Source organism: Acomys russatus, chromosome 16 (assembly GCF_903995435.1).
Source record: "Acomys russatus chromosome 16, mAcoRus1.1, whole genome shotgun sequence".
Lineage (NCBI taxonomy): Eukaryota > Metazoa > Chordata > Mammalia > Rodentia > Muridae > Acomys > Acomys russatus.
The window spans coordinates 66,191-188,086 of NC_067152.1; the positions used below are offsets into that span (position 1 = coordinate 66,191).

Here is a 121,896-nt window from a genome sequence, read left to right on the forward strand (position 1 = left end):
CCTCTCCAAGAACAGCCAGTGCTCTTAACTGCTGAGCCATCTCTCCAGCCCCCATTTGTCCCTTCCTTCTTCCTCCTACCACAGATCCTGCCTTTATTTTTTTTTTATATGCATAGGTGTTTTGCCTGCAAGTATGTTTGTGTGAGGGTGTCAGATCTTGGAGTTAACAAACAGTTGTGAGCTGCCATGTGGGTGCTGGGAATTGAACCTGAGTCCTCTGGGAGAGCTGTTGGTGCTCTTAACCACTGAGCCATTTCTCCAGGATCTGGGGACCCTGCCTTTAAAACATACTTTGAGTCCATTTTTCTCCCCTTCCAGCCCCACTAGCCTAGTCCAGACCACCTGGACCACGACCACAGGATGCCAACTGGCCCCTCTACTTCCCCTGTCCATATGGAGGGACCTGTACAAAGAGATGTCAGGTGATCACTTCCCTGTTTCACTCACTTGCAAGAGGGCTTTATGCCAGGAAAGGAGTAAAATGGAAACCGTCTCCCTAGCTTCAGGCAGAAACGGACCCCGTATCCTAGCCCTACGGCAACGCTATCCCCTTCCACCACGTCCCCCAGTTTACTATTTCCACTGTGCCTATGTCACTTTCTCTGTTTCCCAAACAGGAAGCTCCTCCCCTGTTTCAAGGACTTCAATAATACCTCTGGCCTGAAACATCACCTTCAAGAAGGCTTCACCGACCATGAATATTTGGTTAAGAGAGGCGACTCCATCCCAGGTTACAGCTTCATTCTTCACACAGCTTCCATCACTGTCTGATACTTGTCATACGTGCCTGTTTTTCTTTCTTTCTTTCTTTCTTTTTTCTTTCGTTCCTTCTTTCTTTTTAAGATTTACTTATTTATTATGTATACAGCATTCTGCCTGCAGGCTAGAAGAGAGTACCAGATTTCATTATAGATGGTTGTGAGCCACCATGTGGTTGCTGGGAATTGAACTCATGACCTTTAGAGGGACAGTCAGTGCTCCCAACCTCTGAGCCATCTCTCCAGCCCCATGCCTGTTTTTCTATTTTTCTTCTCCCCTGTTTAATGGTCTTGGCGCCTTGCTGTCTCACCAGCACTGTGGTGCCTGGCACTCAGGCTGTACTAATCCACTCCTAAAGAATAAAGGGAACAGGAGGAGGGAACTAGGTAGAGAGATGGCGCTGCAGTTCAGAGCCGGAGGGCCCAGGTTCAATTCCCAGCACCCACATGGCATCTCACAACTGTCTATAACTCCAGTTCTAAGGGATCTGCAACCTTTTTCTAGTCTCTGTACGCACAGGAATATAGGTGGATCAAAGACACACACGCAGGCAAAACAGCCACCACAGAAAATAAATAAATGTTTGAAGTTTTGGGCTTTTTTTTTTTAATGTGTACAGTATTCTGCCTGCATGCCAGAAGAGAGCACCAGATCTCATTTTAGGTGGTTGTGAGCTACCGTATGATTGCTGGGAATTGAACTCATGACCTTTGAAAGAGCAGTCAGTGCTCTTAACCTCTGAGCCATCTCTCCAGCCTCTAGACTTATTTTTATATGCATGAATACTTTGCATATATATATATATAACCTCCCATGTGTCTAGTGCCCATGAAGATCAGAAGAGGGTGTCAGATACCCTGAAACTGGAGTTACACATGGTTGTGAGCCACCATATGGATGCTTGAAATCAAACCTAAGTCCTCTGCAAGAGCAAAAATATGCTTAATAGATGAGCCATGTCTCCATCCCCAGTTTTGTTTTGTTTTTAATTTTTAAAAAATTGTGCCAGGCATGGTGGCACACACCTCTAATCCCAGCACTCAGCAGGCAAAGACAGGCAGATCACTGTGAGTCCGAGGCCAGCCTGGTCTACAAAGGAAGTCCAGGACAACCAAGGCTAACACAGAGAGACCCTATCTCAAAAAACAAAATAGCAAAACAAAACAACAACAGCAAAAAGAATCAGGAGAGATGATGTTGGAGAGATAGCTCATTGATCAAAGACACTGGCTGTTCCTTGGAAGGGTATAAGTTAGATTCCCAGCACCTACATGGTAGCTCACAACTATCTGTAACTCCAAGATTACAAGAGATCTGACACCCTCTTTTGGTCTTCTCAGGCTTCAGGGCCTACATGAAGTTCACAGACATACGAAGAGCCAAATACCTACACACATAAAAATAGTTTTAAAAGCAGAATAAGTTGGGGGGGTGGTGCATGCCTTTAATCCCAGCACTCGGGAGGCAGAGGCAGGCGGATCTCTGTGAGTTCGAGGCCAGCCTGGTCTACAAAGCAAGTCCAGGACAACCAAGGCTACGCAGAGAAACCCTGCCTTGAAAAACCAAAGAAGAAGAAGAAGAAGAAGAAGAAGAAGAAGAAGAAGAAGAAGAAGAAGAAGAAGAAGAAGAAGGAGAAGAAGAAGGAGAAGAAGAAGAAGAAGGAAGAAGAAGAAGAAGAAAGAGAAGGAAGAGAGAAAAGAAAAGAGAAAGAAGAAGAAGAAAAAAGAGAAGAAGAAAAAAGAAGAAGAAAAAAGAAGAAGAAGGAAGAAGAAGAAGACGAAAAGGCCAGGCATGGTTATGAACACCTCTACTTCCAGCACCCAAGAGGCAGAGGTAGAAGTATCAGAAACTCACTACAGAGGGGGTACAAGGCTAGTCTGGGATATAAGCATCTGTCTTTTTTAAAAGGGGGCGGAGGTGCTGGAGAGATAGCTCAGAGGTTAAGAGCATTGACTGCTCTTCCAGAGGTCCTGAGTTCAATTCTCAACAACTACATGGTGGCTCACAAGCATCTACAATGAGATCTGATGCCCTCTTCTGGGCTGCAGGTGTATATGCAGGCAGAGCACTATATAAATAAATAAGAATAGCTGGGCATCATAGCAAATGCCTTTGATCCCAGCACTCTGGAGGTAGAGGGAGGAAGATCTCAGTGAGTTCAAGGCCAGCGTAGTCCACATAGTGAGTTCCAGGACAGCCAGGGCTATGAAAAAAGACCTTGTCTTGAAAAACAAAACAGATAAAACCAAAGAACAGCAAGGGCTAGTAAGAAGCCCTTGCCAAGTGTGAAGCTACTGCCAAGCCTTACAACCCTAGTTCAGTTCCCGCAACACTCTTGGTGCTGATAAAGAATCTACTCTGGAAAACTGTGACCTCTGTGTGACCACTGTGGCGCACTCCACCATCACCACCCACCACTCACCAAATAAACTAAGCAAACGAAATGAAAGGCTGCACCAGAAAGACAGCGCAGGTTGAAGGCACCTGCCTTACAAACCTAACGGCCTGAGTCCTATCCCCAGCTCCACATAAAGATGGCAAGCAGGAGCCTAGAGAGTTGGCTCAGAGGGTGGAGCACCTGTTGGGTGCAGAGGACTGATGAGGTTCCCAGCACCCAGCTGGACAGCTTACAATTGACTGTACCGTCAGCTCCAGAGTATTCAGTGCCCTCTGATAGTCTCTTTGGGCATCTTCAAGCATGTATGCACACACAGAGACACAGATGCAGACAGACAAACAGACAGACAGACACACACACACACACACAAATAAATAAATAAATAAATAAATAAATATTGTTTTATGGTGAAAAAAAGACCAACTCCAAGCTGGGCGTGGTCACCCATGCCTTTAATCCCAGCACTTAGGAAGCAAAGGCAGGTGGATCTCTGTGAGTTCAAGTCCAGCCTGGACTACAGAGAGAGTTCCAGGACAGCCAGAACTGTTCCACAGAGAAACCCCTTCTTAAAAAAAAAAAGACCAATTCCACAAAATCTTCTAATTGCACACTTTCACAAACAAACACACACACAGTTTTAAAAGAAAGGGTTTTCTTTGTTGTTGTGTTTTGTATATTTAGTTTTTGTTTGAGGAAGGGTCTCCCTGTGGTCCTGGCTGGGTATCCTGGAACTCAATATGTAGACCAGGTTCACCTCAAACTCCCAGCAGTCCTCCATCCTCTGCCTCCCCGAGTGCTGTAATTAAAGGTATGCTCCACCACTCTGGGTCCTTAGAGAATATTTTTCTTAGGGCACTGGAGAGATGGGTCAGCAGTTAAGAGCACTGACTGTTCTTCCAAAGGACCCAGGTTCAATTCCCAGCACCCACATGGCAGCTCACAACTATCTGTAACTTCCAGATCTGACACCCTCATACAGGTATACATGCAGTCAAAAAAAACCAATGCACATAAAATTAAAATAAATAATTTTTTTTTAAAGAATTTTCTCTTTTTAGAGAAAGGAGAGATGATTCTCTAAAGTGGGTTGCTTCTCAGCGCTATGATGGACCGTGGCCACCAGGTGGCACCAAAAACCAAGAAACAAATACGAGCCAATAGAACTGATAGTCCAATGGGAGCCAGTGCACCTTGCTGGGCTCCAGGAGTTGGAAAGCACAAACCTTGGGTTAGATACCACCTCTACCCCAACCGCTCTCCAGGTGCTGAAATAGAGGCTGGACCCAGGCTAGACTCTGTACCAGAGTCTTTTCATCTCTCTATCCAATAGGCACAGGTAGCCCAAACCTCCTCTACCTCAGAACCTTCCATTATATCAGAGTCAGTTTGGGACTACGGATGCTGGGGAAAGGGAAGACGCCTTCACTTTCCTCAACCTCCGATTCCACTTCCGGCAGTGAGGTGTGAGTCTGTTCCTGTGTTATTGTTTTGTTTTTGGTTGGTTGGTTTTTCAAGACAGGGCTGTCCTAAACTCACCTTGTAGACCAGGCTGGCCACAAACTCAGAGATTCTCCTGCCTCTGCCACCCGAGTGCTGGTATTAAAGGCGTGCCCCACCACCGCCAAGCCAGAAGACGGACTTTTAAGTGGTGAATCTTATAAATTTGATGCTCTAATAAAAAAGTACTTAGGCAGAACTTATGCACATGGTTTTGCCCAAAGATGTTCTTTATAAATTGCTATTCTCTGACTGACCTTCCCAACCTCCAGCCCCACAGGCACAGGGAGCTCTCTTAGCCTATGTCTCTGTCCTTTATTTTCCACCATAAAAGTCAAAGCCAAACCCTAGCTATCCATTCCTGGTGGTGGGCAAGGCCAAGAAGATGTGTAGAGTGTGCAACCAGTCCTGGGAGAGGGGAGCCTCACAGTAATGGCCAACAGCTCGTGCAGAGGGAGTGGGGACACTTGAAGCCACCAGAAGACCTTGCCTATCTCCACCTGCCTAGTACTTGATTTTGGGTTTCTGTTTGTTTGTTTGTTTGTTTTAGTTTTTTCAAGACAGGGTCTCTCTGTGTAGCCTTAGCTGTCCTGGACTCACTCTGTAGACCAGGCTGGCCTCGAATTCACAGCAATCCACCTGCCTCTGCCTCCCGAGGGCTGGGATTAAAGGCATGCGCCACCACCGCCGGGCCTGCCTAGTACTTGAGAGGACACAGGCTGGATACTCTGTGTCTTGGTTGGTATTTTCTTTTTTTGTTTGTTTGTTTGTTTGTTTGGGGTTTTTTTTGTTGTTTGTTTGTTTTGTTTTTGGTTGGTATTTTCATCACTTGACACAAGCCGAAGTCATCTGGGAAGAGGGAATCTCGACTGAGAAAATGCATCCCTAATATTAGCCTGTAGGTAAACCCATGGGGCAGTTTCTTGATTAATGATTGATATGGGAGGGCCCAACCAGTGTGGACAGTGCCATCCTGGGCAGATGATCCAGGATTGTATCCTAAAGCAGGCTCAGATAGCCGTGGAGGGCAAGCCCATGAGTCTCTCTGTTCTACTCCTGTCCTGCCTCCAGCTTCCTGCTTTGAGTTCCTGCCTTGGCTTCCTCTAAAGATAAACTTTCCTTGAGCCGGGCGTGGTGGCGCACGCCTTTAATCCCAGCACTCGGGAGGCAGAGGCAGGCGGATCGCTGTGAATTCGAGGCCAGCCTAATCTACAAAGTGAGTCCAGGATGGCCAAGGCTACACAGAGAAATCTTGTCTCGAAAAACCAAAAAAAAAAAAAGAAAAGAAAAGAAAAGAAAAATAAACTCTTTCCTCCTCAACTTGTTTTTGATCATGGTGTTTCATCACAGCAATAGAAACCATTTTTATGGCTCTAACTAAAGCAAAGCCCCTTGACCTAAACATTCACCAGGTCCTGCCCCCCCCCCCCACCATTGCTGTGCTAGATTAAATTTTAAACACATAAAGTGTGGTTATTAGAGCTAAGAATGCAGTTTAGTTGGTAGAGCATGTTAGGTACTTGCCTAACATACAGAAAGCCCTGGGTTCAGTCTCTAATACTACATAAACGTGCCATATGACACACGCTTGTAATCCCAGTACCAGGAGGGTTAGGTGGTCAAGGCCAGCCTCAGCTACAGGGAAAGGTCAAGACCAACTTGTGCTGCATGAGACCCTGTCTGACATATACACATAAGTTCATCCCCCAAACTAAAATAAAATAACATCGATAAATAATAGGGGCTAGTGAGTGGTTCAGTGTGTAAGAAATATCAAACATGAGTCATTTCTATTAAAAACAATAAAATTTGTGTTTGGAACAAGGAAGTCAGAACTTTTTTATCTCCTCTGCTCTGTAAGACCTTTACGCAGATGTTTTATCCACCGCCTCCCACCTCCAGTCAAACCTGTTGTGTTTCAGAAACATGAAGACTTGGAGAAGTGACCCTTTCCCCCTAGGAGCTATGTCTCTTTTGTTGTTTGTTTGTTTGTTTGTTTGTGTTTTGAGACAGGGTTTCTCTGTGTATGCAGCCTTAGCTGTACTGGAACTCTTCTTCATTAGACTAGGCTGGCCTTGAACTCACAGAGATCCACCTGCTTCTGCCTCTGTGATTAAAGGTATGCGCCACCCCTACCTGGCCCAAGCACACCCTCTTGGCCAACAGTAAAGTTTGCCTTGTCCAGACACTTCAGCGGGGGTGGCAGTCTCTTTCTTTGTAACCCTGAGCTTGTTTCCCACCAAGTCTGATGACGTGAGACCCTCAAGATAGAGAACTGACTGACTCTTGCAAGTTGCCCTCTGACCTGGACAGACAAGCACATGCTTGACTGTGCACACACACACACTAAATAAACAAGTAAATGTAATAAGAAATGATAAATTGGTGTTAGGAGGTCTCAGAAACCTGGGGGAAATGGCTAACAGGTGCCTATTAACATATCAAAGTGGACACCGCCAGCTCTCCTAGCTGCACACAGTCCCTGCGCTCCTTTTCACCACTTCTCGCCAGGCCCCCTACCCTAACCCTCTCCCTCCCAGAGGCTAGGCTTCAGCTTCCCTTCCTGACCCCTTATAACCTGGCCATTTTGGCCACTCCCCTCACTTGGTCTCTTGCCCTGGCTTCCTCTTTAGGTCAACAGCTCCTCCCTTGCTCTCTCTCTCCCCCTCTCCCCCTCTCTCCGCTCAGGGTGCAGTTTAATCTGCTGGTCGTGTGCAGCCCGGACTCTTCCCTCTGCCTGCTTTCTCCCTCATATCAACAGTAAAAAAAAAATCCTCCCCATAAGTTAGTAGTCATGCCCTCCTCCTTTTATTTCATTTTTTCATTCATTTGGTTAACTCATTAGACTATAGCAAATACAGTTTATTTATTCTCCTAGTTTCAGTTTGAAGCCATTAAATAAAATTGCTGTATGTGGGCTGGAGAGACAGCTCAGAGGCTAAGAGCCCTGGCTGCTCTTCCAAAGGTTCAATTCCCAGCAAGCAGTTGGTGGCTCACAGCCATCCCATCTATAAGATCTGGTGCCCTCTTCTGTCCTGCAGGGCACATGCAGGCAAAACATTGTATACATAATAAACAAATAGACCTTTAAAAGCAAAACAAAACAAAAACTTCTGTATGAGTACTCTTCCTGCTCAGCAGTGTCTCTCTCTCTCTCTCTCTCTCTCTCTCTCTCTCTCTCTCTCTCTCTCTCTGTCTCTCTCTGGCCTAAACTACATAGACAAGATTGGCTTCAAGTTTACAGAGATCTGCCTGCTTAAGCTGCTCAGTACTGGAATTAAGGACATGAGCCATTACACTAGGCAACAAAAGGTTTTCTTTTTAGTAATTTATTTTATTTGCATTGGTATTTTGCCTGCATGTATGTTTGGGAGAGGGTGTTGGAGTAACAGACAGTTGTGAGCTGCCATGTGGTGCTGAGAACTGAAGTCAGGACTTCTGGAAAAGCAGCCAGTGCTCTTAACCACTGAGCCATCTCTCCAGGCCAACAAAAAGATTTTGTTTTGTTTTGTTTTGTTTTTCGAGACAGTGTTTCTCTGTGTAGCCTTGGCTGTTCTGGAGTCACTTTGTAGACCAGGCTGGCCTCAAACTCACAGCTATCCTCCTACCTCTGCCTCCCAAGTGCTGGGATTAAAGACATGCGCCACCATGCCTGGCCAAAAAGATTTTTTTTAATTATTCAAGCAACTACAAATTGAAAACAAGTAAGACAGCTATTCCAGCACTCAGGAGGCAGAGGCCAGCTTGGTCTACAGATTGAGTCCCAGAACAACCATCTCTCCAGTCTTTTGTTTTGTTTTGTTTTTGTTTGTTTGTTTGTTTTGTTTTGTTTTACGAGACAGGGCTTCTCTGTGGAGTCCTGGCTGTCCTAGATTCATTTTGTAGACCAGGCTGGCCTCAAACTCACAGAGATCTGCCTACCTCTGCCTCTCGATGCTGGGATTAAAGGTGTGTGCCACCACGCCTGGCTGGTGCTGGCTAGTTTAAGTCAATGTGACACAAGCTGAAGTCATCTGAGAGGAGGGGGAACCTCAATGAAGAAAATGCCTCCACAAGATGGAGCTGTAGGCAAGCAAATAGTGCATTTTCTTTTAATGGGGATCTGGAGGGAGACCATTGTGGTCAGTGCCATCTCTAGTGATCCTGGGTTCTATAAGAAAACAGGCTGAGAGTTAGGTGTCATGGCACATACCTTTAATCCCAGCATTTAGGAGGCAGAGGCAGGCAGATTTCTGAGTTTTAGTGAGTTCCAGGACAGCTATGGCTACAAAGAAACAAAGAAACAAAAACAGAAAGGGAGAGAGTGCCTTTAATCCCAGCACTCCCGAAGGCAGAGGCAGGCAGATTTCTGTGAGTTCAAGGTCAGTCTGGTCTACAAAGGAAGTCCAGGACAGCCAGAGCTACACAGAGAAACCCTGTCTTGGGGGGGGGGGGGGCGGAGAGGAACAGTGAGCTCTCTCTCTTTCTCTCCCTCTCTCCTCTTACCCTTCCATCCCTTCTTCCTCTTCCTCTCTGTCTCTCTCTAGGGTACCCCTTCCTTTTTTCCTTCTCCCCCATGCCCATTTAATAAACTCCTCTACAACATTAAAAAATAAAACAGGAAGCAAGAAAACAAGGAAAGAAGGAAGGAAGGAGGGAGGAAGGGCAGACAGGCAGACAGACAGACAATAAGCAGCACCCTTACACGGCCTCTGTTTCAGCTCCTGCCTCCCTTTTCCTGCTCTGTTTGTGTTCCTGTCCTCTTCTTTCAATGATGAACTGTGATGTAGAGTAGACGTGTAAGCCGAACGAAACCTTTCTTCCCCAAGTTGGTTTTGGTCCAGGGACAGTGGGGAGCTGGCATAGTGTGTGGGATATAGAATTGTAGCAGGTCTGGCAGAAATGAAGATATTCTAAAGAGACATTTGTGCCTTTTGCCCTATCAGAATATTGAAACAACGGACCCCCAAAGAATCAGGAACTTCCGCAGGAATCTCACGCTGGAAGAAGAAGGTGCTAACCAGAGCAGTCAGGGACCCTGTCTCTGGGTGAGAGGTTTCCCACAGTTCTAGCGGCTTCTTAGACCACCTTACAGGGTGTGACTGAAGCCCTGACAATGATGGCTGAGTGGTGGGTGGCTCTATATTTACACTTGGAGCTGAAGAAATGGCTCGTGGTGGCTGGGCATAGTGGCCTACGCTTTCAATCCCCGCTCTCAGGAGTCAGGTAGGTAGCTGTGAGTTCAAGACCAGCCTGGACTCCAAAGCAAGTCCAGGACACCAAGGCTACACAGAAACCCTGTCTCAAAAAAACCAAAAACTAAAAAAAAATTAATAATAATAATAATAAATAAGTAAAAAGAAGAAGAAAGAAAGAAAAGAAAAGAAATGAGCCAGGCGGTGGTGGCACACACCTTTAATCCCAGAACTCGGGAGGCAGAGGCAGGTGCATCTCTACAAGTTGGAGGACAGCCTGCTCTACAAAGAGAGTCCAGGACAGCCAAGGCTATCATAGAGAAACCCTGTCTCAAAAAAACAACAAAAAAGAAATGGCTTATGGTGAAGAGAACGTATTGCCTTGTAGAGGACCCAGGTTCTGTTTCCAACGCCCACATGGTGGCTCAAAATTGCCTGTAACTTCAGTTCCAGGGGAATCTATGCCCTTTCTAGCTTCTGCAGGCACCAGGCACATATGTGGTACACAGACATGCATGCAGGCAAAACACTCATGAAATACATAAAATGAAAAATAAACAAAATCGCCAGGCAATGGTGGCATACGCCCTTAATCTCCACACTTGAGAGGCAGAGGCAGGTGGATCTCCGAGTTCAAGGTTAGCCTAGCCTACAAAGCAAGTCCAGTCTCAAAAACCTAAAAAGAAAAAAAGAAAAGAAACAAAATCTAAATGATGATGATGATGATAGATAACTTCAATTTCATCTCAAGATCCCAAAGATAGATTTGAGGAAGGTCACTGATTCCTTTGTCCCTCTTCCCATTGTGCCTATATTGAATAAGGTCTTTTTTTGCTACTTTTTCTGTGACTTTGGCTCTTTTGATTGGCTTCTTGAGGAATGATAGCCAAACTTGACTTCTTGGGGTCCAGCCTGTAACCTCCAGTTTGTTAACAGGAGTGAAAGCTGAGAGAAAAGGAGTCCTGCTCCCCTTTCCTCTAGCAGGCACTTAGGCTGCTGTCCCATGGAGTCCCTGGTAGGCTCTGATGTGTGTATGCATGACATTTGTACTTGGCTCTCCCAGGGGCGTGTGGAGGGGGTCTCAGAGAGTAGCAGAGAACTGCCTATGTACTGTGGTAGTGTAGTGGTGTGGTGGTGTGGTGGTGCGGTGGTGTGGTGGTGCGGTGATGAGGTGGTGTGGTGATGAGGTGGTGTGATGATGAGGTGATGAGGTGGTGTGATGGTGTGGTGATGAGGTGGTGTGGTGATGAGGTGATGAGGTGGTGTGGTGATGAGGTGATGAGGTGGTGTGGTGGTGTGGTGATGAGGTGATGAGGTGGTGTGGTGATGAGGTGGTGTGGTGGTGAGGTGGTGTGGTGGTGTGGTGATGAGGTGGTGTGGTGGTGTGGTGATGAGGTGGTGTGGTGATGAGGTGATGAGGTGGTGTGGTGATGAGGTGGTGTGGTGATGAGGTGGTGTGGTGATGAGGTGGTGTGGTGGTGAGGTGGTGGTGATGGTGATGAGGGTGGTGTGGTGATGAGGTGATGAGGTGGTGTGGTGATGAGGTGATAGGTGGTGATGAGGTGGTGTGGTGATGTGGTGGTGTGTGGTGATGAGGTGGTGTGGTGTGTGGTGATGAGGTGATGGTGGTGTGGTGATGAGGGGGTGGTGATGAGGTGTGTGTGGTGTGAGTGGTGGTGTGGTTGATGAGGGTGATGAGGTGGTGTTGATGAGGTGATGAGGTGGTGTGGTGATGAGGTGATGATGGTGGTGTGTGATGAGGTGGTGTGGTGATGAGGTGGTGTGGTGATGAGGTGGTGTGGTGGTGTGGGTGGTGTGGTGGTGAGGTGATGAGGTGGTGTGGTGATGAGGTGATGAGGTGGTGTGGTGATGAGGTGATGAGGTGGTGTGGTGATGAGGTGATGAGGTGGTGTGGTGATGAGGTGGTGTGGTGATGAGGTGGTGTGGTGGTGAGGTGGTGTGGTGATGAGGTGATGAGGTGGTGTGGTGATGAGGTGATGAGGTGGTGTGGTGATGAGGTGATGAGTGGGTGGTGTGTGTTGATGAGGTGATGCGGTGGTGTGGTGCATGCGGTGCTGCGGTGGTGTGTGCTGGCGGTGGTGTGGTGGTGTGGTGATGAGGTGGTGTGGTGATGAGGTGGTGTGGTGATGAGGTGGTGTGGTGATGAGGTGGTGAGGTGGTGTGGTGATGAGGTGGTGTGGTGGTGTGGTGATGAGGTGGTGTGGTGATGAGGTGGTGTGGTGGTGTGGTGATGAGGTGGTGTGGTGATGCGGTGCTGCGGTGGTTGGTGCTGCGGTGGTGTGGTGCTGAGGTGGTGTGGTGATGAGGTGGTGTGGTGATGAGGTGGTGTGGTGGTGTGGTGATGAGGTGGTGTGGTGATGAGGTGGTGTGGTGATGAGGTGATGAGGTAGTGTGATGGTGTGGGGCCTGCCAGAATGCTTTCCAGTCTTCCTACCAATCACAGATCAGGCCTCACAGCTGGAACATGGCTGAAGGGCCACACTATGTGAAATGTCACATTGTCATATGCACGGACTTTTTTTATTTTTTATTTTTTGACATCGTAATCTCTTAAACTTTCAATACATGTCACCTTGATAAAATGCTATGATAGCCTAGAGTAGATTTTACTGAGATGAAGAGTTTTGGGCTTGACTCACCCCACTTCTCACATCACAATCTAACATTCCACCCAGATTAGGAAAGCCTAATTTGGCAAGGCAATGGTGTCCCATGCCTTTAATCCCAACACTTGGGGAGACAGAGGCAGGCGGATCTCTGTAAATTCAAGGCCAGCCTGGTCTACAGAGTGAGTTCCAAGACAGCTAAGGCTACACAGAGAAACCCTGTCTCAAAAAAAACAAAAGAGAGAGAGAGACAGAGAGAACAAGCAAAACAAAAACAAAACGAACAAAAAAACCAAAAGGGGGAAAAAAGAGAAAAGACTAGCTTGATAATGATTTTGTTGTTGTTGTTTTCAAGATAGGTTCTTGAGATCTGCCTCCCTGCTGGGATTAAAGGTGGGCCCCACTGCCCAGGCAAGTATTCCAATATTTTACCCTGTGTGTGTGTGTGTGTGTGTGTGTGTGTGTGTGTGTGTGTGTGTGTAACTTTTCTTTATTCCTTTTTTTTTTTTTTTTTTTTTTTTTTTTTTGGATTTTCGAGACATGGTCTCTCTGTGTAGCCTTGACTGTCCTGGACTTGCTTTGTAGACCAGGCTGGCCTTGAACTCACAGAAATCAACTTGCCCCAACGCTGAGATTATAGCATGTGCCTGTGTGTAACATTTCGCACAAGAGGATTTGAGGGGCATTCAGGAGCTTTGGTTTTTTTGTTTTTTTTTTTTACTGGCTAGAGATGGGCCACAGGTATGCTATTACTAGAAACGCACTCTACTACTGAGTCCCAAATTAACAACAAACGTGTGGCCACATCAGTCTGTACTCTCACATCATTTCTTATTATCTTTTGCTGTTGTTGTTGTTATTATTTGGGAGGGTTTTGTTTTGTTTTCTTGAAACAGAGTCTCTCTATGTAGACTTGACTGGCTAGAACTCACAGAGCTCCACCTGCCCCTACCTCCTGAGAGTTGGCATGAAAGGCCAACACATCTGGCTCGGGGTACGTCCCGTCCCCCCCCCCCCCCCACCCCCCGCGAAGGTGGAACCACGCTGTGAACTCAGCGCAGATCCGCCACCCAGCGGTCGAGCTCGCCACCTATAGGTTCCTGGAGATTACCCCAAGTAGAATCAGCCCAATATCCACTGACTACAAGGGAAAGCCCCGGAAATTTCCCCGGTCCAGTAAAAGGGTGCTTACGACTTCTGGTGCACCCATCTGCTTCCTTTACCATTCTAATTAACTGCCAGGGGCACCCTTTGTCAACTGTGAAATTATGCAAACGACTGAGGTTGGTTTTATTATTACTAAGAGGCACTTGGTTGCAAAATTGTTTTGACTGTTCTAGTATCAAATCCTGTCCTTTCTCTTTGGGGGGAGGGCTGTCAGCTCTCTGCCCCATCTTACCCCATTTGAAAAACTGTTGGGGAGGGGGGTACAGCGGGGGCTCTCCTAGCAGTCCCGGTGTCCACAGAGGAAACTCAGACAAGTTAGCTAAATCTTCCCTTCTCCTCCTTTAAGATCTAATCTCTAAAAAAAAAAAAAAAAAAAAAAAAAAAAAAAAAAAAAGATCTAATCTCTAAAATCACATGCTTCTAGGTGATTCAGTTTTCCTAGCCTGGAAGAAGGGAGAGAGCACCAAACCCTTGATAATGTAGGTAAAAAGCCCTTAGCGCCTGCCCTAAAAAACCAAAGCCTGGGGCAGGAGCATTACTAGTTGGAACAGGAAGGAAAAGAGGGAAGAGGAAGAAGAAGAAGAGGAGGAAGAGGAGGAGGAGGAGAAAGGAAAGAGGAAGGGAAAGGAAAGAGGAAGGGAAGAGAAGGGAAGGTAACAGAAGGGAAAGGAAGGGAGAAAACAATGCATTGTGAATGGTTAAACTTGAATTTTGCAATAAACAACTTTTTTCTCAGTGTCGTTGACTCTGGGGCCTCATGTGTTCTAAGCATGAGCTGTGGCACTGATTGAACTCTCAACCCCAACAACAGAATTGATTTAGCATAAATACGTATCACAAAGGGATAGCACAAAAATTTATTAATGGGAATTCAAATTCACCTAAGTCTAAAAAGGACTTTAATGCCTTGAACATTTCAGATGTTTATTTTGGCTGGCCATAGTGGCGCACACATTTAATCCTAGCACTAGGGAGGCAGAAGCAGGTGGATCTCTATGAGTTCGAGGCCAGACTAGTCTAGAAAAAAAGAAAGAAAGGAAAAGAAATGCTTATTTTGTGTGGTCTTTCAATGTACCTGGTGCTAGGAGTTATGCTAGCTACTCAGGCCCACAATGGGTATTCTTGCTGCTGTTTGAAAACAAATCTTTTGAGATTGGGAACTCTGGGAAAGACACGGCGGTGACAAAACCATGGGTTGAAGAGAAAGGATACAGAACTCAGAAGCTTCAAGGACAGTGGCCCAGAGCCTTCCAGCTCCTAAGGCTCTGTGCCCACCAAGCCAACATCCACTCTCCACCCCACTCACCCTCTTTAGAGGGATAGCAGGAGAGAGGAGGCGACTGACGTGTTAAATCAGGAGAGAGCTAGTTCTGGGTTAATCTTCCTAGGAGCCAGGTTGTATCACTGTAGAAAGCTGGGGGCAGGGCACACGCCAAAGGTGCTTTATCCTGATGTGGCCAGACAAGAAGTATTTACAGCCCTCCTTTGGGCAGGTGACTGCTCCAATCCGGTGGCCTGTGGGAGAGTATTCATCTAAAACATATTTCTCCTTAGTTCGTCCTAAAGGCAAGTTCCAACTCAATTCCCATCTTGTCTCCGAATCCTCCCTTGTCCCAGGGTCACTTGCCTGTCTTCTAGCCAACCCATTCACCCCTGGGGGGTGTTTCTGATGTACCCTGCAGCCTCCTCCTTACCCCCCATTTACCCTGCTCTCCTTCTACTAAAAGCAGGCCTCATCTCCCACTCCTTCCCCTGCAGCAGACCCTCCTGTCTTTGCCTCTGAGGCTTGGCCTCAGCTCTGAGGAGCAGAAAAGCAGGACAAACCAGGGCAGCTGAGTAAGACGTCTTCTTCCTGTCAGTCAGGAGAAACTGTTAGTCACTTAGAGAGCTGGGGACTGGGACTCTCGAGCAAAGGAACCTGTGACTCATCTTGGGCTAACAGCCAGACTCTACCCAGTGACAAACAGACCGTAGAGTTTCTATATTAAAAAAAAATATTGAATCAGAACTATGAGCCTGGAGTGGTGGCGCACGCCTTTAATTCCAGCACTTAGGAGGCAGAGGAAGGCGGATCTCTGTGAGTTCGAGGCCAGCCTGGTCTACAGAGTGAGTCCAGGACAGCCATGGCTACACAGAGAAACCCTGTCTCAAAACAACAACAACAAACAACAAAGCAAAAACTATGAGAAACCCATTTTTACCTGTCATCAAGGGGCACAACAAATAATAGAAATGGCCCAGTAGGTCCCTGAAACAGACTCCACCTCACACTGCTGGACAGAAAACCTATGTGGTTATTAGGGACATCTACGAGAAGTTTAAACACACTCTGCCTCAGCACATAGGAACTGAGAAAGATCAATGAGTAACTTGCATCTGGGTATTTGCTGCAGCTTCATTTTCACAGTTAAAGTTTAGAATCTAAGGGAGCCCAGGTTTATGCTGCAATTGTCCAACTAAATGGTTTCTCTTTTTGTTGTTGTTGTTTTTCGAGACAGGATTTCTCTGTGTAGCCTTAGCTCTCCTGGACTCTCTTTGTAGACCAGGCTGCCCTTGAACTCACAGCAATCCACCTGCCTCCACCTCCGGAGTGCTGGGATTAAAGGAGTGCGCCACCACCACCCCCCCCCCCGCTAAATGGTTTCCTTTTATTTGTTTGTTTATTGTATTTTGTTTTGTAGTTCTGGGAATTACACCCAGAGCTCTGAGCATGTTACATGAATTTTCTACCACTGGGATGTACTTCCAGCCCAACTGTATATTATGCTCTATTAAAAAGAATGAGGGGAAAGAAAAAAAAAAAAAAGAATGAGGGATCTGGGTATGGTGGCGCATACCTTTAATCCCAGCGCTCCAAAGGCAGAGGCAGGTGGATCACTGTGAGTTCGAGGCCAGCCTGGTCTACAAAGTAAGTTTAGGACAGCCAAGGCTACACGGAGAAACCTTGTCTTGAAAAAAACGGGAAAAAGAAAGAAAGAAAGAAACAAACAAACAAAGAATGAGGGGCTGGAGAGATGTCTCAGTAAAGAGCCTGTTAGGTATCCATGAGGACCTGAGCTGGAATCCCCAGAACCTAGTGCTGGGAGTAAAAGCATGTACCAGCAGGCCTGACTTTTGGGTACTTTAAAGATTTTTTACATATGTGTATTTCATATATATTATTTCATTTATAATTTATGTAATATATTTAAAACAAAAGCAGCTGTTCAACCCTGGCTGAGCCAAGCCCTGTCCCCTCTTCAGTTTTCCATCTTTACAATAGGACTTTGGAAGGAAAAGAGTACTCTGTCTAAATCTTACTGCCAACCAACCATTAGTAGTGGCCATGAGACAGCATTTGACGGTATGGGGTAGAGGGCAAAGGAGAAAATGTCATAGGTGAAGTCAGGATGTAGTTTGGGTCACTTGTCACCTAAAGGGCAGGATGTCTTCTCTGGCTCTGGGCAGAAGACTGTGGGCTAAGTTGTATCCACCCCTAACCAGAGGAACCAGGAACCTGACAGCTTACATGGGCTTCCCCAGGCTTCCTCCTGCTTCCTCCTGCCCACGGGAGCTAATGGGTGGTCCAAAGAAAGAACAGAAGCCTGTGGCAGCAGAAATGGGGTACCTGGTGTTATCTGACTTCCATATGTTCACCTTAGCTTAAGCATACCTCCCCCCAAAAGCAAATAAATAAATATCCTGATATAAAGACTCACTTTTCCCCACCGAAGACAGGGTTTCTTTATGTAGCCCCAGCTATCCCGAAAAAAACTCTGTAGTCTAGGCTGGCTTCACGCTCAGAGATCTGCTGCTACCACTCCCTCCCCTGTGCTAGGATTAAAAGGTGTGTACAGCTGGTGACTCGCACTTTCTTCCTCCTCCTCCTCCTCCTCCTCCTCCTCCTCCTCCTCCTCCTCCTCTTCTTTTGTCTTTCAAGACAGGGTTTCTCCATGTAGTCTTGGCTGTCCTGGACTCACTTTGTAGACCAGGCTGGACTTGAACTCACAGTGATCCGCCTGCCTCTGCCTCCCAAGTGCAGGCATTAAAGATATGCGCCACCACACCCAGCTCCAAACTTTCAATTCTAGCACTTGAGAGGAAAAGGCAAGCAAATCTCTGAGAATGTGGGGCTAACATAGTCTATCCAGCAAGTTCCAGGTCAGTAAGAGGTACATAGTGAGAACCTGCCAAAAAAAACCAATAATAATAAAACATCAAAACAAAACCCAAAGTAAATAAATAAATGTACTTTAATTTTTTTTTTCTTTAAGCTAGGTGTGGTGGCATATGCCCTTGATCTAAGCACTTGGGAGGCAGAAGCAAATGGATCTCTATGAGTTTGAGGCCAACCTGTTCTACAGAGTTAGTTCTAGGACATCTGGGAGTATGTTAGAGAAACCCCTGCTTCAAAACAGAAACCAAAAACTTACTCTAAAATATAATTATGGAGCCAGGTGATGGTGGCGCATGCCTTTAATGCCAGCACTGGGGAGGGAGAAACAGGTGGATCTCTGTGAGTTCGAGGCCAGCCTTGTCTACAGAGAGAGTCCAGGAAAGCCAAGACTACACAGAGAAACCCTGTCTCGAAAATCAAAATATATACATTTATGGGGCTGGCTGAAGAGATGGTCAGTAGTTAGGAGTATGTGCTGCTCTTCCAAAGGACCCAGCTGAGTTCTTCCCCACTCTTCATACCATTGGACAAGACCACCCACACATACACACATAATTTTTTTAAAGTAGTAATATATCCTTAAAAATAAACAAACAAAAGTGTGACCAGACTCATTGCTCATTACTTCCTTGGGAGAGGGGAGTGCAGGGGAAAGGGGTAAGCCTCTGTCCTCACTTGGTTTCCTCTGGCCTCTCTCCTAGGCTCTGGCTTACTTGCCTGTACCCCAGGCGGCTCCCATCCCATGCTAGAGCTGAGATCCTACCTATCAACCTCTCTGAGTCAGGTCTCCTTCAACAGAGGTGTCTATGCAGACAGGTGGCTGGCAGTCTTGAAATGCCAGCTCCCCTGAGTCTCACAGGGAACAAGAAGTCTCAAAGAAGCCTGACCTCACAGGAGGCTGTCTCCTTCAAAGGTTTCTGACAGACTCAGTATTAGGCCTTTCTCTTAAAATTAGAGCCAAGGAAAAATACTCATGGGTCAGAAACATGGAAGAATCTCATTTCTTCGTGGGTTTTAGAAGCAGAAGACTGAATGGGTTTTCATTTCAATCCAAGCAAGTACTCCAACTCTTGTGCTACAGGCGTCCTGGCTACCTGACCAATTCACTCCCCTGCCTGGGGCCTCATTGGCAGGGACCTGGGCTTGGCTCAGAAAGCTGCCTGTGATCAGGTGTCCCCAGGTGGCTCTTGTGCAAGAGGCTGGTTGACAGGCTTGACGAGGTGGCCTTCTGCCACATCTGCAGAGAGAAGAGCTTGTTTTCCATTCTTCTTGAGAATTCCATCCAGAAGCTGAAGACTGAATCGAGAAAGCTGGGGCTTCCAAGAATACAACACATGTTCTTCTGGGTGGGCTTTCACTCATAAAGCTGCCACCGTTCAGCCCCTGTCTGAGGCTAAGGGATGAGCCAACAGCAGACGAACAAGGCCAGCAGGGGACCAGAACTGCCAAGGCCGGGGACATTGGGAGCCTGGATTAAGTTAGACATGCCTGCCTTAGCTTGAGGTCAGGAAACCCAATACATCTTGTTTGCTGTAGCAGTAGGGTAAAATGTGGGGTGATTCTGGTTGTTTGCAATCAAAGAAGTAATGGACATATGGTTCTATTCACATTTTAAAATAAGTTTTTTATAATTACATTTATTTATTTAGATTTGCTGTTATTTGTTTGGTCCAGTTTTCTTGCTTTCTTTTTTTTGGGGGTGGGGGGAGGTGGGAGGTTCAAGACAGGGTTTCTCTGTGTAGCCTTGGCTGTCCTGGACTCACTGTAGACCAATCTGGCCTCAAACTCACAGCAATCCGCCTGACTCTGCCCCCAAAGTGCTGGGATTAAAGGCATGAGCCACCATGCCCGGCTCCTATTCATATTTTTAATAAGAGGCTGACAGTGGAGATTAATAACAGAGTAGAGAGAGTATAATAAATTCCTATCAAAATAGTTTAGTCAGGGGTGAGAAAGAAGGTTCGGTGGCTAAGAGCACTTACTGCTCTTCCAGCACAGTTGGGTGGCATACAAGCATGTGAAACTATAGCTCCAGGGAATCCAATGCCACCTTCTGACCTCTGGGGCACCAAATGCCATGCATGTGTACACATACACTAAAATAGATCTTAAATAAACAAAGAAAACCTCCAAAGAGCACACTCTGGTCAAGCCTGGCCTTGTAGCTTATCCTGTGACCTTAGCTCCTGGTAGGACGAGGTAGGAAGATGACAAGTTCAAGGCCAGCCTAGAAAACCGAGTGAGAACCAGTCTCAAAAAAAGAACAGCTGGATCTTAGGAGCTCGATCTGGGAGCTCCAGGCTATGGGAATGACTCTGGTTTTTGTTTGTTTGTTTTCTTTTGTTTCAAGTAAGGTGTAAAGCTGAGAAGAGGAAGGACACATCTTTAATCCTAGCATTGGGGAGGCAGAGACAAGCAAATGTCTCAGTTTGAGGCCAGCCTGGTCTACAGAGTGAGTTCCAGGACAGCCAGGGCTACACAGAGAAAGCTTGCCTCAGAAAAGAGAGAGAGGGGTTGGGGTGGTGGTGGGGTGCCTGGAGAGATGGCTGTGTGGTTTAGAGGATTTTTTTTCTTGCTGAGGACCTGGGTTCAATTTCCAGAACCCATAAAGAGGCTCACAACCATTCATAGTCCCAGTTCCATAGAATCTGACCTCTTATGATCTTCATGAGTATATCAGGTGCACACATCGTATATAGACATACATGCAAACAAAGCACCCATACACATAAAATAAATTAAAATAGACAAATAAGGTGTAGGACTGGAGAAATGGCTCAGTGCTCTCCAGAAGATCCAAGCTCAGTTGCTGCACCATGTCAAACTACTCACAACTGCCTGTAGGTCTGACATCCTTTCTTAGCCTCCACAGGCACCCACACGGGTGAAGACATCGGTTGTCAAGCTCTGGATTCCTGGTGCATACACTCACATGAGGATGTGCCCCTGTTAGAACATGAGCACACATATGTGAACACATGTACACGAATACTCTATAAACACACACAAAGAATCTAAATATTGTGCAGCTCCACTAACACTAAAATAAATAAATACCAAAAAAAAAAAAAAAAAACAAGACCAGGCATAGTGGCGCATGCCTTTAATCCCAGCACTTGGGAGGCAGAGGCAAGTGGATCACTGTGAGTTTGAGGCCAGCCTGGTCTACAAAGTGAGTCCAGGACAGCCAAGGCTACACAGGGAAACCCTGTCTCAAAAAACCAAAATATATATGTAAATTTACATATGTGTGTGTGTGTGTGTGTGTGCTTTATTATATGCCAATTATAACAACTGTGAATGTGATGTGTTAAGCACATCCTTGTAGCCTGCAGGCACTGAAAGTGTATAAAGAAACTGGTTCTCAAGTATTTAAGCACAGGGAGTTGAATGCTTCAGGAATTTTAGAAGCAGAAAGGAAATGTATTATCTCATCTTCTCAGAAAGCCGGAGGCTACAGGTACAGTCTGAGTGACCCCACTTCTAGTACCAGACATTGTATTTACCTACAATTATGGAAATTGTCAGGGAACTTAGCTCCAAATAGCAGAATCTGCTCTAACAGGTTTTTAAAGGCATAGGTGGCTCACACAGTCTCTGATTGGGGTGGGAGTGTTGGAGCACTGGGTTTGGAAGCCAGCCACATAGCCAGGAGCAATATCTAAATTTTATCGGCAGAAAGCCTGCATTTGTTTGTTCTGTTTATTGAAACTGATCATGTAATTAATTTAGTGCTGTGCTTGGGATCAGACCCAGGGCTCTAAGTGTGCCTGGCAAATACTCTGCAGCAAGCTTGCCATTTGGTCTCATTACGCACACTGCAGCTTACACTGGAAGGCATAGTTTCTGCTTTCAGGACATCCACTCTCATTAGCTCCCCTGAGCTTCTAGGCATGCAGCTCTCCCAGCCTCCCCTTCCTCCTGCAGCTGTCCTCAGAGTCAAAGACAGTGATTGGATGAGCCTCAGCCACCTGTCAGGGCTGAGAGGAGGGAGGCAGAGCTCTTCTGGGGGCACTGTATTGCCATAGGAGGGGTTTCTGCACTGAGTGACCACACCCTAATAAAGACCCACACTCTGGGAGAGAAGATTATTTATTGCCACTTGACAGTTAAGGAAACTGACACTCAAACCTGATGCTATGTACCCATGGCTACACTGTGAGCCTTGCTCTATGATTCTGAAGCTCTTCTGCCTCCACTGCTTGAACCTCATAGGTAAGATGAATGGAGAAAAGACAGCCCACGATTGGCTGTTCTCTCATTAAGTTATGGCTCATCCCTTGATCCAAAGTTCTGTAATGGAGGTACAGATAGTCCATAGGAGAATCTGCAGAATCAGCCACATAAATTATAAAAGGTAAGCCACCATTCTAATTGTCCCCAAACAGTGTAAAACCCACAGCTCAAGATAAAAACTAGAACACAAGCTGGGCCTGGTGGTGCACACCTTTAATCCTAGCACTTCGGAGGGGCTGGCAGATGGTGTGAGTTCGAGGCCAGCCTGGTCTACAAAGTGAGCCCAGGACAGCCAAGGCTACACAAAGAAACCCTGTCTTGAAAGAAAAGAACAAAAAACAAAAGCAAACAACAAACTAGAATACAAAGCTGGGTATGGTGGCACACAACACTTTTAATCCCAGCACTCAGAAGGCAGAGGCAGGCAGATCTACAGCCTGTTCTATCAAGAAGGCAAATTCTAGGACAGCCAGGGCACACAGAGAGACTCTGTCTTGAAAAACAAAACAAAATCCAAACAAAAACCTAGAGCACAGAGAAACACAATTTATTTTCCTAGTAATAAGTTTTCTTTATTTTCATGCATATATGTTTTTTTAAAGATTTGTTTTATTAACTTGGTATATGAATGTTTTGCCTGCATGTATCAGTGTGTATCATATGTGTGCCTGGTGTTCTGGGTGTCAGATTCCCCTGCAACTAGAGTTACAGACTGTTGTGAGCCACCTTATGGGTTCTTGGACCATGGTCCTCTGCAAGAACAGTAAGTCAAAAAGAGTCCTAAGCAATCAGAGCATACCCACATGTGGAGAATGGCATGGCCATCGTGCCAGGCGAGGCCTGCTCCTCAGTTCCATTTAAAGTCTCTGCCTCATAGAGTTAAAACTGCTTTTCAGGCTCTGGCTTCGGTTCCAGCGAGACGGCTAAATGCACCAAGAAGGTCAAGATCATCGGGAAATACGGGAAACACGGTATCCTGACCAAGTCAATCAAGGCGGGAAGACCCTCCCCTAGGCAGGAGATCCAGGCCTGTATAAGAGTGGAGAAAGCACATGCATTCAAGCAGGCAGGTATCGATTCCCTGTTCTCCGCTCCTGGCAGGAGATTTAATGTGAGCAGCTTCGTCGCGTTCCAGCTGCATTAACTACCGCACAATGATGGACTGTGACCTGCAATTCTCAGCCAGCCTCTTTCTCCTCTGCTTGTTTGTGTCAGCATGCCTTACTACAGGAATAGGAGGATAACAGAAGAGTCTCCTTGCCTCTGAGAGGTAGGTGATGAGTGAGTGGGAAACTCCTGAGTCAACCGCAAATCTAAAGGTCTTGACTTGGGGAGAGACGATTGCTTGGGATAGACTGAAGATCAGTAGAAGCCTTTGTTGATGCTTATACCACTGCACAGATACAGGCCCTGAAGTTACAGACCTGAAGATGAATGCAAGAGGCTTCTTCAGAAGGCGGTGCCAGCCGGGCGGTGGAGGTGCACTCCTTTAATGCCAGCACTCAGGGAGGCAGAGGCAGGTGGATCTCTGTGATTTCGAGGTCAGCCTGGTCTACAAAGTGAGTTGAGCTCAGCCAGGACTACAGGGAAACCCTGTCTTGAAAAACCAAAAAACCAAAACAGAAACAGAAGGATGTGGCAGGTGTACTGGTGGAGGAGTGGAAAACATTCCCACCTGAGGTCCACGGAGCCAGGGTAAGCAGCAAGCACAGGGAGAGCATCAAGTGTTTGTTCTTTTTTGATGTTGGCCCACCTTGCTGGCAGAATTCATTCCAGCCAGAGAGGCTCTTTGCAAGGACACAGTGTAGCAGTAGCCATGTGCTCAGGGGGCCTTGCAGCACTTCCTAAAAATAAAAATAAAAATAAAAATCTGGGAAAAAAATGGGGAGGGTGTTTGTGGTAGTGGTATGGTAGATATCGACAGAGTATTGCCCTGTTTTTCAGACTTTCCCAGAATTTACAAATGTACCCCCGGCTAGCCTCAATAACATGGCAATCTTGTTTCAGCCTCCTGGGTGCTAGGATTACAAACATGAAATGCTGTACCTGCTTCTGTGTGGTGTTTTGTTTGTTTGGGACAGGGTCTCTGTATAGATGGCCTGGTACTCACTATGTAGCCCAGAATAGCTTCCAACTCCCAGCAACCCTTTCTGCAGCCTGGAATTATAAATAGGACACTACATCTGGCTGATATTCTTATTTGGACTATAGGGTTATAATTTCAGACACATTTCCATATCAGCTAAAAAGAAAGCAGGTGCGGCTATAATGGGGGGGGGGGGGTACACCGACTGTTTTGGAGAAACTCTGTCAAAGGGAGATGGGATGAGCTTGCTCTTCCACATGCCCTTTCCAGACACCACGCTGGAAGGTGAGTGCTGCTGAAGAGCAGGGCTACAAATTCTGTTTCATTCAGAATCTCTGAGGCACTGGTCTCAATAACTTTGAGTTTCTTTGGTACTAATATTCTTTGATTCCAGAATGTATCTCTGAACGTCAAAGTAGGAACGAGGTCCTGTATGTTCCAAGATTGCTGTTCACCCCCAACCTTGTCTCAGTTGCATACACCTGCTGAACAAATATGTGAAAAGTAACATGTTGAATGTCTAAGCGAACGGCTGACATTCCAACCTTCAGGAGCAGAACAGTCATCATATGTGAGCTGTCTTTGATCTCCCTGAAGGAAATGGGTCTAAGGAAATAGGATCTCTGCTGTTTCGTATATGAACTTCCACAGGCACTGCTCTCAGCATTTGAGCCACTAAGGAGTCACGCAACTTTTTTTTAGAGTCAACAGATGATGAGTGTCTCTTGTTGATGTGTTTGTGTGAGTGTGCACAGGCAGGTGCTACAGTTAAAAAGAAACCAGGCGGAGAAGAGTATGGTGCCGCACACCTCTAGTCCCAGCATTTGAGAGGTAAGGCCGGGAGGTATCTTGTGAAGCCATGCTGGTCTACATACTGAGTTCTGAGTCAGCCTGGAAGACCCAGGCATTAAAACAAAACCAACCAAACAAACAAACAAACAAAAAGCTGGCATATCCCTGTAATCTGAGCACTGAGAGGCAGAGGCAAAAGAAACAGGAGTTTAAGGTCAGCCTCGTCTACATGAGACTGTCTCTAAGAAGATAGAGATGGCTCAGCACTTAAGAGCACTGGCTTGTCCTCCGGAAGACCTGGCTTCACTTCCTAGCACCGCATGGCAGCTCACAACTGTCTGTGACTCCAGTTCCATGGGACCTGACAAAACACCAATGCACATAAAGTAAAAATAAATAAGTTTTTAAAAATAATAAGGTGACGCACACCTTTAATCCCAACACTTGGAAGGCAGAGGCAGGCAGATCTTTGTGAGTCCGAGGCCAGCATGGTCTACAAAGGGAGTCCAGGATAGCCAAGGCTACACAGAGAGACCCTGTCTCGAAAAACAAAAAACAAAACAAAACAAAGTAAAATGAAGAAAGGGATCTGGGGAGATGGCTCACTAAATAAAATGTTTGCTGTGCAGACATGAGGACACAGGTTCATAGCCCTAGCAACCCCATAAAAAGGAAGCTTGAAGATATGGACCTGGAACCCCAGCATCAGGGACTGGGGTGACAAAACAGGTGGATTCCAGGACTGCTGCGCAGGTAGCCTAGCCAAAACAGCAAGCTCCAGGTTCACTGAGACCCTGTCTCAAAAAAAAAAAAAAAGGAAAAAAGTGGAAAACAATTGAGGAAGACACTCAATATTCATCCTAAACTCCACATGAGCCGATATTGATGAGAGCACCAGCACACAGATAGATACACACACACACACACACACACACACACACACACACACACACACACACGCACACACACGAGACTCAAAGTCATGCCACACCCTAGTATCAGCTTAAATAAATTTAGCAGCAACTCCTTTTTCGTTAAGACTGGTAAATACCTGGGGCGAATGAAGTGACCAGACCTTAGAGATGAGGAGCACCTGGCATAAAACAAAACAACCCCCCCACAAAAACAAAACCCAAAACTGAAACAAATAAAAATGTGTTTAGATGGCAGAAAGAGGAACTCAAGGGATACAGCTGCTAAGGCGTCTATACACACATTACCTTACCATGACTTTGAAAGGATCCAGGATCAGTGTCACAGGCCTGTAGTCCCAGCTACTGGGAGGCTGAGGCAGAAGTAGAGGCAGAGTGTTCAAGGCTAGCATTGGCAGTTTACAGATATCCTCCCTGTCTGGAAAAAGAGGAGGAGGAGGACAAAAAGGAAAGAGTAGGTTTGCACAGACCTGTGCTATGCCCAATACCATTCCCGTCCTTCCTAGTCACTTACTCACAGGAGAGACTCCTGTTTAGGTAACTTCTCAGTGCACCTAGGCTGGAATCCACTTTTCAGAACGGTATAGAAAGTCTGCTGGGTTCACTCTGGCCTAGAATTCATGCAGGAATTTGATTCTTCCTGGATGCATCCAACTCAGACATCTGTCTCGAAAAACCAAAACCAACCAACCAACCAAACAGAAAAACCTAGTTTCAAAACAAAAAAACAAAACAAATCTTATTCAGAAATTTAAAAATGAAAAGAGGCCTGGGCAGTGGTGGTGCATGGTTTGAGTCCTAGCACTCGGAAGAGTGAGTTCCAGGACATCCAGGGCTACACAGAGAGAAACCCTGTCTTGGAAAAACCAAAACAACAAAACAAAAAGAGGCACTGAAGAGATGGCCTAGTGCTTAAGAGCACTGGCTGCTCTTCCAGAGAACCAGCGTTTAATTCCCAGCACCCAGCGGTTCACCACTTCAGCTCCAGGAGTTCTCAGAGCTTCACACAGATACACACCGGGCAAAACACCAGTGCACATAAAATAAGACTAAACAATTAACAAAACCAAACAGAAGAAAGGCATTCTGGAGGAAGTTGTTTCCTTCACAGACTGGAAGGCTCCACATGCGTCTTCAGATGAGTGTGCTAGGACACTGGAACAGCAGAGGGACACATCTTTGAAGGAAGCAAAGGTTTGTACTGAACCAGGAGCAGAGCGTGGGGACAAGGTCCACAGTAAGTCAGGATGGAGATGGAGTTTGGGGATACTCCATGGTGAAAGGCTATTGAACAATAGTGGGGGAACTTGCACCTTGTTACAAAGTAGGGGTTAGGGGAAGTGGGAAGACGTGGGTGGTGAGAAAGTAAGGGACATTGACACTTAAAGTGGGAGCGAGACTACATCTGGTTTGCATTTGAATAGTATGCAATGTCTAAAGGCTAGAGGAAGGAGGAAGCCGGTGGCCAGTGGCCAGCAGACTCTTCATAATGTGGAAGCCATTCAGGTTTGGTTTAAAAAGAGGCCTTGGGGCCCAGCGTGGTGGCAGACACCTTTAATCCCAGCACTCAGGAGGCAGAGGCAGGAGGATCGCTGTGAGTTCGAGGCCAGCCTGGTTTATAAAGTGAGTCTAGAACAGCCAAGGCTACACAGAGAAACCCTGTCTCGAAAAACAAAAAACAAAACAAACAAACAAAGTACTTGAGACTGGAGAGATGGCTCAGAGGTTAAGAGTACTTTCTGTTCTTCCAGAGGTCCTGAGTTCAATTCCCAGCACCCACATGGTGATCTGATGCCCTCTTCTGGCCTGCAGGTGTGCATGTAGGTAGAGCACTGTATACATAATAAATAAATAAATCTTTTTTGTTTGTTTGTTGTTGTTGTTTTCAAGACAAGGTTTCTCTCTGTGTGTCCCTGGCTGTCCTGGACTCACTTTGTAGAGCAGGCTGGCCTCGAACTCACAGGGATCCACCTGTCTTTGCCTCCCAAGTCCTGGGATTAAAGGCATGTGCCACTACGTCCTGCTCAAATAAATAAATCTTATTTAATTATTTATTATTTGTTTATTTATCTGCTTTTCCAGATAGGGTTTCTCTGTGTAACAGCAAATAAATGAATCTTATCAAAAAAGAAAAAGAAAGGGTTCCTTGACATTAAGGCTTGAGTGATAGATTGGACGTAGTTGAGAGAAATGCTGAGGATGACACTCCTTCTTGTGACCTGGGGGTGGGGGGCAGTTTGAGAGGTTGCTGAACTGCTTTCTATCTGGCCTCACCTGAATCTGGAGTCTTCTGAAGACTGTTTTCTCAGCCCTTCCAATGGAAGGCTGTCTTTCCTTCACGTTCTGTGGGTCTCAGCACCAGCGCATTTCAATACTCTCCATCTCTACCCTCAACTCTTGATGACCATTTCCCTCTTTTTTTCCTTCTCCTTCCTCTAACCGTAGCCATTTTGAGGTTAATGCCTCTCAGCTGTACCCAGTGTAGCCTAGGCTGGCCTTGAGCTTCCTATTTAGCCCAGGATGACCAAACTTCTGACTCCATCCGCAGTTTTATAAGGTGCCAGGGCTTTGTGCATGCTAGGCAAGCATTCTGCCAAGCTGCATTCTCAACCTCTTTGCTTTTTTTTTTTTTTGTTGTTGTTGTTACTGTAATGGGAAAAATGCATTCTTCAGTGACTTTGGCTCTTGGTTCATAGCAATTTTCTTTTTTTTTTTTTTTTTTTCTTCCTTTCTTCCTTCCTTCCTTCCTTTCTTTTTTGTTTTTTCCAGACAGGGTTTCTCTTTGTATCCTTAGCTGTCCTGGGCTCATGCTGTTTAGCTTCAAACTCAGAAATCCACCTGTCTCTGTATCTCAAAGTGCTGGGATTATAGGTGTGCTACCACGCCCAGCTTCATAGCTCTTTTCTTTCTTTTTCCAAGACAATGTTTCTCTGTGGTGTCTTGGCTGCTTTGTAGACCAGGCTGGCCTCGAACTCACAGAGATCCGCCTGCCTCTGCCTCCCAAGTGCTGGGGCAAGGCTTGTGCTACTGTGCCTGGTGCCATACCTCTTCTCTTTATTCTACTTCTTAGCGGACTTAATCACCCATCTGGCACCCTGCCAAACACCTGCTTGATTCCTCTCTTCCTCAGCCACCAACCTTTTCTCCCATAAACTGGTCTCATTAGCCATAACCACACCACATCCCCCCCCCCTCTCCAAGACAAGGTCTCTCTGGGTAGCCTTGACTGTCCTGGACTCGCTTTGTAGACCCAAACTGGCCTCGAACTCACAGCGATCCACCTGCCTCTTCCTCCCAAGTGCTGGGATTAAAGTTGTGTACCACCATGCCCGACATCCTAACTCTTGGATTTGACCCACCTACTCTAACCCTCATTTCCTACCCTTCCAGATCTCTTGATTGTTCACCCACAGATCTCCCACCTTAAGTCCATATTATCTGCATCCATTTTTCACTATCAGGGATGGAGAGATGGTTCCAGAGGTTAAGAACACTGGCTGCTCTTCCTAAAGATCCTGAGTTCAATTCCCAGCAACCACATGGTGCCTCACAACCCTCTATAATGTAATCTGATGCCCTCTTCTGGTGTGCAGGCATACATGCAGGCAGAGCACTGTATGCATAATAAATAAATAAATCTTAAAAAGTTTTTCACTACCCACCACCTTCCTCTCTTTTGCTTTTTTCTCTTCCTAGCTTAATTCTCTACCATAATCCCCCTATCCAACAAATCCACCACAAATTTGCTGATCCAATCCTCTTACCCCATTTTGCTTGTGTGGCTGAACTTTAACCTTGAATAAACCTGTCAGCCATGGCTTCCCTTGAGCAGTCAGGTAAGGAGCACTACTTGTTAAAAACCCCCTCAAGACTTCCATTAGTTCTATTGTTTGCATCTTCAGTTCGAGACACAAACCTCAAATAAGCAGTCTTCACGGAGATCGCCACTTCCTTGTCTTACCTTCAGCCTAGCCGACTCTGCTCAACTTCTTAGAAGCTTACTGTTATTCAAACTCTTCTATTGTGGTAAAAAAATAAAAGCCAACAACAACAACAAAACCCAGTAACCCCACAGTTTCTAAACTCAGTGCACACTTTCAAAGCTCACTTCCCCCTCACCTCACAGTGGCATGTGCAGTTCACCAATTGTTCCTTCTGGGAACATTTTCCTATCGACCTTTGTGGTATCTTTCCATAAACAGGACTTTCTTCTCTTTTATGAATTTTCCTGGCTCATCTCTGAATTTCTGATTACTTCATAGCTTCAGCTTGGTTTTCCTTCCTTCTTTCTTTCCTTCCTTTTTTAATTAAGAAAATAGGAGAGCTGGGCGTGGTGGCGCACACCTTTAATCCCAGAGGAGGCAGAGGCAGGCAGATTGCTGTGAGTTCGAGGCCAGCCTGGTCTACAGAGCAAGTCCAGGACAGCCAAGGCTACGCAGAGAAACCCTGTCTTGAGAAAACAAAACAAAACAAAGAAAACAAGAGTGAGGGGTGGTGGTGTACACCTATAATCCCAGCCCTCAGGAGGCAGAGGGAACAATGTCTCTGTGAGTTTGAGATCACTTTGGTGTACATAGTGAGTTCCAGGCTAGTCAGAGCTACACTATCTGAACTTGTCTTTAAAAAAAAAAAAAAAGCAAAAATAATAATGACAATAATAATATATATTATATATGTATTGTGTGTGGTGTGGTTATGACTAATGAGACTGGCTTATGGGGAAGCTTGTTGGTGGGATGTGGAAGGAGACAAACAGGTGTTAGCCAGGGTACTGGATGGGATATCACTGTGAGTGATTAAGTCCTCTAAAGAACCACGGCTGAAATAGAATATATAATATAACAAATTATTATATTTTCTATATACAGTGTAAACCAGAACATGCCCCTCCCAAAGCTTCCTCTTCTTGGATTCCACACACTCCTTGTGAACTGGTCTCTGCTTGTACCCCAGCTCAGAGCCCTTTGTTCACTAGTCACTAGTGGAGCTCCCTAGTCTGCTAACCTCCTTTTTAGTGTGGGCAAACTGAACTCTGAAACACCTCAGTATCTTCAATGGCTATTTCCTGTTTCTGGAATGTTCTTTACTAAACTCTTCAAGTGCTGCTTCTTGTTTATAATCTAAGCCCAGGTATGATGCCTGAGAGTGCCCTCTTTGGACTACCTTATCCAGAAGACACTTCTTTCTTTCTTTCTTTCTTGCCTTCCTTCCTTCCTTTTTGGTTTTTTGAGACAGGGTTCTTCTCTGTAGCCTTGACAGTCCTGGACTCTCTTTGTAGATGAGGCTGGCTTTGAACTCACAGAGATCCATCAGCCTCTGCCTCCCCAGTGTTGGGATTAAAGGCATGCGCCACCATTGCCCGGCAGACTCCCTTTTCTAATGTGCACTGTGCTATTCATGTCTATTATATCAGTTCAGGTAATTCAAAGCAACACATTTATCATTTGTTTTGTTTTGTTTTGTTTTTGAGACAGATTCTCACTGTGTAGGCCTGGCTGGTCTGGAACTTGCTGTATAGACCATGCTGCTTTCCATTCACAGAGATCTGCCTGCTTCTGACAGCCGAATGCTGGAAATAAAGGCATGTGTCGCCACCACTGGTGCCACCACCAATGTTTAACATCTGTTCACTGCTGTGCTGAGTAATCCTTCCACTGTCTTCCAGTATCCTGAGGCTAGAGATGTATTCTGTCTGGTTCACACCTGGGCCTCAGATTCTGGAGCCATTTCCAACTGAAGGTAGGCACACATTCAGTGTTTATTAACCAAAATAATACAGGATTAGGTAGCTGCATGTGCAGGTGAGCTTCTGTTAAGAGATGAGGGCTAGAGGTATGGATTTAGAAATATTATAAAAAATATATCCAGAGTCTAGATGTGGTAACACATTTTTTTTTTTTTTTTGCTTTGTTTTTTGTTTTTATAAGACATAGTTTCTCTGTGTAGCCTTGGCTGTCCTGGACTCCCTTTGTAGACCAGGCTGGCCTCAAACTCACAGTGATTCGCCTGCCTCTGCCTCCCGAGTGCTGGAATTAAAGGCTATTTAAAAAATAGATTTTTAAAAAAAGATTTATTTATTATATACAGTGTTTTGCCTGCATGTATACCCACAGGCCAGAAGAGGGCATCAGATCTCATTATAGATGGTTGTGAGCCAACATGTGGTTGCTGGAAATTGAACTCAGAACCTTTGAAAGAGCAGACAGTGTTCTTAACCCCTGAGCCATCTCTCCAGCCCTATTTATTTATTTATTATGTATACAGTTTTCTGTCTGCATGTAGGCTTGCATGCAGAAGAGGGCATCAGATCACATTATAGATGGTTGTAAGCCACCGTGTGGTTGCTGGGAATTGAACTCAGGACCTTTAGGAAGAGCAACCAGTGCTCTTCACCTCTGGAGCCATCTCTCCAGCCCCCAATGGTACACATTTGTAACCACAGGTTTTGGGAGTAAGGGGCAAAAGGATCTGGAGTTTGAGGCCAGCTTGAGCTATACAGTGAACTTCTACCTAAAAACAAAATAAACAAAAGCAAAAACCAGTGAGATATTCAGTTGATTTCAATGCCATAGGACTCAGATGGTAGAAAGAGAGAACAGACACCAATAGTTTCTCTCTGACCATACCCAAATAAATAAATATTGTAATTTTTAAAAATTTGCAATGCATTGTAAATTAGTGAATGCATTTGGGTGTCGCTGGGTTTTATCACTAATATATATATAAATAGAAAAGTTGTTTTGTTTTGTTTGTTTGTTTGTTTTTTGCTTTTTCAAGACAAGGTCTCCCTGTGTTTGCCTTGGCTGTCCTGGACTTGCTTTGTAGACCAGGCTGGCATGTAATTTATAGCAATCCGCCTGCCCCTGCCTCCCGAGTTCTGGGATTAAAGGCATGTGCCACCATGCCCAGCATATAAACAGAAAAGTTTTAACAAACTAGGAATAGACAGAAACATCCTTAACCTCTTAGCAGGCCCCTATGAAAGCAGAGTATAAGCCTCAAAACTTACTCCTCTAAGAATAGAGCAAGGACCTCAGTGCCATGGCAGCACGATGTTTGCCTGTCTGTCTTTCTTCTGTGTTTTTGTTTGTTTGTTTGTTTTTGAGACAGGGTTTCTCTGTATAGCCTAGGCTGTCCTGGACTCGCTTTGTAGACCAGGCTGGTCTCGAACTCATAGCGATCTACCTGCCTCTGTCTCCCGAGTGTTGGGATTAAACGTGTGCGCCACCACCGCCCAGCCTCTTCTGTTTATTTTTTGAAACAAGGTTTCTCTCTGTAGCCTTGGCTGTCCTGTATTGCAGGATATTTGATCCTATTGTGAACCCTGATAATGTGAACTGTAGAAGTATGTTTCTTATTTGGAGTGGTTGAGCCCTAACACACACTTTTAATCCAAAAACTTTGTTGTAAACAGGTGATTAAGGTGTAAATAGGTGGTTCATCCAGTGCTAACACACGCCTTTAATTCAAGGGCTTTCTCTACACAGGACTTAATAAAGTTGACCCTAGGGCTGGAGAGATGGTTCAGCAGTTAAGAGCACTGACTGCTCTTCCAAAAGTCCTGAGTTCAATCCCAGCAACCACATGGTGGCTCACAACTATCTATAGTGTGATTTGATGCTTTCTTCTGGCCTGCCAGTGTACACACAGGCAGAGCACTGTGTACATAATAATAAATAAATAAAATCTTAAAAAAATAAAGGTCAAGAGGTAGAGCAAGAAACCAGATGACAAGAATTAAAGAGTAGGAGGGTCTTTGAGTTGAAGGATATTTAATACAGCATGTAAAAGAAGGGGGCTTTGGACTAGAGAGGTGGCTCAGAGGTTAAGAGCACTGACTGCTCATCCAGAGGTCCTGAGTTCAATTCTCAGTAACCACATGGTGGCTTACAACCATCTATAATGTGATCTAATGTACTCTTCTGGCCTGTAGGTGTACATGCAGACAGAGCACTGTATACATAATAATAAATAAATATTTTTTTAAAACACAACTTAAAAAAAAGATGGGAGCGGGTGAGCCGGCCCTGCCCTGATGACAGGGGAGCAGGAGAGTGGGCCCTGCCCTGAGGACAAGGGAGGGACCCTGATCCAGGGCTCTGAGTCAACCTCACCCAAATATCTACCCCATGTATGACATGCTGGAACACATGAAGGGGCTGGACCAGCAGATTCAAAGATTAAGAATCTCCTTGACACATGACAACAACAGGATATCCCACAGCAGACCCAGTGAGGATCCAGTAACGATAGTGTAGGCCTCAAACTAGACCCTATGAATGAACATTTGAAAGTAAACATATGTGGGGAAAGGCTATACCTCATGATACACTACAGCTTCTGTGACAAGATTTTTTGTTTGTCTATATGTTTAATTTTACTGGGAGGAGGAAGAGGGATTTTGGTGCATGATGTGTAAATCATAGACATTCAATTAAAGTAAGAGAGAGGAAGAAAAGAAGAAGAAGAAGAAAGAAGGAGAAGAAGAAGAAGAAGAAGGGGCTTTTAGGCTTTTGAGCTTTGAGCTGGCAAGCCCTTGGCCTTGTTTTTGTTTTTGTTTTTGCTTTTTTGAAGGGGTGTATTTTCTTCTGAGAAGTAAGCTGAATAGGAAGGTCATCTGGGTGCTTTCTTTGTCTCTCTGAGGTAGAATGTTTTCACCCCAGGATCTGGCTTCTGCATCTTTATTAGTAACACCAAAGGATTTGGAACTTTTCATTAAAAAAAACAAAAACAAAAAAAAAAAACAAAGCAAAAACAGTCCTGGACTCTATTTGTAGACCAGGCTGGCCTCAAACTTAAGAGATCCACCTACCTCTATCTCCCTGAGTTCTGGGATCACAGGCGTGCACCACCATGCCTGGCATATTTGTTTTTTCTTAGAGACACAAGAGCAGATATCTGTTTAGTCCACATAGGCACCAGGGTCAGAGCAAAGAAACGATTCTGCCCCAGACACGATGAACCGAATAGCCACTGGGGTGACTTACAGGTCATGGGCAACTTATGGATGGCTGTACCATTGAAAAGGACACACACCTGGTGTGTCCTGATGTATCTTATGAGCCTTCACCAGCTGAGCCCAATCCTGTGAGGATCTCATGCAGGAATTTATAATTGCTCTGATTTCAAAATGGCGGCAGCCATGTTCTGCCTACAGGACAAAGTTCCACAACAGTGTGCTTGATTCTGGAAACGGCGAAAGACAAGGATGTCCACTGTTACCGCCTCCATGTAAGTCTGCTCCAAATCCTAGTTTGTAGTTAGGCCAATTGGGAAAACTTCAGAAGTATATATGCTATTAATACCTCATTTAATAATGCTATATTATGTAAGAAACAAATACATTATTAAAATAGTTTAGTAAGTTTTTACAACCAATATACAAAAATCAATTAATTATATTTTGAAGCAGGGTCTTACTATATAACCCTACCTGCCAGGTGATAGCTAGGTAGACCAGGCTGGCCTCAAAGTCACAGAGATCCAGCCTCCTCTGTGTCTCAAGGGCTGGTACTAAAGGCATACATTACCATGTTGTTTTAAAATATTATTTATTACTGTGTGTAGGAGTGTGTGTGTGTGTGTGTGTGTGTGTGTGTGTGTGTGTGTATATGCTATGGTATGAGTCACAGGATAGCTTTGTGGAATTGTTTCTGTTCTTTCACCTTTAATGGGATCCAGGGATTTAAGTCAGTTTGCCAATGTGTGTGGCAAGCATCTCTACTCACTAAGCTATCTCTTTTCTTTTCTTTCTTTCTTTTTTTTTTTTTTTTTTTTTTTTTTTTTTTTTTTTGGTATTTCAAGACAAGGTTTCTCTGTGTAATATAGCCCTGGCTCCCCTGGAGCTCTCTTTGTAGGCCAGGCTGGCCTCCAACTCATATAGATCCACCTGCCTCTGCCTCCTGAGTGCTGGGATTAAAGGCATGTACCACTATACCTGGTTTCAACTTCTTTACTTTACATTTATTTATTTACTTATATATTTATTTGAGACAGGGTCTCACTTTGTAATTCTGGCTTTCCTGGAGTTATGTACATTAAGCTACCCTCCTCAGAGATTCACATGCCTCTGCCTCTGAAGGGCTAGGGTTACAGGCATGACCCATCATACTGACTCAAATGTCAGCTTTTCACTAGGTGTGAGAGACTGAATACAGGGCTTGCTAAACATTTGCTATACCACTGAACTATGTTTCCAGCAGCACAAAATTCATTCTGAGCACAAGCACATGAATTTAAAAACAAAGAAGTATACACTAAGGAATATTACCATTTAAAAATATCAAAAATAATGTTTTTAGTTGATTGTGGTGGCACATGCTTTTAATTCCAGCATTCAAGAGGCAGGGACAGAGGCAGAGGCAGAAGCAGGCAGATCTCTATTTAAAATAAAAGGTTCAGTGAGCTTGTAGAATCAATGAGCTTGAGGCCAGCCTGGTTTACACAGAGAGTTCTAGGCCAGCCAGGGCAATACAGTGAGACTCTATCTCAAAATAAAGATTAAAGGGGTTGGAGAGATGCGTTTAAGCGTTTAAGAGCACTTGCTGCTATTTTAGATGGCTGAGATTCTGTTTCCAGCACCCATATAGCAGCTCAGAACTGTTTGTAAGTTCAGTGATCTGGCACACTGGTTGGACCTCCATGGGCTCTTGCACTTAGATGGTGCACATACATAAGTGCAAACAATCACAAGATACACACAAAGTCACTATTTTATTGTTTGTAAATTATCTGTACAATCTAATAATAGTTTATTATGGGGCCTAATAATTGTTTAATACTTTAATATGCCTGCTAGCAATCAATTAATTCATAAACACTTGTTATATTTTAAAATAGCCTTAGTTAACCTGGGACAGGGCACATATCAATCCTCTAAATTACCTCCCATAGTGGGGCAGGTATGAGATCCCTGCCTCAATCCCATGTCATCTGCTTTTAATAACTTCTATAAAGCAACCTCCCATCCACAATCCCAAATACTTGTTAATGTTTTTCACCGGGCCAAATCTCCATCAACGCCTGCCACGTGTTTCTCTTCCATTTAACCCATAGTGGCCTTCCTCTCCTCCTCAGGTCTTTCTCCTTCCTCCTCATGGTGGTCTTTTTTTCTTCTTTCCAGAATCCCTCACTCTCTTTCTAAGTCTGGGAATCTTAGCCACACCTGTCTCATCTGCCCTGCCCAGATGGGACGGCTTTTTATTAATTAGCATTAAAATACATCAGACCATCCCCCAACACTATTTTTTTAAAAAAGATTTATGTGTGAGTGTCTATATATTGTGTAGGGTAGCATGTGCATAGCTGGCACCCATGGTATCAGCAGGTGGCCTTGGAGCCCCTGGAGGTAGAGTTACAGATGCTGCCTGATACAAGTGCTGGGACTGATCCCTCTGAAAGATCATTAAGTATTCTTAACTGCTTAGCCATATCTCCACAACTACTTTATTTTAAATGTATGTGTTTTTTTAATGTTTGTTTATTTTTGCCTCTTTTGAGACTGGGTCTCACTATGAAGCTCTGGCTATCCTAGTACTCACTATGTAGACCAGGCTGGCCTCAAACTCAGCAGCCTGCTTGCTTCTACCTTCCAAATGCTGGGCTTTAAAGGCACGCACCACTACACACCTGGCCTTATTTTTTTAATTTAGTATTTATTTATATTTTATGAGTATGAGTATTTGTCCTTCATGCATTTGTGTACCCTGTTTGTGAGCAGGGTATGGTAGTGCTCACCTTTAATCCCAGCACTTGGGAGGCAGAGGCAGGTGGATCACTGTGAGTTCCAAGGCCAGGCTGGTCTACAAAGTGAGTCCAGGACAGCCAAGGGCTACATAGGCTAAACCCTGCCTAGAAAAACAAAACAAAACAAAACAAAATAAAATAATAATAATAAATTAATTAATTTTAAAAATTGTGAGCCTTCACGTGGGACTTGAACTTTGGGTCCTCTGGAAGTACAGCTAGCTAATGCTTTTAACTGCTGAGCCATCTCTCTGACTCTAAACATAAAATCTTCTTCTTTTTTTTCTTTTTTAAGTTTTTCAAGAAAGGATTTCTCTGTGAAGTCTTAGACTATCTTTGTAGACTAGGATGCCCTTGAACTTACACCAACCTACCTGCCTTTGCCTTCCTGAGTGCTGGAATTACTGGCCTGTGCCACTGCACCTGGCTTAAACATAAAATCTTACAACCTGCTAAATTGGTATTAATCCTGGGTGTGGAAAGGCAGGAACTGGGATGCAGTCCTGAGGTAGAACACTTGCCTATCATATGTAAGTCCCTGAATTCAATTCACAACACAAATAAATAATAATAAAATTCTTTTTCACGTTTAAATACTTAAGATTTGCCTGAACATCCTCATCGGAATTTATATGCCAATGTTCTCCAGAAAACAAAGGTGTAACAAAAAGAATTAAACTTCATATCTACGATGTACTGGTCTTAGGACAGAGAAGCAGCCAAAGGAAATCCTAGGAGTTGACTGTGTAGTAAGCATGGCCCTGCCAATCAGCCCAGACTAGAAAGGCAATATAGTGGTTTCCAGGAGGAAGGTTTCCAAGAAAAAGATGGCTTAATAGGATCAAGCAGTACTCTGGGCAGAGCTGAGAAGCAAAAGAGATCAATTATACTTAAGGTACTGCCAGAAAAAATATAATGAGAAACTCCAAGCCAAAGACTAATTTGTATAAGGAATAAATGTAATTACAATACATTACAGTATTTGGCTCTCCTATTCTACATTTATAAAGTCAAAATAGTATAGAAACAATTTAATGAAATAATTAAATATGATAATTAAATTTACGGGAAATAAAGAATGGAAGGTAATATAAGACATTAAAAATCACTACTGATGGCAGCAAAAATAAACATAAAAGGCCTAAAATAGATGCATAAGAAAATTATCATAGGGCTATGCCTAATTATTTAATTCTGTGTATGTGGGAGGGAGATGTGAACATGAGATATGCATATATTGGTTCTCTCCTTCTACTATATGGGTTTCAGGGACAAAATTCAGGTCATCAGACTTGGTGGCAGAAGCCCCTGACACACTGAACATCTCAATGGCATTCAGGCATATGCTTTAGAGAAATGAGGTAATTACCACAAGAAATAAATCCATGAGAGGGCAAAGGGCTGGCCTATGGCAAGAAGGTTTGGGTTACTATGCACCACTTTTGTTTTTCACTATAGGCCATCAAACCTTGTTTGATAATGAATTATGGCTATGCCTTGCTTCAGTAAAATTTAAACTAGGGTTGGGGATGTAGCTCAGTTGTTAAAACACTTATTAAACAGACAGGAAGCCCAGGGTTAATTAACTCAGTGCTGCATTTGAAAAAACAAATACAAAAAAGAATAAAAGGAGTATTTTTTTTTTTTTTTTTTTGAGACAAGGTTTCTCTGTGTAGCCCTTGCTGCCCTCACTATGTAGACCAGGCTGGCTTCAAACTCACAGAGACCCACCTGCCTCTGTATTCCAAGCGCCAGGGTTAAAGAAACATAAATTAAAAATAAAAAGATTTTGTTTGTTTGAGACAGGGTTTCTTGTCTTATTAGCCAGGTAGTTAAGCTTGCTTTTAATCCCAGTACTTGGGAGACACTGCATGTGTGTATATGTATCATGTGCTTGCCTGGCACAGAAGTCAGGAGAGGTCAGATCCCACGGAACTGGAGCCATGATTCTGAGCTGCCATTCAGTAATGGAAATGGAACCTGAGTTCTCTGTAAGAGCGGCAAGCGTTCTTAACCTCAGAGCCATCTTTCCACCTCTTCCCTGGCAAACAAAAGGTATTTTAAAGTGAATGTTTTGGTCCAGGAAGAATTTTTATTTTTTAAGAGATAAGCTTTCAGCTAGTCCTGCCTGGCCTCCAACTCATTTTGTATGTTACTGAGGAGAAGTCTAGACTACTGATCCTCCTGCCTCCACCTCCCAAGTGCTAGGATCACAGCTTTGTGCCACCATGCTCAGTTGAGGAGGAGCATTTTCTGAAATGAACTTATGGAAAAACTAATAGATCTTCTAGGGCCTCTTGCCCATTTCCATAGGTTAAAGTTGTTTTTATAGTGAGGTAAGACAGATTGCAGCAGGCAGCATTTCTGATGAGTTCAAAGAATTCTGAGAGGCTGCGTGTAGTGGCACACACCTTTAATCCCAGCATTCAGGAGGCAGAGACAGCTGGATCTCTGAGAGTTCTAAGCCAGCCTGGTCTACAGAGAGAGTCCAGGACAGCCAGGGATACACAGAGAAACCGTGTTTTAGGAAAAGCAAAAAATAAATAAATAAAAGGTTTTTGTTTGTTTGTTTGTTTTTATTTTGTTTTTTTGAGACAGGGTCTCTCTGTGCTAGCCTTGGCTGTCCTGGCCTCGAACTCACAGTGATCGACCTGCCTCTACCTCCTGAGTGCTGGGATTAAAGGCCTATGCCACCATACCCAGCTTAAATCAAGGTTTTTAATCTGCTTTTAATAAACTTTAATAGAGAATGAGAAACAGATGTAGTTTGGATAACCAGTTTTCCTAGCACCACTTGCTGCCAAGAGCCTGTCTATTCTCTAGTGTATGCTTTTGATACCTTTGTCAAAAATCAGGTAACTATAGTTGGGTGAATTTATTTCTAGGTCCTCTATTCTATTCCTCTGGTCGGCATGTCTGTTCTGTTTGTTTCCTATGTGTGGGTGTTTTATTTACATGCCTGTCTATGCACTTCCTTCACTAAAACACATTGCATTATAAATTCTGATGACAATGTGCAGGCAAACCTTGCAAATACTTAACCATGTGAAAATGTTTTTATTTATTTATTTACGTTCTGGATTGAACCCCAGGCCTCACACATGATAGAAAGTACTCTACCTCAGGACTATATCCCAGTTCCTATTTTAAAACGCCCAGAAATAATACCACCTTAGCTGGGTATAAAGTTTTATGTTTTAGGACTAGAAAGATGGTTCAGTTGTTAAGAGCACTGGCTGTTCTTCCAGAGAAACCAGGATTAAGTTCCAGTACCCACATGTAGGCTCACAACTGTCTGTAACTCCAGCTCCATCTTTCCCTAGTGTAATAACTGTTATTAAGGAAACAACACATGGAGCAAGATGGCTCAGTGGCTAAAGGGACAATACATCTAACTACCTGAGTTCCATCTCTGCAATTTGTAAGGTAGAAAGAACGAGCTGACCCTTCCAAGTTGTTCTCTGACCTTTACAAATTCACTGTGGCATATATACATCAGTATGATTGTGAAAGCAAACACACACACACACACACACACACACACACACACACTTAAAAACAAGTGCTGGCTTAGGATGCGTGGATAAGTTAGAAACCCTTATACTGTTGGAACATAAATTAGTGCAGTCACTGTGGAAATCAGTTGGGAAGTTTTTAAAACAAAAACAAACCTAGAGCCAGGTGCGATAGCACATGCCTTTTAACGCCAGCACTCAGGAGGCAGAGGCCAGTGGATCTAGGTGAGTTTGAGGACAGCCAGGGCTATGTAGACAGACCTTGTCTCAAAACAAACAAACACACAAGTCAGAAACAAACCTAAAAAATAAGGGCTGGAAAGATGGTTCAGTGGCTAAGACCATTTGTTGCTTTTGCAAAGGACCTGGGTTTGGTTCACAAAACCTACAAGGAAATTCACAATTGTCTGTGCCTCCATTTCTAAAGAATCTTCCTCCCCCCCCGCCCCCCCCCCAGACAGGGTTTCTCTGTGTAGCCTTGGCCATCCTAGACTCACTTTGTAGACCAGGCTGGCTTCGAACTCACAGCGATCCGCCTGCCTCTGCCTCCCGAGTGCTGGGATTAAAGGCGTGCGCCACCACGCCCGGCTTCTAAGGAATCTTTTTCCAACCTCCAGAGACAGTGCACTCACATGGTGCACGCAGATCTATGAAGACAGTCGTATACATACAAAACTAAACAAATCATTAGAAAAGAAAAAGCAGGCAGGTGTGGTGACGCAAACCTTTAATCCCAACACCCTGGGAGGAAGAAGCAGGTGGAGCTCTCTGAGTTTGAGGCCAGCATTGCCTACAAAGTGAGTTCAGGACATCCAGGACTACAAGAGAAACCCTGTCTCGAAAAACAAACAAACAAACAAACAATAAACAAACAAACAAAAAACAACAACAAAGGGAAAAGCTATTTGAAAGAAAATGGGTAGACTTAGACAGCATCACATTAAGTGAAGTAAGCCAGACACAAAAAGATGAATTTATGTTTTCTCTGTAATACGTGGAATCTAAATTCCAACAAAAATTAAGAACTGAAAGTAGAATGGAACTCTTTTGGAACGGAAAGGGAACGAGTGGAAGAGGGGTGTGGGACGTGGAGAAGGTAATCAAGAATGTGTGTGAGAGCGTGGTGGCGCAGGAGGATCGCTGTGAGCTCCAGGCCAGCCTGGTCTACAAAGCGAGTCCAGGACAGCCAAGGCTACATGGAGAAACCCTGTCTCAAGAAACAAAACAAAAGAAAGTGTGTGAACATGAGCAAAGTACATGTATGAAAATGTCATAATGAAACTCATTGCTCTGCAGAGTGAATATATTTAAAAACAAAAATACAGGGGATGGAGAGATGGTCAAGAATTAAGAAAATCTGCTGTTCCTGCAGAGGACAGGATGGTTTTCAGCACACATACAGTGGTTTAAAACCCTCTGCAACCCAGCTCCAGAGGATCCGATGCCTTTTTTTTGGGGTTTGGGGTACCAGGCATACACATGGTACACATAAATTCACAAGGGCTCATACACATTAAAACAAACAAACAAAAACCTTAAGAACAAAACCACAGCAGCGTGTGGTGTTGCATACTGTTAGTCCCAGTCCAGGCAGAGGTAAGTAGATCTTTTAAATTTGAAGCCAGCCTGGTCTAAAGAGGAAGGCTATACAGAGAAACCCTGTCTCAAAAAACCAAAACCAACCAACCAAATAAGTAAAACAACCACAAAAAACCCAAAACCACAAAATTGGCTTAGCCTCTAGGTGGGCAGTGTTTCAAAATGGCAGATTCACTCAACACTTATTTGTTCCTTTGGTCTGATGGGTCAGTGCTAAGGAGGTAAGCCAGGGACTTGTGCCTGCTCCTGCAGTAACTTTTACTATAAACCTGTTGGTATTTGCTTCTCTTGTTCGCTTTACTTGGAGCTCAAAGAAGCTACAGGTGTTTCTGTGTAGAAATGTAGCTGATTTCCTGGGCAGAACTTTTGCTTTCAACAGTCTAGGTACAGGGAACTAAGGATTGAATAAACACCGATTGAAAGAACAAACAAAATTGACTGTCATTGTTATTTTTTTCCTTCTCCTTTCTCTGTCTTTTTATTGCTACGGTGTTGAAAAAGTACAAAACTTTGAAATGGGCCAGATGTGGTGGCGCACGCCTTTAATCCCAGCCCTAGGGAGGCAGAGGCAGACGGATCACTGTGAATTCGAGGCCAGCCTGGTCTACAAAGAGTCCTGGACAGCCCAAAGCTTGTCTCGAAAAACAAACAAACAAAACAACAACAACGACAACAAAAAAACCCTTTGAAGTGGGCAAGAGTAAGGTTGATTTTTGGTCCCCTAACCTTGGGTTTTACAACTTGGACTTTACATAACAGGTGCCTTTCTGGATGAGTTTGAACTATTATGGATCCCCATCCCCAGGTGGAGACTGGTTACCACTGTGTAGCGAAGGGGTCCTCTCCCAATCCTCCTATCTCAGCCTAAATAACGGGATTATAGGCGAGTTCCACCTACCCAACCATGTATCAGATTGTGCTAGTCACAATGCAGCATTTTACACACAAGAGTCCTACTATTTAAACGTCTTTTGCAATGAGATTCAGAACGTTTCATTTCAAGGATCACTCTGAGCATTCTTTATGAATTGTCACCATGCACTCTCTATTTTGCGGGTGCTTAAAATGGGGCACACCAGTACTAAATTCGGCTTTATAACAATGACTAATTTGCACACCTCCGATGCAGTGTTAGACAGACGGTCACTGGGTTCCTGCCAACAACTACCGCTTTTGGTCCCAGCACGCGCCGACCTCCCGCTTATATAGGGAGGCAGCGTCCTGACCCTCCGCGACCTCTTTGTCATGGCGTCCGCTGGGCGTCTACCAGCCGAGGCTTCCGCAGCCAAGCGGGCGTGGACCTTCCCAAGATGGCGGGGCTGGGACCTCAGCGCGCGGTGGGCGGGGCCCCGTCGCCGGAGGCGGGGCAGCAGGGCCGAGGGGTCGGGCTAGCAGGCGTGCGGCTTCGGAAGCAGGCAGTCTCAGCGCGCTTGCGCGGAGCGGCCCTGCGCGCAGTGAGGCAGTGGCGGGGGAAGGCACCGGTGGGGCCGACAGGCGGGCTGAGGAGGGAAGCGGGCGAGCGAAGTCCCAGTGCGCGCCGCGGCGGTCCGGGTACCCTCCCCTTCCGGGCGTGAGTCGCTGAGAGGAAAGCCGAGCGGAGCCGACTGGCATCGGCAGCGAGGTGCTTCTCGGGTCGCTCCAGACCGGCCTCCCGCGGCTTCGGCGCTCCTCCAGTCGCGGGGCCCGGCTTCCTCAACACACCGAGCTCCAGCCACCGTCAGAGCTCGTCTCGGTCCTTCGAAGCCCCGGCGGCAGCCCGGGCTCTTGGCGGGGAGGATGACGGAGCTGCAGTCGGCGCTGCTACTGCGAAGACAGCTGGCAGGTGAGCGGCGGGGCGCCGGGCCGCGATCGCGGACTGACGAGCCGCTCGCCTCCTCTCGCCCGCTCGCAGGCTGTGGGTGGCGGCGGGCCGCGAGGGTGGCAGCCCGCGGGTCGCGGCCGGCCGGCCGGCGACACCGCTGGCCCGGCTGCGGAGGGCGTTGGGGGCGGGGACGCGCCCCAGCCTCGCCCTCGGACGGGCCGGGCGCCCAGGGCGGCTGCCCCCTCCCCCACGGCACTGGGGCGTTGCGGGGGAGGGGCGTGGGTCCTGGCCGGGGCCGACCCTCCCCGAGGGGCGGACCCCGGGCTCAGGTGCGGCGGAGGCCGCGGGACCGAGTCCCAGCGGTGGCGGGGGCCGCCTAGGGGAGGCGCGCCAAACTTCTGGGCCGGCAGCGCGGGGTCCGCGGAGTTGGGGCAGACAACAAAAGCGACGGCCGGGGTGGCCTGGGTTACCGGCGCGCGGCGCCGAAGGGCTCGGCGGGGAACGCGACTCGGCTTCGCTTGCCTCCGCCTGGCACGGGCTGGGGCTGCGCCGCCCGTCTCGGGGAGGGTGGGCGCGGGCGCTGAGGGGAGCCGCTCGCTGGCCGGCCCGGGCTTTGTGCTCCGTGCGGCTCGGGCTCCCGCGCAGGCCTGCAGCCACTGGGCTGTGGCCGCCCTTGGCTCCCGGTAGGGGTGGCGGCCAAGTGCCTCCCCGATGTTAGTCTCAGTCCCCCTCCCCCATTGTCCCGGCCGAGGCCGTTTGCGGCTTCCAGGTTGACTTTTTAGGGGGTTGGCTCCTACTCTGCTAGGACTGTGTGAGCGGAGCATGCGCGCTGGAGGCGTACGTGTGCGGAGTGGAGGGGGGAGGGAGGAGGCGGGTTGGAGGCTTCACAATGCCGCCCCACGTGCTGCCAGATTTAAAGAGAAATGAACTGGTAGTTACTCCTGCTGTCCAACGCCAAGCGTGTGCTGTGCTGGCTTCAGGAGATTTTTACCCCTCCTCAGTCTGTAGCCGGAGGCCGCGCCCCACACCCCCAATCCCCCGCCGCTCCCCTCCGAGCGAAGCGCTGAAAGCTGGAATGAAGTTAAATGAAAGAGGTTTCTTTGAGTTCGAGGTGTCAGTTAAATCGCCTTTATGGCTTCTTAAGGAAAAGGTCGACAGGGGCTCTGGCAGATTGTATAATTAGGTTTATTATTAGACCATGAGCTAGCAAGTTTGGACAAGTATTAAAATTCTAGACGGGACCATGATTTGAAGTGAGTGGAAAACTTAGGATAACCCTCATGTACTATGTTCGAAAGAAGTGAAATAATTTATTGCATCTTATTTAGGAGCATTCTCCTCCCCCCACCCCCCGTGTACTTTTCCTGTTTTGTTATGGAGAAGGGAATTAAGGTTTTTGTCCCTTTATCAGAGGTAGACAGGTTCTCTGAACTCCAGGCTTGCCTGGTCTACAGTAGTGAATTCCAGGACAGCTATGATAATGTCGAGAAGCCCTGTCTCAAAAAACAAACAAAAAACCCAACAATATCTGAGTAAGTTGTTTGGTCGGTTGGTTTTCGTTTTTCGAGATAGGGTTTCTTTGTGTAGCCTTGACTGCCTTGGACTCACTTTGTAGAACAGGCTGGCCTCGAATTCACAGGGATCCATCCACCTGCCTCTGCCTCCCGAGTGCTGGGATTAAAGGCGTGCGCCACCACTGCCTAAAACAGCATTAAAAAAAAAAAAAATTTACTTAAGTACACAGTGTTCTACCTGCAGGCCAGAAGAGGGCATCAGATCACATAGGTGATTGAGCCATAATTGGTTGCTGGGAATTGAACTCAGAACCTTTGGAAGAGCAGGTGGTACTCTTAACCACTGAGCCATCTCTCCAGCCTTTTTTTTTTTTTTGGTTTTGGAGACAGGGTTTCCACTCCCTGCTTTGATTTTCTGATGACGTATTCTAAAATACACAGTAAGAAAGAATAGAAAGTGATTGACCTTTCAGGTTATTTTATAAAGTTACTTGGTTGCCAAGTAGATTACTTTCATTCTTGATCAGAGACAGTGTAAATATAGTTTGTCAGTTTTAGAGATTTTTAAATTAACTTGCTCAAGATGTATATATAGAACACAGTTTGTTAATTGAAATGTGAAAACATTAAATTTATTTGGAAGTCTCGATAGGCATCAAAAAATAAAATTTTTTTCCACTTTAGTAGCTTTGTTTTATTTTGTTTTTTGAGACATGGTTTCTTTGTGTACCCTTGGCTGTCCTGAACTCACATTGTAGACCAGGCTGACCTCTTGTCTCCTGGATGCTGTGATTATAGTGGTGTGCCACCAATACCAGCTAGTAGCATTTTTTAAAAAATGAGTTTTCTAGTATTACTTAAGTAGTAAAATATGTTAAAATGTAATCCCTTGAAATCAATGAACTTGTATATGGTGTGATTATAAATGCCTTAAAAATATTAAAATGAACTGAGTAGGTAGCACAAACCTGATAAGTGTTTTTTCTCACTGCTAGAATTTCAGTGGCTGCATTTGTTGAGCTAGTAGTGTCCCAGTGATAAAAAGTTTTAATTCATTACCCAGCAGAATTTATCCTGTATGAGGAGCTTTGTTACTTCAGTATTTGAGCAGAACGGTGCCCCGTTATAGAATTTCTCATTTCTGGTACTGTGACATTGAGAACAATTGTTGTGGAAAGTTGTACCTGTGCAGTAAAGGTTACAATATTCCTGTTCTGTATTCACAGGATACCAGCAGTACATCCAATCATTTGTGCAGTGAAAAATATATCTGTTGCCAAAAGTCCCCTGAGACAAAGTCATTGGGTTAAGGTATAAGGTATTTCACCATTATGACCTTTGGGGAGCCAGAAGAACAACCGCACACACGCACGCACACGAAATCAGATAGCTTGTATATTTCTTTGTGATATTATTAGGTTGTGACTTACTCCTTTAAGGATTTAGTTAGTGGCAGGTGTTTGTTTGGGGGAGGATTAAACATTAAACACCCAAGAAGTCCCTTAGTATAATAGACCAATTAAAAACATTCTAAAGCTGGGAGGCAGAGGCAGGTGGATTGCTGTGATTTCGAGCAGCCTGGTCTACAGAGGGAGTCCAGGATAGCCAAGGCTTTCAGAGAGAAACCCTGTATGGAAAAGCCAAAAACAACAACAAAACAAAAAACCCGGAAACACAGGTTAAAATAGAGTACAGAGCTGAGAGTGGTGGCACATTCATTTGATCACAGCATTTGGGAATGAACTTGAGGCCAGCCTGTTCTACATAGACACTTAAAAACAACAACAAACAAGAAAACTCCACCACCAACAAAATCCAGAGTACAAAAGTCATTATTTCTCCTGACCAATAGTACTCTTTGAGGGACCTTGTCTTTACAGAGATTATTTTTTTAGATTTTATTTTAATTGAGACAGTGTTTTGCTTTGTAGTTGAATGTGGCTTTAGAATATTTGGCCTGCCTACCTCTACCTCTCTTATTCAGGTGAGAGGCGCCTATCCCAGCTGGAGAGGGTGATGTACTTATTGGCTTTTTTGCTGAGGACTGACATGTTCTGTTACTTTGCATATCTCATTTAATTCTCCTGAAAGAAAATAGGCTTAGTGAGGTCAAATAAATTGCTGAAGGTCAAATGAATGCTGCTAATGGGATTGGTGGGAGCCAGGACCTTCTTATTATAGACTCGTTTTCAAGTGGGTAAATTGCTCCCCAGGGATCAGTACTTGACACAATCCAATGAAGTAGAATTTTATTTTATGAAAAAAATTTTATGTGTAAGGGTATTTTGCATGTATGTCTGTATGCCACAAGGGTGCCTGGTTTGTGCTTGGTACTCGAAGAGGGCACCAGACCTGTTGGAACAGGAGTTACAGATGGTTGTAAACTGCTTTGTGGTTCCTGGGTATCTCTCTGGCCTTTCTGTAAGAGCAGCCAGTGGGTTTTTGTTTTGTTTTGTTTTTTTCTTTTTCAAGACAGAGTTTCTCTGTGTAGCCTCGGCTGTCCTAGACTCACTTTTGTAGACCAGGCTGGCCTTGCACTCACAGCCATCCGCCTTTCTTTGCCTCCAGAGTGCTGGGATCAAAGGCATGCGCCACCGCACCTGGCCACAGCCAGTGTTCTTAACTGCTGAGCCATTTATTTGTCCTCATAAAGTAGAATTTAAAAAAATTAAATACCGTGTGTGATGCTACACTCCTTTGATTCCAGCTCCTGCTGGCAGATGCAGATGACAGATGCAGATGAATCGCTGAATTCAAGACCATCCAGGACTACATAGTAAAACCCTGTCTAGGACACTGGGGTGACATCTCAAATACTCAAATATTCTTTTTGAAAAAAATTTATTTATGTATTGTTTTGTTTTGTTTTGGGTTTTCAAGACAGGGTTTCTCTGTGTAGCTTTGTCTGTCCTAGACTTACTTTGTAGGCCAGGCTGGCTTTGAACTCACAGCAATCTGCTTGCTTCTGTCTCTGGAGTGCTAGAATTAAAGGCGTGCGCCACCATGTCCAGCCCTTATTTATGTGTTGTATGTCTATAAGCGTTCTATTTGCATGTACGCCTCTCAGAAGAGGGCATCAGATCCCATTATAGGTGGTTGTGAGCCACCATGTGGTTGTTGGGGATTGAACTCAGGACCTCTGGAAGAGCAGATGATGCTCTTAACCGCTGACACTTATCCACTCCCCAAATATCATCTTAGTATCATTGTTTTTCCATCTTAGTAAAAAATTTTTTGTATAAAATAGCAAAATCTTAAGGTCTGGAGAGCTGGCTCAGGTTTTAAAAATATTCACTGGGGGCTGGAGATACATATTTATATATGCATCATGCATTTATTGAAAGGTAGGGTCTGATGTAGCTCGGTGTATCCAATGATGACCTGAACTTCCGATGCTATAGCCTTCATCATGTGAATGTTTGGGTTACAGGTATGTGTCCTCATCCTGCCTGGTTTTATGCTGTTCTAGGTACTGAGTACAGAACTGCATGCTAGGCAAGTACTCCACTAAATGAGCTACATCTTTATGCTCTTCTTTTTCTTCAGTTCTTTCTTCATTATTTCATAGACATTCTAAAATAGGAAGAATCCCTTTATGCAATAACAAAATATTTGGAGCTTTTATAGTAGAAGCCTTGATTGTGGTTTTTTGACATAGAGTTTCTCTGTGTGTAGCCTTGGCTGTCCTGGAATTGCTTTGTAGACCAGGTTGTCTTTGAACTCAGAGAGATCTGCCTGCCTCTGCCTCCTGAGTGCTGGCTTGATTGTGTATTTTAAAGTAATTTAAAATAATTTGCTTTTATATGTACATTGTGTTCTGCCTGCATATAATATCTGTGTTAGGGTGTCAGATCCCTGGAAGAGGAGTTACAGAGACTTCAGAGCTGCCATGTGGTTGCTAGGAACTGAACTCAGGTCCTCTGGAAGAGCAGTCGGTGCTCCCAACTGCTGAGCCATCTCTCCAGCCCCTTAAAGTAATTAAAATACAAAAAACCTATAACTGGTGTTTCTTGAGTACTTGTCTGAGTAGGTTGTTCCGCTGTACATGTCAGACTGAAAAAATAGAGATTTCTGGTCTCTCCTTCAAAGAAGTTTATTTGTTGATACGGCCCAGGAATCCAGCTGGGCTCTTTACTTTTTTTCCCTTCTTTATTTTGTGATGCTAGAGATTGAACCTAGCTGAATGTTAGGTGCAAGCATTTTATTACTGAGCCACACTCTCAACCCAAGACTAATACTTTTTTGTTGTTGGTGGTGTTTTGAGACAGGGTTTCTCTGTGTATCCCTGTAGACCAGGTGGCCTTGAACTCACAAAGATCTGCCTACCTCTCTGCCTTGGTATGCTGGGGTTAAAGGTATGTGCTACCACTCTTGGCTACTTCAATACTTAATGTCCTTTTAGAATGTATTGGCATTCTGACAACCCCAGTGGTCTCAAACAAGAGAAAATGAGTAAGTGGTTATTCCTCTAACATGTGGAGGATTCAGAGTAATGAACATATTAAGAATTGTTGTGGTAGGGGGGCTGGAGAGGTGGCTCAGCAGTCCTAAGTTAAATTCCCAGCAACAATATGGTGCCTCACAAACCATCTATAATAGAATCTGATTTCCTTTTCTGGTGTGCAGACAAAGTTGCAGACAGAACACTCATATACATTTAAAACAAACAAAACCAAAACAATGGATGGTTGAGGAGTTGGCTCAGCAGTTAAGAGCACTGGCTGTTCTTGCAGCTGACCAGGGTTTGATTCCCAATGCCCACATGGGCCATCTAATTCCATTTCCAGGGGATTTGAAATTCTCTTCCGGCTTTTGCAGACACCAGACATGCAGGTAGTACAGACATATATACACAGGCAAAACACCCATACAGCTAAAATAAAAATAAAACAATTTAAAAATCAAAAGGAATGGTTGAAGTGTGACTCACTGATACACTTTGCCTAGAATGTGTGAGGGTCTAGGTTTGATTTCCCCAAGCATTGCTCAAACCAAAAAGAAAGATCCCATATGCTTAGAAATTGGAAAAAAGAGCAAGGTGTAGCGAGCTAGGGGAATTTGTTTTGTGTGTGTGCGCACGCATGTATATGTATGTGTGTATATATATATTTTTTTATTTTATTTTATTTTATTTTTTTTAAGGACAGGTTTTTACATAGGCCAAGCTAGACTTGAACTTGCGTTGTGCACAAGGATGACTTTAAGTTTCTAAACTTACTGTCTTTCCTCTAGCCAGGCTTGCAGATTCCTGGTTTTATTCAGTCCTAGGGGTCCTACTCAGGATTTTGTGTATGTTAGACAAACAGTACCAGCTGACCTACATTCTAGCCAAACCTTGAAGTTGCGTTTTGCTGGGGTTTGACCTACATTCTAGCCAAACCTTGAAGTTGCGTTTTGCTGGGGTTTTTTGTTTGTTTGTTTGTTTGTTGTTGGTTTTTTGTTTGTTTGTTTGTTTTTGTTTTTGTTTTTTTTTTTTTTGAGAGACAGGGTTTCTTAATGTAGTTCTGCCTCTCTGGGAGCTTACTTTGTTGATCACGCTGCTCTTTTTTAAAAATATATTTTATTAACTTATTCATATTACATCTCAATTGTTATCCCATCCCTTGTATCCTCCCATTCCTCCCTCCCTCCCATTTTTCCCTTACTCCCCTCCCCTAAGACTGTGACTGAGGGGGACTTCCTCCCCCTGTATATGCTCATAGGGTATCAAGTCTCTCCTTGGTAGCCTGCTATCCTTCCTCTGAGTGCCACCAGGTCTCCCCATGCAGGGGACGGTCACCCTGCTCTTGAACTCACAGAGATCTGCCTGCCTCAGCATCCCAAGTGCTGAAATTAATGTGCTTCTTGCTTGGATTTTTTTTCTTTTTTCTTTTTTGGTTTTTCGTGTCAGGGTTTCTCTGTGTAACCCTAGCTGTCCTGGAACTCACTCTGTAGACCAGGCTGGCCACAAACTCAGAGGTCTACTTGCCTCTGCCTCCGGAGTGCTGGGATTAAAAACATGCATCAACAGCAGTTGGCTTCATGCTTGGAAAATTTTAATGTCCAGAAATCATGTATTATTAAAGAGGTAATGTGACAGGTATTTATTGTACTGAATACTTGGACACAAAAAGCACTAGAACTGGTAAAGTGACTGCTGCCAGCTTGACAGCCTAAGAGTTGTGGTAAGAGAATGGACTTAGATGCAAATTGTCCACTGATTTTTACATGCAAGCACATGCACAAAACAAAGAAAATTTGTACTAATGGGGCTGGAGAGATGGCTCAGCAGCCAAGTGTTTGCTGCTTTTCTATAGGACCTGTGTTTAATTCCCAGCACAAATACCAAGCTTTTCACAGCTTCATGTAACTTGAGCTCCAGAGTTAAGTGATGTCCTCTCCTGGCCTCTCAAGGTATGTACACACATTACATACACTCATACAGATGCACATCTGTACACAGAAAGTAAATCTTAAGAAAAAAAAAGTTAAAAATAGCCAAGTAACATTAATAAAGCAAATATGGTTTGGAGAGATTTTTGTTTTTGAGACAGTGTTTCTCTGTCTAACAGTACTGGTTGTCCTGGATTTGCTTTGTAGACCAGGCTGGCCTCAAACTCACAGAGATCCACCTGCTTCTGCCTCCTGAGTAATGGGATTAAAGGCATGCACTAGCATGCCCAGCTATGGAGAAGTATTGTATTGCTTAAAATCACTCTAGCTAAGGAAACATACAGGAATTATTTATTTGATATATTGTACTATGGAACTTGAAGAAAGCCTTAGCTTTTGGTGAATACGTGACCTTTTTTAAAAAGTTTATTTTACTTTATGTCCATTGATGTTTTTCCTGCATGCATGTATGTATTGGTGTTAGAAGCCATGGAACTAGAGTTATAGACAGGTGGTGGGAATTGAACCCAGGTCCTCTGGAAGAGTAGCCTGCTCTTAACCATTGAACCATTTCCCCAGCCCAAGTGAACTTCTTTTCTTTTTTTAAAAATAGATTTATTTATTTTATTATTATGTATACAGTGTTCTGCCTTCCTGTACTCCAGGATAGCTGCAGCTCTCCTGATCATCTCATAGTACTGACATGTCCAAAGTGTTGTCATGTCCATTGCAACTGTGCTGCGCTTTTACCAATATCCTCTTCTAGGTTTTCTTCGGTGACTCTAACTCTGCCACATACTGTCAACTTCTCTCCATGACCCTTTCAATCCTGGGTATTTTACTGCAACTGAGGCTTCACCTGCTCCCACTATGGCTGAGTGCCAGATCTGACAGCAGCAGAAATCAACACAAAGCCCAATGTGACACTACTCACCTTGGTGACCAGCCAGCAACGGAGTGGCAGGTTGACTTGTATTGTACCATTTCCATTGTGGAAGGGGCAGACGACAGTCAAACTTTGTTTTTGCTATAAAATAGTATAGTCCAGGTAGCTGGGTAAAATATTGCTGTGATATCTGAGATGGGACAAAAGAATAAAATTGAAATGGCCCTAGGCACTTGGAGAAACTTAAAAAGTGGTCCAGCACACTTGGGAGGTGGAGATGGATCACCAGCCAGTGCAGGACACTAAGCTGTTGGAAGTATCCATTGTTAGTCCTAAAACTTCATTAGGGCCCTCAAGAAGATCTTTACCCCACATTTACTTTAAGTAGGTCGCTTAGATTATATATAACTGCTCTATAGATCCTTGCCAGTGAATACAGTTTGAGATTTCTTGCTGCCATATTCAGCTTTGCCAAGATGTTTAGCTTTGTTTTGCTTTTTTTCTTTTCCTTCCTTTGTTCCTTTTTTCCTCCTTCTCTTCCCTTCCTGCCTTTTTCCCAAATTGGCCAAAGGCTTTAATCCATTTGTAGACCAAGACTTATTTATTTAGTCAAGAGATAGATGAAGACTCTAGTCTGAAAATCAATTATTATTTTTTAAAAAATATTTATTTACCTTTTTTTTTTTTTTTTTTTTTTTTTTTGGTTTTTCAAGACAGGGTTTCTCTGTGTAGCCTTGGCCATCCTGGACTCACTTTGTAGACCAGGCTGGCCTCGAACTCACAGCGATCCCCCTGCCTCTGCCTCCCGAGTGCTGGGATTATATTTACTTATTTATTATGTATACAGTGTTCTGCCTACAGGCCAGAAGAGGACACCAGATTTCATTATAGATGGTTTTGAACTACCATGTGGTTGCTGGGAATTGAACTCTAGACCTTTGGAAGAACAGCCAGTGCTCTTAAGCTCTGAGCCATCTCTCCAGCCCTAATTATTTACGTCAGTATTGTCCAAGTGTTAAAAAAAATTACTTAAAGCCAGTAGAGGTGGGTCACACCTTTAATCCCAGTACTTAGAAGGCAGAAGCAGGTGATCTCTGTTAAGTTGGAGGCTGCCTGGTCTACAAAGTGAGTTCAAAACAGCCAAGGCTATACAGGGAAACCCTGTCTTTCAAAACAAAGCAAAACAACAACAAAATTTACTTTAAAAGGATGGGAAAAATGGGTTAGTAGCTAAGGGTACTTGCTTCTTTTACATAGAGGACCCACTTTTGTAGAACTCCTGTTGGGAAGAGTCATAGCTGTCTAACTCAAGTTCAAGGAGATCTGGTATCCCCTTCTGGCCTCACCAATATGATCTGTGACATACTATTTTAAAAGTATTAATTTAAAAAAATTAGCTTACAAAGTGGTATGTTTCCTTATAGCATTCCTAATACATAGTTTTGGCTGATTCCCTCCCATATCTCTACCACCCCATCTGCTCCAAATTGGCCCCTCTTCCATTTCATATCTTATGTTTTGTCGCCTCTCACCTTACTTTCATTTATTAAACACATATTTAACAACTAAAAATAAGATCAACATATGAGAGAAAATGTATTTGTCTTTCTGAACCTGGGTTCCCTTAAAATTTTCATTTCTCTGTTTTTCTATGAAACTCATTTCATTTTTCTTTACAGCTGAGTAAAAATCCATAACTATGGAAAACTTGCCAGGAGGTGGTGACACCCACCTTTAATCCCAGCACTTGGGATGCAGAGGCAGGCAGAATTTGTGAGTTCAAGGCCGGCCTACTCTACAAAGCAAGTTCCAGGACAGCCAGATCTGTTACACAGATAAACCCTGTCTCAAAACAAAAAATATTGAAAGCGTCATGAGTTTCTATCACTTTTAACATTAGTATCTGTTGAAACAGTCACTGTCCACATGCTTTTGGTGAAGAGACAGAAGGATAGTTTAAACACTGGGTTTTGAAAACCATGGCCAGTTGCTGCCTGTTATTTTTCTCTTTGTTGTTTTGGATTCTCTTTAAACTCCTTCCCAGTAGACAGAAAGCTGTGTATCTAACTAGCTGTGCATCTTAAGGTGCCTGTGTAAATTGGGTAGTGGTGTTGCACACCTTTAATCCTAGCACTCAGAAAGAAGGTCGAGTCCGGAGATCTCTGTGTTTGGGGCCAGCTTGGTCTACAGAGCAGATTTTAGGACAGCCAGGGCTACCCAGAGAAACCCTGTCTCAAAAAACAAAAACAAAAATAAATAAAACAAAAGGTGTTGGCACTTCATAACCTCTCCTTGCAGAGTTATAAAAGCAACCCTTTCAAACTCATTTTGGATATTGTGAAAAAGTAATTTTTTATTTCTTTTTCTTTTTTACATATTTATATCATTTTTAAATTTTTATATTCCTGTGGTGTGCTGGAGACTGACTTAGGTTTTCAGAAATATAAGCAAGCAAGCCTTCTTCCACTGAGCCATATCCCTTGTCCTGTAGTTTCCTTTTAACAGAGGCCTTTTAAAAATACTTAATTTTAGGGATGGAGAGATGGCTCAGCAGTTAAGAGCACTGGTTGTTCTTCCAAAGGTCCAGAGTTCAATTCCCAGCAACCACATGGTGGTTTATCACCATCTATAATGAGATCTGGTACCCTTTTTTGGAATGCAGGCATACATGCAGACAAAATACTTTATAAATAATAAATAAAAATTTAAAAATATTTACTTTTATTTCATGTATATGAGTGGTTTGCCTGTTTTTGTGTGCACCACAGGCATGTTTGTGCTGTAGAGGCCTGAAGATGGCACCAGATCCTCTGAGATTGGAGATGGTTGTGAGCTGCCATGTAGATCCTGGGACTCAAACTTGGGTCCTCATGAGGAGCAGCCAGTACTCTTGTTGAACAACCTTTCCACTCCTAGGACCCTTTACATTTTTTTTTTTTTACTTATGCCTGGTGTGGTGACACACACCTTTAATCCCAGCACTCGGGAGGCAGAAGCAGGCGGATCCCTGTGAGTTCGAGGCCAGACTGGTCTACAAAGGGACTCCAGGACAGCCAAGGCTACACAGAGAAACCCTGTCTCAACTGCCCCCCCTCTTTGCCCCCAAAACAACGTTTATAAGTGTTTTGTCTCCGTGTGTGTGTATTACTTGTGCTACTCTGGAACCTATGGTCAAAAGAGGATGTTAGATCATCTGGACCTGGAGTTAAAATGATTGTGAGCAACCTATATAGGTGCTAGGAACAGAACCTGGGTCCTCTTCAACAGCAACCAGTGCTCTTAACAACTGAGCCAAATTTCCAACTCATAAAAGTGACCTTTAGGAGTATCTTTTAGCAGTGTAAATAATCATTTTTAAGCTAGATGAAGGGGTACACTTGTGTAATCCCAGCACCTTGTCTTGAAACATTAAAACCATCATCATCTTTATCAAAAAATTCTATTTTTAGTGTTGATAGCAGTTGTATGACTAATCAGATATTACACCAGCTGCTAGAAATCTTGAATGCTCGAATAGTCACCTAAAATTAAGTATCTGACCGGGTGTGGTGGCGCGTGCCTTTAATCCTAGTACTTGGGAGGCAGAGGCAGGCGGATCGCTGAGAGTTCGAGGCCAGCCTGGTCTCCAAAAGGAGTCCAGGACAGCAAGGCTACACAAAGAAACCCTGTCTCGAAAAACCAAAGTAAATAAATAAATATATACATACATAAATAAAATTATCTGTTGAGGTGAAATGGTAAACTGTGTCCCTAACCCCCTCCCTCCCGCCCCCAAGCCTTTATTGTGTAGCCCTCGCTAGTCTAGAACTTGCTTCCTAGACCAATAAATAGTACTGAAGTTAAACCTCACCCAGCTTTTATTAACTGTTCTTCTTTTGGACAGAGTTTATCTGTAACAGCCCTGGCTATCGTGGAACTCACTTTGTAGACTAAGCTGGCTTCGAACTCACAGAAGGTCATTTGCCTCTACCTCCGAGTACTTGGATTAAAAGTGTGAGCTATCATGCCCAACTTTTATTTTTAATTTATGTATGTGAATGTTTGCCTGCATGTATGTCTGTGTGTCACATGCACGTAGAAGTCTGTGGGATCCAGAAGAAGGCATTGAATTCCCTGGAAATCAAGATATATATGGTTATGAGGTACCATTTATATCTTAGGAACTGAACTGGGGTGGTCTCCAAGAACAGCAAGTGCTCTTAACCACTGAGCGATCTCTCCAGTCCTGATAATGCATTAGCATATTTTGATATTAATATTTCTGGTTCTAATAATGTTTGTGTCTTGTTCCTATTTATATGCCCAATTCCCCCACCCCCCACCCTCCTTTTTTTTTTTTTTTTTGCATTTATGTGTCTCTTTAAAGAACATTGAGTTTAGGGCATGGTAGGAACAAATTCTAAATAGCCTCATTTTCAAGATTTCCCCCTTTGGAGAATTCTTTTGAGACAGGGTTTCTTTGTGTAGCCTTGGCTGTCCTGGACTCATTTTGTAGGCCAGGTAGGACTCGAAATCACAGAGATTCGCCTGCCTCTGCCTCTCTAAGTGCTGGAATTAAAGGCGTGTGCCACCATGACTGCCTTTGGAGAACTCTTATACCTGCTTCTTTCTTTATATAAATTTTATTTGGGGTGTTGTTTTCATTTCCCCACCTTTGTTTAAATTATTCATATTTTAAAGCAAAGGAAAAATTCAAATATATTTATATAAAATATATAAATATTTTGTTCCTTAGAAGTGTCCTCTTGACAGCTTCTTTGCAAAATAAGTTTTTCAACATTGATGGCATTGAGAATATGTCCGTAATATTTTTTTAGTGAACTTTTTAAAAAAAGATTTATTTATTATTATGTATATAGTGTTGTCTGCATGTACATCTGAAGGCCAGAAGAGGGCACCAGATCTCATTATAGATGGTTGTGAGCTACCATGTGGTTGTGGGAATTGAACTCAGGACCTTTGGAAGAGCAGCCAGTAGTACTCTTAAGCTCTGAGCTATCTTTCCAGCCCGAATTTTTACTATAAAAGATTTTTTAAAATAAAGATTTATTTTATGTATATGAGTGCTCTGTCTGTATGTATACCTGTATGCTGGAAGAGTGCACCAGATCTCAGTACAGATGGTTATGAACTACCATGTTGCTGGGAATTGAACTCAGGACTTCTGGAAGAGCAGACGGTGCTTTTAACCTCTGATCCATCTCTCCAGCCACTCTTTATTTTTTATCTTTAAGGCAATTAATGTTTTATATTTGGTTTTGTTTTTTGAGACAAGGTCTCAGTATGTAGTTCTGGAACTCACTATGTAGACTGTTCTGGCCTGGATCTCCCAAAGATCCACCTGTCTCTGCCTCCTGAGTGCTGGCATTAAAGGCATGCACCATTATGCCTGGCTACTTGGTTTTGTTTTTATGTATCTATTTACCCTTTTGTTGGACTTTAACTAGTCAATCTACTATTAATATGCCATTTTCTTGTCTCCCTTCTATCCCCTTATCCTGCAGACACTCTTACTTTAGCTTGGGCTAGTCTGGAACACTGTGTAGCCTGGATTGTTTTTGCTTATCTTCCTGCCTACTTCAAATTCCCCAATGCAGGATTCAACCTGAGCCAACATTTCCAACTTAATATCGCACTTTCTTAATTTCCATATCATTCTCTTGCTCCCATTTCTCAGTCATGTTATTTTTTATTGTATATGATCATGTATATAGCATAGTTTATGTGATCACTAGAAAGGATTATAAATGAACATTTTGAACTTGACAGAATAGTTCATGATGGCCATGTGGAAAAGCTGGATTGATATTTATATATTTGAAGTTATACCAGTATTTGATAAGTATATGGTTAACTGGGGCAAAGATTGTATTTGTAGCTTTGTATCAGCGTTCCTTAACTTGGGCTGATTTCATTTCAAAATACTTGGAATTACTTTAAGACATTGTTATATATTGTAAGGTTGCACCAAGAACAGGAAGGGAATAATCAATTAGTAAGTTAGTTGATCAGGATTTAGAAAGGTTTGAATAGTCAGGTAGATAATTTTCTAAAAATTAGTAGAATGATGTATTATGTCAGTGTTTTACAAAACAGCATGAAGTCAGATATCTAGCCATAGGTAACCTGGCAAGTTACAAATAGCCTTGTATTGGTTGCTTTTAAATTTTTAATTAATTAATTATTTTTTGAGACTGGGTATAGCTTTGGCCGTCCTTGAACTTGATCTGTAGAACAGGCTGGCCTCAAACTCAATGAGGTCCACCTGCCCCTGCCTCCAGAGTGCTGGGGTTAATAGTGTGTTCCACTACTGCCCGCCCTTTTAAAAATTTGAAAAAAAAAATTGTGCATTGGTATTTTGCCTGCATGTATATCTGTATGAGAGTGTTGGGTACCCTGGAGCTGGAGTTACAGTTTTGAGATACCATGTGGGTACTCAGAATTAAACCTAGGTCTTTTGGAAGAGCTGCACTTAACCTTTGAGCTATCTCTTCAGCCCCTTGGTGTGTGTGTGTGTGTGTACACGTACACACACATACCAGTGAGCTTTGTAGTATTTACAGGATCATTGGCATTTTACCAGTGGCTAACCACTGAAAATGTCTCTATTCTCCAGCAGCCAATAAATCTTGAGAGGTATGGGGCTTCATGAAACCCCCCTTCCAGCAACTGGTAACTGCTTATAAATGCTCAGGGAAGGGTGGGGACTCAAAGCCTTAAAAAAGAAAAAAGGCTGAAAATTTTTCAAAAAACCTAAAGATTTCAGTGGTTTAAAACACAGGAGATTATTTCTTATTTGTTGAAGTTGGCAAGCATCTTTGATCCATGATGTTACTTAGTAATAGAGCTAAAATGTTGTCAGAGACTTCTGGAAGCTCCTGCACCAGCAATTTAAATACTCTTGCTACAGCCGGGCGTGGTGGCACATACCTTTAATCCCAGTGGTCTAGGCTGTCACAGAGAAATCCTGTCTCTAAAAACAAACAAAAATATTCTTGCTATAAATGATTCTGATGCATTGTGACTACTAAGTCACAGGTTGCATCTAGCCACATGGCTGGCCACATCTATGTTGAGGCCCAGAAAGATAACCTTAGCTGTTAACAGCAGTATTAATGACTACTACATAATATTGCAACATATTCTTAGAACGTTGAATATAGTAGGCACTCAGTAACTGTATACTGTATGCTAAAATAAATTGCACTGTTAGGAATTTGCTTAATTTTGCAGGGCACTTGGGAGGCAGAGGCTGGCGGATCGCTGTGAGTTGGAGGCCAGCGTGGTCTTCAAAGTGAGTCCAGGACAGCCAAGGCTACACAGAGAAACCCTGTCTGGGGGGGAAAAAAGAATTTGCTTAATTTTAATATCTGGAGATGTTGGGAAAGGAATATCTGGACTGTTGACACATATTGGAAATTGGTTGATTTATATTGGTTCTTAGAGGCCAGAAGAGGGCATCATTCTCTGTAACTGGAATTGTAGTTGGTTATGGGTACTGGGACTTGAATCCGGGTCATTTGGAAGAGCGACCAGTGCTTTTAACACTGAGCTATCTCTAGTCCCTAAGTAATCTTTTTGATAATAGAATTACACAGCCATATTTGCATTCTTAGTCTTTTTTTTTTCAGACATCTTTATTCCTCCTTCCCCTTCCCCTCTACCTGCCCTTCCTCCTTACTGTATTTACTTTGATTCCTATTAAAACTGTAAACCTTACATATGGAAAGTTACTGTAGCAATTCATCTTCTATGATGGGCAGTGAGACCTGAGCATGATTGGGTGTCTAATCCATGAATTTAATGTTCATACTTATTGTGACCTAGCATTATTAATATGTAGTGTTTATTGAATCAGTATAAAGAATACTCATGTAAACCCCTTGAGAAGTTAGAAAGCATCCATGGGAACTAAAATTAGTTTTCAGATTAATGGTATAAAATCAGTTTATAAAAAATAAGTTGTGTTGGGCTGGTGAGCTGGCTTAACAGGTAAGGTTTGATCCCCTGGCCCACATGGTGGTAGGAGAAATGCCGTATTCCTGCAAGTTGTCCTTTGACTGTGTTAATGCTGTACATACACAAACACATAAAACAGCATAACTAAAAATAAAGATAAAAGAGTTGTATTGACAAGCAATTCTGAACACTATATTGTTGAAATAACAGTAACAGATGTTAGAATGCTTTTAGTAAAACTTGTTTAAAAAGTACAGTGGGGGCTGGAGAGATGGCTCAGAGGTTAAGAGCACTGTCTGTTCTTCCAAAGGCCCTTGAGTTCAGTTCTCAGAAACCACACAGTGGCTCACAACCATCTATAATGAGATCTGGTGCCCTCTTCTGGTGTGCAGACACACATGGGGACAGAATACTGTATAAATAATAAGTAAATCTTTAAAAAAAAAGTACAGTGGAGTTATTCAGCTCTTTTAATGCAAATTATGTGAAAAATCCTCTCCATTTTATGGTTTTGTTGTGTTCTTCCTCTGCCTTCTCATTGAGTCCCTGACATCTGTTCTAGTTTTACGTATGGATCTACATACTAAATCCATCTCTGATTTAATGTTTTGAAGATCAACAAGAGACACTCCCTTGTAAAATGAGTGTTGTGTAATAGATGACTCTTAGAGGCATAAACAAGTCTTAGTAAATCAGGAAATGCTTGGGTTTTTTTCCAGCAATAGCAATGTAATACCAAATGCTTGTTGGTGCTATGACTGAGAAACTTTAATATAGTTGCTGACTGTCTGACCAGTAATTATTAGGACATGATCTTTTTTGTTACTGAAATTTTATTTACTGCTGGGCATGGTGGTACATGCCTTTAATCTCAGCAGAGGCAGGCAGATCTCTGTGAGATCGAGGCCAGCTTGGTCTACAGTGCTAGTCCAGGACAGCCAGAGCTACACAGAGAAACCTTGTCTCGAAAAACAAAAAAAGAAAAAAAAATTATTTATTTTTTATTTTTGTAGTGTTGATGGTCAGGACTTTGTGCTTCCTAGGCAGGTGTTCTGTCACTGAGCTATGTTCTCAGTCATGCATACTTAAATTCTTTAAATCTCTTTTTAAGAGATCCAAGAGAGGGCCAGGTATGGTGGCGGCATATGCCTTTCTTTAATACCAGAACTTAACAAGCAGAGGCAGGAGGAGCTCTGTTGAGGCTTGTTTTTTAAACTTTGTTATTTGGGGTATTGGCCCCTCTACCTCCTTTCACCAACCCCTTAACCCTGGGGTGAGAAAGAATGTCAGTGGGGAGAGGACGCACAGACCCTTTTACTTCTGGCTGTTTAGGGTCAGTTGGGTTCTTTTGGGACAGTACCAGTTATTAACAGCAGACACAGCAAGTCTCCTCCGAGCCAAACTGCTGCATGCCACACAACCACTGCCGCTGCATGCCACACTTTCTCTTTCTGGGCTCTCCTATTTATTTTCCTCAGAGTTCTAGACCACACCCCTCTCCGTGTCATAATAGGCAGGCCATTACCAGCTGCCAAAGACCTCACCCACACAAGACAGTTATCAGCTGTGGATAAACTAAAGCCCAAACTAAAATCCCACACTTGTGATTAAAACAAAAACATATTTACATGACATAACTGAGTTTACAAAGAAACCAACACTTCATTACAGAGCTCTGTGAGTTTGAGACCAGCCTGATTCACATAGGGAGTTCCAGAATAGCCAGGGCTATACAAAGAGACTGTCTCCAAAAATCAAAATGAAACTTAAAAAAAAAAAAAAAAAAAAGTAAAATCTAGATTAAGCGACCCTTAAATATTAGGCCATTAGACCTTGGGCAAGGCTTAGATTGAAAATGTTGATTATTTTTATTTTAAAGGTTATCTTTATGAAATATTATGGAGTATATCTAATGATATGCCCAGATCTTTTTTAGTTTTATGAACTTTATTATAAAATTTTGCAAATAAGTTAAAAGCATTACACAACAAAATTAACCAGTCTGCAAATTCAGTGAACTCCTATATGGTTTAATTTAAGAAAAGAAAAGAAAAAGAAAGAAAGAAAGAAAAGAAAGACAATAAATGTTCCTGGGGGCCAGGACTTAATTTTTCTCCTTCACAAAACAAAAATAACAGAAATAGTCAGTGTATAACTATATATCCTTAGCTGCCTAGTCTGCAACTCGATTATCAGCCTTTGTCTGCCTCTGTCTTTGTGTCCCAAGTGCTGGAATTAAAGGCATATACCACCATAATTGCCACTTTCTTGTATTTGTGTCTGGCTGTTTGGTATTGTTACTTTACCTGTCTCCTCTGGATGCCTGGATAATGTCAGACTTTTAACTTTTTTTTTTTTTTTTTTTTTTTAAGAAAGATCTATTTTTAGTTATTATCTACCTGTTTACCACATGTATGCAAGTGCCTTACAGGCCAGAATATGGTGTCACAGCCTTAGAAGCTGGAGTTACGGGCAGTTGTAAACCACCTTGACATGGATGCTGGGAGCAGAATCCAGGTTCTTTAGGGTAGCAATGAGTGCTCCGTATCAGACTTCAATAATGAAATAATTTGTAAACTGATTTTTTTGATTATGTTTGCAAGTTGAAGTTTCATCTTTATTATCCATATTAAGTAGATATAGCAACACTCCTACATTTTGAATTGTAAATTTTCTGAGGACAGTTAGATACTTTAAGTATTTTTAGATATCTTATTTTTCACTTTTACAGTTCTGGCTTTTGGGTATGTCCACAGTAAAGTATGTTCAACTCTTTATATTTACCATCCCTCTCTTCTCTTTTAAAAAATCTTTAATTTTGTATTTTGTGTATATGAGTGTTTTGTCTGCATGTCTGATCCCATGGGACTACAGTTGTAGATGGTTGTGCTGGGAATTGAATTCAGAACCTCTGGAAGAACAGCTAGTGCTCTTAACCACTGAGGCAACCCTCCTGTCTTCCCCCCCACCCCACCCCCCGAGACAGGGTTTCTCTATGTAGCCTTGGCTGTCCTATTTAATGAGTTTCTTCTTTTTGGCATCTAGCCACAACACCCCTAATCTTTTGTTCAGCTCTTCTGCTGAAACATTTGGCCTTAGGATAACAGGCTGCTTGCGGAGCTTTCCCTCCCCTACATCTTTATAGTAAGTTGTACCATATCAGTGATAGGAGCAGTTCCAAGCTTGTTTACTTTGTTTATCATAGTTGGGCATAATAAGCTCTATTTCCGTGTGGTAATGCCTCATACCAAATTCCCCAAAGTTACCTGGATGTTAGTGTTGTAGTTGATCCTATGGTGATATATGTCACCAACATTATCCTGGACTCTTGGTAGTGCTTACCAGCATAGCTGTGACTGGTTAGTATGATGTGAGACATTGTGGGTTTTCCTTAGTCTGGGATGGTGTGGTGGGTGCCAAAGGAAAAGTTTTACTGTGTTTTTCTAAGGTAAAGTATTTTCCTCTGAGTTTTGCCTGTCATTTCCTCAGCCCCTTCCTTACCATAATCTGTGATAGTCTTATTAGATTGGGGTAGATTATTTTTGTGCAAAGCTGTCTTACTAATGAGCTGCATGTTTTATATTAACTCTGAGGGCCTGGTTTTTGTTCTCAGCACCCGCATAGGGAGCTAACAACTGTGTAACTCCAATAGATGCCTTCTTCTGGCCTTTATGGGCACTGCAGGTATTTTGTGACCAGACATACAAGCAGGCAATACACCCATACACATACCCTTCCCATCTTCACAAAAAAGAAAATGAAACAGAATTTTAGGAGAATGTGTGCGGTGGTGGCGCATGCCTTTAATCTCAGCACTTGGGAGGCAGAAGCAGGCGGATTGCTGTCAGTTTGAGGCCACACTGGTCTACAAAGTGAGTCCAGGGCAGCCAAGACTACACAGAGAAACCCTGTCTCAAAAAACAAACAAACAACAAAACAGAGTGGGGGGGGGGGATCATGTGTCACATGGTGCGATATAGTAGTACCTGGAGCAATGACTGTAAGTGTAGGACTGGAAATATTTAGAACATCTTGTCATAGTAAAAGCATGCAAATAATTAATGATCACTGTACCAGCAGCTTGAAAGATATCATATTGGGCAGATTACACTGAGATAATATGGGCAAATAAAAGAATAATTCCTGTGATTTGAAACATATTGACATTATTATTGTTGTTTAGTTTCATTTGTTTATTTTCTTCTAAGAAACAACAGAACAAGTATTATATTTATTTAGACATTGGATATCAAGTTACTTTGCAAGGCTAGAATTATTATTAACTTAATAATGATAAAGTTAATAACAGCACAACACCCTTAAACATCTTAAGATGTTTTAGAATTAAGTTACTTGAGGGCATAGGAAAGAACCAAGAGTTTCAGTGTGTGTGTGTGCATTTATGTGTAGGCAGGCTTCATTGTCAGGTCAGGTGGCTTCCTCTGTCACTTGCTACTTTATTTAGCACGCACACCACCACCATCACCACCCCACACTTAAAAAAAAAGACAGGATCTCATTTGAGTAGCCTTAGCTGGCCTGAACTCAATATGTAGGCCAGACTGGCTTTGAACCCAGAAATAGATCCACTTTTCTACGCCTCCTGAGGATTAGAATTAAAGGTGTGATCCACCATGCGTAATGCACTTTACTTAAATTTTTTTAAATTTATTTTTATTTTCTGTGCATTAGTATGAAGTACCATATCCTTTGGAACTGGAGTTACAGACAGGTGTGAGTTGCCGTGTGGGTGCTGTGAATTAAACCTGGGTCCTTCAGTAGAGCAGACAGTGCTCTTAACCACTGAGCCATCTCTCTAGCTCCCTTCACTTTGTTATTATTTACTTTTAAAAAAGTATTTATTTATTATGTATGCAGTGTTCTGCATGCGTGTACACCTGCAAGCCAGAAACGAATATCAGATCACATTTAGAGATGGTTGTGAGCCACTATTTGGTTGCTGGGAATTGAATTCAGGACCTTTGGAAGAGCAGGTGGCACTCTTAACCTCCGAACCATCTCTCTAGCCCTATTTGTTTTATTTTGCATGTGTGAGTGTTTTACCTGCAAGTATGTCTGTATACCACTTCTGTTCCTAGTGCCTAGGAGGACAGAAAAATGTGTTGATTCTTCTGGATTAGAATTATAGACAGTTATTACAGATGTAATTACAGAATTACAGCCATGTGGGTGATGGGAATTGAACTCAGGTTCTTTGGAAGAGTAGCCAGTCTCTTAACTGCTAAACCTTTGCTTTTCCACTCTCTTTTTTCTTTTTCTCCTTTTCCTCCTTCTGGTTATTTGTTTATGTTTTGAGACAGGGTTTCTCTGTGTAGTCCTAACTGTTCTGGACCTTTCTTTGTAGACCAGGCTGGCCTTGAACTCAGGTCCAGTTGCCACTGCCTGTCAAGTGCTGAGGATTTAAAGGCATGCCCCACCATACCCTTGTTAATATTTTTTATAAGATGATGTTTTCACTGAACCTGAACCCGAAACTTGCTGACTATGATTAGCTGGAAGCTGGCCATCAACCATAGGAATTCTCCTGTTCCCTCTTGTGCAGGGATTACAAGGGTACGCTGCCACACCCAACTTTTACATTGAGTGTTGGAATTCGGAACTAAGATTGGAATCATTTAACAGTCTGAGTCAGCCAGGCATGGTGGCGCACACTTGGAGGCAGAGGCAGGAGGATGTAAGTTCGAGACCAGCCTGGTCCACAAAACGAGTCCAAGACAGCCAAGAAGACTACACAGAGAAACCCTGTCTTGAAAAACCAAAAAAAGACCTAACAAATAGTCTGAACCATCATATTAATTCAGCTCAAAGCATTCTTTTTCCCCCAAGACTCTTGGTAACCAAGTACAGTAGACTCTTCATTATCCAAAGTTTTGCTTTCAGAAGTTGCCTTTTCTGAAGTAAACCTCAATATGTGAAGTTAATAGAAAATTCTAGAATAAACTATTATGGGTTTTAAGTTTGTTCACCATTTGAGTATTAGGATGAACTCCCAAATTGTTCTATTCTATTTCCACCATAATGCAAACCATCCTTTTATTTGGTGTTTTCATGCTGTAGTTTGTAGTCTCTTTAAGTTGTTCTGCTTTCCATGTGTTCAAATAACCCTTTATTTTGTTTGTTTTTCAATGAGACAGGGTTTCCTGGATTTGCTTTGTAGACCTGGCTGGCCTCCAACTCTCAGTGATTGCTTGCCTGTGCCTCCCTGAGTTCTTTTAAAAGCATGTGCCCAGCGCACACTCACACATTTTTTGCTAGCATAAGAGAGATAATAAGTTGTGTGTGGTGGCCTGTGGCTGTAATCCCAGCCCTCAGGGAGGCAGAGGCAGGTGGATCTCTGAGTTTGAGGACAGCCTGGTGTACAAAGAGAGTCTAGGACAGCCAAGGCTACAATAGAGAAACCCTGTCTTCAAAAAACCATAGTTGGGGATAGGGTGCGGGGGAGGGGGTTAAGCTAGACAATTAAGTTAAAAGATCTAACCTGTTACTGATAAGTGCCCCTCAGGGAAATAAAATTGGGGGTATGGGTAGGTTGGGGGTGACGTGTTGATTGTTTAATGGACTAGCTTTCTAAGTAGAGATAGTAACAAGCACAGAAGCCCTAAAGTGGGCAGAGGGTTTTACTCTGACTGGGGCAGAGGAAAGTGGAAGAAAGAGTTTAGGTGAGAGTGTTAGCTTTTACTTTGAGTAAGATAGTATTAGAGGTGTTTTCATATAGAAGCGACATGATTGCAACGGGAGTGACATTTTCATAGGTTCATTCTTTGACTTACTCTGCTGAGTATTTAGACTGCAGCAGGATAGGGCAATGGTAGAAATAGAAAAAAAAATTGTTCATGAGATTTAAATACTTCAGCTGAGAAGTGAATGAATTCTTGGCTATATTTTCTAAATTTAGTTATCAGGATTTATTGGTAGAGATTTGTTGTGGCGAGTGGTGCAGTGGAGACTGTATTAAGGATGAATTTCAAGGTTGCTTTTTAAAAATGCATTTTATGTGCCGGGTCTAGTGGCACATGCCTTTAATTCCAGCACTTGCGAGGCAGAGGCTGGCAGGTTGCTGTGAGCTTGAGGCCAGCCTTGTCTACAAAGCCCAGGACAGCTAAGGCTACAAAGAGAAACCCTGAAAAACAGAGAAAAAAGTGTTTTATTTTTAAATTACATGTGTGGATAGCTATGCGTGGGCATCTGCAGGTGCCTAAAGAAGCTAGAAGGGTTTAGATCCCCTAGAGCTGGAGTTTGTAAACCACCTTATGTTAATGCAGTTTGTGCTCTTAACCACTGAGCCATCTGTCTGGCTCTGATTTTAAGCTTTTCATGAAAGGATTGAATTGGTATTATTTAACATAGAAAAGAACAAGGAGAGCTTATTAGCCGCTCAGTTTTAAATTTGCCAAGTTTGAATTGCTAATTAGAGTTAAAAAGGGAGCAAGTTGGTTTGCTCTGGGTTTCAGTGATATAAACTGGGATGTTGTTTTTTGTATTGTTTTGTTTTTCTAATTTCTTTTTTTAAAAACATTTTTAAAATGTATTTATTCACTGTACATCCAAACCACTTTGTTTTTTAAAGATGTGTGTATTTTTTATAGTGTTCTGCCTGCATGTATGCCTGCCTGCCAGAAGAGGGTGGCAGGTCTGACTGTAGATGGTTATGAGCCTCCATGAAGTTTGGAAGAACAGACAGTGCTCTTAACCTCTGAGCCATTTTTTTTTTTTCCAGCTTTAACAACATATTCATTCGTATTTTCCCCCTCCCTTCTGTTTCCTGCCTCCTTGAGGCTGAATGGGTTCAATAGGGAAGTAAGTAGAAGATACAAAGAACTTAATTTTTTTTTTTTTTTTGCACTAGCTTTAAGAGTTAGAAGAACTGTCAGAAACAACGAGCGAATGGGAGCTAGGGGGAAAAAATTGGTTGGTCTGTAAGTCAAGCAAAGAAAGTCTCACCTAGAGGGTCAGGTAAGGGAGGGGTGAAGTTGCCACCGGAGGTGAATGATACTTTGAAGTCAGTTGCAGTGAAGTAGGCCAAAGGTTTGTTGGTCTGAGTTCGAGAATGAGAGGAAAGTGAGTGTAGGAAATGAAAACAACTCTTTTTTTAAATTAAAGATTTATTTATTATTATGTATATGGTGTTCTGCCTGCATGCACAACTGTACACCGGAAGAAGACACCAGATCTCATTATAGATGTTTGTGAACCACCATTTGGTTGCTGGGAATTGAACTCAGGACCTTTGTTTTGTTTTGGTCTTTTTGAGACAGAGTTTCTCTGTAGCCCTGGGTGTCCTGGGCTCGCTTTGTACACCAGGCTGGCCTCGAACTCACAGAGAACCGCCTGCCTCTGCCTCCCAAGTGCTGGGATTAAAGGTGTGCGCCACCATGCCCAGCCGAACTCAGGACCTTTGGAAGAAGAGCCAGCACTATTAACCCTCTGAGCCATCTCTTCCAGCCGAAAAATAACTCTTTAAATTGTACCTCAAAGGACAAAAAGAAGCACTTGATGTTAGGTTGTTTCATTTTTGTTTTGATAAAGTTGCCAAATCGTTAGCATGCTTAATATTGAGATTGGATTTAGTGGAGAAGGAATGGTTGACCGGGAGAAGTGGAAGTTTTGAAGCAGTATCTTTGAGAAAACAAGATGGGGATCCAAGCATTGCCACTTTGGAAGCATTATTTAGCTAAAAGTGCAGTCAGTTTATCTAAAGCAATAAGAGAGGTGTTACTATATGGGTAGAGAGTCAAGATTATGTAGAATGTGGAAACAGTTTAGGACATGAATAGAGTCTTTTCATGAGCATTAGTCAATATTTGTGTTTCCCCCAAGATTTATTTTTATAGGGCTAGAGAGATGGCTTAGTGGTTAAATGGGCTTGTTGCTTTTGAAGAGAACCCCAGCCCCAGGGTCAGACAACTCATAACTGCCTGAAACTCAGCCACAGGAGATCTGGCACCCTCTTCTCTCCTTCTTGGATACCTGCATACACATGGCATACACATACATAAAAATAATGTAAATAAAATTTAAAATATTTATATTCTTGTATGTATGTTTGTCTCTGCTCACAGGAGTCAGAAGAAGGCACTGGCTGCTCTTTACTGTTGAGCCATTTTTCCTCTCTGTTAATCAGTATTTATAAAGTCATTATTATTGTACATAAGTACTAAGTATACATTAATTGCTTAGTGTCCTCTCCAGTCACTACAGCTATTACTTGGAGAGATAATGATGAGATTGGTGTTTGAAATTGTAAAAGTTTGCATTGCTTTTGAAATTACAGTGTTATTCCTATAGCTAGTTTATTTTACTCACCCTTGTGAGTAACACTCTGGAAATACTGGCTTTTCATTCAAGTCAGGTGAGTGAATCCAGAACTTCTAGGTATGTCATCTTTTCTTTCCCAAGGTGCTGACAACACAGGTGCCACTGACCTAGAATATTAAAGCATATCCCAGAAAGACAGAGTTTTATGGTTTTAATCTGAAACAAGATAAATTTTAAGGTCTTGAAGGGTATTTAGCTTTCTTCAGTATCTAGATAGAGGTTCATCTAGTGTGTAATAGAAAGTTAAATTCCGGGCTTGGAGAGATGGCTCAGAGGTTAAGAGCACTGGCTGTTTTTCCAAAGGTCCTGAGTTCAATTCCTAGCAACCACATGGTGGCTCACAACCATTTATAATGAGATCTGGTGTCCTCTTCTGGCCTGCAGGCTTACATGCATGCAGAATACTGTATACACTATACATAATAAATAAATCTTTTTTTCTTTCTTTCTTTTTTCTTTTTCTTTTTTCTATTTTGGTTTTTCGAGACAGGGTTTTCTGTGTAGCCTTGGCTGTCCTGGACTCCCTTTGTAGACCAGGCTGGCTTTGAACTCACAGCGATCCGCCTGCCTCTGCCTCTGCCTCCCGAGTGCTGGGATTAAAGGCATGCGCCACCACCGCCCGGCTTAAATAAATCTTAAAAAAAAAAAAAAAAAAAAGAGGGGCTGAAGCGATGGCTCAGTGGTTAAGAGCACCATCTCCTCTTCCAGAGGTCCTGAGTTCAATTCCCAGCAACCACATGGTGACTCATAACCATCTATTGTGATATCTGGTTCCCTCTTCTGGTGTGCAAGTGTACATGCAGGCAGAACACTGTATATGTAATAAATAAATAAATCTTTAAAAAAAAAAAAGTTAAATTCCTTATAAATACTGGATAGAAGTATCAGAAATTGCATGGGAAGCAGTTACAGTTGTAGGACTGATTGTAAAGCTGGGGAAGATCACATGAATTTTGTAGGGAGTTGGAACCAGAAAATGCTTGGGAAGTCTGTTCAGATTCTCATGACTTTGAGTATATATATTCATTCTTATTTTAAAATAAGATACAGAAAATTAGGGGCTGGTGATTAGACTCAGCAATTATGAGTGCTTATTATTCTTTCAGAGGACTGGAATTCAGTTGCCAGCACCCACATAGGATGGCTCACAACTATGTGTAAGTCTAGATCCAGGGGGTTTGACACCTTCTTCCAGACTGTCTGGGCACTTGCACTGCACTCATTACCACCTCCTGCCCCCAGTTAACGTAAAAATAAATTTTTAGGGGACTGAAGAAGAGATGGCTCATTTCAGAGCACTGGTCTCTGGCACAAGACATGCATGTATGTAGGCAAAACACTCATACACATAAACTAAAAAAATTTAAGCTTATTTTAAAAATATAGAAAATTAAAGTCAGTATCAGTTTAGTGTATGATCCCAGAACAATCTTTAGAGAGAAAATGGGTGAGAGTCAGATCTTGGTGAGGTTTCTGCTGGTCTATTGGGAAAAAAGTGACAGATTTAAGGTAGATTTGTTAAGAAGATCTGGGGTCAAAACCTATTTGAGAGAGGTGGAGAATTTGGAAATTAAAAAGGGGAACATAAACCTGGTGTGGTGGGGCCACGCTTTTAATCCCAGCACTCTGGGAGGCAGAGGCAGGTAGATCACTGAGTTTAAGGCCAGCCTGGTCTACAAAGCGAGTCCAAGATAACCAAGGCTATACAGAGAAACCCTGTCTCAAAAAAAAATCAAAACAACAACAAAAAAGGGGAGTGGGAGGGGAATGTTAGAGAAGAATTGGATTTGAATCAAAGGCCAATAGCTTTTTTTTTTCTTTTAAATTTAAGATTTATTTATACAATATTCTGCCTGCATGTAGGTCAGCAGACCAGGAGAGGGCCTCGGATCTCATTATAGATGGTTGTGAGCCACCGTTTGCTGGGAATTGGACTCAAGACCTTTGGAAGAATAGCCAGTGCTCTTAACCTCTGAACCATCTCTCCAGCCTCTCAAAGGCCAATAACTTAGTATTTGAAATGCTATTTGAGGAACAGTAAAATGCATGAGTAGATAAAGGTACTTGTCACAAAGCCTTGCAAGCTGACTTTGAACCATAGCTTGGAACCCTCATAGTGGAGAAGAGAACTAACTTCCACAAGTTGTCCTCCACACACCCAACGTGGCATGTTCACCATGGACGTACAGAAACACAAGTAAATATATATGATGTATATATAATATATTTAATTTAAATAAACACACTTTAACAAAAGATAGCATTGTAACTATACCCACAGAATGAAATTATTTTAATGAATTATGCTTTCTAAAATATTTTGTTAGTGAATGTTTAGCATTTGAAAACAGTATTTATTACAAATGAGTTAAATGGGTCCAGTAGTCTACAAAGGCATTAAAGTAAGGGAAGGACTATAAGAAAGATTAAAAACATTACAATGTCAGTATCAGTGAGGAGACTACATTTGTCGAAGATATTTCAGATAACAACTCTCTTTTTGGTAGGAAAGAGTAGTACAGCATCTAAATAGTTCAAGTTAAAATTAAATACAAATACATTTCTGAAAGCAGTTTATACCACTCAATCGTCCAGTGAGCTCTTAGAAGTCTGTAGGTTAGCCAGCACTTGAGAGGCAGAAGCAGGTGGACTTACTAGTTCAGAGCTAGCCTGGTCTGCATTTCTAGTTTCAAGGAAGCCAGGAGTGTACGGTAAGACTGTGTCTCCAAAAGTTTATGGTTTAAGTAAAGGGAAAAGGTGAGAATGAAGCACAAACATAAAATGTATTTTAACAAAATTGTGGAAGAGGACATGCTTGAAAAGCCTAGGAACATAGAAATGTAAAAATTTCAAGCACAGAGGGAAATAATGTAAATTTAAAAAATTTTAAAGTTATAGGAACTGTAGTAACATTCATCTTTCTCTGTTCTCTGTTTCTTGCTACTGTGACTTCCTCACCTTAATGGACTTCATCCCTTCCGACCATGGGGATCAAAGCAAATACTTCAAAAAATAGTTGCAACATCACAAGTGTAGCCAAACTTTAAGAGACAGTCCTATAACTAATGTCAGTAGGAAACTAAATGAACAAAAAGACCAAATAGCAAAGTGAAAAATGGACCACAAGCACAAATCGTTTTTTTTGGGGGGGGGTGTTTTTTCTTTTGTTTTGTTAGTTTTTTAGGGGGACAGGCTCTCACCATGTAGTCCTGGCTTAGCTGAAACATTCTGTGCAAACCAGGCTGGTCTAGAAATTACAGATAGTTGCCTGCTTCTGCTGTGCTGCAGTTAAAGTGTGATATCCTTCTCAACAAGCTTGCAGTTTTGGGTAGGTTCTCTGGCTAGTTTGTTCCTTGGATCCATTTGTCTCCACCTCACAGCCAGGCTTCAGGCACATTTTTGGCCATTGCCTGGCTTTTTATGTTGGTGCTAGGGACTTAAATACAGGTTCTCATGTTTGTGTATTAGCACATTGCACTGTTTTCCCATTCTGCTCATGAAAATTTAAAAGAAATTATAGTGTGTGTGTGTGTGTCTGTCTGTCTGTCTGTCCTTCAGTCTATCCATCTTACTTACTGTTCTGTTGTTGTGAAGAGACACCATGACCATGGCAACTCTATAAAGGAAAGCATGTAATTGGGGCTGGCGTACAGGTTAAGAGCGTGGGAAGCATGTCTGCAGGCAGTTGGTAGACATGGTGCCGGAGAAGGAGCTGAGAGTTACACATCAGGATCAGCAGACAGCAGGAAGAGAAAGACACGTGGTCTGGTTTGAACATTTGAAACTTCAAAGACCACACTTACTCCAACAAGGCCTTAAACTTAGTGTTTTCTTGGGCAAGGTGGAAGTCAGAAAGCTCCAGTGATTCTTTGGAGCTGGGATAAGGGACACGAGTGTACAGAACACCTGGTTTATTATGTGGGTGGCTGTTATCTGAACTTCTGGCTTTCATGATTCAGCAAACAGCCTTAAACCCTCTACCGTCCTCAAATTCTTGTGAGAGCAATTAGTTGATATTTGTATTTTCTGTTTATTAATTTATGAAACAAGGTCTCATTTAGGCCAGGCTGGTGTTCAACTCATTATGTAGCTATGATGACCTTTAACTTAAAAACAAAAACAAAAAACACTTTATCGTTCTGAGACAGGATTTCTCTGTGTAGCCCTGGCTGTCCTGGAACTCACTGTGTAGCCCAGGCTGGCCTCAAACTCAGAGATCCACCTGCCTCTGCCTCCTGAGTGTTGTTGGGATCAAAGGTGTGTGACAGCACTGCCTGGCTTTTCTTTCTCTTTTCTTTTTTTTAAATTTCAGTGTGCATTGGTGCTTTGAATGTATGTTATGTGAGATTGTGAGGGCACCAAATCCTCTGGAACTGGAGCCACAGACAGCTGCATGGGTGCTGGGAACTGAACTTGGGCCCTCTGGAAGAGAAACCAGTGTTCTCAAACATGAAGCTATCTCTCTAGTACTCTTACTGTTTTGTTGTTGTTGTTTTGTTTTGTTTTAAACTGGCTCTTATTGTGTAGGCTTGGCTGGCCTGGAACTCACTTTGTAGGTCAAGCTGGCTCCAGAGCGATTGCCTGTTTAGGTTTGTGTATGTGCATTTATGTGTCATGGGCACTTGTGTAGAGGTCAGAGGATAACCTGTGGAAATCAGTTCTACTACATGGAGTCTTGGTTTTGAATTCAGGTCCTGTGGTTTAACAACAAGCGCCCGTACCTGCCTAGACTTCTTCTAACTGGCCTCAGCTCACAGTTTTTAAAATTCTGGAAGCTTCTGTTCTCTGATTTATTTAAGGCATGTAAAAATTTCCTTATTCCTTTTATTTTCCACCATTTAATTGAATGCTCAATACTTTAATTCATGATCTGTTGAAAGTACTTAGGTTGTGAATCTTTTAAAAACTTACTATCAAAGGTTTTATCAGGTTGTATCTGGTTGCCTTTGCACTCTGGATCGTTTTCCACCTTCTACAGAAGAGTTCTGGGATAAGAGGTGTAGGCTATGATATTTGGATAGATTGTAATTTTGTTCACTACAAAAAATGACTTTGTCTTTCTGCTCTTTTAAAGTCATTTCATTTTTAATTTAATGAGTTTTAAAAGTATACTTTTGTCAAACCTTTTACTTTTTACTTTTACTTCTCAAAGTCTCCTTTTTAGGTTTGTCTCATGTAGATTCCATATTGTTGAGTCAAGGTTAGTCTTTTTGGACCCAATTTAAGATGCTTTTACTCATTCACATAATGTATATGTGAGTTTAATTCTTTAATATTAGTGTTTTCTGTTGTTGTTAGCTGTGTTTCTGCTTCCTTTTCATCATCCTTTAAAATTGCTTTTTAATTTGCTCTCATTCTTCTCATCTTAGAAACATACTTTTCATTTTTTAGCATACCATCAAATTTTGAATGCTTTTTTTTTTTGTAATAAAACTAAGATGCAATAAACTGCTAACATGGTTAAATGCTGTCAAACCATGACATATCAGTTGTAATATGCAGGAGATTTCAGATAAACGGAAATGTGAAAAGAGTGTGCTTTAGAACTGATGAACTTGGCAGTTTGAAATGCTGAAGCCTTAATAGACTTGTGTGTTATATTTATCAAGTAGATTTTCTGAGAATAGCTGTTTGAATGCTATATTCTCAGCATTCTTTTGTTTGAAAATACTATTCATGGCTTTCAAAGTGAAAGGATGTTTTACCTGGTTACAGAATTTGGAGCTACATTTCCCTTCCTTAATACCAGACTGTTCTCCTGTCTTTTGGCATATAGGGTTACTGTAGAGAAGTCTGGGCCCAGCCTGACTGTTTTTTCCCCTTTGTAGGTGACCTACTTCTGCCTGGGTATTGGCAGATTTCTTTCTTTAGCTTGAAGTTCAGTAACTTCAGAATGTATCTCGGTCTTGGTGTGATTCTCTATAACATTTTCCCGTTAATGGTAAGCCATTTCAATCTGTGGGTTCAGGAAAGTTTCTTAGATATCTTTTAATATACATTAATTTTTCGATTTTTTTCTTAAGCATTAGTTTTATAATTGCTCATCTTCATTGCCGGTTTTCATTTCATATTTTCTAAATGCTGCCTTTGTTCTGTTCTGATTTATGTTATTTTCTTGATAATTTTTCCTAAGCTCTCATCAGTATCAGGACTGCTACTTATTTATTTTGTGTGTGCGTGTGTGTGTGTTTTCATTTTGTCAGTGGCTTTACTACTTTATTTAGTTTTTCTTTTGTATGTCTGAGCAGGCTTTTCAATTTACCTTATTTCTATTTACAAATGCTTTTACTACTTGTGATTGAAAAAAAGGTAAAGCTATATTGTTTTGAGAAGATTGGTTCAAAACCGTCAAAATCTGTTCTCCCAAAAACACAAAAATGAATGATTAATAAATGATTTCAATCAAGTCTTTGTGTCACTGAATTTTGTCAATGATGTGAGATCTGGAAAAAGCTTAATGATACTTCTTTCTGAAGATGCTTTAGTTCACACATTAGAATTCTGTTTGTCATGTGTGTATTTGTATATCAGTAAAGAATGGTTAATTACTTTTTACTTATAATTAAATCATTAAAAGTCAATAAAGTTTTTTGTTGTTGTTTTGTTTTTGAGATAGGGTTTTTCTATATAACTCACTGTCTGGCAGTTAATTTTTATTTAACAAATTACTGTGTAGAGTAGATGGAATTCTTTGAGGTTATGGCTGACATATTCTGTCATTGATGTGTACCACAATGAAAAGACCTGTAAGAATTTCTCAAATACCATTTTATTCTTTGTGTTATTCTGAGGAGAAAAAAGGAAGATGGTCAATAATGTGCTCCTGACCTTTATTCAGAGTTGAAGGCAATAGTGGACTTTGGGACCATGGCAAGTTGTGATTAATGAGTGAGATTTTTACTGTGACTTTAAATAAAAAGATCATCTCAACTTGTTGAGGCAACAGGTTCTCCCACGAGCAAGTTTGTTTTCATTTTCTCTGTCTTCTTTCTGAGATGCAAATATACTTCTCACAATTTATTAAGGATTCTAAACTATTTTACTTAATTATCAATAATGTGATTTCTTCTATGATGTTACTTTTTTCCCCTTACTGTTCATAGTTCATTAAACACTCAACTGTCAGAGATAATAGATCCCGGGCCTTCAATAAACAAAAATTCATGTTCTAGGTGGAGTACAGGAGTTAAACACAATTAATAATATGTAGTAGAATACTAAGTGGAAAGTAAAAGAGGAAAAGGTAATAAACTTTACTAAGAATATGAGAGTTTCAATTAAAGTTGGGGTGACATGATTGAAGAATGCGGTAGTAAATGTGTAAAGGGCACTAAAAGCACAATATCTCCAAGAGGATATATATAGGCTTAAGTGTTACAGGAAAATGAGAGAATCAGTAGTTGAACTCAGAGACGGAAGGTTGGAATGGGATCCTGGTAAATTCTGAAGGACCTTGTTAGGCCCTCACTATATGAAGAGACTTTTTTTTTTCTCTTAAAGATTTATTTATTATTATGTATACAATGCTTGCCTGAATGTACACCTGCAGGCACCAGATCACATTATAGATGGTTGTGAGCCTCCATATCGTTGCTGGGAATTGAACTCAGGACCTTAACCTCTGAGTCATCTCTCCAGCTCCAGCCCTAGCCCTCACCATATGAGTAGCAGCATGATTTGGATTTATAGTTTTTTTTTTCTGACTGCTAGATAGATATAGAAACAGTAAGGAAGACCAGGCAATGTTGGCACACATCTTTAATCGCAGCACTTGGGGGACAGGGGGCAGGAGGCCTCAGAGAGCCTGAGACCATCCTAGTCTACAGAAGGAGTTCCAGAACAGCCAGAACTACATAGAGAAACTCTGTCTCCAAAAACAAACAACCCCCCATCCCCAAAGCCCAGTAAGGAAGGTATTTTGTCTAGCACCTCAGTATACACATTTAAGCAAATGCTTTATAACTGAAATGATACTTTTACCAACAGTATGGTGTTGTTTTTGTTAGAAATTCTGGTCAAATTACAGTACATTTATGTGATGATTGCACACCTTATAGTTGAGTAACACTGCCAAATAAGTTAGAGCATTGACTTAGGAAGTAAAATTATGGTTGTGTATTCAAGCAAAATGTAAAATAAAAAAGAATAAAAGCTTAAAAATCAATATTATATATTTTAGCTTAAGAATCAATCAAATACCTATAATTGTTCTATGAAACTGCTCCTAAAGAGTGCTGCTCTGTAGGGACAACCACTTTCATAAAATCTTTAAAAAAAAAAAAAAAGGTTTCCTGGGGGTTTAACTCCATGCTTCCATGCTTCTAAATAATATGCTTATACAGTGTCTATTTTTTTGGTTTATCAACTTTAGACATTCTCTCTTGACTTCTTGCTATGACAGATGTTTTCAATCCCACTTCTCACTACTGACTTCCTCGTTCATCAGTCACTGACCTGGCGCCTCTCTGGGGTTCTGCCCAGAAGATTTAGCCTTCCTCCTTCGCCTCAGCCCCTCTGTGAGTATTTTACTCCCTCCACTTTGCTGACCAGTCATGTTCTTCCATCTGTCTCCATCCTTCAGAACCATGGACAAGCTGTGTAGTCTTTGCAAAAAAAAAAAAATTAAGAATTTTTATTGGCTTAGGTTCATGTTGGCACTTTGGAACTCTTGAATATTAGGCCAAAATTTTGTTTTGTTTTGTAATGTATCTCTACGCTTTAAAAATTTTGTTTTGCTATTAAAATTTTTGGAAGATTTATTACATTTTTTGTATTTGATTTTATGTACGTGAGTGTTTCGCCTGAATGTATGTCTGGGCACTTCCTGTGTGCTTGGTGTTGGTGTTGATGGAGGTCAGAAGAGGTGTCAGGTGACCAGGAACCGAAGTTACAGATGACTGTGTGAATTTTGGGAACTAACCCAGGTTCTCCACAAGAGCAACAAGTGAGCTTAATGACTGAGCCATCTCTGTAGCCCCCACTGTGTGTTTTTTAAAGAGGTAGATATTTTTAGAGTATTTTGGCCTTCAAACTAAAATTTCTCATGTCATCATCTACTTTTTCAAAGTTTACTAAGAAGGTATATAATGTTGTTTCATATCCTGGTACTATAATATTTCTTTTTAATTTTTTAAAGTTGTAATTAAAGTTATTTAAATTAGCTGTATCTGGATTTTTTTCCAATGAGAAATATTTTCATGTAATCTTTGGTTATTTTTCTTGTCATAAACTTCTAGGAATAGCCATTGCTAAGTCAAGAAGATAGACTTTTAAAAGTTTTGATTGCTCTTTAGAAAGGTTTTGTAGGATCTTTTTTCTTTTGTTTTTTTCATCTGTACTTTAGTTTGTTTGATTGGGTTTGGTTTTGGTTTTTGGTTTTTTGAGACAGGGTTTCTCTGTGTAATAGTCCTGGCTATCCTGGACTCACTTTGTAGACCAGGCTAGCCTCTAACTCAAAGCAATCCGCCTGCCTTTGCTTCCAGATTGCTGGGATTAAAGCTGTGCACCACCACCACCCGGCCTTCACTTGTATTTCTTATGGCCAGGGAACAGCACAGTGAGGTTTGACAAAGACCTTAGACATTGCTGTATCTTTTGTTAATTAATATTTGTTAATTCACCGTTCATGTATTCATAATGTTCACTGAACCATTCAATTCAGAGAAGACATTTTAAAAATACACACAAGATATTGAAGTGCTTTTATAGACATCCCAGTATGTTGGGAGAGTATCCTATAATTTCAGCTTGTACATTTAAAAAATTAATTTGTGAGCCAGGCACGGTGGCACACCCCTGTGATCCCCAGTACTTGGGGAAGCAGAGGCAGGTGGATCTCTGTGAGTTCAAGGGAAGCCTGGTCTACTATGGAAGTCCAGGCCAGCCAAGGCTACATAGAGAAACCATCTCAAACAAACAACTAAAAAAAAATAATTTGTGGAACTTATTTCTAAGTTTGTTGGGCATATTGTCATGTCCTAGCTTTGTTTCTCAGCAGGACAGCCAGAGAAGCCACCATTACTCTAATGGAGACCTTGGGTTCCTTACTCTGTAAAAGAATGGCTTGCAAGTTAGGGGAATTTAATGTTTGGATCCATTTGAAGTTATTTCAGCTTTCAGTGTCTTTAATAATGAGACTGAGAGAGGCCCCACAGCAGCCACAGGAGGAACTCACATAGACATATCCACATAAAAGAGTCTTTGCTCCAGTTGGCCTGAAGCTTACTATGTAGCTCAGCTTTGCCTTGGAGATCCTAATGTCTTATCCTCCTGAGTGCTAAGATTACAGGTATGAACCACCACACCTAGCTTTTTTTGTTCTGTTTTTTCAAGACAGGACTTCTCTGTGTAGCCTTGGCTATCCTGTACTCACTTTGTAGACCAAGCTGGCCTTGAACTCACAGTGATCCACCTCTGCCTTCCTGAGTGCTGGCATTAAAGCACACCTAGCTTCTAAAAATCATTTTTTATAGGCGCCTGGAGAGATGGCTGAGCACTTAAGAGTACTAGCTGCTCTTCCAGAGGTCCTGAATTCAATTCCCAGCAACCACATGATGGCTCACAACCATCTATAATGGCATCTGATGCCCTCTTCTGGTGTGCATGAAGAGTACTTATATACATAAAATACATACATAAATAAATCTTTTAAAATAACTTAGGTATATAGTTTAATGACTGAGCGAGGTAGCATGAATCTTTTATCCCAGTACCCAGGAAAACAGAGGCAAAGATTGAACTCAAATAAATCAGGATTGGCAGTAAAAGCACCTTTACTTGAACCTTTTTTTAAACATTCTGTAAAGTGAGAAAACTCAGGAATCAAAGAGCCATCAGGTTCTGAGTGAGGAGTAAATGGAGTAGTCATCTCCGTATAAATGTCCTATTTTAAAATAGCTTGTTGTTTTACCTTTCTTTTTCTCATCCCATGTTGTAAAGAATTTCCCTCCACTTTGGAAAGGAAACTGTTAAACAACATGAGAATGTCAGAAGTCTAGATCAATAGGTGATGAATAGGATTGAAATGTAGTAAAATCTTAGAGAATGGATTTGGTCTGTCCAAAAAAAAAAAAAAAAAAAAAAAGTTTACATCCCACGAGAGGCTCAGAAAGGCCTTTCCTTTTTAAAAGTTGTAGAAAACATTTATACCAGGCAGCTTATTGTTTTGAAGTATATGGTTTAGTGACATTAAGTATGTTCATATTGTACAGTTGTCACCACCATCTAGAAAGTTTGTTGAAAGTGTGAATTAAGGAGCTGGGGCTGTAGCTCAGTCAGAATGTTCACCTTGTGTGATTTGATCCCCAATGCTGTATAACCTAAACTTGGGCACTAACTCAGCAGGAGGATCAGAAGTTCAAGGTGCCAAACAGAATTGCAGGCCAGCTTGGGCTTTATGAAACTCTATCTCTAAAGAAAGGAAGGAAGGAAGGAAGAGAAAAAGAAAAAAAAAGTTGGCCAAGTGTGGTAGCATACATCTTTAATCCCAGCACTTGGGAGGCAGAGGCAAGTAGACCTATGTGGGTTCAAGGACAACCTGGCTACACAGAGAAACCCCGTCTCCAAGGGGGGAAAAAGTTGATTAGCTTAGCAGGCATGGTGGTACACACCTTTAATACGGCAGTTTTTTGTTTTTGCTGTGGGGTATTGTTCTTTCTGTCTGTCTTTCTTTCTTTCTTTCTTTCTTTCTTTCTTTCTTTCTTTGAGTTGTTGGACTAGTGCTTTTCCTTGCTCTAACTTGGTTTATGGTAGCCTATTCAGATTCTTGGACTATTTTTATTTTTATGTGTGGTTGTTTCACTTTGTTTTGAGACAGGATTTCTTTGTGCAGCCCTGGCTGTCTTGGACTCAATCTGTAAACCAAGCTGGCTTTGAATTTCACAGAGATCCACCTGCCTCTGCCTCCCTAGCGCAGGGATTAAAGGTATGTGCTGCTTGGCTTCATGTGTACTCTTACTAGATGACTTTGTAGACGTTTTGTTGAGATTGTAAATTCATTTTTAATTTTTTATATTTATCTGTGTATTTTCTTTTGCTGTGATAAAATACCTTAGCCAAAAGCAACTTAGAGAAGGAAGAATTTAATTTGACTGTTGATTCCAGGAAGACTCTATATTAAGGTTTGGGAATGTGGAGCATGGCAGCAGAAAGCAGAAAGATCACAGCTATATTCAAAGGCAGGAAGCAGAAAGAACAAGAGCAAAATGTAAGGGGAGGTGCAGTTATATAATATCAAAATTTCACCCCTTAGTGATATGCTTTCAGAAAGGTCACATCTCATAAAGTTTTCATAACATCTCTAAAACAGCAATGTCAACTGTTGACTCATGTTCAAATACATGAGTCTGTTGATGACATTTTAATTTAAACCACCACAATGTGTTTATTGTGTGTCTGTATGTGCTCATGTGGGGGGTTAGAGGACAACTTGTGGAAGTTGGTGTTCTCCTTCTACCATGTGGTTTCAGGATTTGAGATGAACGGGCTTGTTGGAAACCCACTGAGCCATCTCACTATTCCAAATTCACTTTTTAACATTTGTTTAATAATTGTTTTCTGTAGTTAGCTGAGAAAATCTATTGCTATGTTGCAGTTACATAAACTGCTTTATCATTGACCTTTATTTAATTTAAATATTCTTGTAGGTTTGTTTTTTTAGTACCAGTGATTGAACCTAGGTCCTTAAATGTGCTAGATGAGTTTGCCAGAGATATAGGGCTACTCTTTCTTTCCCTTTGTCTTTTCTCTTCCCTTGTTTTCCCCTCTTTTTTCTTTTTAGGCAGAGTATGAATAAAATTGCCCAGGCTGGCTTTGAATTCACTCTGTAGTCCAGATAGGTTGTGAACCTTGGTATTCTCCTCCTTCAGGCTTCCCTAGTTGCTGGGATTATAGCCCTGTCTGTGCAACAATGTCTACCTATTGTTTTCTAAAAGTTAATTCTATATTAAAATATTTATTGTTACTTTATGAGTGTTTGCCTTCATGTCTGTCTGTCTGTCTAAGGAAGCCAGGAAAGAGCATTGGGTTCCCTGGAACTGGAGTTACAGATGGTTGTGAGTTTCCATGTGGGTGCTGGGTATTAGGCAAGAGCACCGAGAAGTACTGTGCCATCTGTCCAGTCCTCCTTATTTATTATTTTTGTTTTTGTTTGTTTGTTTGTTTGTTCCTTTTGCTTTTGGAGATATGGTTGTCTTAGCTGTCCTGTACTTGCTTTATAGACCAGGCTGGCCTCGAACTCATAGAGATCTGTCTGCTCCTGCCTCCCAAATGCTGGGATTAAAGGCGTGTGACAGCACACTGGGCCTTCTTTATTATCTTAAAGATAATGATGGTACATCCCCTTAATCCCAGGATTTGGGAGGCAGAGGTAAATGAACTCTTGAGTTCAAAGCCAGGAACGTTGTCTCAAAAAACATTTTAAAAATTGTGTGTGTGTGTGTGTGTGTGTGTGTGTGTGTGTGTGTACACGTGTATGCATATGTGTACATGTAAAAGCCAGAGGACAACCTCTCCTGTTGTCTTCAGGGAACTTTCTGTTTCCTTTGAGACTAGGTGATGAGTGAGCCACAGGGATCCTCTAGCTTTGGCCTCTCCAAGGCTGGGATTACAAATGTGTGCCATTATGTAACCCTGGTTATTCTGTGTATGCTCTAGGGATCAGAATTAGATTCTGGTGCTTACAAGTGCCTTACTGGGGCTGAACGCATCCTCTTTTTTTTTTTTTTTTTTCCCCTTCCCTTTTTAAAAAAAGATTTATTTATTATGTATACAGTATTCTGCCTGCATGTACCCCTGCAGGCCAGAAGAGAGCACCAGATCTCTTTATAGATGGTTATGAGCCACCGCATAGCTGCTGGGAGTTGAACTCATGACCTCTGGAAGAGCAGCCAGTGCTTGCTTTGCAACTTATCTTTCATTTTATCCTTTTTTAAAATCAGTATTTGCTTTGTATATTATCTCTGTATTTTTATGAATATTCTATAGTTAAATGAAAATAGATGTCTTAGTTATATAAATGTTTTTACTTTATTCAAGTTGATATATTTCTATGTAGGTGACGTCATTCTATGACTTTGAGTTTTTATGTCATGCTTATTGCAACAAAAAAGTTGAGCCAAATTATTTTGCTTCTTACCAATTTAATTTTTAAATAAAAGCAGTATCTTGTGGAGCAATGTAATCCTAGCACTCTGGGAGGCAGAGACAGGCCTTTCTCTGTGAGTTCAAGGCCAGCCTGGTCTACAAAGCAAGCCTAGGACAGCCAAGACTACATAGAGAAACCCTGTCTTGAAAAAAAACCAAAACAACAGTAACCCCCCCCCCAAAAAAAAAACACCAGTTATCTTGGTAATTATTAGTCAGTCAGTTTACAGTTATGGAGGTTGAACTCTTTTAAATTATTTATTTGTATGACTGATTTGCCTGCATATATCTTTGTACATTGTATACATGCCTTGTACCCACAGAGATCCTGAAGTTTGGAGTTATAGATTGTTATGAACCACCTTTTGGGTGTTGGAACCAAACCTAGGCACCTTCATAAGCCACAGTATTTTTTGTTGTTGTTGTTTTGTTTTCTTTATTTTTTGAGACAAGGTTTCTCTGTGTAACAGCCCTGGCTATTTTGGAACTCTTTTTGTAGACTCAGAGATCCATTCGTCTGCCTCTGCCTCCTGAGTGTTGTCTGCAACAAGTATTCTTAACTGCTCTCCAGCCCCTGTGTATATTTTTAGGTTTGTCATAATTGATTTAGTTTTGTGTGTTTATATGGACTCAGTAACTATCATCTGAGTTTCTATTACAAAATTCATTTTCAGCAGTTACAAGAACCAGGTGGAAAGATGGCTCACTGGGCAAGGGTTCCTGTCTCCAAGCCTGACCACCTGAATTCAGCCCTTGATATCCACACGATAAAAGGGAAGAACCAACTCCTTCAAGCTTTCCACATGTGCACTGAGGCACAATGCGTGTGGATACACTATAAAGAATGTAAAAAAGAAAAACTTAAGAATCAAGTCCTAAGGTTCATTCACAATTCTTATTATCGCCATCCTAGTTTGATTTCTTTGGTTTCCTCGTTCTTTATATCACACCTTTTAATTTTTTTTAACATTTATTTATTTATTTATAATTCTGTAGTTTTTTCACTTACCAGCTATTTGAATTGATACAAAGAAATTTGAAGCCAATCTGATTCTTTTATAAAAAAATAATTTCATGTTCATCAGTGTATTGGTGTTCTTCCTGCATGTATGTCTGTGTAGGTGTCAGATCCATTGGAACTGGAGTTAAAATTTTGAGCTGCCATGTGGGTGCTTCCTTTGGAAGAGTAGCCAGTGTGCTCTTAACTGCTGAGCCATTTCTGCAGCTCTGCCAAATTGATTCTTTTGCTCACATATTTTTTACTTGTTTTCTCTTTTTACTGATTACCTTTTATTGCTTAAAGTTTAGTGCTTCTTGCTCAAGATATATTTTGTTTTTTCTGTATTTTTATTTTCTTGTGGATTGGTTTAGGCTGTATTTAGTATGGAAAACTTATAAATACGACTTTTAAATGTTCTAATCTTTTTAGGAGCATCAATTTAACTTTCACAATTTTTAATTTATTTTATGTGTGTGTTTGCTTTCATATATGTGTCATGTGTTGTACATTATTGGTGCCCCACAGAGGTCAGAAGAAGGCACTGAATCTCCTGAAAGGTTTTGAATTATTGTTGTGGATACTTTTGTGGCTATTAACTATTATAGATATTACACAAAATACTGTGGAAACAGTACTTTGAAATACTGTAGTGGAATTGAACCTGGTTCCTCTGAGAGAACAGGTGCTTTAACCAATGAGTCATCTCTCTAGCTCTAACTTTTATATTATTCTATTCAACTACATTTTAAAAATAAACATATATACTGAGTCTTCTTGTCAGCATTTTGAGAAACAGGTATAGGAGATAGCTTCACACTATCAACCTCAACAGCCTAATACATTCCCAAAGAGTTTTAGAAAAATTGACTCAACCCAAACCAGGATTTGTGGATTTGACACTGAAAAGAACCAGGACTAGGCAGCTTATTATGAAACAGTTCGTGATTTTAGTAGACATATTTTTAATATAGGTTTAAGCATAAGACTTAGAAAAACATGTTCAGAAGACATTAGTCATATATAGGACTTTTGGTAGGATTTGAAGCTAACATCAGTGACCGAGTGGCTTCTGTGGGACAGATGCCTTGTAGGTTTACAATTGATATGTAGAAGTCTTTCCCACAGGAATATTGGAAGTTAGGATATCTTTACTGTAAACAGGGAGGGAAAGGAGGGCCTTACAGCAATTCTCATTAGAAAGAAGATGGCTAGTATTTTTCTCAAAGTAGGTGGGGAGCTATAGGCTTGTTCTTGAGGTTCTAAAGAATACTATTTCTTAGATTATAGGAAGACAGTGGATGATTAACATTTTCTATATCCTATAATGGGACAGTATTTTGCATTAAATTGTCTTCTTTTTGTGATGAGGAAATGACTCAGTCAGTAAATTGCCAGTTACATAAGCATGAGAAGACCCCAGTTTGGATTCCTTGCAGGCATGTTAAGACTGGTGCATATCTTTTAAGTCTATGCTGGAGGGTGGAACCAGGTGGAGCCCTGAAACTCATTGGCTAGCCAGCTTAGCCAAATCAGTGACCTCCATGTTCAGTGAGAGACCCTGTCTCAAAAAATAAAGTGGAGAATAATTGAGATCACCAGGTGTTGGCTTCTGGCTTCCAGACTCGAGCACTTAGGAATGCACGTACGCACACACGCACCACCTCCTTTCTGTTTTGGCAATACTACTATGGGTTTTATCCTACCTTATGGATAAGAAAAATGAAACTTGGGAAAAAAAAAAAAAAAGAAATGACTTAATTTGACAAAGATAAGGAGAACTGAAATGCAAACCCAGTCCTGACATATATAATACCATATACTACACATAGCATCTTAAACTGTGGCCCAGATTTCCTGTTGTGAAGTGAAAATTCACACTTCCCGCAAATGCCTTATCTAACATAATAATTAGTGAATCAAAGTAGGGTTCATGTTTAAAATCTCAGCAAAGAAATATGCTGATGCTGTTGCATTCGAGCACAACTGCAACATATCAAGGGCCTGATAGGAGCCAGATCATCAGTACATGTTTAGAGAATATATATAACAGTTGCTTAAGTTTGTAGGGAGAGAAATAGAACAAGAATTTGGAAAACCTCAACAACAAAATAGTCTTATTTAATCTGACAGATCAGGGTTTGTTACACCATGGTCAGATGTAATATTGCAGGTTTAGTTTTTTGTTTTTGTTCTTTGTTTTGTTTCGTTTCTCTGTGTAGCCTTGGCTGGCCCCTGCTTGCTTTGTAGATCAGGCTGGCCTGGAACACACAGCAATCTGCCTGCTTCTGCCTTCACGAGTACTGGAATTACAGGGGTGTGCCATGGTTCCTGGCTTAGAATGTCATTGTTATTCTAAGAATGCAGTCAGGAATTTTGTCCAGAAAATCTCTTTGGCAGAATATTGAAAAACCTTTACAGATAGTCTATCTGACTGGTTTTGTCTACTCCATGTTCCAAATGGTTTTTGGTTAGGAAATCAGCTTAGCTGTAGACTATGACTCAATGTTAAAAGAAAGAAAATCTAATTGTAAGCAGTTTTAATGTTGATTAATAATCTATAAAGATGGTTAGGTTGATATTTTAAAAATCTGTAGTAGAAATGTAATAAAATCTTTGCAGTTGTTTGTTGGTATATCACTATATTAGTTACTTTTCTATTACTGTGATAAAACACCATGACCTAGGCAGTTTATAAAATAAAGTGTTTAATTGGGTTTATAGTTCCATAGGGTTAAAAGTCAGGCTGGTTGAGTAAAGGCATGGTAGCAGGAACGGCTGAGAATTTAAGTCTTGAAACTCAAAGCCCACTGCCAATGACACACCTCCTTCAGTTAGGCTGCACCTCCTAATTCTTCCCAAACAGTCCTTCAAAATAGGAACCACGTATTCAAACATGAGCCTGTGAGGGCCGTTCTCATTCAGACCACCTCTGATATTTTTCCAGTATTGATTATTTAATGAAGGTTGAGGAAAGTAATGTTTTTTTATAGTTATATTAACTAGATATGTAGCAATTCCTGTTATAGAGTGGTAAAAGAATTTTTGATAAGTCATACATTACTTAAGAGTAACTGCATAATATTTAGATAAAAGTTTAGTTTTAGTTTTTTCAAGACAGGGTTTCTTTGTGAAGCTCTGGCTGTCCTGGACTCACTTTGTAGACCAGGCTGGCTTTGAACTCACAGAGATCTACTTGCCTCTCTATTCCCAGCTGGGATTACAGGCGTGTTCCATCACACCCAGCCTTACATAAAAGATCTTATCTTAGCAATTCAAAGAAATGTGCATAGTCTTAACACTTCTGTAACTCCAATTCTCTCTAAATTGAGGCAAGATTACAAAACTAAGGCTAGCCTGGACTACATAGTGAGACTGTGCCTCAGAAAACCAGAAACATGCAAAAATTATGGGGTGGATTCAAAGAGCAGCTGCTGTAAAGATGGGTGTCTAATTTCGAGGTGGGATGCATGACTTTAATCCTAGCACTAGGAAGCAGATGCAGGCTAGACAGGCATACACAGTGAGACAGCTGTCTAGCCAGGCGTGGTGGTACACACCTGTAATCCCAGCACTAAGGAGGCAGAGGCAGGTAGATGGCTGTGAGTTCGGGGCTATCCTGGTCTACAGAGCTAATTCCAGGACAGCCAAGGCTACACAGAGAAACCCTGTCTCGAGAAACAACAATAAAAAGTCTATTCCTATTTATTATTATTATTATTGTTAAACAAAAACCAAAATGACAATTGGTTTACTAGCATCTAATAATAACCAGGTTTGTTTGTTATGTTACTTATGTATTTAAGCATATTTGTCTATCCTTTATGGTTATTATTCATACTAATACTCAAATTGTAACATTTTTGGCTAGTAGAGGCTCCATCAAGTTGGCTCTTGAGTTCTTTATACAAGGCCACAGTACTATCTGATAGCTTTTGATTTGTTGGGTATTGAGAAGAGCAGAATACTTCTGTATGTTTGTTTTGTTTTTCGAGACGGTTTCTCTGTGTAGCCTTGGCTTTGTAGACTAGACTGGCCTTGAACTCACAGAGATCCGCCTGCCTCTGACTCTCTTGAGTGCTGGGATTACAGGCGTGCATCACCGTACCTGGCTTTTAATGCCTTAGACTTAGAATCTGTCATTTTTTTTTTTTTTTTCCACAAAGCCCTGTTCCCATTAGCTGTAAATTTACATTAGACCATATTGTGGATACTAGGATTGTTTATCATACTAAGCTGGCTGTTTCTCTAAAGCTTTTAAGTATACAAGCCCAGTTGTTAAAAGTATTTTATGAAATTTATATTGATCCTAGTAATTTGTGTTTGTTCACTTTTCATGATTTCACCTGTTTTGAGCCAGGTCTTAGAGGCTTGCCTGGTACTCTTGGGCCTTCTTGCCCCACCCTCCAAGTGCAGGCCTTAGAAGCATACACCATTACATGTTCTCTTTTGGTCTTTGTGGGGTCTGTGCTTCCCCCACCCCAAATTAGTTGATTATTTTTGAAGACATGGTCTGACTCTATAGTAGGACTACAAGAGAAGACCCTATTTAAAACAGCAGCAGCAGTAACAACCATTATAGTTTCATATATCTATATTAGCAAAGAGGATAGAGGTTAAGACCAGCCAAGACAAGATTATGTCAAAAAACTGAAAACCTGACCAAATAAAACTGCTTGATTGAATTTCACTTGACTGTGGCTATCTATGACTACTGCAGTTTTATCCACTGCAACTTTATAGAAACAACTTGTATATAGAAACTCTTGTACTTTTCTACCTCTCTTTTCTCCTAGCTTAGCGTTTGTGTATGTGTGTATGTGTGTATGTGTGTATGTGTAGATTTATCTTTACTGCTTATGCTGAAGGCAGTTTTGGCCTTAATTTAGAGACCCTCTTTATTCTGTAGAAGTATGAACTTACCATTGTTGGCTATTTGCTCTGCTATACATGTTACTAGCTTCTTTGTTACAAATTTCCTGGTTTCCTCTTTGGCAAAGCCCTAATATATTGCTGAAGATGTCACTCAGTAGTAGAATGCTTGCCTAGCGTATGTAAGGGCCAGAGTTCAGTCTCTAACTCTGCAAAGACAGCCTGCCTCCCAACACAAACATACACACCATATGTGCTATCATTTTTTCCCTTACCCCGTGTTTCCTATTTTAGTATGTTTGTGTTATTTTAAGAACTAAGAGGGAGATTGGTGTGGGGTGGGATGCACACCTGTAGTCCCAGCACTCAGGGAGGCTGAGGCAGGTGGATCTCTGTGAGTTCCAGGACAGCCAAGGCCACACAGAAACTCTGTCTCAAAAAAACAGCCAACCAACCGAAAAAAAACAAACCAAACCAAAACAGAAAAAAAATTAAGGTGGGATTTACTATGTTAAAATGTGCCATTCAGAGCCGGTTAGTATATTCACAATATTATACAACCACTAACCTTTTCTTGTCTGTCCTTCCGTCCTTCCTTCGTTTTTCAGGCCACCATGTCCGGTCCTTTTCTAGTTTCAAAAGCATTTCACTGCTTAATACCTTGTATACCCTTGAAATAACCACACCCACTTTACATATTTAGCTCTTGATGTTGTAGCCAAGGGCTGGCCTCACACTCGTCTTGCTGGTGTTATAAGCATGCACTAACATGCTTGTTTTTTCCCTTTTTGAGACAGGGCTTCTCTGTGTAGCCTTGGCTGTCCTGGACTCACTTTGTAGGCCAGGCTGGCCTCAAACACAGAGATCCACCTGCTTCTGCTTCCCTGAGTGCTGGGATCACAGGCATGCACCACCACTGGGCGATCTATTTGTTTGTTTGTTTATAATGTGGGTGTGTGTGTTTGAGGCCAGAAGATGGCATTAGCTCCCCTGGAGCTGGAGTTACACCTGATGTGGGTGTTGGGGATCAAACTCAAGTCCTCTGTAACTGTTGTACCATTTCTTAATTGCTGAGCCATCTCTCCATCTTCTAAGATTGGTTTTTGAAAACTTAAATCTCCCAAACTTATCCTATTTTCTTGAAAATGTATTAAGAACAAGCACTCTCCAACTCTTCCAGAGGTTATCATTACCCTGTGGATGAAGTTGAAACTTAATATAGCTAACAAGAAGCCTTTAGCCTCTAACTTCTCTATTTTCTCTTGTTTCATTTGTGCCTCTTTGTTTAGTCATAGCTCCATCTCTTTATTGCAGATAATTTGTATGTCTATTTCCCTCTTGCCTAGCATATGCAAAGTCCAGAGTTTAGTGTCTAAACTCTGCAAAGACAGCCTTCTTCCCAACATGAACATATACAGCATATGTGTTATCTACAGTTAAGAGTAAGTCATTTTCCCCTTCCCTTCAAACCTTTCTTCCCTCCATTCCTTCCTTCTTTCCCTCTGAGACAGGTTCTCTCTATTTAGTCATGGCCAGTTTGGAACTTAGATATCCACCTACCTCTTCTAGGATAAAAACATGTGCACTTTTCTGTTCTTTTGTGTACACCCCCACACCACCCCCCCCCCCCCCCCCCCCCCCCTTTGAGACTAGATGTCACAGTATAAACCTGGCTGGCCTTAGATTTTTGGTTTTCCTCCGGCCTGTAAAGTTCTGGAAGTATAGGTATCTGCTACCACACCAGCTCCTTTTTATAGCTATTGATTGTTAAATGTTCTTCTTTTGTACTTCATTTACCCCCATTTCCTGTACTACTTTAGATCTCTTATACTACTTCTAGATCACCTGTTACACGCTGCCATTACTTTGTATTTTTAAGGGAACAATGAACTCACGATAGTCAAATGCTAAGTAATACAATATAATAGGCAGCAGCTATAATGAATAGGAATTTTAGCAGAACTCAGGGATTATTTAGTAGTTATTGAAGGAAGGTCTCACAGAGATAGGGGTGTAGTGCTTGAGCTAGACTTCGAAGAAATCATTCTTGAAAACATGATGATGTCAAGTATCCATGCATCTAGACCTAACAATCCACACCAGGGCAAACCCTGTTAAAAGTGAGGTGGCAAACATTTTTCTGACTTGGTTTTACATAGCAATGGGCACAATATCATGTTAGTATGAGAAAAACATGTGCAGATGTTTCAGAATTTAGGGTACGTTTTTAAAAGTGAGAAGCAAGCTGTGGTGTATACCTTTAATCCCAGCACTCAGGGAGGCAGAAGCAGATGGATCACTGAGTTTGAAGTCAGCTTCAGCTATAAAGTGAGTCCAGGACAACCAAGCTACACAGAGAAACCCTGTCTTGAGAAAATAAAGAAAACAAACTGAGAAGCAGTGCTGAATTTTCAAGGATAATTTTGTACCTATATGCTTATTTCTAAGTTACCTACTTATGAAATTTCATTAGAGTTTTGCAGTAAATTGCTCAAGATGGAAGCTTGAGACCTGAGTTTGGAGTTCCACATCCATATAAGGCTTGGTGCAGTAATACTTGTGTATAGCCCAGCATTGGGGGCATAGGTTCATACCAGTGGTCCACTAACCAAGACAGTATATCTTTTTAAAAAATCTATTCAAAAGAAAAAAACAACAGAAGCCGAGTATTTTAAAATTGTTTTGTTTTGTTTTTCTGAGGTAGGGTTTCTCTGTGTAGCCTTAGCTGTTTTGGACTCACTTTGTAGACCAGGCTGGCCTCCAACTCACATTAATCAGCCTGCTTCTGCCTCCAGAAGTGCTGGGATTACAGGCGTGTGCCACCACGCCCAGCTTTACTATGTTTGTTTTTGTTTGTTTGTTTGCATCTTGGGGTGTACAATACTTTCCTGCTATGACAAAGTAATTCATTAAAACAACTTAAGAAGTGTATTTCAGTTTGTGGTTCATCAGTTGTGTGTTTACTGTGTAGTTCATCATGTCTGGGAAGATGTAATAGCTGGAGTGTGACAGCAAGCAATACTACGATGGCTAGGGGTATGAATCCTGGTACTCTTTTTGTCTGTCTCTGTTCATGTGCCCCTTCCCCTCCCATTTTTAAACAAGCTTAGACCACAATGTATAGAATGGTCCCAACCACATTTCAAGTTAAACTGTTTTGGAAACACCCTAAGACATGCACAAGAGGTATGTTTCCCAAGTGATTGCAAATTCAAGTAGGTTGACAAATGAAGATGGACCTGACTGATCAGTGTATAAAGTTATAGTTGTTGTGCTAAAACTACCTTTGATTGCTCAAAGAGTCAATGTTTTATCAGTTACCAGTACACTCTCTTTGGCATTTTATAGTACGCTGTGTTACATTACATTTGCTTCCATGATTAGATGGCCTATCTCACGGATGATGGCAAGTGCTGTATGAGAATCATTTAGATTTCTGCCAAGTCCTCTCTGAACATGTTTTGTCCTCACTCACCACCCAGTTTGTATCATTCAGACCTCAGCTCTCTTGACAGATAAAATAATTGGTACTTTTTCTAATATTGATGTGTATGTTTACTATTATGATTGTGGTGGTGGCTTCAAAGGTGATAGTATATTAAAAATCCATCAAATCATATAGTTTGTGTAGATATCTAATGTCAGTTATACTTCCTTAGAGCTATTACCTATCTTACCTATTTTGGTTTTTTCGAGACTGTGTGTGTGTGTGTGTGTGTGTGTGTGTGTGTGTGTGTGTGTGTGTGTGTGTGTGTGTGTGTGTGTGTGTGTGTGTGTGTGTGTGTGTATGTATGTATGTATGTATAAAAAACAAAGCCCTGGATGTCCTGGACTCTTACATAGACCAGGCTGGTCTCAAACCTCACAGAGATCTGCCTGCCTCTGCCTCCCAAATATGTGAATGCACCACCATGTCTGACCTAAGTCCTTATTTTATTAAGCCCCATCTCTATAAACTTCATGCTCCTTCTCACCTGTTCTTTGATGATCTTTTGCTGGTCTTTGTTTCCCTACCTTATTACTAGGTCCTGGTCTCTATTCTTATTTGTGGCCCTCATCATCACTCTCCATGCCAGAGCACTGTTTATAAGAGAAAAATCTCATCATGCCATTGGTATTTTGTAGGCACCAGCTATTTTTAGAAAGCTATTTGTAGCCTGGCAAGGTGGCACATGACTGTAATCCTAGTACTTGGGGGGAGAGAGGCAGGTGTATTCCTAGTACTTGGGGAGAGAGAGGCAGGTGGATTTCTGTGAGTTTGAGGCCAGCCTGATCTACAAAGTGAGTCTAGGATACCCAAGGTTACACAGAGAAATCCTGTCTCAAAAAAACCAAACCAATCCAACCAACCAACAAAACTATTCATGTTGAAAGCTGTGGCAGACAGAGGGGTCAATACACATACGCTGAAGAGAGGGAACCTCTTCTCTCTTTGTGCTTGGAGACTTTCTGGTCCACACAAGAACTCCACCTGGAGATATTTGTATCTAGAGGCATCATGGCAAATAGCCAGATGCTGGTGTAAGAGTTGATAAACCTAACAATTCCAGTACAAAGGTGCTTCTCATTGTTTGTGAAGAAATTATCCTAAAGGCTATAGCAAAAACTTGCCATTTGATTTAATTAGACTTGGTTTCTTTGAACTAAAATAAATCTCTGGTGACTAGGCCTTATTTACATCTTCTTTTGGTTTTTCAAAACAGCGTTTCTCTGTAGCATTGGCTGTCCTGGACTCCCTTTGAGGACCAGGCTGGCCTCTCACAGAGATCCACCTGCCTCTGCCTCCAAAGTGCTGGGATTAAAGGCATGTGTCACTATGCTCGACTTTATTTACATCTTAATAGGCTCTCTAAAACCTACTTAGAATGCTAAGAGCTTGGTTGGGTCCTAGGGTAGATGCAGGAAAACAGAACAATTCCATCTGCGGCTTCGTTGTAGTGTGGAAGTGTTGTGGTCATGGGGCAGCTTTCTTATTGGTTCTGACGTATATTCTCAAGTTCTGTAATTTGTTAGAGATAAACTGTATTTTAAACTTTCGATTGAAATTTTCTTTTTCCACAGAACTCAACAAAAACCCAGTGGAAGGCTTTTCAGCAGGTTTAATAGACGACAATGATCTCTATCGATGGGAAGTCCTTATTATTGGTCCTCCAGATACACTTTAGTAAGTAAACTGGAACTGACATCTTCAAATAGTTACTCCTTCAACTAAAATTAAAACTTAATTTTGAAAATTGAATTTTTTAAAAAGAAGTGAGCAAAATGTTTATATTTGATGTCATTTCTCTTTAGCTTGATCATATGTAGACCTCCCTTTGTGTTGTGCTTGAAGCTCTGTTGTCTAAAACTTGTTTTAAAATTGTAGTTTCAGAAATCTAGAAACTCATGCTGCTGGAGTAAATTTGTTATGAAAAAAACTTTTTCTACTGAGGATGTATGTAAACACTTTTTTTGCTTTGTTGTTGTTTTCAAGACAGGGGTTTCCTGTAGCCCTGGCTGTTCTGGAACTCTTTATAGGCCAGGTGGGCCCAGAACTCAGAGATCTGCCTACCTCTGCCTTCCGAGAGTGAGATTAAATAACTCTTAAAAACATATTTATTCTAGAAAGTAGGAGATTGATACTCGAAGATTGGAAATGAAAAAAGTCATCTTTTATTATATGTCTGTGTGCTTGTGTGGGATTGTGTAAATAAAAGTGCTCTAGAAAACCATAGATGTTGTATCCCCTGGAGCTGGAGTAACAGATGGTTATGAACCAACTTGATATGGGTGCTGAGACCCAAACTCCAGACCTTTAGAGGCTCCTGAATGCTGAGCCATCACTCTAGCCAGAGACGAGACTTTGCTATTGAAAAGCTTCTCGTAAGCTTACTGTGCCTTGACCCCAAAAGAAACACCATAATTTTAAGGAGGAAAGATTTACTGGTTTTTTTCCCTGAATACCCCCTTTTAAAAATAGTTTGTTTTTATTTTATGTTCATTGGTGCTTTGATTGCATATATGTCTGTGTGAGGGTTTCAGATCCCCTGGAACTGGAGTTAAAGATGGATATGAGCTGCCAACTGGGCCCTCAGAATTGAACCCAGATCCTCTAGGACAGCTGAGCCATCTCTCCATCACCAGATTTACTGTTCTTAATGCCTTATCATTTATTAAAGAACACGACTACAAATTTCTGGGAGTTTTTTTTTTTTTTTTTAAGAGTTGGGTGTTTTGTTTTTTTTTTTTTTTTTTAATTAAATCAGTCAATTATTTTCTATGTGTGTGGGTGTTTTGCTTGCATGTGTGCGCACTCTGTATGCCTGGTGTAACTGAGAAGTTCAGAAGATAGCATGGAACTTTTAGAACTAGAGTTACAGATGGCTGTGACCCACCCACCATGTGGGTGTTGGGAATTGAGCCTAGGGCCTCTGGAAGAACTGCTATCAACTACCGAGATCTCTCTCCAGCCTTGAGATTTTTACATAGGACATATTCTGTATATCTGTGTCTCAGGAAGCCTGGAGGAAACTTTTAAGGTCAGTTTCAGTAATTTTGTAACCTGGTCTCCACAGAATACATTCAGGAGAAAACAACAAAAAGGTATTCTGACCCTAATAGAACTAATGATTGCTTTTCTCTAGTTTGTAAGAGTGTTAGGACATAAAATAACTTACTAACTGACTGCCAGTTGTTGAAAATGATGGAAATAGCTGGGCGAGGTGGGCACACACCTGTAATCCCAGCACGCAGAGGCAGAGGCAGGTGGATCACTGTGAGTTCAAGGCCAGCCTGGTCTACAACGTGAGTCCAGGGCAGCCATGGCTACACAAAGAAACTACAAGGAAAAGAAAATGAGGTAACTTTCTCAAAGTTCTGTAACCAAGCAGTGAAAAGAACAGAGCTAGATCTCTAGATCTGCAGTTCTTTTGGACTGCACCTGAACAACACCCCAACCCCAATGTGCAAACATTTTTTTTCCTTCACCTACTACAAACAGCTGGTAAAAGTGTATTTTTAAAAAATGAAGGGCTGGTGAAGATGACTCAGTTGGTAAATGTTTGCTGTAGATATGTTGTTTTTAAACAAAATCCCCAATGTTCAATTTTTTTTTAAACAATAAAGACCCAGGAGACCCTGGGATGAAAGCCGCCTGGCTCAGAGAGGCAGAGAAAGCACCCAGCTGACCTTCCTTCCCAGAAGGAAAAAGTACCCTTTCTCCTTCTCCAAGCTGTCTTGAAAACTCTTCAAACTAAATGTTTCTTCTTTCTACTTCCTATACATTTCTCTATTCATCCTCTAGACTTCATTTCTGTTTTTTTCTACCTTCATTCCCTGTGAATTGGTTGTCTGCTCTACCTGTTGACCTCTGGTTGACTGTTTACAGAAAGCTCTTGGATTAAAGGTGTGTGCTAGGGTTGAGCCACACCACAACTGCCTGTTTACAATAAACAGAAAGTTCTTGGATTAAACGTGTGCTAGGGTTGAGTCATACCACAACTAGAAACAGGTTTTTCCATTTCACTATCTCGGGGTTCACAGTGTGATCAAATATCTTGTAACATAGAAGTGTGAAGACAAACCCCAGAACTCATATATAAAACTCAGTGTGGTGGCCCGTGTTAATCCCAGTACTCCTTTTGGAAGATGAGAGATAGAGACAGGAGGAACACAATGAAGTAGTCATTGTGGCAGAAGAGAGAAGAAACCTCAAAAAGAAGGTGGAAAGAGAAAAACAAGTTAGAGCAGTATGCGAGTTCATGCTTTATATAGTGGGGAAAGGATGATTAATGCTTTGTTACAGCTATACTAGCAATCAGTTGTTGCTCATGTTTCTCTGAAGTATATTTGCATTCATAGTTTTGCAAGTTGATTTAGGTGAATTTGGTCATGTCATGACATTAGGATTTTTGGTAGCTGCAAATAGCCACTAGAAACCATTTCATAGATACTCCTTCACAATCACATTATTATTTGAGGTAAATTTATTAGATTCTGCAAACCATACTATATAAGTAATCTGATCCATGAACGTAGCACAGTTCTAGTCTGTTCTTTATTTTTCTGGGTTTAAAATAATGTTTGCTTTTTTTCCCCAGGCACAGTGCCTCAAGGGGACACATAGGAATATGCTGATGATAGGAATCTGTTTACCCTTAGTGTATCTATAAAATAATGAGAGATATTCTCCTAAACTAAGCTCTTATAGAGCCTTGTTTAGAAATCCAGGCTTAAACTTCAACTTTAAAGGGCTGACTGAAATTTTTATGTGTTCATGGCATATATTATTAGCTGGTCAATAAACACATCACATATACTTCCAGGTTTTAAAAAAAAAAATAGCTAATTGGCCAGGCGTGGTGGCCCGCACCTTTAATTCCAGCACTCAGGAGGCAGAGGCAGGAGGATCACTGTGAGTTCCAGGCTAGCCTGGTCTACAAAGCGAGTCCAGGACAGCCAAGGCTACACAGAGAAACCCTGTCTCAGGGGAAAAAAACAAAAACAAAACAAAACCTAATTGAGTGTGTGGTTTAAATTTTAGTCCTAGGACCAGGCAGCATAGTTTACATAATTAGACCCTGTCTCAAAACCAAAGTCCAGTTTGTAAAACCATTTTAGTTAACAGGCCATTCTTTTTACTAACTCTATTTTTTTTTTTGTCACCCCCCTACCCCCACCCCATGTGTGTGTTCGTCTCAGCCCCAGCTGGTTTTTAAATTTTTTTAAATTTATTTTTTAATTATGTATACAGTATTGTGACTGTATATACACTTGTAAACTAGAAGAGGGCACAGATCTCATTATAGATGGCGGTGAGCCACCATGTGGTTGCTGGGAATTGAACTCAGGAGCTTTGGAAGAGCAGCCAGTGTTCTTAAACTCTAAGCCATCTCTCTAGCCCCTCACTGTAAATTTCTAACAGTGTTGGCTATATTGATATGTGATGTGAATAGCAGATATATTTGTGACAACTTTGGAGTTGCTAACTAGACACTGGCTACTTCATATATACAGTGAGTGCTTTTCTGAAACCTGTGGCCTGTGTTTAAGGAAGAAGTGAATATGTTTCTGAGAAAGTAGCTAGAAAGTGTCAGGACAAAGGACAGAGAAAAGACTTTGTAAATGGAAGTTCTAAAAATATTAAGGAAGACAACCGACCCTCCCCCAATCAGACAAACTGTAATTCTTAGCACCTTCTTAGTGGAGGAGAATAGAGAAGAGAAGGAAAAAGGCCATACCATTTAGGCTGGCATAGAGGTCAGTCACATGGTAGGCAAACAACCACATGGTAGGAAAAAAGCTTAGTGAAAGAAAGCCAAAAACGTTGGGGGAAAGGCCCAATGTGTTGAGACAATGGTTCTCAACCTTTGGGTTGAGACCTTTGGAGTTGTTGAATGACCCTTTCATAGACGTCACTTATCAGATAGCCTGCATATCATAGTTTCATTATGATTCGTTAACAGTAGCAAATTTACAGCTTTAAACTAGCAGCCACCTGTGTTAAAGGGTCATTAAGAAGATTGATAACTTCTGTGTTAAGGGAAACATGCTTAGAAAAAACAAGGAGAAGCAGACAGACTTAAATGACTTAAATTTACAAGGCCGCTAATTCTTCTAATTAAGTGTCTTCGTATACAGGCGATTAAGCTGGCTGCTTTCAGGGTCCTAGCAGTGTCTTAAGTGATCAGCTGCCACCATTGCCAGGTGTGCCAGATGTGTATTTGGGGATAAAATTACCTGAATGCTACCCTAGCTCTCTCCCTCTCTGTCTCTCTCTTCTCCCTCTGTTCCCATGCTCTCTTTCTCTGTCATGCCACCCTACCCCCCTTTCTCTTCCTCTCTGCCCTAATGGCCCACTCACTCTCTCCCTTCCCTAGATGTCCTCCCCATCCCCCTCAGTAAACTTCCTTTATACCTGATCTCTTTTATAGGTGTAATTTCTCAAGGGGTACACCTTAGCATGGCCTCGCCATGGTGCTCCACCTTATTATACAACAAAGTGCTATATAGAATATTTTATTAAGGTTTTTTGCTTTGTTTTGTGAGACAGGGTTTCTCTGTGTAACAGCCCTGGCTGTCCTGGGACTAACTAACTTTGTAGACCAGGCTGGCCTGGACTCACCTTGTAGACCAGACCTATCTCTGCCTCCTGAGTGCTGGGATTAAAGGCATGTATCTCAGCCAGGGGTGATGATGCTCGCCTGTAGCCCCAGCACTTGGGAGGCAGAGGCAAGGTGGCGGGGTCGCTCTTGAGTTAGAGGCCAGCCTGGTCTACAAAAGCAAGTCCAGGACAGCCAAAGCTACACAGAGAAACCCTGTCTCGAAGAAGAATAGCATATATCACCACTGCCCAGCTATTAAGTTTTAAAAAGTGCTTATTGACTTAAGTACAGGGACGTGGTTTTGCAGTTGTTTTAGTAGTGTGAAGAGGGTGGTGGGATTGAAAAATAAAGTTAGCATGGGTCTAACTAATATTTAAGTCTCAGTGATCAGTTCACCACTATATAATGGCCTGAGGCGTTAGCTCAGAAAAACTACTATGTCAAAATTCTGTAAAAATAACGGTGTGCTGTTTGTGATGGTATCACTAACCTTCAAATAGTTGCTAGAGGGCACTCTACACTATATACAGCCTAAGTACATCCAAATGCTACTTTAAGACCGAAAAACAAACAAGACTGGTAGTTGTTGTACTGAGTATTTATTTAGTCATTTTACCCATCTCAACCTAGCATAAAAATTTTAAATTACTCTTTGTATCCAATACTGATTTTTTTTTTTTTTTTTTTTTTTTTTTTTTTTGCTGCTAAGACTAGGTTTTGTTTTTAGCCATGCATGGTGGTGTATTCATTTAATAGCAACACTTGGGAGGCAGAGACAGGCAGATCTTGAGTTTGGGGCCCGCTTGGTCTACAGATTTGAGTTCCAGGATAGCCAGTGCTACACAGAGAAACCTATCTGGGTTCAAATCCTGTGTGGGTTTTTTGTTTTTGTTTTTTGAGACAAGGTCTGACTGACTCCAACTGTGTGTGTGTGTGTGTGTGTGTGTGTGTGTGTGTGTGTGTGTGGTTTTTTTTTTTTTTTTTTTAATGTCAGTATACAAACATTTGTCTCCATCTTTTAAAAGATTGTTAATGTGTGGGTACATAATATGCATGTGGGTATGTGCTTCACAGCATAGATAAGGAAGTTAGAAGACAAATTTATAGAGTTGATTCTTTTATTCTAACTTTAAGTTGGTTTTGGGGATGGAGTTCAGGTGTCAGGTGTCAGCCATCTTATCAGTCCAATAATATACACTCTTGTTTGGTTTTGTTTTTTCAAGACAGGGTTTGTCTGTGTAACAAACCCTGGCTGGCTGTTCTGGACTCACATTGTAGACCACACTGGCCCTGAACTCACAGAGATCCACCTATCTCTGCCTCTCCCAGTGCTGGGATTAAAGGCATGCATCACTACAGCTGGCTCAATACACATCTTGTTGAGATAGGGTCTTGCTGTGTAGCCCAGGAGAACCTTGGTCTTTGGATCTCAAGGGCTAGAATTGCATCATTTAATCATTTTTGCTTCCTAAGGCCGATTTTGGTTTCTTTTAGTTGGACATCGACGTGTATGGACAGTTTTTAACTGCCATTTGGATGCTGGGAATCAAACCAACATTCTCTGCTAGAACAAGTACTGTAGGGATTGCTACAGTGGACTGAGTCCTCCTATGTCAATCATCAGTCCTGACAATCTCTCAGAGACATTATCACAGGCAAATCTGACACAGGAAGTCAATTGAAGTGTGATTAAAATAACAGAATGAGCTAATGGCAAAGTGAAGTTATATAGAAATAGATGCAGATTTAGTGGGAGCAGCAGGCAGGGGGAATGGGGTGTGGGTGCAGAGGGAGAGGAGAGAGGGAAGAGAGATGCAGAAAGAGAAAGGGGAGAGTGAGAGGAGAAGGGAACCAAAATGTCTGGTGGATAACATAGTAAAGAGCCTCTGGTAGAGGGGAAGCCCCACCCACTCACCCCCTCCACCCCCAGGGTAGAGAAATCAGGGAAGAGGGCAGGGTATGCTAACCTGTCCTGAAGCAGGTAGGGACCTAACTAGGTGATTCTAGGGTCAAGTGGATAATAAAAACTAATCAGGACACAAGCCACATTTCAGATTGTTGGTGGGTAGCATACTGAGCAGTACAGACAGATAACGTTACCAATGTTGCAGAGGTCACCACTCCTACAGTAAACAGTATAAGACCTCCTTAGGCCAGGTGTGGTGGTGCACGCCTTTAATCCCAGCACTCTGGAGGCAGAGGCAGGCAGATTACTGTGAATTTGAGGCCAGCCTGGTCTACAAAGTGAGTCCAGGATAGCCAAGATAACATAGAGAAACCCTGTCTCGAAAAACCAAAAACAAACATCAACAACAACAACAAATTACCTCCTTGGGAGACTTTTTGTTTCCTATTATCCTGCTAATGGGCACATAAGTGCCAGATGAATTTTTACTATATGATGAAATAAATGAACAAACAAATAGATAAATAGAAATGTGACAGTCTCCTCCCCATAGGAAACCACAAAATACATGTAAAACTTTTAAATAAGAAATATTGATGGTTATGCCCAGAACAGAGAACTACCACTTGAAACCAATATAGAAAATTTAGCAACTTGAATAATGTAGACAAGATTAAATCCTGAATCTCATGTAGATGCTAGTTTTGTTTGCTTGGTTGGTTTTTGTTTTTTGAGACAGGGTTTCTCTGTGTAGCCTTGGCTGTCCTGGACTCACTTTGTAGACTAGGCTAGCCTCAAATTCAAAGTGATCCACCTGCCTCTGCCTCCCGAGTGCTGGGATTAAAGTGCCTGGCTAGATGCTAGATTTTAAACTGTTTTATTTGGAGTATTTACTGCCTGTACCTCCCTTCTCTACTCCAATCCCTTCCTACACCCCAACACTAGGTACAAGGAAAAGAAGGTTACTGGAGAAGAGGGCGTGTAGACCCTTTACCCTTTAGGGTCAGTTGAAGCAGCCTCCCTCCCCATCCTCCAAGCATTCCTCAGAGCCTTCTCTCCAAGTCTATCTCCTCCAGGCCGCCACCTTTTCTCTCCAAATCCTCACACCGTCTCTTTCTGAGCTCTCATATTCATACCCCTCAGAGTCTTCAAAATTAAATTAACTGCAGCTGGCAGAGACCACACCCCACACAAGGCAATTATCAGTTGTGGACAAACTTTAAAGGCTAAAACTAAAATCCCACCTTGGGATTAAAACAAAAACATTTTGTTTTAAAGAAGCCAAAACTTCCATTTCAATTTCATTTGAATACATGCACTGAAAAGATTTGTAGCATCGCCAGTGATCTGGTCTAGACTCCTCTGTTTCTAAGGGAGGGGTGGATTTATTTATTTATTTATTTATTTATTTATTTATTTATTTATTTATTTAACTAACCACCTGAGAGTGCAAAGCAGTATATATGAATGCTTATTAAACTGTGTGTTTGAATTCAAGGAACCACAATTATTTTTTGCCTACCTTTTTGTTGTTTTATCTCCTGTACCTTTTTGTCTGAATATGACTGTAGTTGTAAACAATAACTCAAATGCAGAAATTTATCTTTTATTTTTTTCAGTGAAGGTGGTGTTTTTAAGGCTCATCTCACTTTCCCAAAAGATTATCCCCTCCGGCCTCCTAAAATGAAATTCATTACAGAGATTTGGCACCCAAATGGTAAGTTTTCTAGTTTTATTTTCACATTTGCAAATACGGTGATTTGTCACTAAAGATTTCACAAACATCTCAGTGAAATTGCTTGACTATTTCATGTTTCTTGAGCATATGATCTTATACTAGACTCTAAAGAGATAAATGCAAAATACTTTTCTTTCTTTCTTCCCTTGGCTTTCTGCTTTTTTGGAGATGAGGAGTGGCATGTTTGAGGAGTGGTAGATTTAAGTTCCAGGTCAGCCTGGACCTCACTATTTAGTTCATGCTGGTGTTGAACTTCTGGTAAGCTTTCTGTTTTAGCTTGCCAAGTGCTCGGGTTATAGGCAAGAACCATTGCTACCCTAGGCTTTTTTAAAACACATTTTAAAGACATGGTTTCTAGGTTGGGACTATAGTGCTCATTTGGTGGATTTGATTCCCAACATTGCATAAAATGGGTGTGGTGATGCAAACCTTCAATCTTCTAGCTGTTGTGGTTCAGGAATAGCCACACACTGAACACTTAGATACCATACTCAGATAGATGGAAATTTATTTATTGAACTTATAAGCAAAGTCTAGCCAGTCAGGGACACAGCCTAAATTCAGAAACGAAGTCTGTGACCCTTAGCCACTCTAGAGTGAGTTTTTAAGGGAAAAATACCATAACCAAGTAGGGAGAATCAGTTCTATTCCAGGGACATTGTGCCTAGATAGCTAGACAAAGCATTGTAAACTGATTGGCAGGGAATTAGGGTAGGGAAATTTCCAGTTACAGGAGAATGGAAAATAGCAGTGTATTGTGTATTTGCTTAAGTAGAACATATATTTATCATCAACTCAGGCAGAACATTCCACAAGTATTGAATTGTAAGTAAAAGGCTATTCTTCTTATGTCAGGTAGGCAGAGCCTTAGAACTTGAACTCAGTTTCACCTTAAGATCAAAATGGAGACTAAAGACAATGGCTTCAATTATGCTAAGCAGATGTCAACAAAGGAGCTACAGTTATACTAAAAACTAAACTAGGTCTTAACAGAGGGGCTATAGTTATGCAAAAAGTTAGAGCAGGCCTCAACACTAGATGTAAATAAAATTCTAAGGGTATATCCCAAATTCTTATTAGATAACAGCATAATTCATGTTATCCAAAAGTAGTAATAATACAATGCCTATCAGTTGATGAAAGTAAAAACAAAATGTTGCCTATACATAAAAGCAACCCTATTTTGTATAAAAAAGAAATTAAGTGTTTGGTATGATTGGCTAACAGAAGAAATGAAATCCACTGCCTTTGGCATCTGGCCTTACATGCACAATCACAAACTGAGGCATATTCATACACAATAAATGTTTTTTTTTTCCCCAAAGAAATGAAAAAAATGATATGATCATTTAATACTTTCATTTATATGAAAGGTCCAGAATATGTAATTCTGAAGACTCAAAAGTATGTTCATAGTTTCTTAGGGCTGCTGGAGATTTTGGAGGGGAGGTTTCTTTTTGGGGGTGATGAAAGTTTCTAAAATTGAGTGTGACTTGGTTGTATAACTCAATGTATGCAGAAATGATTACACTTCAAGTGGTTGGATAGTATGGCAGGTGTTAAAGTATTATGATGAGACCTGGCAAGATTGTTCAGAGAGCAAAAATTCTTGCCATATAAACCTGGTAATCTCAGTTTGATACCTGGAACCCAAATATGGGCTGTACACATGTTCACACATATGCACGATAAAATAAATTAAAAAAAACTATATGGCAAACAATAATTTGTGTAGCTTAGACGTATTCCAGTTTGGATTTACTTGTCTGGTGTTGGTGGTGGTTCTTTTGTTTTCTTTTTTGAGACAAGTTGTTACTTGGCTGGCCTTGAACTCAAAGCCTCCTGGCTTTGCCTTCCAAGAGTTAGGATTAAAGGTGTGTACCACCATTCCTATCCCTCATAAAGGATTTTCAAATGGATTTAGTATTAGCTTTAAAGCCATTTCTAAAGGTCATTGAGATGAAAGGAAAAAAAAAAAAGACAAAAAATTTGTATGGGGGAAATAAAGCATTTTGGCAAAATAAGTGTAAATATTAAGTATATAGCTAGCTTTAGGATTTATGATAAACAACAAATAAAGAGCATAATTGTCATCCAACACACATTTGGAAAAGTTAGACCAGAGATTATTAGAATTTAAACAGTATCGTATGGGAGACCCTTACTTAAGGCAGCCATGATGGCATCAACTTATATTTCTTTTCTTTTTTAAAAATTTATTTGTTTGTTTGTTTATTATCTATACAGTGCTCTACCTGCATGTACTACTGCAGCCCAGAAGAGGCTATTAGGTTACATTATAGATGGTCGTGAGCCACCATGTGGTTGCTGGGAATTGAACTCAGGACCTCTGGAAGATCTTTCAGTGTTCTTAACCTCTGAGCCATCTCTCCAGCCCATCACTACATATTTTTGATGGCTATATAAATGAGATGCTTCTTTAAAAGTGTGCTTTGGCATGATTCTAATTTTGGTCATAGAACTATGATCTCTACCTGGAATGCAGTCCACCAATATTTAGGATGAACCTTGAACACGTTATGCTACTTGAAATATGACAAATTTAAAAGAGCAAAAAATGTGTGATTCTGCTTTGATGAGCTACTTCAATAATTAAAATAGTAAGAACTGGACACTTCCAGAATCTGAAGAGTTGGGCAAAGTGAGGGGTTTGTTTGTATGCACAATTTGAGTTGAGGAAGATGAACGATGGTATAATTGTGTGTTGTTGTAAATTTTTTTTAAACTTTTTTGGGAGGGGGTGGGGTAGACTGAGACAGGGTTTCTCTGTGTACCTTGCTATCCTTGAACTCACTTTGTAGACCAGATTGGCCTTGAACTCACAGAGATCCACCTGCCTCTACCTCTCAAGTGCTACCACACCCTGCTCACTGATTATTTTTAATTCTTCACTCCCTCTTGCCCCCCCCCCCCCTCCAGACAGGCTTTTCTTTGTGTATGTAGCCTTGGCTGTCCTGGACTCAGTTTGTAGACCAGGCTAGCCTCAAACTCACAGCAATCTGCATGCCTCTGCTGGGATTTCAGATGTGTACCCTGTTTATTTTTAATTATTTATTTATTTATTTATTTATTATTCTTAACTGAGGAATGGTAGGGATTGTAACTTTTTCCTTTGCATATATTAAAATAAAAATGAAATGCATGCCAACAAATATAAATCTTAAAGGTGTTCTCATATTTTAAGGGATTTGAAAAAATAAATGCATTTATTTATTTTGTTTTTGGTTTTTCTAAACAGGGTTTCCCTGGGTAGCCTTGGCTGTCCTGTACTCACTTTGTAGACCAGGCTGGCCTCGAACTCACAACGATCCACCTGCCTCTGCCACCGAGTGCTGGGACTAAAGGCGTGCGCCACCACCCCTACCTCCCAGCCCTGGCTATTTTATTTTAGTTTTTGAGACAGGGTTTTGTTTTGTTTTGTTTTGTTTGTCTGTCAGCTTTGTAGACCAGGCTGACCTGGAACTGCCTGCCTCTGCCTCCAGAGTACTAAAAATTAAAAGTGTTCACCACCATATCCAGCAGAAAGTAAAAAATTTAAAGATTCCAAAGATTTAAATTTAAACCTAAAATGATTTAAGAAATTAGATTAATGATTGATTTTGTTTTTTGAGACAGGGTTTTTTTGTGTGTAGCCCTGGCTATCCTGGAACATCCTCTGTAGACTGGGCTGGCCTCTAACTTGTAAAGATCAGCCTGTCTCCAGAGTACTAGGATTAAAGGTGTGCTCCACCAAGCTTGCCTATTTAGTTACTTAGTTTTTAAGTTTTATTTATTATGTATACAGTGTTCAGCCTATAGGCCAGAAGAGGGCAGCAGATCTCATTCTAGATGTTTGTGAGCTACCATGTGGTTGCTGGAAATTGAAGTGCTCTTAACCTCTGAGCCATCTCTCCAGCCCCCTATTTATTTTAAAGCTTTTATATTTTATTTTTTAAAGGTTTATTTATTATGTATACAGTATTCTGACTACATGTATGCTTGCATACCAGAAGAGGGCACCAGATCTCATCATAGATGGTTGTGAGCCACCATGTGGTTGCTGGGAATTGAACTCAGGACCTCTGGAAGAGCAGTCAGTGCTCTTATCTCTGAGCCATCTCTACAGCCCTATATTTTATTTTTTAAAATAATTTGTAAAAGATTGATTTTATGTTTATGAATGCTTTGCATGCATGTGTGTGTATGTATGTGTGTATTTAGTATGACTTACGTGTAACTATGTATGTATGTATGTATGACTTACATGTAACTATTTAAGTCAGAAGGTTGTTGGCTCCCCTGGAAGTGGAGTTACAGATGGTTGTGAATTGCCATTTGGGTGCTAGAAATTTAACTTCAGGCTTTTGCAAGAGTGACCAGTGACAGCACTCGGGAGGCAGAGGCAGGCGAATCGCTGTGAGTTCGAGGCCAGCCTGGTCTACAAAGTTGAGTCCAGGATGGCCAAGGCTACACAGAGAGACCCTGTCTCGAAAAACCAAAAAAAAAAAGAGTGACCAGTGTTCTTAATCCCTGAGACGTCTCTCCAGCCCCTGTTTTATTATTTTTAGTATATGGATTTTTTTGCCTACATGATTTCTGGACACCACATGCATGCCAGGTGCCCACAGAGGCCACAAAAGTGTGAACTGCCCTGTGGGTGCTGATCGATCAATCCCTGGTTCGCTGCAAGAGCAGACAGTGCTCCTGATCACTGAGACATCTCTCCAATGTGTGTGTGTGTGTGTGTGTGTGTGTGTGTGTGTGTGTGTGTGTCTGTGTTAACTTTCTTTATTACCTCAGTACCCACCCCCACCCCCCCCCCCCCACTTAACACTTTTACTTACTGAACTTTGAGGGCCATCGTACTAGACTTTGAGAAGAAAACAACAGGACTGGCTAGCTGTAAATGCTGGGAATAGAGAGATGGGAAAGTAGAAAAGAGAAGTGATGTCTTTTTAGTTAGGGACAGCAGTAGAGGTCTGCAACCAGCTGTAGTTTTAAAGAATAAAAAGTATAGTTAAATATAGTTTATATTCCTATTTGGTTTTTGAGGTAGCTTCTGTGCATTTGGTAAAATCTGTAGCATTCTTAAAAGTTAGTAAATTACATTTGGGAAATCTACATGTAAGTTAATGTTTTATACATCTACTGTATGGTTAAGTTATATTTGTACATAACCAAATTTAAACAATTCTTATTTTATCATTTTTCAGTTGATAAAAATGGTGATGTTTGCATTTCTATTCTTCATGAGCCTGGGGAAGATAAATATGGTTATGAGAAGCCAGAGGAGCGCTGGTTGCCTATCCATACTGTGGAAACCATCATGATTAGTGTCATTTCTATGCTGGCAGATCCTAATGGTGACTCACCTGCGAATGTAGATGCTGCGGTAAGGTATTTGTTTGCCTGATGACAGCTGCTGCTTTCATCCTTTACCTTTTATTCTCTCTTAATAAAACTCAACTTGAAATCAATACTCACATTTATGTATCTCCTTGTGTCCATATTTTCATACAAATAAAATTTATCATGTATAATGGATTACTTTGAAATATGTAGATATTGTAGAGTAGCTACTTTGAACTAGTTGGTATACATTACCTCATTAGTTTTTGTAGTGAGAACAATTAAAATTTACTCTTTCATTAGTGTATAAAATAATGAATTTCATTAAGATATCTAATTGTAATTGTATCTTATAGTTTGTCTTGGTTTGAGGACTTTTTTTTTTTTTTTAAATAATGAGCAGCCAAAATTGCTATTGTGTCTGCTTTCTTTATAAATGGTTGTTATTATAAGAAAACTCAGAGAGATCAACCTGTCTCTTCCTGCCAAGTGCTGGGATTAAAGGCATGTGCCACCATGCCCAGTATACACCCCTTTTCTTTTTTTGAAAGAGAATTTTTCTAGTAGTTGTAGTTAGTATAAATGCTTTCTATTTGTAGTTCTCAGCCTACTGCTTTACAAAAGCTTGCTCTTCAACTTTTGGGGGAGAGATGGTATTGGGGATTGAACCTAAGTCTTCATACTTGCCTAAGCATTAGGCAAATGCTTAGTTCTTAGGGGCTGGAGAGATGGCTCAGAGGTTAGGAACACTGCCTTTTCTTCCAAAAGTGCTGAGTTCAAGTCACAGAAACCACATGTTGGCTCAAAACCATCTATAATGAGATCTGGTGTCCTCTTCTGGTATGCAGGTGTACATGCAGGCAAAACACTGTATACATAATAAATCAATCTTTTTTCTTTTGGGGGGAGGGTTGTTTTTCGAGACAGGGTCTCTCTGTATATCCTTGGCTGTCCTGGACTCATTTTGTAGACCAGCCCAGCCTCGAACTCACAGCAGTCCGCCAGTGTCTGCCTCTTAAGTGCTGGGATTAAAGGTGTGCGCCACCACATCCGGCTATAAGTAAATCTTAAAAAAGAAAAACTTTTTAAAAAATGCTTAGTGCTTGAGTTTTATTTCTAAGTGAAAATACTATGTCTTGAATTAAAGTGTTTTTTATTACAATAGGTTTACATAAAATAAATTGGTTTCATTTTTTTTTTTTTTATCTACAGAAAGAATGGAGGGAAGACAGAAATGGAGAATTTAAAAGGAAAGTTGCTCGCTGTGTAAGAAAAAGCCAAGAAACTGCTTTTGAGTGATGTTTATTCAATAACTAGTAACTTCACTTATTTCAGGGTAAGTTTATTTAAAAATCATGCAATTCTTTTTGTCTTTTTTGTTGAAAGGCTAATTTGTGCAGATCATTTGATTTAGCTATTTGGCTTGCATTTATTGGTTTCATTTTATTCCTCTAGTTCTATATACTGTAGTTTGCTGCTTCTCAAAGCTATAGTATAACCACATTTTTTTTTCTCTTTTGGGGCACTCAAGTGTGTTTTTGGGGGATGGTATGGGGTTCAAGACTGGGTTTCTCTCTGTGTAGTCCTGGCTGTACTAAATCACTCTGTACTCTAGGCTAGCTTCAAATTTACAGAGATCTGCCTGCCTCTGCCTCCAAAGTGCTGGTAGTAAAGGTGTGCACCAACCCCGCCAGGCCCACTCAAGTGTTTTTGGTTTGGTTTTTGTTTGTTTGTTTGTTTGGTTGGTTGGTTTTTCTAGACAGGGTTTCTCTGTGTAGCCTTGGCTGTCTTGGTCTCGCTTTGTAGACCAGGCTGGCTCCCAACTCAGCAGAGATCCACTTGCCTCTGCCTCTCTGAGTGCTGGGATCACAGGTGTGCACCACTCAACTATTTTTTAACTAGATGTTCTATATTAAATAGTTTTATGTTAATAGTCTCCTTATTTTTACTGGTAGTAATTAAATATTTAAACTTTTTAGTTTTAATATGGTGCTGTCAATTAAACACGGGTCTTCCATTCTTTCACTGAGCTAAAACCAGAACCCCTGTTGGTAGTAAAATCTCTGGTAATGAAGATGTCACTTTGGTTTCTTCTATTGCACCCTGTCCTTACCTTCTTAACCGCTACTAGGAGCTGAAGTAACTTGAATCCTCTTATACTGACGATTATATATGGTACCTCCTTTTGAATTTTTAAAAAATTTATTATAATTTTTAAAAATTTTTATTAATTTATTCATATTACATCTCAATGGTTATCCCCTCCCTTGTATCCTCCCATTCCTCCCTCTCTCCCATTTTCCCCTTACTCCCCTCCCCTATGACTGTGACTGAGGGGGACTTCCTACCCCTGTATATGCTCATAGGGTATCAAGTCTCTTCTTGGTAGCAAAATTTATTATAATTTATTCAGATTATATGCCAAGTGTTATCCCCTTGCTTGTATCTTCCCATTGCTTCCCTCCCCTCTCTCTCCCACCCTATTCCCCTCCCCTAGACCTCAGATAGAAGGGGACCTCCTCCCCCACCATATGACCACAGCCTATCAGGTCTTATCCAGATAGCTTGCTTCCCCTTCCTCTGTATTCCCACGGGGCCTCCCAACAAAGGGGCAGTGATCAAAACGGAGGCATCAGAATGTCAGAGTCAGTCCCCACTTTCCCCACAACCATGGAGAATGAGCTGCCCATTGGCGAGATCTGAACAGGGGGTCTAGGCTTACTGCATACATTGTCCTTGGTTGGTGCAACAGTTTGTGCAGGCACCTACTGGTCCTTTAAAAGAAAAAATCCTAGAACTAAGAAATGAGTCCAGTTGAGTGATTGCCTAGTATTCATGAAGCTCTTAGTTCAGTCCTGTTCTAACTTTTTTGCTGCTGTGATAAAATGCCAGTTTGGTGAGTGTCTTGACTAGGGTTTCTATTGCTGTGTTTAAAGCACCATGACCAAAAAAAACTTGGGATAGAAACGTCTTATGTTATTTTCACAACTCTTAAGGCTACAATCCATCACTGAGGGAAGTCAGGGCAGGAATTCAAGGTAGGAAACTTGGAAGCAGGAATTGAATCAGCGGCCATATAAAATTCTCACTGACTTGTGCTCAGCCTGCTTTCTTATTTATACAATCTGAGGCCACATGTCCAGGCGTGGCACCACCTCCCTCCCTCACTACTCCACATCAATCATTAATTAATAAAATGCCCTACAGACTTGCCTACATGCAGTTTAATGGAGGCATTTTCCTAATTGAGGTTTCTTTTACCAAATAACTCTAGCTTCTTTTGTTAAACAACAACAAAAACACCAGAACAGCTAAAAAAGGGTTTAACTTTACAGATTGTCCATCGTAGAAGGAAGCTAGGGCAAAAATCTGGAATCAGGAACTTGAAACAGAAACAATTAGAAATGTCAGTTCTGGTTTGCTTACCATAATAGGCTCAGCTTGCTTTCTTGCATAATCCAGGACCACATGCCAAGAGGTAGCATCATCCACATTGGGCTGAGCTCTCCCTTATCGAACATTAATCAAAAAATGCCTCACAAGTGAATATGATGAATGCAGTTCCTGAATTGATTCTCCATCTTCCCAGGTGACTTCTAGCACACTGATTCTCAATTTTTCTAATGCTGCCACGTTTTAATAAAGTTCTTCATGTTGTGGTGACACCTAACCATAGAATTATTTTTGTTGCTACTTCATTACTGTAATTTTGCTGTTGTTATGAATTGTATCTGATATGTGATGCTCATGAAAGGGTCGTATGACACCCAGGTTGAGAACTGCTGCTATCATTTATGACAAGTTGACAGAAACTGTCACAGAGGCACAGTCCCATATAAAACCAAGTGTTGTGGTACATAGTTGTGTTTCCATCACTGACAAGAGGACCAGAAGTTCAAGGTTACCTTTGTTTATATAGCAGATTCAAGACCAACAGGATGCATGAGACACTTTCAAAAACATCAAAAGAACTATCTAAATTTCATATTATATTGCTAGCACCATTGAACTTCTTTCTTTCTTTCCTTCTTTCTTTCTTTCTTTCTTTCTTTCTTTCTTTCTTTCTTTCTTTCCCTAGTCTTTTTATATCTTGATAGAGCCAGTGGGTAAGGTTTCCTTACATCTAGCAGGGAGCCAAAGAAGAAGAACCCCATCTGAAATAAAAGGACATAATGTAGATAAGTTGATCACATTTGTTATTTGAATTAAATGTTAATGTGATTAAAAACTAAAATATGAGCTGGGTGATGGAGGCATACACCTGTGATCCCAGCACTTGGGAGGCAGAGGCAAGTGGACCTGTGCGGGTTCAAGGCCAGCCTCGTCTACAAAGCCAAGGTCCAGGACACCCAGGGCTACACAGAGGGATACTGTCTCGGTGGAGGTGGGTAGGGGAGAGGGGGGTTTCCAAAACACACAACTTATTGGGTCCTGCCCAGCTTGAAATCCCTCATGCATGAGGGGATACGGAGCTTGCTGCCAGAGTTTGATTTCTATAACCAACATGGTTTAAGAAGGGAACCTATTTCTGTAAGTTCCTACCTCCTTGACCATATGTACACATTGCTTGACATCTACACCCATAAGTGTTTATAAAGATTGAGAGAAGAAAAGCTGAAGAATGACAAAGGAAGACACCTGATGTCAACTTGTAGTTTCCATATGTGTCAGTGTGTGCACAGGAACCTATAAACCCTTTTTCCTTCTCTCTCACAAACATACAAAAGCAGCAGGAATAAGGAAGTGGCTGTTTGAGATAAACAAGAAGTACATTTGATGTAGTTGTTTTTGAAAGTGTGGGCTATTTAACAACAGAGACTAGAAGTAGGACATGGTGACATAGCTTTCAGGTTAGCACCATTACTTTAAATGATATAAAAATACAAGACTTTTGGGGTGAAGGTTTTCTTTTGACATAATTTGACTGAAGAGGGTTTGGGTAGAGTATCCTAATTCATTGAACAGCATAATGCTCTTGATAGCTATTTCTGATACTAAAAGGCCAAGTTGCATAGTTGTAGTTGTTCAGTGACTTGTCAATCAGGCATCTCTTTTATTTTTATTATTTTAAACTTCATTTAGAAGCAATCTCCAAACAACTGTTTCTTGGCCTTAAAATGTCTCATTGTTTCTATCATAGGGGATCTGTACCGAGTTCTCTCTTAGACCTGGGAGATTGGTTAGCCAAGCATTAATTCTGGAAATACATTAGGCGACATTACCTCAAAGCTATACTTCTGTTGTATAACATTGTCCTTTGAGTTCCAGAATATTTCTTTATATTTTCTACTAATGTATTTGCACATCTATGTACCTATCACAAATAGTGGAATATATTCAGATCTGGTGCATCTCATTCTTTGCAGGGGCAGGGTGGCAACTAATTGGTACAACTCTATTGCCACCAAGCTTAGTGGTAGTTGAATGTTTTAGACTTTTTCTAGGAACTCTTAATTTGTAAATCAGGAATGTGTAAGACTACTGATTGTCTCACACCTTTCTTTCTCCAGTAGAGATTTTGGGATGGTTAAATTTTGGGGTGATTATAAGATAAATTTTGCTCTTGCCTTTATAAGATTCACTAAATTTTATGTCTTGTATGAGTTGTCTTTTCTATTTAAGCTTTATTACTTGAGTCCCTAGAGGTTATCTTCTGCTAGAATTTACCCAAAATTGTTCTTGACATTAGATGTTGGTTTCTGGGAATATTTATTTGTTGTGATTTAAATGAGAATCACCCCACCACCACTCCCAGGATTGAATGCTTGGTTCCCAGCTGGTGGGACTGTTTGTAGGATTAGCAGTGTGGCCTTGTTGGAGGAGGTGTGTCACTGAGGGAGGGTTTTGAGGTTTCAAAAGCCCCCACTCCCCAGTTAGCTCTGTCTCCTACTTGTGGATCAGGGTGTAAGCTCTCAGCTATTGCCTCAGTGCCATGCCTGCCTGCTGCCACGTTCCCTGCAGTAATGGTGATAGACTCGCCCTCTGAAACTGTAAGCCACAAGTAAACACTTTCATCTGTAAGTTGCCTCGGTCATGGTGTCTTATCATATAGAAAAGCAGCTAAGACATGTGTTCTAAAAATGGAGTGGTAATGGAAGTTCTCTTTGTGTTCTGTCCCTGTAATGTTTACTCTCAAAGCACACATTAGGATAAAGGATCTGCAAGTCCACTCATAATTGAGATTTAAAAAAAAAAAACTTGAACCTTGTATTTTTCTGACTAGAAACTCTCAAAGTTATCTCACTTTTCTCTGCAAAGGGGTAAAACTTCATGTTATGATTTTATTTGCTGCAATTTGTAAAACACTTAACAGTACTTGGCATTTGATGAGATAGTAGTTTTTTGTTTCAAATTCATGAGTTTCTTTAAAAAAATTTTTTTAATATTTGTTTTTATTTTATGTGTTGCCTATTCATATGTCTGTGCACCATAAATGTGCAGTGCCTGTGAAGGCCAGAAGAGGACATCAGTTACCCCTGAAACTGGAGTTACAGTTGTTAGCCTCCATGTGGGTTCTGTGAAGGAAACGTAGATCCTTTGTTAAGAGCACTCACTGCCCTTAACTGCTGAGTCATTTCTCTAATCCCTACGTGTGTTCTTGATTTACAGTCTGTTTGATTTGAGGCCACCATTTGTGGGAGGTTCCATAGGAACAAGAAAGTAGGTTTGAACTGAATGTAAAATGTTGGCTAAAATTAGGCAAGTTGAAAAGTGTAGTAATCTTGAATTGTTTTTCTACACATCCTCAATGTTCTAAATTTCCAAATCACTATGGTTTTTTGTTTTGTTTTGTTTTTTAATTTTTATTATATGTGCATTGGTGTTTTGCCTACCATTATGTCTGTGTTAGGGTCTCAGGTCTCCTGGAACTGGAGTTACAGAGAGTTGTAAGTACCATGTGGGTGCTGGGAATTGAACCTGGGTCCTCTGGAAGAAAAGACAGTTCTCCTTAACCACTGAGCCATCTCTCCAGGCCTCACTATGTTTTTATTACTTTTAAATTGTGTGTGTGTGGTGTGTGTACATACAAATATAGGTGCCCACAAGGACCAGAATTTTTACCTTTGCACCTGAAATTATAAGCCATTCAGTTTGGGTGCTCAGGTCCTCTGCAAGAGCAAGATGCTCCGTTTGCAGCAGAGCTACTTCTCCAACCCCAAATCACTTTACTTTTAAATAATCTATTTGTGATTTCTGTTTTGTTTTTTGGCTTTGTTATGTTTTTTTTGTTTTTTTTTTGAGACAGGATTTCTCTATGTTAGCCATGGCTGTCCTGGCCTCTGCCTTCTGAGTGCTTAGATTAAAGGTTTGCCCCACTGCACCTGGCATATTTATAATAACTGGATGTGATGTAATTTGAAAGACATTGTAATATTGAAAAATCTAATGTTCTGCTGTAAAATGCAGCTGGTTACTATCTATATTGCCCAGTGTGTCTGCCACTAGCCATATGAGGCTGGCATGGTCAAAGAACTGAAATTGACTTTTGAATTGTATTTAAATTTAATTTAAAGTTTTCTTTTTTAATTTTTCTTCAGATACTTATCTATATATGAATGTTTTGCTTGCAAGCCAGTATGTGGGTCAGAAGATGTCAGATCTCCTGAAACAAATGGCTGTGAGATTCTCTTGAAAGAGTAACAAATGTTCTTTCTTAATTCCTGAGCTATTACTCCAGCCTGCAAAAATTTTATTTTCTTAAAGATGTGGTCTTGCTGTGTAGCCCTACCTGGCCTCAAATTCATGAGTGCTGGGATTCGAGATGGGTGTCACCTTTCTAGCACTTTAATTTTTTTTTTAAAAAGCTATAATATAAATATAAAAGTATATAGCTGTGTGTGGTTAGTAGCCACTGTATGATAAACACATAAATGAACTTCAGATGAAACAATAAGTATAAGCAACAGTTCTATCCAGTTTTTTATTTGTAGTTTATAAATTTGTTACATAATGCTGTTTGTTTTGTTGTAGGTCTCCAATTGAGAAACATGGCACTGTTTTTCCTGCACTCTACCCACCTATTGCTGGACTTCTGTTGTAACAAGTTGGCAAACTCTGGCTGGAACTGGGCTGCAATAAAACATGCCAGTCATTGATGCTGACAAGAGCCTAACAAGTGCCAACTTACAGATGATTACGCATTTTGAATTCTAATGAACTGTTTTAACCTTCAGGAAGAATTGTAAAGACCTGTACATAGCACAACATGATCCGGATAATATATATACTCTTCATGTACATCCACAAACACACCTTGTACCAAATAATGCTTTCTTGTAGTAGAATAAGAATCGTGTAAATTCTAAAAGACTTTAGCAGGTTTTCTTTTCCCATTCATTGTTTCTTATCAGTTCAAAAAGATTCCTTTAAAGCATGTCAGGTGAAAACCAATAAGGAGTAAACGTTTCCATATAATTTCCTTTAAACCATTGAGTCTTCATTACATTTTTTCCATTTACTAATATTTTGTATTTCTTTGTTTTAACACACTCCCCTTTCCTTTTATCTCTTCTATCTGCCAGAAAATTCTCAAATCATTTAGTTAAAATACTGAAATACTAGTAAATTACTTGATTTTTTCACGATGACTTTAGAGGTGGGGTCATCACTAGGTGCTTTGTCCTTTTTGTACTCTGATTCACCCATCTCCTGGATTGGATGTAGCAATAACATTTTCTGGCTGTTGAGAGCTCTTGATCCTAGTCCTTATCTCCTGAGAACTTTAAAAGAAAAAAAAATGCAAAGTCTGTTCTAAGTTCAACTTAGTGAAATTTATTCCAAATAATACAAAAATCCTGTGGGTTTTATTTTTGCCCTTACATGCCTAATATTAAGCTTGGATGAATATAGCATGTGCAGCTACAGGCTTTCTACATCTGGGATTGCAATTTAAAATGCTATTTGTCCTCTTACCCTTCTCCTTAATCCTTCATATTTCTTTGTTTCTTTACTGCAGATTTTCCTCACCTATTGTACAAAGAAATTGCGATGTATATTTTCATGTAATTTGATTTTGGAATTTTGTCACCTTATGTAGTGAGTTCTTCCAAAATATAATTTTTTTCCAATAATTGTCAAGTTGTTGGCTTTTATTGTATTAAATGAAGGTTATTGAACTGAATAGCAGAGAAGTGCAGTTTAGAAAAATCTCAGGGTGATTCCTTATGCAAACAAACTTAATACTTGAAAATTTTATGGCCATGGCAGTATACGTATTGGGTTCTGTCTAGATTGTTTATCTGAATCTGAAAGCATTACAGGGTGACTCCTTTGCTAACCAACATAGAGATTTTGTCAATGACATAGATTTGATTTTTGTTTGAGCGTGTTTCCTAAATGGTTTTCTAAAACGTCTTTGGTGATGGGTAAAATTAGTACATACAGTGTTAAAGACAGGCCTAAGTTCCTGTCCGGTTTTAACTGAGAATGGGACGTAGTGTTTGGCACGTTAAGAGGTAGAGTGTAAGACAGTGCCTATTGATGGGTTTTACCCATGGTGTTTGGATACATTTTTTGGCAGAAGTAATGAAAGGATTCCTGTCAAAATCAGACCTTTCAACCTCTTATATAGGAGTTATAGAGTATAAGGGAAATGGAGGAAGATGTAGTTATTTATTATTATGTATACAGTGCTCTGCCTGCATGTACATCTGCAGGCCACATTATAGATGGCTTTGAGCCACTGTGATTGCTGGGAACTGAACTCAGGACCTCTGGAAGAGCAGTCGGTGCTCTTAACCTCTGAGCCATCTCTCCAGCCCTACAATGACATTTTAAAATCACTGTTTTATTAGAAGCTCTGCAAAATCTTATAAACATTATCAAAACCCATAAATGTGTAGAAACTGAACACCTTGATTTGATTTCATTGGAGCCTAATTCTCTTCAAGAACTTTTAGACACCTGCATCCCTCACAGACCTCCACCCCCAAGAGTTATTCAGCAGTGCTAGTGTCTTACAAGGGACTGGGAATGCATTCCTCTTCACTCTTCAATTAGAAATTGTCCCCATAGTGATTGCTTTGGCAAATGTGGAGTTGGAATTTTGGTCTCCTGTTGCTGTGATTCTAGCAGTCTATTGAATTAAAATCCAGGATTTGACTGCTCAGCAAGTAGTGAATGACCTAGTAACTCAGGGGCAACTACTTCTGAACTGATAAGTGGCACTGTAATGTATTTGCTTTAGGATAACTGTGTGTTTTCTTTGGGCTAGATCAAGAACTACTGGAAAGCTAGGAGTGATTGCCTTTCTCTTGAAGTTCTTCTCTATTATGGTGGCTTGATCATGCTCTACACATGAAACAGAAGCCTAAGTTTTAGGGCTTCCTTTTCTTGTCAGAGGTGTCATCTGTGCCTTTCCTAGTGTCCATCTAACAATGTGGAATAAACGTCTACATTTGATTTAAAACTCACACTCAGGTGGCACTAAACCCAGAAGGCTTTTGTCCTTCTAATGCATCATCATTAGTTTAAGACCATCACTATCCCAAATCCCTGCCATATGCCAACCATCAGCTGCACCCACAGAACCCTTTTATTATAGAACTGTTGGCTGTTAATTTGTTCCAAGTTCTTGTCGGGGCCTGCAAATGTTAGTCTGTTTTTGTAATGGGATGATATTGGTGGTTTTATGGCCTCTTGAATTCAAAATCCACACGAGGTTGATTTCCTTGTCATTAGAAAGTAGTACTCAAAGATTTGGTCTTCTACTCTGTGATCACCTGGGTGTCATAATATCATTTAATGGCCTTTGTTCCCAGTTGTGAAATTTTATTTATATGCTCATTTACTCACTACCAACCTGCCCACCTCGGGCCTTGGTGCCTGTGTATCTTTGTCTGGTCTCTAGTTGGTGGAATTACCTTTTTTTTTTTTTTTTTTTTTTTTTTGTACTGCCACTTCTCAACATTTTTGAAGTTTGACATAATGTTGCTTCATTCCAGTTTTTTTTTTTAAGTTCTGTAATTTGTTGACTGTATTTATGTGAGTTTTGTTGTGATGTTTACTGTATTGTAAAGCACCTTAATCATGTGATGGGTGCTCTGTAAATCAATAAATGTTGACTTAGAGGCTGTATTATGAACTATTTTGGTTCTAGGAAGCAGGTATCAAGCAAATTGTGGGATGCTTTGTATATAAACAGCATATAATACCAAATGGTACACACAGAAACTTTGATGGATTCACAAGCTTTATTTAAAGAAGGAACTTGAAAGCAGGAGTTAACTGGTAAAATGTTCTTAAAATATCCAATACATGGCCAAACATTATTTCAACAGAATTTCTGTTCATGGTGACTTAGAAGCTCAAAGTGAACATTTGGCAGAGCATTATTGCGGGGGAGGGGCTGTCTTGCTAAAACTAGGTTGGATCTACCTTAGAGATCAGCTAATCTATGAGGAACCTAGACTCAAAATGTTAATTGGATAAGCAAATTGCCATCCCTGTTGTGTGTGACTTAGTGGCAAAAGAAACATGGCTGAATACTTTCTCTTTCCTTCCCTAAGATTTATTTACTTATTATTTATACAGTATTTTGCCCACACATCAGAAGAGAAGAGGGCACCAGATCTCATTATAGATGTTTGTTAGCCATCATGCTGGGAACTCAACTCAGGACCTCTGGAAAGGGCAGCCAGTACTCTTAACCTCTGAGCCATCTCTCTAGTCCCACTTTCTTTCTCTTTCAGCTTTTTGTCTTGAGTCCTCAGATAGTTCATATACATTTAGTGTTAGAAATTGATACCTGACTTGATGTATTGATGATGCTCATCTATAATTTCCCAGTAGGTGTTTGGCCTCTTCTTTACAAAGTAAAAAAATAATGGAGCCAAATATCTTAGAGTTAAATTAGAAACAAGAAGAAGATTCTAACCCTGATAAATATATTTGAGATGAAATTGTTATAGAAGAAACTAGATGTTGTCCCGAACTCATTTTTTAAAAAACTATGTTTATTATGTATACAGTATCTGCCTGTATGTATGCTTGCATGCCAGAAGAGGGCACCAGATTTCATTGTAGATAATTGTGAGTCATCATGTGCTTGCTGGGAATTGAACTTGGGACCTCTGGAAGATCAACAAGCGCTCTTAACCTCTGAGCCATCTCTCCAGCCCCTGAACGTGAAACTTTATATATAATTATCAGTATTTGCTGCTTCAAATGCAAATGAACAGGTTGTTGACTCTAGTAGTATGTTCTATGGTCTAGGCAATAAGCTTCCAAGGAATTTTTCTCCCTTGTCAAGAAGATAAGG

General features: G+C 41.4%; 1 protein-coding gene across 1 annotated transcript; it reads left to right on the plus strand.

Annotated features, from left to right (window-relative positions):
• The first annotated feature begins 44,122 nt into the window (after window positions 1-44,122).
• Window positions 44,123-118,708, plus strand: Ube2g1 (ubiquitin conjugating enzyme E2 G1). The gene is made up of 6 exons (XM_051157897.1): window positions 44,123-44,505; window positions 95,624-95,726; window positions 104,170-104,267; window positions 109,502-109,680; window positions 110,850-110,973; window positions 117,609-118,708. Exons 1-5 carry the CDS (start codon window positions 44,460-44,462, stop codon window positions 110,934-110,936), a joined length of 513 nt encoding a protein of 170 aa, XP_051013854.1. The 5' UTR covers window positions 44,123-44,459; the 3' UTR covers window positions 110,937-110,973; window positions 117,609-118,708.
• Window positions 118,709-121,896: the final 3,188 nt, after the last annotated feature.

Coding starts and splice junctions, on each gene's coding strand:
- Ube2g1 (XM_051157897.1), top strand. CDS start 44,460: ATGACGGAGCTGCAGTCGGCGCTGCTACTGCGAAGACAGCTGGCAG. Junction 95,727..104,169: donor GGTCCTCCAGATACACTTTA/GTAAGTAAACTG, acceptor TATTTTTTTCAG/TGAAGGTGGTGTTTTTAAGG. Junction 109,681..110,849: donor CTGCGAATGTAGATGCTGCG/GTAAGGTATTTG, acceptor TTTTATCTACAG/AAAGAATGGAGGGAAGACAG.